The sequence below is a fragment of the Canis lupus genome, chromosome 11 (genome assembly GCF_011100685.1).
Source record: "Canis lupus familiaris isolate Mischka breed German Shepherd chromosome 11, alternate assembly UU_Cfam_GSD_1.0, whole genome shotgun sequence".
NCBI classification, from domain to species: Eukaryota; Metazoa; Chordata; class Mammalia; order Carnivora; family Canidae; genus Canis; species Canis lupus.
The window spans coordinates 66646718-66790896 of NC_049232.1; the positions used below are offsets into that span (position 1 = coordinate 66646718).

At 36.2% G+C, this 144179-nt stretch overlaps 1 protein-coding gene and 1 long non-coding RNA gene across 5 annotated transcripts; one reads left to right on the forward strand and one right to left on the reverse strand.

Annotated features, from left to right (window-relative positions):
• Nucleotides 1-270: 270 nt before the first annotated feature.
• On the reverse strand, nucleotides 271-88814 carry SHOC1 (shortage in chiasmata 1). 4 transcript variants are annotated; one of them, XM_038553106.1, is made up of 29 exons: nucleotides 88465-88814; nucleotides 80784-81417; nucleotides 77088-77168; nucleotides 74455-74578; nucleotides 69063-69150; nucleotides 61002-61186; nucleotides 53979-54141; nucleotides 53645-53741; nucleotides 52131-52278; nucleotides 51027-51128; nucleotides 49021-49129; nucleotides 45005-45099; nucleotides 43853-44095; nucleotides 39543-39959; nucleotides 37381-37509; nucleotides 36246-36422; nucleotides 33077-33181; nucleotides 30016-30194; nucleotides 28898-28970; nucleotides 24037-24106; nucleotides 22212-22390; nucleotides 20612-20729; nucleotides 19685-19796; nucleotides 18009-18130; nucleotides 13560-13653; nucleotides 8317-8448; nucleotides 6522-6671; nucleotides 4860-5823; nucleotides 271-473 (listed from the first exon to the last, which is right to left on the reverse strand). In XM_038553106.1, exons 3-29 carry the CDS (start codon nucleotides 77130-77132, stop codon nucleotides 373-375), a joined length of 4521 nt encoding a protein of 1506 aa, XP_038409034.1. In that variant the 5' UTR covers nucleotides 77133-77168; nucleotides 80784-81417; nucleotides 88465-88814; the 3' UTR covers nucleotides 271-372. The 4 variants fall into 4 exon arrangements, with proteins under 4 accessions (XP_038409034.1, XP_038409036.1, XP_038409035.1 ...); XM_038553108.1 differs by lacking the exon at nucleotides 43853-44095; XM_038553107.1 differs by lacking the exon at nucleotides 80784-81417 and having other exon boundaries at nucleotides 88755-88811.
• On the forward strand, nucleotides 13991-22600 carry LOC111097882. The gene is made up of 3 exons (XR_005367159.1): nucleotides 13991-15052; nucleotides 20623-20722; nucleotides 22143-22600. It is a non-coding gene; the product is annotated as an uncharacterized LOC111097882 (long non-coding RNA).
• Nucleotides 88815-144179: the final 55365 nt, after the last annotated feature.

Below are 144179 nucleotides of genomic sequence, written 5' to 3' on the forward strand. Positions count from 1 at the left end.
ATGGAGGCTCATTTCTAAAAAGGCTTGCTGGAGGGAAGGTGGGAAGCAGTGAGCTCTTCAGAAGACAACTAGACAATATATATTGCTATTGCTCTAAATGTATATATCATATCAACTGCTCTAAAAAAAGGTTTACAATGTTCAGGTGAATCTGGAAGATATTTGGATCTTATGACATTTATGCCAATTTGAATATTTTACTTACAAAGATGCAACCTATAGGACAGAATGTAGATTCTGAAAATTTAATATAAAAACACTGAGAACATCTAACAACTGCATTTTCTTTAATGAATGAGCAAATCTAAATCATTTTGTTACTAGATTTTCATCAAAAACAAAGAAATGTGGCACAGGACACTATCCTTTCTTTCAAAAAAACCTCAGACGAGTTTGTCCATCAGCTCTACCAGGGACTTTTTCATACACTAGCCGCCGTTTTTTGAATTGTGGTAGTTGTGAGCACATGAAATCTGTCAAAAGGAGAAAAAGGAAAACCATTTTATTCCTGATGATAAAAAAGTGTAGCTATTTTTTCCAGCTATTCTGGTGCATCCTATTTCTTCATCTATCTACAAAGCGTTAAAATTTCCAAACTGAGATGACTATAATAATTACATTTTTAGCATAAATGCACCTGTACCTAATGGCCCAATACTAATTAATGTCATCTACACATATTTGCATGCTCATGCTTTGCACAAATAATTAAATCTCCCTGAATTTAAGACTCTTTAAGTTTTCCCTCATTAAACCTGTTCCTTATCTCCTATCTGTAAAGTTGTGGAATTTATCCTGAGCTCTGATATTTGATAGGTGGTAATGGATGGACTCACTTTCTATGACTGTATTATCTATGACACATTAGCCTGAAATGTCCTAGATTTGAATTCTTTTAGAGGTTGGTTAATTAAATCAGTAAAAAAGGAGGATAAAATATTTTAAATTGTTTTAGTAATTATTCCTGGGAATATAATCTCATAATTATAAAAGCTGGATGCCATTATAAACAAATTTAAAAATCAGTGCAGTAGGTAATTTCATCATAGAGATCACAAATACACATCTATAAGACAAATGGAAAATTATTTTGAGATTATGCCAATAATCTTTGGAATAAACTGTCTAGGGCTGCATTAATATGAATTTTAAAATTCTTGTATCTTAAGCAATGTATTTGAAGGTAATAAAGTGCTACAGGGAAACCACAGTAAAAAAGTAGAAAATTTCCATAGTGATAATGAATCTAGTATCAAAGATTCAAGTGAACTATTTGAATAAAATTTATTTATTTATTTATTTATAAATATTTATTACTGAGAGGCACAGACTGAGACAGAGACACAGAGACAGGTTTGGCACCTGCCTTTGCCCCAGGGCGTGATCCTGGAGTCCTGGGATTGAGTCCCACATTGAGCTCTCTGCATGGAGCTTCCTTCTCCCTCTGCCTGTGTCTCTGCTCTGTCTCTCTTTCTCTGTGTCTCTCATAAATAAATACATTAATTAAATATTTAAAAAAATATTTATAACTAAGTTAATGATTAAATGTAAGTAGACATTTGAGTAATCCATCTATATCCCCAAAAGCTTAAATATTAAAATTTATTAGAAATAATTTCTGAGAACTTCTCATTGAGAAAATGGGAGGATTATCTTATATATTGGGATGTTCTGCTCAAGAACATATAGCAATTCATATGCTTGATTTGGTTCATGCTGGAGAAAAAAATGGAATTTTCATTCAGTTCATTTATGAAGCTGTGATAAACTTCATGACAAAATGTGACAAAGCACAAATAAAGGATACAATAGATTAATTGCATTATGAAAATAGATATCAAAATCATAAATAAATATTAGTTACCATATTCAACAGCATACTAAAAGAATCACTCTTCAAAAGCCAATTATTACAGAATGATAAGGATGATTTAAATATTAGTAAACCTGTTAATATAACCTTGACATTAATGAGTCAATGGAGAAAACATGTTTAATTTTCCCAACAGGTTGCAAAAAAAGTTTGGGTAAAATTCAGCATCTATTTTTTTTTAAAGATCTTATTTATTTATTCATGAGAGACACACAGAGAGAGGCAGAGACACAGGCAGAGGGAGAAGGAGGCTTCATTCAGGAAGCCCGATGTGGGACTCAATCCCAGAAGCCTGAGATCACACCCTGAACCAAAGGCAGATGCTCAGCTGAGCCACCCAGGCATCCCTTCAGTGTTTATTCCTCACAAAAGTTCCTACAAAACTAGGGATAGAATACTTCCCATTAAAATTATGAACAAAACAAATTGTGACTATTAAATTAAACAGGACAAATACAAGTTTTGTGAGTTCTGGGGGGTTTATACAGTTGATCCTTGAATAATGTGGGTGTTAGGAATGCTGACTCTCTATTCAAACATCTATGTATAACATACATACATATATATATATATATATGTATGTATGTGTGTGTGTATATATATATATATATATCTTTTTAAAAAATAATCTCTGTGCCCAACATGGGGCTTAAACTCCTGACCCTGAGATTAAGAGTCACATGCTCAGGCAGCCCCGGTGGCTCAGTGGTTTAGCACCACCTTTGGCCTAGGGCGGGATCCTGGAGTCTCAGAATCAAGTCCCATGTAGGGCTCCCTGCATGGAGCCTGCTTCTCCTTCTGCCTGTGTCTCTGCCTCTCTCTCTATGTCTTTTGTGAATAAATAAATAAAATCTTAAAAAAAAAAGTCACATGCTCTACTGACTGAGCTAGCCAGGCACCCCAAAAATCTATATATAACTTTTGATTTCTCCAAAACTTAACAACTAAGAGCTTACTATTGACTGGAAGCCTTACTGATAACGTAAATAGTCAGCTAACACGTATTTTGTATGTTGTATGTGCTATATACTGTATTCTTACAAGGAAGTAAGCTAGAGGAAAGAAATGCTATTAAGAAATCATAAGGAAGAGAAAATAAATTTATAGTACAATATTGTATTTAGCAAAAAAAAAAATCCATGTATAAGTGGACCCATGCAGTTCAAACCTCTGTTGTTCAAGGGTCAATTGTACAGGTTGGAGGCCGTATTTTATTATTTATTTTTATTATTATTTTTTAATCCCAGTATAGTTTACAGTGTTATATTAGTTTCAGGTGTACGATATAGTGATTCAACAAATCTATATATTACTTAGTGCTCATCACTACCAGTGAATTCTCTAATCCTTTTCCCTATTTAATCCATTCCTTGACCCATCATCCTTCTGTGATCATCAATTTGTTCTCTATAGTTGAGTCTGTTTTTTGGTTTGTCTCTTTTTTTCTTTGTTCATTTGTTTTGTTTCTTAAATTCCACTTATGGGTGAGATCATATGGTATTAGGGGAAGTCTTCTTTTAACAAAACAAAGAACACGAGATTTTCTGGGCCTCTCTCAATCCTCACAAAAGGGCCTATGCATAAAAGAAGCTTTGAAGCTTAAGCTTCTCTCTTTTTTATTTATTATTATTATTATTATTTTTTCCCTATCATGGTAAGGCCACATCTGTAGGGCCATTAGAACTTAATATTTTATTCTAGATGTTTAGGCCAATGTAATAAGAAATGATACAGAAAATAAAGGTTTAAGAGGTATATCATTACAAGAAAGGAGAAAATAAAATTGTCCTTTTAAAAATTAGTATGATTAAATGTTCAGAAACATCAATTGTAAAGAAGAGCTAACTAATAGTGATATCTACTTAGTAGGATTGTCAGAATTCAATAATCCACATAAAAGGGCTGGAAGGGCACCTGGCCCATCATAAGCTCTCAATAAATGTTAGCCTATTAAATATTCCTGCCTGATAAAGAAGCTAATTTTCTAATTCACTGACTTCTCTGTTTAGCCTTTGTTAATTTTAGTCTTCGGCTTTAGACTTGTTCTGATTTTTTTTTTAAAGATTTTATTTATTTATTCATGACAGAGAGAGAGAGAGGCAGAGACACAGGCAGAGGGAGAGGGAGAGAAGCAGGCTCCATGCAGGGTGCCCGATGTGGGACACGATCCCCGGTCTCCAGGATCACACCCCGGGGCTGAAGGCGGTGCCAAACCGCTGGGTCATCGGGCTGCCCTGTTCTGAGTTATATTTAACTTAAGTTGAACACTTAGTTCATCTAAAGCTACAAGAATTTTTTTTAAAGATTTTATTTATTTATTCATGAGAGACACACAGAGAGAGGCAGAGACCTAGGCAGAGTGAGAAGCAGGCTTCCTGCAGGGAGCCCGATGTGGGACTTGATCCCAGAACCTTGGGATGACAACCTGATCTGAAGGCAGACGCTCAACCACTGAGCCACCCAGGTGCCCCCAAAGCTACAAGAATTTGACATATTTTGTTTGCATTTATTTTCTTAGATGTCTATAATTAGAATTTTGATTTTTTGACCCCACAGCTATTGAAAATTCTTTAAGTATAGTAATGAATGCAAACAATTTTTTAAAATTTAGAAATGGTTCTTTTAAAATTACATATCTGCAAGAGGTGGCTGGCTCATGTTGGAAGGGCATGTGACTTGATCTTGGGGTCGTGAGTCTGAGCCCCACACAAGATGTAGAGACTACTAAAATAATAAAAAAAATTACATCTGTGGGATCCCTGGGTGGCGCAGCGGTTTGGCGCCTGCCTTTGGCCCAGGGCGTGATCCTGGAGATCCGGGATCGAATCCCACATCAGGTTCCCGGTGCATGGAGCCTGCTTCTCCCTCTGCCTATGTCTCTGCCTCTCTCTCTCTCTGTGACTATCATAAATAAATTTAAAAAAAAAAATTTAAAAAAATTAAAAAAAAATTACATCTGTGAGTAGTTTTAATAAGATAGTGTTACCTGGTAATGATTTCTTGTCTCCTGAGTTAGATGAGGATTCAGAGTGCCTTTTCTGTCCTAAACATTTTCCAGCTCCTTGGTGGAAATAAAGACTGCTGAATTCTTTTTGATTTACATTAGGATCAGCAGCACAAAAGAAATCCAAACTAGGGACAGATGGTAATTCTTTCCAGAAAGTCTTTTTAGTCTCATCATTTGAACTTTCATATATGAGGCCTTCTAACTCATCCGATGGATATTTTTGCTGATTAGTGAATAAATTATCTTTCTGAGAGAACCATTTGTCACATGTAGTCTGATCTGCACCATACTCTAAGTTGAATGAGTGATTCTGTTGTTTCCATACATTTTTCTTAAAGTTCCAGGGAAGAGGAGATTGAGCACCTTCTAGAGAAAAGTTAGAGGCATATGCTCCTTTTTTTATAGGCCCTTTTGCATCATGTGTTCCCTTTTCCTGATAACTTATAAAATTAGGGGCAACTCTCTTCTGAGTGTCAATTGGTGATGTTATGTTTTCACAGCTCATTTGTGTTAGATCCAAATAAAAGACATCTGACTCTGAATCATTCTGGTTTTGAAAAGAGTTACCAGTCACAGTTCTTGATTCTGTATTAATCAGGAAAGGATTATGTACTATGTTAGCATTACAACTGGAATCTTTCCAGTAACTGGCTTGACTGTAAGAAGTCATAGGTGGTAAAACGCATGGCATTTCTCTTAGTTCCATAAGTGAAGACTTAGAGTTTGAAGTACTGTTTGTATCTTCGTACACTGTCTCTCCTATGTCTGAATAGTGGTAAAATTCATTATGTTCTTGAAAGACAGAGTTTGAAGAGCCAGAAGCTGAACTCTGGGAGGTAAAGGTATTAGTCTGATTCCCATTTTCCTGAGGTGATGGACTTTGAGGTGAGTTTGTTATGGATGAAGAACTAATCTTGAATAAGGAAGTGATGCTGCAAAAATGCTAAAAATTTTTAAAAGTTAATTAATATAATACACATATAATATAAACATCAGTCAAGTAATATAAACAGATACAATATAAACATCACTCAAGTAAATATAAATAACAATGCTTATCTATATGTAAAGAAAGCAAAATATAAATAAGTAGGGTATTATAGAGCTCCATGTCATAGGAACATAACATAATTGGCTCCATTACAAAAAAAAACTTATTATAATTAGAAAATACATTTTCTAATCACTTGTAATAGAATTTTTAGTTGCAGGTTATACATGATTACCATCTGCTTGATAAAAATTTAAAATTTTAACAGTAAGGCTAAAGTTCTCTTTACTACTATAATGAAGGGCTCCAGGATTGTAAGCACATGTATAGTGTGTGTGATCACATACTTGTAGGTGTAATAACATTTCAAAATAATCTAAAGTGATAAACTGGCTGTACTGAATTATTTATATAAGATAGCTTTAAAATGTATAATGAGAATTCAATATGAATTTAATTGAATTCAATATGAAATTGAGCCAATGAGAATTCAATATGAAATTTAGTTCAAGTAAATTATTTCTTTGTTACGTGAAGTCCAAAACAATTAAACTTGGATACCTTCATTTTGAAAACTGTTATGGTAAAAATCAGTACCCAAATGGAAAGGAAACAAACTCATATAAGGCTATGGAATTCAAGTAACTAACCTTTAACACTTTTTCTGGAACTTCAGGTAAAAGCTCCTGAAGTTGACCCAGAGTTGCTAATAATATCCAGTGCAGTGAAGGTCCTTTATTTAACATGAGCTGAGCCACCAGTGGGTTAATAGATGGAAAATCAAGTAAATACATTTCCTCCTAGAAAAGAGTTTAAAGGAATAATCAGCCAATACTCGCTCAACCTAGCAGATTAAAATTGTTGTCATTGCACTTATTGCTCAATTTGAGATGCCTGGAAAAAAGTATGGCTAGTAGGGAAAGAAACTTTGGCAGTTAAGATTCATATGCTCTCAGAATTGAGAAAAATCTTAAAGTTCATTCATTTTAATCACTTATCCAAAAAAATTTGTTACAGTTCATCTCCTTCAAACAACAATTGTTTTACCTAATGGTAGATTCTCTAATGAGAAAATCTAGGGGACTTTTATACCTCAAGATTTCTTTAGCTCTCCCTTTGTAGGCCATGTACTACTATCATTGTTTAACATGAACCATGTTTATGATACTTTCAGGAAAGCCTTGCTGTGAAGAGGAGAGGAAGAACTTCTATCAACCAGAACTGACCTTGATGGTCTAAAATGTGTGTTTTCAGAGATATCTCATAACAGTCTAGAAATACAGCAACCATGTTTTACTATTACCATATTCCCTTTTCTTTCTGGATTGTGCTGGTTTTTTGCACCCTCTTTGATTTATTAAATGACAGACATGTGAGTAGATTAGACATGCCTTGGTAAGAGGGAAACTACACAGACATACATACATCCCATAATTAATTATCCCCATACTTGCCAATAGTACTATGTTCTGTTTAGGCACATATAAAATCTGTGATTAAATATATACAAATATATGAATGTTTGATCAATGTATATGAATACATTAATATTTTATTTATTTGTTGTATAATTTTATTTTTTGAATAGGTAAAATAGTCACATGGTTCAAAATTCAAAAAGGTACTAAAAGGTGTGCAGTAAAAACTCTTATCCTTACCCCATTATCCCAGTTCTCCCCTCTGCAGATAACTAATGTTATTATTTCTTGGTATCCTTCCAGAGATATTTTCTTCATTTACAAACACATATAAACATTAATTTCCCCTTGTTTTACACAAGTGGTAGTATACAATCTCTATACTGCAACTTCATTTTTCATGTAATATATCTTAAGTATCATTCCATGTTAGTATATAAAAAGCTTCATTATTCTTTTTTTATGGTTTCATGATTTGAATATATTAAAAAAATAAAGGTAACAGATACTAGGTTGGTATGAGAACTTGAAAATATGCTTAAACAAAAGAAATTTCTAAAATTTAACTACTCAAACTTATATTTTACAACTCTAACTCTATTTCAGTCTTAATTATGTAACCGAATTACTGACAAATGGAATGCTAGAATTTTGCTATTCCTATACTTACTACTCTTAAATATTTAAATTTAGGAATTAGAAAAAGTTACATTTTATTTTATTTTATTTTATTTTATTTTATTTTTTTTTACATTTTAAAAATATTAGGCATTGAAGTCATTAGATCACCCTATAATATGCTTGTTTTGGAAGTTTATTATAAAAGATCACATTAAAATACTTCTGTGAAGTTGAAAAATACCCATGATTCTGGAAAATTATCTAAGTAAATGCTGTATATTATGGTTACTGCTAAATATGCTCATGCAAACATTATAGGACAAAAATATGCTACCAAAAAGAGAATTCAAATACATGTATTTATATTTACTTTGCAAATATCTAATTTACATATTGGGAGATGAACCTTTGATGGTGAGACTTCAACCCAGGATTTATCCAACCATTCTTGAGGATCTCTCTTCGAGGTCATTAAATTGTGATCAGCAATTTGTCGAATTATCAGTGCAGCCTCTTCCACTCCTGGGGCAATTATAAGCTAAAATATATTTTTTATATATTAGGTTATGGGAAACATTAAGGAAGCAAAATATATCATTCAAAAATTGTTTGTAATTAGAAGAAAAAAAGATATGATTATTTAGGGCAGTGTTCCCTAACCATATTAACCTGCTAACCCATGGACTGGGTTACCTGGGTGGCACAGTTGGTTGAGCCACTGATTCTTGGTTTTGGCTCAGTCCTGATCTCAGGGAATTGAGACTGAGCCCCCTGTCGGGATCCTCACTTAGCACAGAGTCTGCTTAGGACTCTCTCTCCATCTCCCCTTTTCCTACCCCTTTCTCTCTCTAAAATAAATAAATAAATAAATAAATAAATAAATAAATAAATAAATAAATCTTTAAAAAAACCACAACTCTGCTAACCCATGGACCATATTTCCTTCAAATGAATCTAAAAGATGAAGAAGATAAAAACAGAACTGAAAGCAGAAGAAAAAGCCTGGCATTTCAAAAGAGCCAGAAGAGCATGGAGGAAAACACAAGTGACAGGAAGTAAGAGATATTAAGAAACATTTTTTTTAAGAAACATTTTTTGGAGTTAAGTTTAATACATACACATACAGAACTTAGCATCAAATAAGCCAGTATTGGATTAACAATTCCCAAAATACTCTAAATCAAAACTTTTCTTCTGGGCAGCCCGGGTGGCTCAGCCGTTCAGCGCCGCCTTCAGCCCAGGGTGTGATCCTGGAGACCCGGGATCAAGTACCACGTTGGGCTCCCTGCAGGGAGCCTGCCTCTCCCTCTGCCTATGTCTCTGCCTCTCTCTTTCTCTCTCTCTCTCTCTGTGTATCTCATGAATAAATAAAATCTTAAAACAAAACAAAACAAAAAACAAAACTTTTCTTCTTTTTGAATATAGCATCAAATTCATCTGTAAAAATTCTTTATCTTTTAATGTCATTTTGAAAAATCTTGCACTATATTTTTAAAATTCTTATTTTTGAAAATTATTAGATTTAACTTGAAAAAGCAAAATATTAAATATTATTGACATCTAAATTGCAAATAAATTTATTAATAAATGCAGAATGGAAGTGAAGAAATTTAGTTCTAAAAATTGGAAAACTATAAGGATATCATATTATTTTTTTTAAAGATTTTATTTACTTATTCATGAGAGACATTGAGAGAGAGAGAGAGAGGCAGAGACACAGGCAGAGGGAGAAGCAGGCTCCATGCAGGGAGCCCGATGCGGGACTTGATCCCAGGACTCTAGGATCATGCCCTGAGCCGAAGGCAGGTGCTAAACCGCTAAGCTACCCAGGTATAAGGATATCTTATTAAAAGAAGGAAAGAAAATTGCTTATCCTTATAAAATAGCTAGATTTCACATAGACATTTTAATAAATTATATCTAAAATATATTTTATTTAATATTTACTTAATATTTTATTTAATATTAATATTAAGTTTAAAATATTTTAATATTTTATAAATATTAACAATTCAATATAAATATTAAATATAAAATATTATATTTTATTTAAATTTAATAAAATTAAATTTGATTTTAATACAAATCAAATATTATACTCAAATATTAAAATCTGCCGCCCCAAGATCATGACTGGAGCCAAAACCAAGAGTCAGTGGTTCAACCCAGCTGTACACTCAGGCACCCCAGTCCATGGGTTAGCAGTTTAATATGTATAGGGAACACTGCCCGAAATAATCATATCTTAGAAATATAAATGTCCTGTCCTGTAGTGAAAATTCAGGAAACAAAGATTGTACAAACCTCATAAAATAAATATGGCAATTTTTTTCTTTCATAAGATAACAAATACAAAACTGTTAGCACATATCTGGGGAGTACATGTATCCTAAAGAAGGACTTTCTTTAAATTATATTAAATATGTATAGATATTTTTTTGAGAGAACAAGCATGTGAGCAGTGTGGGGAGCGGCAAAGTGAGAGGGAGAGAGAGAAAGAATCTTAAGCAGACTCCACCCCCAGTGGAGTGGAAAGCCTGGCTGGGGCTCAACTCAGGCTCAATCTCATGACCCTGAGATCATGATCTGAGACAAAATCAAGAGTCGGTCACGTAACTGGCTGAGTCACCCAAGCACCCCAAATATGTATGGAGAGCACAGAAGTAACACTGATTCCTAATTAATTTTATTGCAGTTTTGGATGTTTTGAGAAGATTTGACACTTTTATTTAAATATAAAAAGGCACAATTTTATGGTGATGGTAATGAATATTACCTTAATTTATTAGGGCAAGGATTCTGGAGCTCATGGCTAGACTTTGGGAGATTCAGGACCCCCCTAACATTGTTTTCAAAATTTTGCATATATGTTTATCTGAATTCTGCAAAAAGAGTTCATAACAATTTATAGAACTTTTTTTGACATTAGAATAAAATATAGCATAACACTACAAGCAGTATTTTCTTTTAGTTTAAGAAAATGTACTTAAGCTTCCTAATGCTTCCTTGATGACTAGACACTTCAGATGCCTGAAAAAAATTTTTTTACATCCATACTGATGTGCTCTAAAAGGCCAAAAGCCATATTACTAAATACAGTAAAGTAAAGCAACAATATACGCTAAAATAATGAGGGGCAGCCCCGGTGGCTCGGCAGTTTAGTGCCACCATCAGTCTAGGGCGTGATCCTGGAGACCCAGGATCGAGTCCCACGTCAGGCTCCCTGCATGGAGCCTGCTTCTCCCTCTGCCTCTGTCTCTGCCTCTCTCTCTCTCTCTCTCTCTCTGTGTCTCTCATGAATAATTAACTAAAATCTTTAAAAATAAAATAAAATAATGAGTCTAGGGAACTCCCTTTAATGTGGTAGTGTCATCAAGTCAGAAGAATAGGAGGCTTGAGTATTGGTATATTGATAATAGAGAAAGTTGATAGTTGTTTCTCAAATTCAATGAAAAACTGACCTCCTTTAAGATTATTATGTAAAACTTGAAAAGCTTTTGGAATAGTTTGATCGAGGTGGGAAGCCGACTTTTGTTTGGAATGAATTGTGCCTCGGCAGTACTTCCTGTTCCATCCCAGAATGCCTTCCTTGGAACATGTCCTCTATGGGCCATGTCACTGTACCTGAATATAGTATCACTCACTGTATCATATAAGCCAGGGATAGAGGAGTAAAATGATTCTCTGAAGTATATTTTGCATCAAACAGCTTACCATTAGCTGAAAAGAAGCTGTTTAAGAGGTGAAACCACACTTGAATGGATAAATGAGACAAACTTACATTTGTCATTCAGTGATAACTTTTCTTTTTTTTTCTTTTTTTTTCTTTTTTTTCTTTTTTATTTTTTTTACAGTGATAACTTTTCTAAGAATTTTCTTTCAATATTTAATATGCATCATATGATCAAAATGATTGGGATTCTATTTCAAATAAATCATTTGTTAATTTTCCTAACAGATTGTGCTCTGATTTAATTCTATTCAGTAGATATTTGTTGAACATTTTCATTGTGTACAAAGCACCATGTTGGATGCTATACATTTTACAAAAAAGGGTCTGGTTCTTACCCTCCGGGGTGGATGGTATAAGAGTGAATATCTCATGCTATAATAAAGGTATAAAGTGCTTTTGGGAGACTGGGAGGAGAGATTTATCCTGAGAGGATATACCTGGGGAACATTTCTTAGAGATAGTATTTGAGCTGGGCAACAAAAGACAACTCTGAAGGCTGGCAGTAAGGGGAAGTGGGAGACAGGCTGGGATGACATGTTTGTCCATTAGCTGTTTGGTGATAGTGTGGACATATTCAGGAAATGGTGAGTAGAATTATGCTAAAGGAAGGATAACTAGGGGCCAAATCATGAAGTGTGAATCCAGCTGAGTTTGATCTCTATTTTGAATGAAGTAGGAAGCTATGGAAGATCTTTTGAGCAAGAAAATTCAGTTTAACAACATATTTATGAAGAGTCTACTACATATTAGACACTGTGCTGGGTGCGAGGGACCGGGAAAACAAATACACATTTTCCTTTCCTTTAGGAGCTTACAGTTGAGGAAGTGAAATGTTCGCAGCTGTATTTCAGAAATGTAATTGGTGTCAATCTATATGATGTACCAGAGGAGAATAACTAGAAATAAAGAGATTAGTCAGGAAGTTGCTTTGAAACTCCAAGTGAGAGGTGAAGGTCTGAACTTGAGAAAAAGCAGGGAGAGTAGGATGAAGAGACATACTCTAGACACACTGCAGCTACTGATTAGATTACAGTAGTAATGTCATAATTAAGTTTGAGGAGGATGAGAAGTTGTGTTTTGCACAAGTAGGGTTTGCGGCACCTGTGGGATAATCATGTGGAGACTTCCAGTAGAATGCTAGAATATAGGTGTAGATCTTAAGAAAAGTCAAGAAAATTTTAAGGATTATACTCAGAAATGAAAGCTAAGTTTGTGGGAATGTCTGAATTTATTAAGGAAAGGGTATAAGGTGATAACAGAAGAGGACTGAGCCTTGCATTTGGGGGAGTGTCTAAATTTCAGTGGGACATTGAAAAAAGAACCAAGAAAGGATACTGGTTAGAGATCACTACAGCAGATACAAAGAGTATGTTTCACAAGTCAACATTTTTAATCAATGCATATTTATTTATTCATATCCTGCCAAGTAATAATTAAGAGATAAAATATGACTTTAAATTCATTAAAGGCTTTTAATTTTTCTTAAATTTTATTTATTTTTGAAAGAGCACAAGCAGGGGGAGCAGCAAAGGGAGAGTGAGAAGCAGTCTCCCTACTGAGCAGCAAGCCCGACATGGGGCTCAGTCCCAGGACTCTGGGATTTTTTTTTTTTTGAAAATGCATAATCTTTTAATTTTTTTGAAGGTTCTGCTCTGGAAAAAATGACTCTGGGATCTTAACCTGAACCAAAGGCAGATGCTTAACTGACTGAGCCACCCAACCCCCTCATTAAAAGCTTTTAGACCAGAAGTTTAAGTGGAAAGAATATTTATTAACTTGAAAACTATTCTTTAAAGAGCTTTAAGGCATTTTTTGTAGTTTACTAATTTAATGTTTCTTTGCACTGGGCACTTGAGTTTGAGTATAGTTTTGGTTTATGAAAAATACTTATAAACAAACATTTAAGAAAAGAATACCTTTACATCCAGTTCTTCTGATTTTAGCCCATATGATACCAAAGCTGCATAAATCAGTGCTAGATGATGAAGTGTTTTTTCTGTTAGATGGTACCTAAAAAAAAATTTAATACTACACTTATACTCATTCGATGTGTGATTGTACCTATTCATTTCATTTCCACATTTCAGGTTATGAGAATAATCTGGCTAAGATAATGCTGTGTGGCAGATTCAGCACTCTGTTGAGAAGATGGTTGCACCTCCATTCTTTAAGAATCCAGTTAAGGGGATCCCTGGGTGGCGCAGCGGTTTGGCGCCTGCCTTTGGCCCAGGGCGCGATCCTGGAGACCCGGGATCGAATCCCACATCAGGCTCCCGGTGCATGGAGCCTGCTTCTCCCTCTGCCTGTGTCTCTGCCTCTCTCTCTCTCTCTCTGTGACTATCATAAATAAATAAAAAAAAAATTAAAAAAAAAAGAATCCAGTTAAATCTAGGGGATACTGAGAATATATATTTGAGGGGAGAAGTTTAACTCATACCTTTAGAGGCTCCAGGGATGGCTATCTGACTGGTGCCAACTAAAATACTCTATCCCCCTGGCCAAAGTAACAGGTTCAGATATGAACAAACACATGACCAAAGTCAGGATAACTAGAATCCTCCCTGGGTCTTTTTCTTGAGCTGTTAGAAAAAACACTTTTAAAAATAATCGTTATGTAATGTGATGGAGGTGTTAGCTAACCCTACAGTGGTAATCATATTGCGATATACAAACAATCAGCATGTTGTAGACCTTAAACATACACTATCTGGTATGCCAATTATATTTCAATTAAAAGAACATTCTTTTTTCTTCTATGGTTATTAAGCAGTTCAGATGTGAGTCTTGAGCTATCACCAGATATTTCTATTATCTTTATCCACTTTAAGCACCAAAAAGGAAATTTATTGCTTTATATTACTAAGAAGTCCAGGATAAGGCATCATTGGGTTCAGGTACTGAAGCCATTTCATTGAGACAAGGGCTCTCTCAATTTCTTGGTTTTTCTTTCTTGGCCTTGCTAGTTTTTTTCTCAGGCAAACTCTTTCCATAAAAGTGGCTGAAAAGAGTGGCTTGCTGTGCCTAAATTGTACAAACAAGGTGGTTTCTGCTGAACCCTGCTTTTCTTCTTGAGAGTGTAGAATTTTGATATGTGCTAGGTAGAGGGGCCTACACGACCAATCTTTAGTGAGAGCCTTGGGCACTGAGTCTCTAGTGAGTTTTCCTGGTACACAACATTTTACAAGTGTTGTCACAACTCTTTCCTGTGGAAATTAAACACATTCTGTGTGATTCTATTAGGAGAAGACTCCTGCCATCGAAAGATGAATGGATAAAGCCATCGAAAGAAGAATGGATAAAGAAGATGTGGTTTATGTATACAATGGAATATTATTCAGCCATTAGAAACGACAAATACCCACCATTTGCTACAACGTGGATGGAACTGGAAGGTATTATGCTGAGTGAAGTAAGTCAATCGGAGAAGGACAGTGTATGTTCTCATTCATTTGGGGAATATAAATAATAGTGAAAGGGAATAAAGGGGAAAGGGAGAGACAATGAGTGGGAAATATCAGAGAGGGAGACAGAACATGAGAGACTCTTAACTCTGGGAAATGAACAAGGGGTGGTGGAAAGGGAGGTAGGCGGGGGGATAGTTTTTCTTTTCATGAAAATCTGGGTGATAAATGTGAGTCTCCTCTTTTCTTTTGCTGTACATCGATTACACCTCTGAAACATAGGCGAATAGCAATCTAAAAAACAACTTAAATTTTTTTCCAAAACAGTTTTATCTATAGGATACTTCCAAGATCTTAAAGCTTAAATGCTTTACAAGCAAGTTCCAAGCTTAAAATGCTGTACAGCCTTTACTAATACTCAAAATGAAGATTTTAGACCTAAATTATGATTTTTATTTCTCAATTTTGGAAGAAAGGAAAAACAAGGTTAAATGACTTGCTGGAGTTTAATGGAAAAAGAAACAAGAGCCAAGGTGTTTGGACTCTTACATTTTAACTTATACTTATCCTCACATAATAACAATTGTATACAAAGAACTTAGTATAGTACATAAACAAAAATGGAATCAAACAGGGAAGTCAGTAAAGAAAAAAAATCACATATGCAATGTCAAGTATGGAAAGACCTCTATACCTTCTCTAATAACTAACTAAATAATATATTTCTAAGGTTTTTATTTGTTTATTTGAGAGAGAGAGACAGCCCATGAGTGGGAGGAGGGGCAGAGGGAGAGGGACAAGGAGACTCCGAGCTGAGCAGGGAGCCTGACACAGTTCAAAGGATGGAGAGGTCACAATTAACTATATGTGTGCATGAGTTAAAGGATATTAAGGAAAGATTGAAAAGAAAAAGTGATATTTGGGGATAGGATTTGAAAAATGGGCACAATTTCACCAGATCAAATAGTTGGAGGAAGTAGGGAATATTGTAGGAAGAGAGAAATGTATCAGCAAAAGTAGTAGTGGGAAAGTAAGGACCATGTTTGCCAACCAATAAGCAATCCTTCTGGCTAAAATGGAAGGCAGTGAAAATTAAGCCTGAAAATATAGGTTGGGATTATATCCTGAAGACTTTAAGTATTAGGGTGAATAGTATGAATGTATTCAGTAGATAATAGGGAAGTCAGTGAAGGCTTTTTATCAGAGAGAAACAGTAAGAGACTGGTTTTTGGTTTATTAATTGAATGTATGACAGATGATAGAAAGTACCATGGAGACCATCTGGAGGTGGGAAAACAGTTGGTAGTCTATTTTAGCAGTCCACATAAAATAGTAAGATCTGAACTAAAATGCTGGTAATATAAATGGAGACAGGCGATAGATAAAAAAGAGACTAGTGGTTAAATCCATAAGATTTGTTTTCTAATTTCAGTGACTAAAAGAAAGGCAGTGGTCATAAATAGCTAAATGGCAGAAGAGAGGAGATACTTTTGGAGGGGATAGAGAATATAGTGAATTCACCCTGGAACATGTTAAATTTGAGACACTATAAAATATCAGGGTGGAAAAATTTAACACAACATTAGAGATGCATGTCAGGAATTTCAAAGTGACTGCACCTGTGGATATAAATAAAATAATTATATACCAGAAAGATGATGATTGATGCTATGGCAGGGGGTAAGGTTTCTAATGGATCCAACAGAAGAAAGTAGAGAATTCAGATGTATCTGGAGACTGGGACAAGACAGAAGAAGAGGTAAAGACAGAGAAAGAGCAGTTAGAGAGACAGAAGATCAGAACTATGAAGTGTCACGGGACTGAAGAGCTTCCAGTAAGGAAGCACTGGCAACGGTTTCAAAACTTTAGAGCAATCGGAGAAGGACAAACATTATATGTTCTCATTCATTTGGGGAATATAAATAATAGTGAAAGGGAATAGAAGGGAAGGGAGAAGAAATGGGTAGGAAATATCAGAAAGGGAGACAGAACATAAAGACTCCTAACTCTGGGAAATGAACTAGGGGTGGTGGAAGGGGAGGGGGGGGTGGGGGGGACTGGGTGGGGGGCACTTGACGGGATAAGCACTGGGTGTTATTCTGTATGTTGGCAAACTGAACACCAGTAAAAAATAAATTTATTATTAAAAAAAAAACTTTAGAGCAGTGGGGATCCTTGGGTGGCTCAGCGGTTTAGCGCCTGCCTTTGGCCCAGGGCGCGATCCTGGAGTCCTGGGATCGAGTCCCGCGTCAGGCTACCGGCATGGAGCCTGCTTCTCTCTCCTCCTGTGTCTCTGCCTCTCTCTCTCTCTATGTCTATCATAAATAAATAAATCTTTAAAAATAAATAAATTAATTAAAAAAAAAACTTTAGAGCAGTGAAAGATAAAAATACTTTTGGAGGTTGGAAGTGATTCTGAGAGACAGGGATCAGTACAGATGTAGGAAGAGAAGCCAGACTGCAGAGAATAAAAAAAGGAAGTGGCAGCTTCCTTTTATGTGGGTTCATAAAATTTTGAGATGAAGGAAAGGAAGGACATATAATGATACCTTGAGCCGTAGCATGGATTTTTTATAATTTTTAAGTTAACCATATCAGTGGAACAAAGTAGAACAAGATGCTATTTAGTTGGTAAATTTAATAAGCTTTTAGAGAGAAGTGATTGAAAGATGGCATCTTTTAACAGACAAGTCCAGAAACTAAAAAGTAGTAAAAGTGAAGCATTTGAAGCAGCATTTCTTAGTGAAGTAGAGGATGATTTGCATAGAATATCCAGTGGAAATATAGCATCTCCCAAATTCAGACTTGTTTTCTTATGGGCATGCCTCCCCCTTGAGGATCCGTGGGCTCAAAGCAAACTAGATGAGCAAATGGAAAATTTGCATAGCTACTTTTACTCAAAGAAGAGGACCAAATAACTTAATAAATATAAACGTGACTTTGGATGAAGAAATGCTTACTTACTCTGAGTTTAATGTTTTTTTGGTATATAAGATTATCCAACAATAGCTGTACTGGAATGATAATGCCAACAGTCTCATAATGATATTGTCTGATGCCTTCTCACAATTCAATTCTTCTAGGTCCTACCAGAAAATAGATAAAATAAAATAAAAAGATTTACTAGGTTGAACAGTTGTTATGAAATTATTGTTATCATATGTCAAGAATCTATGACATATATAAATTATAATGTGAGAAGAGGCATAGGTATGGGCTTCCATTTTGTGGAAAATTTAAAATCTCACTGGAAGTAGTTGGGGAAAAACTATAGATGTCAACCAGCGAATGATAGCTTCAGCAAGGAGGGCTCATGAATCTCTTCAACTGTAGATATAAAGAAAGCAGCCTACAGAGTGCCCCTATTTGGGCAAAATCCTTTATCGATAGGGATCTGGCTCTCCTAAGGGCAATACAAAATATGTTCAAAAACCTATGGGATAATCTGCACTGAATGCTGATTTAAGGAAGATGACATAGAAGCCATCAATGGATTTCCAGGAATCGCTCTCAAATGGTCTAGAATTATATTTTTCCTCTAATGCAATTAATTTCTGATAGAGTGAATGATTCAGGAAGTGTTTCACTCTAAGTTATATAACTATGAATTAAGATTAAAACAGTTCCCTAAATGGTATTTCCCCCTAAAAAATGTTTTTAAACTTTAAATATGTAAGACATAGTAGCTCTTAAGAACCCCTCTAACAGAGCTTTGTGTTTTCATCACATAATTCTTACACTGCTAATATTTGCTCATCAGATTAGATTTCTACTTTACCATAATATCTGCCATTAATTTATACTACATATCATCAAACCTGGTTTCCCCTTCTTATTTCCACTCTCCCGAATTATTTTCTTTGTAATTTGTACTTCAACCAAGCAAACATATCAGGGAAATTCAGTCAAGAATTTGTACATCTTAAATTCCAAACTATAGGGATTTTTTTTAAGAGAAATTTTCTTTTTTTTAATATCGGCTTACTTACAGGCAGTCCCCACTTACCTTAGAGGAAATCCATGTTACTAACCATGGATGAATATACTACCCCCTCTTTTTTTTTTTTTTTTTAAGATTTTACCTATTTACCAGAGAGAGAGAGAGAGAGAGAGAGAGAGAGAGAGAGAGAGAGAGAAAGCACAAACAGCGGGGAGGAGGCAGAAAGAAAGGCAGACTCCCCCTGAGCAGGGAGCCCCATGCAGGGCTTGATTCCAGGACCCCAAAATCACAACCTGAGCAGAAGGCAGATGCTTAAGCAACTGAGCCACCCATGCACCCCTAATATACTACCACCTTTCGAGAAACATGGTGGCTACTATTTTATTTTTAAGGTTTTCAACAAAGTAATTATTCTGTAAATATATTTTGAAATAGGTCAATATATAACATTAGAGATTCCATATATGCTTTGTCTTCTTAAAGTATGTTAAAAGTTAGAAGGCATTGAAGAAGCTTGGTAATAGTCATTTTCCATAGTGGTAATTTTGATACTTATTGTCCATTTGCAAAGTTTCGGAAGATATCACTAACGGATTATAGTTAAGCTCTCTGAGGTAAAGCTAATAATAAATTACATGGTTATACATATATTTTAATATATTTGATTTATATGATTTATATTTTTACTATACAGTTTTACCTGCAACATTACGGCAGTGTGTTCATCAATTGTCACCACCACATAACACTCTGTACCTCCAAAGAGTTTCAATGACTCACTGCAGCATCTTTCCACTAGTGTGATATTATATCTGTAAAATATCATATTTTGGGGTGATGAAATGGCCAAGAAAAAAATTTTAAGAAAAGCTGTATTGTTCTCCTGCATATGAAATTATTTGAACTACCATGCTTTTTCTTTCATACATCAATTTATTTTACTTTATAAATTTGAGGAATGAAATTATGATTTATTCAGTATATATGACTAATTAGTTGAGATGTGCATTGCCTTAGGTATTTCTTTTTTTAAAAAAGATTTATTTATTTATTCACGAGAGACCCAGAGAGTCAGAGACATAAGCAGAGGGAGAAGCAGGCTCCCTGCAGAAATCCTGATGGCAGGACTTGATCTGGGAATCCCTGAGCTGAAGGCAGAGGCTCAACCACTGAGCCACCCAGATGTCTCATTTAGAACTTAGGTATTTCATTTAGAACTTCACAGTCCTGTTTTCCATGCTGTATTTAAAGCCCTCTAAGAACACTCATTCTCAATATTATCAATGACCCAAAGATATGACCATAAAATTCACAGTAAAAAAGATACATAAAGTGCTCATATTTCCAGATAACAAAAGAAATGAAAGTAAAATATAAATATAAACAATAATAAAATATGTTTTCTCCATAAGACTGATATGTCTTACCAAAAAAGATAGTATTCAGTAATTATTATGGTGTACTACAGGGAGAGACATGTAACTTGACATAAACTCTCTGGAAAACTATTCCTATGTGATATAATTGCATGCTTGAATCAGAGAGAAATAGTGCCACATATATAGCATAATGTTTAGCCATTTAGGATATACATACCTCTGCTAAAGTTATGAAATCAATAACTTACTTGGATTCTAGCAACTGAAGTATTTCTGGAGTATTAAGAAGTCCTTCAGATGCAAAAAACACATATGGAACCTGAATTTCCAGAAGAAAACCACCAAAACTATCCAGCAAGGTACTTCCTAAATAAGAGAAAGTTTATAAATATTTCTCTTTTTTCTCATCCTTCAGTTCTTTCTCTTTTTTTTTTTTTACTAACTATGAGAATAGCAATTGTATGTTCAAAGAGTAGTATAAAAATAAAACATATCCATTATAAAAAATCAGAAGTCAGAAAAAGAAAGGTCTGAAGAATAAAATAAAAACTATGTTATCCTACTACCTAAAAATAAAACAGCATTAACAGAATTTACTAAAAGTACTATATGATACATTATTAGGAAAATAGTAAATACCTCAATAGATAAATGGACAAAGAACATTAATAGGCAATTTACGAAAGAATGGCTATACAAGATCAATTCATATCTGAAAAGATACATATAATCAAATATATTATCTGTAATTAATTAACTATAACTATAAAATATTTTCTGCCTGTAATTCTGCCAAATATTTAAGGGAATAATAACACCTACTACAGTAAAGATATTGGGGAAGGGATTCTCATACTTTCTGCACAAATATTGAGATAGCATTTCTGGAAGGATATTGGCAATATATAAATGTGTGTATACCTTTGACCCAGGAATTCACTTTAATTCTTAGAACAAGTATATAAAAATAAAAAAGATACATAAGGTACTAGAAATCTTATAGTACGATAGTGTAAAATTGAAGCATTGTAAATGCTCCAAATAAGGAATTGGCTCAGTCAATTAAGTTCATCTTCAAAAGAATGGAAGAAGACTCTACATATCAACTAGGATGCTTATCTTTTATGTTTTTTTTTTGGGGGGGGGGCCCATGTTTCAATTATTTAATCAATTTAACATTTAATTCTCTATATTAAAGATTCCAAAGTAATAGTTATGGTGACTGTATTTTTTAGAATTGAATTGGAATGTCTCAGAATTCAAACTTCCCACTCAGATTAGAGGTGGACAGAAAGTAACTTATAGCAAGTATTGAAAGGGATGCACTGGGACTAGAAATGTATGGGCTTTTTAATTTAATGGATGTGAGAATTCACAACTTGAGTCACATACAGTGTTGCTGAGAAATACAAAGAAACCAAAATGATATACAAAGTGGTTTTATTAGACTCTTTCGGAAGGATTTGTGTGTATTTTTTTGTTGCACATTAAGTTTTCTGAATCAGTTAATATACTACAATAGAATTTTCCCCTAAAATTCAATAAAAAATACTATTGCTGAAGTATCCGGTGAAGATTAGATATAATTATAATAAATTGTCCTATTATAAGTAAAAATTAGAAGGTAAAGGGATAAAGACAAATATAGCCAGTAAAGCTTACTTTACAAATGAGGAATATGAGATAAGGGATAAAGAATCTGCCCAAGGTCACCCAGAGCACTGAGGTTCAAGCTTGAATGCAAGTCCTCTAATGCCATTGCTCATTCTCTTTCCACAGATCAGATGCAGAAAACAGACAATTTCCATTCTACCACAACCACAGAAGGATTTTAGTTTATATTCTTACTCTTTAAAACTGTGTCTGGAAGAATCACTTTGAAGGCCCTGTGAGGAATATTCAATTTCTTGCAGTGTTCGGTCCAACAGGAGTTCTCTACAAAATTGTATTCCACCACAAATGAGAAGTTAGTCCATGGGAAATCTGCTCCAATATGTTGATTATGTACAATTATGCAGGAACTTGTACTGAAGACAAAAGAAAACCAAGAAAATGGAATTATATTTGTGTCATTATTTACTTGGAAGGCCAAAGTAAATCATGACTGTTTTTGGCTATTTTATTCTTCTCTAGTTTGTGCCTGCTTATCTTGGAAACGCACTGTTGTATTTTCTGTTGACTTATTCTCCAATTGTGCTAATTCCTTTTTATCTTTCTTTTTGATGGTCATACATTTTTAAAAAATGTTTAAGTTTTTTTTTTTTTTAAAGATTTTTTTAATTTTTATTTATTTATGATAGTCACAGAGAGAGAGAGAGAGAGAGGCAGAGACACAGGCAGAGGGAGAAGCAGGCTCCATGCACCGGGAGCCCGACGTGGGATTCGATCCCGGGTCTCCAGGATCGCGCCCTGGGCCAAAGGCAGGCGCCAAACCACTGCGCCACCCAGGGATCCCAATGTTTAAGATTTTTAAAAAAGATTTTATTTATTTGAGAGAGAGCGAGCCAGCACAAGTGAGGGGAGGGGCAGAGGGAGAAGCAGGCTCCCCAGTGAGCATGGAGCCCAGTGAACACTTGGGGCTGGATCCCAGGATCATGACCTGAGCCAAAGGCAGACATTTAACCTACTGAGCCACCCAAGTGCCCCTTAAATTTTTAAGTAATCTCTACACTCAATGTGGGGTTCAAACTCACGACCCTGAGAAGAGTACTGTGTTCTTTTGACTGAGCCAGCCAGGTGAGCTGATGGTCATACATTTTTCTAAAAAACAAAATCTAAAAAACTGGACTACTTCACATCCTCAAATGCAAGGGATCCTAATTTTATTAACTGAGTCCTCTCAATAACAGACAAGTCACCATGAGAATTCAATCTCATTTTCTTACACATGTGAGGTTTTCATCTTTGAGGATCTACACAACAGATTATCTGACAACTTTGAAATGATTTTTCTTTTTCTCAATGAACTTCATAGATGATTTAGCAACAATAAAAATCAGGGATACTTAAATATCATAAATTTATCATTTCCATCTTCAAATTCCATATAATAGCACTTATTATACTGAAAATTCTCTACTGCTTTCTCTCTAGAGCAATCTAGATAGATAATAGACATAAGTTAAATGCTTTGTGGGATTCTATTTGATTTACAACTTTTTATTATTTGGATCTCAATATTAGAAATAAAAATTTCTACATAAAATAAGGCAAAATAAAAACATTTTTAGACAAGTCAACACCAATTTTATTATTAGCATGCTCTCATCAAAAGAATTTCTAAGGGATACTTCAGAAAGAATGAGAACTCAAAAGAAAGAAGATACAAGAAACAATAAAACCCCCAAAACTGGTATAAACAAGGATAAGTCTAAATGGGCACTTCCTCTGCTACAATAACAATGATCATGATAATTTGGGAATATTAAAAAGCAATATTGAATGAAAATTTTGGACAACAATTATATAGAATATATGACCTGAGTTAAGTATTCTTTTTTTTTTTTTGAGTTAAGTATTCTAATGTAAAACACTTTTCAGAAAGAGGAGAGTGACATTGATTCATCTCAGTATTTACTAAACCTTTTTTAAAAATCAAATTCCAGGAGAAATTATGCTTTTCCTGTGAAACTAGTAGCTTATTCCTCCCAGGTGAAGAAATACATATTTTTACCCATTTAAAACACCTTCAGATTCCAGAACATCTTTCCTTTTGTTTGAATGTATGACAGTCAATGTTAAACCTGTTGGGAAAAAAAGAATAATACAAAAAAATGTTTTCCAGTGTTTTCCTCATATATAATTTTTAGGTGTTCATATATTTCACTACCATAAAAATGAATTAAAGATCTGTGAACAAGGTAACTGTTTAAAATACAGTTTGCTGGATTATTTTTCTGTCTGTGGGTATCAGAAAGTTTGAAGCATGGGTAATATTTCTGGTGTGTGAGTATATATGTTTTGTATGTATAAGCATGGAAATTCTGAATTTATCTAAAATAATAAAATGGATCAAAATCTTATTTTTAAAAAAAGATTTTATTTATTTATTCATGAGGGATAGAGAGAGAGAGAGAGAGAAAGAGAGGCAGAGACACAGGCAGAGGGAGGGAGAAGCAGGCTCCATGCAGGGAGCCTGATGTGGGACTTGATCCCGGGACTCCAGGATCACGACCTGAGCCAAAGGCAGGCGCTAAACCGCTGAGCCACCCAGGGATCCCAAAATCTTAATTTGGAAGTAACTAAATTAAACGCTCATCAATTCTGTGCATTTAGTTTTTTAAAAAAATATTTTTATTTATTTATTCATGAGAGACACAGAGAGAGAGGCAGAGACATAGGCAGAGGGAGAAGCAGGCTCCCTACGGGGAGCCCGATGTGGGACTCGATCCCAGGACCCCAGGATCATGACCTGAGCCAAAGGCAGACGCTCAACCACTGAGCCACTCAGGTGCCCCTGTGCATTTAATTTTGCTTTGCTAAAAATCATGGCTGATTTTACCTTTTTTCTTTAGTCAAAAACGTAAGTACATAACTAAATAACTAGAGACTACATTTTGATGTCGTTTTTTCCTTTCTATTGACTGTATACGAAGTGGACCTATTGGGTGCCATCTACTTCTTAATTCACTTCTGCTTCCTAATCATAATTTAAGTTTCTTATGTTACTGATATTTTAACAAAATAAAATAAATTTCAAAAATTCTGTAGCCACACATAGTTTATTTTTGGTAGGCACTATTGGTTTAAGAATAGCTATCTAGTCAAAATAAATTTTACACTTTATTAGTGTACTTTTGTCAGTTGTTAAGTTCACAAAGGCATGATGTGATAATGAGTAATGCTTAATAATTCAATGTTTACTTGGCTTGATATGACAATAGTTTGGGTACCAATAAGAAGAGAATAAGCAGTATTTCTCTTCTTATATAAATTTATAAGGTCATATTATTAGTTTAAAAAGTTTTATTTTGGGCACCTGGGTGGCTCAGTGGTTGAGCCTTTGGCTCAGGTTGTGATCTCAGGGTCCTGGGATTTAGTCCCGCATCAGGTTCCTGCAGGGAGCCTGCTTCTCCCTCTGCCTGTGTCTCTTCCTCTCTGTGTGTCTCACATGAATAAATAAATAAAATATTTTTTAAAAAGGTTTTATTTTGAAGTAATCTCTATACCAAAAGTGGGACTCAACTCACAATGCTGAGATCAAGAGTCACATGATCTCCTGACTGAGCCCACCAGGCACCCCAGAGTCATACTATTTAAAACCTAATCTCTTTAGCTGTTCTGCCTTAACTGTGGTTTCAAAGCAGATTACTTGCTAAGTGCATTACGAGGATCTTGCAAGCCCAGAGATGATGAAATCACAATTCCTACTTTCTAATACTAGACAGGAAAAAAAAAAAAAAGAGACTTCACTCCTAGACACAGAGGAGAGCTGCTAGTTAGAGAGGAAAAACATTTTCTCAACTTAGAGAGTCAAATATTTTGTGTCAGTAGATCTTATTGAAATGAAATAGAGTAATGATGATATAATCCCCAAAACTAAAAGAAACAGAATGTTCAGCATGAAGCCTAGAAAACAAGTGATATATACAATAATAATTTGCCTGTGTATCTTAAGTACATCAAAGGAAAAGTTGCCCCATTAAGTGGGTTTAAGTATTCTTCTCTGTGGCGCAGAAATATTTCCTAAACCTCTTCATAAAAGTATTACACCAGATACCCAAATCCTTTTGTTTCATAATATTACATTGCTCAGCACTTTCCTAATTTAAAAAAATGTTTTCAGTTACCCTAAATCCAGACAGATGTGGCAGTGGTTCAGGCTCACAATTGTTAACTACTGCTTTTACATTTTGGTACTAGTAATAGCTTGTGAATTTGGTGGATAAGACCTCATCTTCCCAAGACTGGAAAACTGGATGAAATAATAAGATCCAAGCTTGCAAATTTGGATTCTAAATACATGATAATGTCTAGAAATAGCACCTTATAAAGTTCTGCTTGAAAGAGTCTTCCATTCTCATATTACTATAATTTAACAGTTAATTTTGCTAACTGCACTGATACGCAGACATTTCCAATATTTGTACATAGTTCAATTTAATCTTTTTCACTAGTCTCAGTCCACTAGGTAAGTAGAGAGGCATCCACTAGTTCAGTTATTCAGTTCGTTTTTATTAAGTCCCTTCTATATTCCAGGCATTTTAGGGGGTGCTGGGAATACAAATTACGGCATGGTCCTTACCCTCCAGAAGGTGATATGCTAGTGACGAAAACAAACGAGAATCAGTTGTTACAGCCTAAGATGGTAAGTACTGCCTTAGAAGTATGCGCATAATACACTGAGAGTACAAGCGAAAGCCTTTAAATCAAAGCTTCCTGAATAAACGTTTTAACTGATTTTTAAAGGATGTATAGAAGTTAGCTGCTAAAGAAGGGGAGAAGAGTACCATGATAGCAGGAACAGGAGGTGTAAGGGCATGGAGATAGGACACAGCATGATAAATAACTGGGTAGGGTTACAGCAAAGAAATATATTTGGAGGTGGGCAAAGATGCAATTTATGGAAGGAAGAGAAATAGTAAACAAAGGGTAACATAGGTTGAGGGTGGTATTTTATTTTTTAAGACTGAAAGACTTAAAGATTAAGGGAGAGTCATTAGAGAGGAAGGTTGGGTGAGGAGATAACTGATGGGAACACACTGATGTAGGAAGAGATGGGATCCAAAGCAGAAGTGAAAAGTTGGTTTTTGAAGGGAAGAGGTTCACCTCCTTTATAAAGAAAGGATGAAAAGATAAAAGAATAGAAAAGTGAAGGTAAGTCTGCAGATGATAAGGTTGTAAGATGAAAGGTTGTGAAGAGGTATTAAGAGCCCATATAAGGTCAGAGAAGGTAAGTTTGTAGTGGTACCAAACTATCTGATTTTCTTTAATAATGCTCAGGAGCTCAGGTAGAGGAACAGAGGGATTAAATGTCTTGATGGATTTAGAGCTGGGGTTTAAATGTAAGGTACAGCAGAAGGACAAGACTGATTTTTTTATATCTTTTTTTAAAGATTTTATTCATTTATGCACGAGAGAGAGAGAGAGAGAGAGAGAGAGAGAGAGAGAGAGGCAGAGAGACACAGGCAGAGGGAGAAGCAGGCTCCATGCAGGGGGTCTCCAGGATCATGCCCTGGGCTGAAGGCGACGCTAAACCGCTGAGCCACCGGGGCTGCCTGACAAGACTGTTTAAAGTCATGGGCACATCACCAACTCTGGAAAGAGAAAAATGTGAAACAAATAAGGAGTTGACTGATTACAGACCTCTAAGATGCTGAACATCATGGAGGAGGTCAGATGGCTGTGGACAGAGAACAATGTAATAGAATTTAAAGTTCATAAGGAGCACAGTTCTGCATTATTACAAGGTCAATGGCATATCCAAGAAGTGAATATCATTTCTGCTGTGGAAGCTAATGAGACTGTAGGATCCGGGTGTTGAATGAGTTGTTCACATTAATGACACCTAGGATAATTGCAGGACTAGGAGTGAAAAGAATACCATGAAGCAGGTGCACAAATATCCATGGATGATGGGGAATGCTTGGGGGGTTACTAAATGATGGCAATACAGAGTGGTAGAGAAGGGTGTGGCAATATGGCAAAGCCTCAGAGGATAGAGGAATAATGTTTTAGTAAGGATAATGGAAAGCAAGAAATGGCCCTTTCAACCCTATGAAATAAATATATCACATATATAATGAGAGAGAATTATCAGCTTCCCTATGAAAGGGATACAGGGGAGCTGTATCATCAGGGGAAAGCTGGGTTCACTTAACACCAGAAGATAAAAAAGGAGAAGAGTTTCCATATAAGAACAGGTTCCATGGCACAAGGTGGAAAGGGTTGGCAGAGGGGGCAACAGTAGGTAGAAGAATTGAAGAATGACACTAGAACAAGACAGACCTTGGTTCAAATCCTGATTTCCTCATTTACTACCTGTGAGATGTGGCATGTTATACCCTTATGAACCCTAGTTTACTTATTTGTAAAACTGATTTATAGAGTTATTGTAAGTATACAGAATCATTTAGCAACTAGTAGACAATAAAAGGTGTCAACTTAATACACACAAAGGTACATATAATGTACACATAAGTACCTTATAATATTTATATTGCAGACTTAGTCAAGATTTATTTAAAAACTGGCTAGATCCCACTGAGTTATGTACTTTTATTTATTTATTTTTTTAAAGATTTTATTTATTTATTCATGAGAGACACAGAGAGAGAGGCAGAGACACAGGCAGAGAAAGAAGCAGGCTCTATGCAGGGAGCCCGATGTAGGACTCGATCCCCAGACTCCAGGACCACGCCCTGGGCTGAAGGCAGGCACTAAACCGCTGAGCCACCTGGGATCCCCAGTTATGTACTTTTAAAGAATGAATTTTATAGTATGTTATTATATCTTAATTTAAAAACTTAGATCGCTACATTTTTATATGTTCCAAATATTTGCTACCAAAAGAAGTGTAATTTAAAACTCCCTACCTTCCATTTTGTTAAGAATTTTGATGAGTAAATGCTTTTCACCATCTGAGTCCATTCTTATTATAATCAGCACCTGATCAAAAATAAGAATTTCATAGATCTCTGAATAATTATTTTTTCATAGTTTTGCTACTGTGACAAAATAACAAGCTTAATTGGTTACATGAAACTATTGACAAATAAGATTACCAACTAGATATTTGTGCTGTAAAAGATGTCAGTGCTTAAACACAAAGGAATAAATTCTGGTAAGATCAAACATCAATGAGGAAAATATTTTGGAGTAGAGCATTTTTAGCATCCATGTACTCTCATATAGGTAAGTGTATACATAAATTGCCTCTATCTGCACTGTTAGTGCTAAATTCAACCCAGATAAGTTTGAATTGGTTGGAGAAAACCAATATTTGTTGCTATATTTTCCTAGTTATTATTACAGCTTTTTCTTGTGATGGTGGGGGACAACAAATGAATTTCAATTTCTTACTGATTATTTTACTTTAATGACAAGTAAGTTATCTAAGTAACCAGAGTTGGAGATAGAGACAGGAGGGGCAAAGAAAAAAGAAGAAGAAAAAGGCCACATTTGTATCCAGATTTAGCATAAAGCATTTGAAATGTTTTTCAGCTTGAAAACATTTAAGAAAGTATTTCCTCTTAAGTCTTTATCAATGCAACCTTCATATGCTTGAGGCAGGGGTGGGCAAAAATTTCCAATGTAATCCAATGTTAAATGCTTTTTTTTTTTTTTTTTATGGAATCATGTAAGATGAGATTCTGGCTCAAAATCTAAAAATAAATTATTCTGGTTCTGTTATTTGGTATATGTTCATGAACATAAAGTGCCAGACAATAATTCTGAGCTTTGGAAAGCCAATCCATAGAAAACTGTATATAATAAAAATTAAAGTTTTAAAAAATTCAATATATATGAACAATGGCGCAACTCACCCTTTCTCTCAGTCTGATTCTTTTTGTTAACTTACTCAAGAAGAAAACTATCAAGGAACCAAATAGTCTAGCCTATTTCAAAATTTCAGTGTTAAATGCAAAAATTGATCTTACATCCAATTCTTATTTAAGCTGATTACCGTTATCTGCTTTATTCCAGCACTTACCTTAATCTGTTGTTCACTTTGCATCCAATTTAGTATCTGACATTGTAGTTCTTGTATCTTGTAGTTGGTTTCAGGATTTTTTTCCCTAATAAACTGTATGATCTCCAATTGTCTCCAAATGTCATCCAAATAGGAGCCTAAAATGTTTCTGTAGATATCTTTTGCAGTTGACAAATATCCTGTTAAAAACAAAAGTGGAGGGGTGGGGGAGGCATGCCTTTTTGTTCTTTGAGAAATTCCATGGTAAAAACTTGAAAGAAAACAAGAGTCATAAATTTCCTTTAATCCTTTTCTGATTTTGATCAAAGATATTGACTAATGAAAACCTCAAAACTGAATGAAGCTGAAAAATATGTATCAAATATCTCCTTTTTCGGGAACGCCTGGCTCAGTGGTTGAGCATCTGCCTTCCCCTCAGGTTGTGATCCCAGGGTCCTGGGATCGAGTCCCGCATTGGACTCCCCACAGGGAGCCGGCTTCTGCTTCTGCCTGTGTCTCTGCCTCTCTCTGTGTGTGTCTCTCATGAATAAATAAATAAATAAAAATCTTTTAAAAAAAAGTCTCCTTTTAAGTTACATAACAACATAGTCTATATATCCTCTGAATATATCCCATCGTTTCCTGCCTCCTGCCTTGGTCTACACTTATATGCAAGTCCTATGGAAATACTACTTCATTGGAATTTTCTTGGCTTTTATACTTGATTTCTTATTCATGTATATAACAATCTCATTAGTCTATAAGCTCTTGGTAAATAATCCATGATATTTATGCATAATTTATTTGTATAGCTGCTAAAACAGCGGAGCCTAAATTCAGACTCACTAAAGCAGTTTCTAAACACAGAATCCTGAGACCCATCTTTGAAAGTTCATAGTAAATCCAGACTCTCCCAGGAATTTCTCTTAAAAGCTCTTCCTGATTCTCTAACCTTCTGAAAGAGAAGCCTAATCCAGTAGCATCCCTGTTTCAATGGGCTCCCTATCATCTACAGAAAAAGATCTGAACTCTTTTGTGCAGCTTAAAAGGCTATTCATGATTTGGTTGTTATGTCTTCAGGCTTAGTTCCTACTCCTTTCTACCTTATACTTCTTCAGTTTAGCTACATAGAACCATATGCAGCATACCCACTGGGTCATTCTTCTGGGCTCTTAATGCTGCCTATAATACCCTTTCATACTTTACTTACTTGGCAAGCTCCTACTTATTTTTAAACAAATGTTCAGCTTTAAGGGTAACAGTCTCCATCCTTTATGCCATTAATACATATCACTGCCATAATACGCATTACACAATACTGAATTTATTTCTGGGTTAAAGCCCAGAAGTGAAACTCTATACTTTAATCTTGAAACTCATTAGCTTCCTAGCTTGGGAAAGGTAGCAAACTGGAAACTGGTAGAAAAATACAGAATTCTGGAAGGCACCAAAACAGACTGCCAGATCCCCATGGACCAAATTTCTTTCTCAGCCACTATGCAGAGAAAAAGAAAATTGAACAATCTAATTCACTCTTTGATTTTTAGAGGTTTAGAGGAGTGAGAGATCTCTCCACTAAAAATGTTGGTGGTTAAAAGCTTGGTACAGAGCTTAAGTTTGTTTTCCAATAAGTATTTTACTTTCATAGTATGCCTCAAGGTAACCAAATAGCAATGCCCAACTTTGATTTAGTAAAAGTATTTCTTCGAGGAGCAAAAATAATTCAGCCCAAGTATACAGTATATAGTTCTTCATGGTCACACTTAATCCTAGTGTAGATTTTAAGAGTACTTAAAGGTGAACATACCTCAAGCAATCCTCCATAAATATTTCTCTAAAACTATTAAGCATCGAGCAGCAGAGTCACAAGACTCTACAGCACTGGGGGCTCAGATATTCTAGATTCTGACATTCTGCCTTACGTTATGCTTTTGGTAGAACTGATGATCTTTTATGGAAAAAGCAAAGTATAATGAAGACAGATGACTAAATAGAAGAACATGTGATACTATATCCTTATACCAGTTTCAGGTACTGTAAACTAGGGCGAGAGCCCCCAGTCCATATTTGTTTGGGGATGGAAGGAAAACAACCCAATCCAGCATCAATACCCAAGTGGTTTAATTGGAGAGGAAAGGAAAAGGACCATGTTGGGCTTTCTAAATGTAGCTGTAACTTAGTTATAATACTTTGCCAGATAATACTAATATAGTACTTGGCAAATATTAACTCCCAGTGCTGTAGAGGGAGTATAGTTGTAATTCAATGCTGCTCAGTACTTATCAAACCTTGGATTAGAGAAATACTTGTCTGGGTCAGATAAAACAAAACCTTTGGGTCATAGAGCAGAGAAAAATTATTTTCATTTTGTATTTTAAATGGGTTTCAGACATTCTAAATTATAAAACAATTCTATAAGCATACCATTACTAAACAAGTCTACATAACCTTGCAATAAGGAGCCTAGAACAGTAATGTATTGAGACAAATATTTTAATGAATTTGATAGTTTAGAAAAAATTTCTAAAATCTTTAAAATTTTCCAATGTATTCAAAATATCTGGATTTTTTTTTAATATCTTGATTTTTATTCCTCTAGTAATTCATACCCTAATTCACAGGCAAAACTAAAAAAGAAATTGTACAATATCCTACTACTATTAATTTGGTTATATTAATTATATATATTCAGCTAGCAAAGATTCAAAGCCACATTCAATGAAGACCTATAATGTACATGGCAAAATATCATCTTACATTAAAAAGTAGTGCATGACAATGATTATACAATCAAATCTGCCTAAGTCCATTATGACTCTGTAATTCAGGCCTAGATTAAAGAATCTTAAACCTAGTTTTCTAAGTGATGATATTTGTTACAAATGATTTCTTTTAAAGGATACAGGCAGAATAAAAATATATATTCTATTATAATTATGCCAAAATGTATATATCATTTAATGTGGAAGTAAAAGAGGTTACATAATTTCTCATAAGGTGCCTCTTTTTCAAAAAAGTAAGTTATTTCAGATAAAATATTTTAATAGGAACAAAAGGAGAAGTAAAAATTTCTCTCACTAACCCAATGCTGTGTCCAAGCCGCACGTTAAAAGGACATCTCTAATTGTTACCAGAAGATGTAAGAGAGCAGCATGTTTAAATGTCATTTCTTTTTCATGGTTTGTACCTAAGCAAGAAGAAACATATTTAAAAACATAAGATACACATAAGAATTTTGGAATATGTATCAGAATGCTTAACAACACTAGGTAACATTCATTATCAGGTGCTTACTATGTGCCAGGCTGTTTACTATGTGCCAGGCTGTTTATAAGTTGGTTATTTCACTGAATCTATAATGATAACCCTGTCAGACAAGTTTATTATGATCCTCATTTTTTGGATGAGGAAACAGTCTGAATAAGGTTAAGTAACTGTCCAAGGTCAATTTGTGAATAAATGGTGGACCTGGCATTCAAACCCAGACAGCTATCCTTAGTGTTCCTACTCTTGAGTGATTCTCAGTTATAAAACAAGAAGAAAATTAAACTTATAGCTTGCCACCTGGTGAAGACAAAGATGAGTGATTATAAAATAAAGCAATACCTTGAAATGGAGGTAGAGACACCTGGGAATATTTGTCCAAAGATATGACTCAAACCAGAGATATATTTACAAGGACAGACCAACTGTCTACTTAATGTTTTCCATGTAGTTCCAGAGCTTTTTGAAGATGATAGATTGGATTTTTGCACTGTGTGCAAAAATGATATCAAGAAGATAGGAATCTAGGGCTGCTGCCCCAATTCAACCAGAAAAGCTCTAATTTTCTCCATTTTATATAATGGGAGCCCATGAAATATTTATTTGTACCAAAAGTTCTGCTAAAAACTTTGAAAACTGCTCATCAAATCAATCAATAAAGATCAAGGCAAATATGAAGTCGTCACTGGAAAACAAGAAGCAACAGGAGAATCATTTATGGGTAGTATATCCAGCCCCTGTAAGGACTTGTGGAAACAAGTCAGTCATGGCCTGGAAGGGATGAGAACAGGGCAGAGAAACTAGATTTGGTACCATTTTTCTTCTTTCTTTAGAGGAACATCTCTTAAAGTGCAGGTCTGCAGCTGACAAATTCTTTCAGCTTTTGTATGTATGAAAATATCTTTATTTCACCTTTGCTCTCATAGTATACTTTTGCCTAGTATAGAAAACTAGGATTTTTTTCAGTATTTCATTTTATTTTTTAAATATTTATTTGGGAGAGAGGGAGAGGAAGGGGGTTAAAGGGAGGGGAGTTTATTCTCAAGTAGACTCCCAGCTCAATCCCAGGACCCTGAGATTATGACCTGAGCCCAAATCAAGAGTCAGTTGCTCAACCTACTGAGCCACCCAGGCACCCCTTCTTTCAGTATTTTATTTATTTTATTATTTTTTAAAGATTTTATTTATTCATAGACACAGAGAGAGAGAGAGAGAGAGAGAGAGAGAGAGGCAGAGACACAGGCAGAGGGAGAAGCAGGCTCCATGCAGGGAGCCCGATGTGGGACTTGATCCAGGGTCTCCAGGATCACACCCTGGGCTGCAGGCAGGGCCAAACCGCTGCGCCACCGGGGCTGCCCTTCTTTCAGTATTTTAAAGATTTTACTCCACTGTCTTTTTACTTGTACTACTTCTGATAAGAAATTATGTCATCTTTATCTTTGCTTTCCTTATGCAACTTTTTTTTTTTTAATTCTCTGGCTGCTCCTACAATTTTCTGTACTACTAGTTTTGAGCAATTTGATAATGATATGCCTTGATGTAGCTTCATTATGCTTCTTGTGCTTGGGGTTCACTGAGTTTCTTGGACCTCTGGGTTTGTAGTTCTTAACTAAGTTTGGAAAGCTTCCAGTCATTATCTCTTCAAATACTTTTTCTATTTACCCCCTTTGCCTCTCCTTTGAGGACTTCAGTTACTATTATGTCAGGCTATTTGAAATTATTTCACAGCACACTGATGCTCTTTTTTTTCTTTTTAAAGATTCTTTTATCTACCTGTGTTTTATTTTGTTAATAGTTTCCATTGCTATGTCTTCAAATTTACTAATCTTTTCTTCTGCAATATTTACCCTGCCATTAATCCAGTACATTTTTTCATTTCATACATTGTATTTTCATTTCTAGAAGCCTGATTTGTGTCCTTTTTACATCTCCAACTTATTAAACATATGGAACACAGTTATAAGAAGTTTCAGTGTCCTTCCCTAATAATGCTAACATCTTTGTCAGTTTTGAGCTTGCTTTGATGGATTATTCTCATTATGGATTGTGGTTTCCTATCTCTTGTTATGCCTGGTAATCTTTGATAGGATGCCAGACGTGAATTTTACCATGTTGGGTGCCCAACAAATTATGAGTTTTTCTCACCTAGCTGATGGGAGCAGGCATTACTCCCTGCCCTGCGTGAGTGCAGAGTACTACTTACTCTAATCCTTTCAGATGGTTTGTTTCCCCAAACTCAGGTGGTTTCCTCACATATACTCTTTGATCAGTATTCTGTTCAATCCTCTGTATGAAGCTCTCCACTCTCTCATATCCTATCTTCTGAACTCTAGCTGCCTTGGTCTCCCTGGACTCTCAGTTCTGTTTCCTCAACACGGATTCTCCACTGGGCTCTGCCTAGTATCTCTCCCTGTGGTGTGGCCTGGTGACTCTTTCAATGCAGTAAGCTAGGGCAATGATAGGGCTCACCTTACTTGTTTCTCATCTCTCAGGTATCACTGTGCTTCACTGCCTCATGTCTAGGGTCTTAAAAACTGGTTTCGTGTATTTTGTCTTTGTCTTTTCTTTTTCTTTTTTTCCTGAATGGAGGGTAAACTCATCCCTGTTACTCCATCTTGACCAGAAGAAAAGTCCCAGGATTGACTTTAATTAATCTATTTTTCAACCTCCCCCCATCTTGGGAGGCAATTAGGTGGTTCAGATGTTAACAATAATAGGGTTAACTTGATTTTTGCAATAGGAATCTGTCAAGTAATATATGTCAATTAGGAGCATCACTGAGAAGCAATGCCAGATGATATTTGTTACCTTTTTCTCCTTACTTAGCTCACCCTCCAGTATTAGCTTATGGGTGTCATATTCTGAATTAAAGTTATGCCTTCATTCATGACTCATTTCTATACCTTCTATATTCAATTTTTACTCATTTGATACCATAATACATAAATTGTTATCCTTTTAAATAATTGACTTTTATTTGTCTTCACCTTGCTGAATAGCATCACTTATTACTTTTTCTTGCTCCTTTAAGAAGAACCTTGTTTGGTCAAAAATGACAGTGGCAAATGTCCAATCAGCAGCAGGGAGAGTACAGAGGCATTCAAGCTTTTTAAAGATAGGAGTAGCTGCTGCTTCTAGGAGACAGAATGCTTGGCACTGGCTATCTGTGAAAATAAAAGCATTAAAGATAGTGTTTTATAAGGATGGTATGCTCTTTTTGACAAACCAATTAAATATGTCACTTCACGGAAAACTGAACTACATCCAAATTCTTTCCTGAGTTAAAAATCATGAGTTAATGTAGAGGTTCATTTTAGGATATTTGTTCTAAGTAAACTAATTAACAATGAAACAAACAAACAAAGACCCCTCTATGGAATTAGTATAATTTTATGGTATTTATTCAGTAACTAATTTGGCATGACAAGTGTGAAGAGCCATATAAAGAGAATCACATAATTTTTTTCTTTTCCCTCCGGAATCAGCTTACAACCTTAAGCTGAACGAATTTACAACAATGACAAATTGTTTCTAGTTTTCACTTAGAGTATCAATACTTTAAGATGAGCGTTATCACCTTAAGGTCATAAATAAAACTGAACCAAAACAATGAAAAGATATTAAAAGCTAGTGTCATACTTCCTTATTGATTCTAATAATGAGCATGATGTTCTTAAGCAGGCTATTCTTTAGGAGTCAAACAGTATTCTTCATAGCAGAAGCAAAAATTTTAGTCAGTATTGGAAACAATAATAGCTTTTTAAAATATCACCCTGACAGTGGGTAAGAGAACACAGGGAATAAGCTTCAGATTTTTCATTTTTCCTGATTGGGCAGAAGAGCCTGAGCAGCTGCAGTGTGCTGTTGTCTAATGAATGTAGGGAAGCAGCTGTTTAAATGAAGGAAGACATAATACTGAGTGCCCTGGAGTAGAGCAATGGAACAGGGCAGAGGCAGTGAATAGGGTGTTCCAGGTGTGGGAATATCTTGAAAGTAGGAATGGGATGAAGAAACATCTGAAACAAGTGAAGAAAATTGCATGGAAAATCAGGTATGTCTTACTCAGGAAAGTACATTCAAATTTACTTAATTTGAATGTATTTTAAAAAGCATACATCATACCTGATGCTTGAATTTCAATGACATTATCTGCTCTCCTTTCCTGATTCATTTTCTCTAGAGCTTTATGAGTACAAACAATAGGACTTGCTTCCTGAAGAGTCAAAGAAGGTTCTTCTTTATCTTGAAATTCTAATAAAAAAATATTATTTTGCATTACTCAGGAAAACTTAATGCTGCTTTACTTAAAATGCTTTCATGTAATATGATCACAGTTGTTAAAGTTCTTCCTTGAAACATGTCAGTATTAAATTGAACAACTATTCAGGTTAATGGATGTGTCACAGTGCTGAATTGCAGTAGCATAAAGAATCTTGGCATCAACAGATCACTGTTTTGATCTCAGTTCTGATCTAGGTTCAGTATCCTCATATATAAAATATAGATAAATATACCTATTTTGAATATTGTTATAAAGATTAAACATCAAATACAGTTCCTGACACCTAAAAGGCACATATAGCTCAACTGCATTTCTCTGTGGCTTTTCATATACTCTTCCTTCTGCTACTAATTCTCTCCTATGCCCCAAGTCCTCCCCGTCTCCATCCTTTATGTCTTTATTTAAGATTTTATTTACTTATTCATGAGAGACACAGAGAGAGAGGCAGAGACATAGGCAGAGGGAGAAGCAGGCTCCTCACAGGGAGCTCAATGTGGGACTCGATCCCAGGACCCTGAAGGCAGACACTCAACTACTGAGCCACCCAGGCATCCCTCCATCCTTTCTTAATTAGGACAATTCTTACCATCACCCCCCTTCAGCTCTCAGGCATTTTCTTTTTCTTCTTCTTCTTTTTTTTTTAATTTTCATGAGTTTTTTTTTATATTTATTTATTTATTCATAGAGATGCAGAGGGAGAGAGAGAGAGGCAGAGACACAGGCAGAGGAAGAAGCAGGCTCCATGCAGAGAGCCCGACGTGGGACTCGATCCCGGGACTCCAGGATCACGTCTCAGGCATTTTCTATAAGCCTTACTCTACTATGTGGTTAGCTTCTCAGGGTGAGCAATAATATCGTATTTATCTCCAACATGTAATTTAGTGCTGGCATTCAATGTTCAAAAATGTCAGTTTCCTTTCTTCTTTCCCAAGCATTGTAGAGGATTACAAATATACATATAACTAATTAACTTATTTATAGTTACTTATGTTAATTAGATAGCAATGTTATCTATTAATAATATGATTACAAGATAATTTTGGAAATGTAATACCATTTTAACAAATTAGCTTTAAATGCATGTGAAAAATCATGGAGTAAAATATCCTAAAATAGATTGTAAGTACACTTTTAATTAACTATAAATAATTGGAATAACTAGGATTAAATAATACCAATTACTAGACTTTTTGAGGGGGCCTAATAAGTTGTACCATTCTTTCTTGCTCTTGAATTAACTATAAAATAAGGCAAGAAGTAAAATATACACCAAAATATTACCTCTGTTACTAATCAAGTCTAACTTGGAGAAAGGAGCTTTTAGTTTGAGAGTCAAATGGGCTTACTAACTAAACAGTGGAATTGTATGTTAATACGAGACTATAATACCTAAGTATACTGTAATTCTCACACAAAAATATTTTTGTACTTAATTCTTCTGGGTAATTTATGTCAAACATATTCTAGAATACCTATTGTTTCTTTACCAGAAGTGAAATGACAGGACACACACTCCCTTTGATATAGTTATAAGCAGTGAATGTAAAACAGTTACAACTAACACAGAAACTCTTTAGCAAAGTTAAAAAGAGTAGAACAACCAAATGGGCAAAGTATTCTTAAGTATACATTAAAATATAAGTCATAATACTGAGGACTGTCAGCTAAAGGAGAAAAAAGAATGGTAGAATGATCAATACAAGTTAGAAATACTATGACCCTGTATAGCCAAGTTGCAGAAAGAAAGTTTTACAAATAGTGGCTTTTTACAAGTTGAAATGCACTTTTAAATTTTTTGGAAAATATGTATCTATATCTATATTTTAAATAGCCACATCTATCTCCATAGTCAGTATCATCATGAATGAATGCCATTTCCTTTGACTTTGAAAAAGAATATATTCTATTTGAAAGAGCTATATTTCCTTACTTTCTGTAATGAATTATACATTTAGCCCTTAAAGCTATCATATCTGTGCCAAAATATTACTAAATTACCCACCATCGTTTTCTTTATTGCCTGTGACTTCAGTCTTGGAGGTACAAGTCTTATATTTATTTCTCAGCATAATAAAGTCACTCAAAAGATCCAAATCATTCTCCCATTTTTTACCATGTTTAAAAGATGCTTTTTCAATTTTTGGAGAGGAAGATAATTCATCAGATGGTACTGCACAGTCAAGTTCCAAGTAATCTTCATTTTCTTTATTTTCGCTTATTCTGTAAACTGATTCTAGATCATTCTTTGGGTTTTCTTCTTTTGTTGGTTGCTTAACAGATAAATTATCATCAGAAAAACACAAGTCTGATACTTCTTTTGCTGGAGATGAAATATTTTGTGAAAGTAATAAATGATCATTTGTAGATTTCTCATCAATAAGTTCAATAGGTGAGGAACAACTTTTATGTTCTAGCGATGCTGAAAACAGAAAATAAAAATATCCAAATGACTTCCAAGCATAAATGAGTGTACTACTTGGGTATTAGGATAATTTTTGTAAGTTCTTATTACTATAATTTGATCCTAAGAAGTACTTTATTTACTACTTTGAAAATCAATTTTGGGGGCACCTGGGTGGCTCAGTGGTTGAGCGTTTGCCTTTGGCTCAGGTCGTGATCGTGGGGTCCTGGGATCAAGTTCCACATGAAACTCCCTGCAGGGAGCCTGATTCTCCCTCTGCCTATGTCTCTGCCTCTTTCTGTGTCTCTCATGATTAAATAAATAAATAAGTAAAATCAATTTTGGCCTGAATAAAATAAATTTCTAAAAAGGGCAATAATTCAGCACCTCTTTTTCTTATTTCTGGAGCTAGGTTACCAGGCAAAGAATTTCAGAAAAGTCCTATTGCCAATAGGCTTGCAATTAAGTCTGAAGGTCAAAACCTTAGGTATCAAGCAATCCACGGACCAGAAGAATATATCTGCAATACATATACTTGAAAAAGGATAATATCCAAAATATACAAAGAACTCTTATAGCTTAATATTTAAAAAGAAAGCCAATTTATATTGGACAGGGTATTTGAACAATACTTCATATATGTATGCTACAGCAAGGATTAATTGTGAAAATACGCTAAATGAAAGAAGCCAATCACAAAAAAACACATATTGTATAATTCCATTTATATGAAACAACCAGGGTCAACAAATCTATACAGAGAATAAATTAGTAGTTCCACAGCTGGGAAAATGGGAAGTGACTGCTAAGGGGTATGAGATTTCTTTTAGGTGATGAGAAAAATGTTCTAGAATTACTGGCGATTACAACTCCATGGATATAGTAAAAACCACTGAATGGTTTTTATACTTTAAATGGATGAGTTGCATGGTATGTGAATTATATTTCTTTTTTTAAAAGATTTTATTTATTTATTCATAAATGTGAGCCCAATGTGGGACTTGATGCGGGGACTCCAGGATCACACCCTGGGCCAAAGGTGCTTAACCGCTGAGCCACCCATGCATACCAATGAATTATATTTCAATAAATCCATTATATATATTTTTTTAAGGTTTATTTATTTATTTGAGAGAATACAAGTAGAGGGAGGGGGAGAGGGAGAGAATCTTCAGGCAGACTCCCCACTGAGCACGGAGCCTGCCCCAGGGCTCCATCTCATTACCAATGAGATCTTGACCTGAGCTAAACCAAGAGTCAGACACTTAAACAACTGAGCCACCCAGGCTCCCTTCTAATATATTTTTAAAGGAAGGTATACAAATGGCCAGTGACCATGTAAAGTGATGTTCATCATCATTAGTCATCAGGAAATACAAATTAAAACCACAGTGAGATACCACAACACACCCATAAGAATGGCTAAAATCAAAGACTGTCAATACTAATTGTTGACAAAGATATAGAGTAACTGGAACTCTCACACGTTGCTAGTATGAATACATAATGATACAATGACTTTGGTAAACAATTTAGTAGTTTCTTATGAAGTTAAATATATACCTACTGTAAGACTGAGTAATTATAGATATTCACTTAAATGATAACATATATTCACTTAAAAGAAATGATAACATATGTCCACAAAAAGATTTCTTTAATAACACTATAGAAGTTTTTTCCTAATAGTAAAAATCTGGCAATAAATCCAGGAGAGTTTCATATATCCATATGAAAAATTCCTCAGTAATAAGAAATGAACTAGTCATACACATAACATCATAAATAATCTCAAAAATGTTATGCTGAGTGGAAGAAGCCAGACACAAAAGAATTACTATATAATTCCATAAATGAAATTCTAGAAAAAGGGAAACTACTACCTAGTGGCAGAAAGTAGATCAGAGGTTACCTGGGGTCAGTAGTGAAGTTTGTAAGAAGAGAGGGATGGGAATGACTACAGAATGCAAAGGGGCTCAGGGAACTTTTCTAGTGATAGAAATATTCTATATCTTAGTTATGATGAGTAGTTTCATTGGTATGCACATTTGTCAAAATACATAAAACTGTACAGTTAGAATGGGTACATTTTATTATTATAATTTGTACCTTACAAAGTTTATTTGAGAAAAACTTAAATGTCTATAGGGCCAGATAAATAAGCTATGTAAATGAATGAAGTATATGGCCCGTACTTAAATCATAATCTTTAGGAAGATAAATTTTGAGTTTTTTTCTTCCAAAAGTAGTCTATATTTTTTTGTTTTTGCTTTTATGAGAGATAATGGTATAAGAAACATTTTATTTTCCTCTTAACTATATTAAATGTAAGACAAAAGTGCAAGAGTAATGCTAAATGCCAACTAACACCTGGTCTCATTTATGAGTGCTGGGAACTGTGGGGAATTGGAGGTGGGTGAGCTATTACTGGCGTGTCTAAAGTGATGAGGGGCTAGTGGCTCCAACCAATTGTTGCTATATAAGAATATAGGTCTGGTATTTGGAATTTTTAAGGACAAAATACAGATCATTTATCTGTAACTCTTGAAACTGTACATACTGGTAGTTAATTAAAACATTAATATGGGTCAATAATATGTGGGCTAAGACCAGAGTGTCACCAATTTGCAACTTCTGAGATATTTTCTAGAGATATCCTGGTATGTTTAGCAGGCAAATATGACCTGTCATTACTTCCTTCTCTGATTATTTTCTTCTACTTCTCTCTGTTTGATCACCGCTATCTTGACAACTTGACAACGCGCCAGCACTAATACAGTTATTGCTATTTATTTATTTTTATTACTTTTTCGGTTGTAGTTTTTTAAACTTTAGAATTAAACTATCATAATTCTGTTGATGTAAAGGTGAATTACATGTTTTATTTTAACCTCAAAATAGTTTCATATACTAGTAAAGATTTTACATAGTCTTATAGATTTAATACTTTATTTTGGATATTTGAAGACCCCATAAAATCTTCCTCTCTCTTTTTGTTGTCTGTCAATCGACTTAATCTCTTTTAAAATTCTTTTTCCACCCTGAGTAACCATCTAGGCCTTAGGATAGGTGTACATTTCCTTGACATAGTCTATTTTCCTTTTTACCAAAGCCCTCTGTCTTCTGTCTTTGAAACATCTCTTGCTGATACCCATTCTTGCCCTAGTTTCTATCTCCTTGAGCAGTCTCCAACATACACATAAAATTGTATTAAAAATATATAAATATTTATATAAATATAATAAACTAAAAGTGAACTTTCCCAATTTCTTAAGATTTGAATTTACTATTGCACAAACTAATTTAAAAACAATCCATATACTTCAAAAAGGTATAATTCAGGCAAAGCATGTTATATTTATAATAGTGGCATATATAACAAAATAACTCGAAAGATAGATACTCAAAAGACATTTTTGCTGCCTTAAATTGTATAAGTAAAGAATGTTAGTTAAGTGAGTAAATACTCTAGATACAAAGATAGATTATCTATTGTTAAAGAGAAGTTACTAGATATTATTATTGAACACCCAGAGTTCACCTGTCAGATTTAAAAATAACAGTGCTGGTTTGAGTCTAGTCTGATGTAAAATAAACACTAGACTAGCAATTAATCATTTATAAAAAGAAACAAAGTCACTTTAATTGAAAATGGCTAGAAATTTAAAAACAGACTATAGAATTGTAGGACAACAAAGGATTTTAGGAGGAGCTAGCCAAACTTCCTCATTTTTTTAAGGAAGAAAATGGGGCTTAATGGAACTCAAAGTTATAAATTCTGGCAGAGCCAGAGGTAATACTGAATGCTGGAATTTAGTTTTATTTTCCCAATCACCTAGTGGAAAGCCAACATCTAACATTTTCTCATTCTGAAAAATTCACACAAGTAATATTTACTATTATGTACTCACATTCTAATTGAAGTAGTTTTGTTGGCAAAAATATCTCCATTGTAGTATCACTAGAAGATAAATCATTACCAGACAAATACGTATTCAGAAGTTCCAAAGTTTCTGTTTCTATCAGATTTAGTCCTCCTTCTTTCCACCACTCTGTGCTTATAGGATTAACTACAAGGCTTTCTTCTTCAATAGAAAATATCTTTTTCAAATCTGTAACTGAACATTGGCTGCGGGACTCTTCAGTTCTTGGCACTTAAAAAACAATAACAAACCAAAAACAAATAGAAACAGTTCACAGGGCAAAAGAGATGAAAAATACAATAAATAAAATTATACTGAACATTCCTTATGAAATAGCTTTTCACACATTGGGAAAAAAGTGAAATGTGAAGTTATATAACTAGCATCTTCAAGATGCTAATACTTATAAAAGTCCAGAGTATTATAGCAATAGAAGTCATTTAGGGATTTATTTCAATCTGTGGAAGTATCATGAAGTTAAAATTATTCTAGTATTTACTAGGAGATAGACCCATTATTTTGTTTGACCATTTTAGCAATTACTAAATTAATACATTTGATAGCATTTTGAAGAATTAAAGTAAGATTTCCTAAATTTGAAATTCTATTTTATTGTAATGAACCTAAACTAGAAGATATATTTGATCAGATTTTATGATGACTATCATCTTACATATTGTGGCATAGTTTTCTACCTTATTACTTCTAACCTAAATAATGACAAATCACAATATAAGGAGGAACTGAAGCAGCACAACTACTTAAATCATTATCTACATTATAAGCATCAACACAAAATTATGATGAAAAAATTTGAAATCCTAATTTTGGAACTGTGGTGTTTTTTTTTTTAAGATTTTATTTATTTATTCATGAGAGACACACACAGACACACACACAGAGGCAGAGACACAGGCTGAGGGAGAAGCAGGCTCCCAATGAGGGACTCGATCCCAGAACCCCAGGATCATGTCTTGAGCCAAAGGCTCAACCGCTGACCCACCCAGGTGTCCTTGGAACTGTGTTTTTTATAACGACAGTAACAGTAATAAAAAATAAGAATACTGACAATACATTTCTACTAATTATACCTTTCACATTTACTTTTTGTTTAGCATTCAAAAATCAATTAATCTTTACCTGTAAACAAAAATGGGTTCAAAGAGCTTCTGCAGCTTTCTAACTGCCACATCATCCAGTACTTGTGAGCTGATTCTTCAGCAGAAAGCAAATTACTGAGAATGAAGAGTTAAAGCTTAATGTATTAATAATATTGAGCCTTTTTACATACTAAAATTTTAAGAAAATTATTGTTCTAAGTATTTTTTTTTTTACATTCAAAAGCAAGTAAAAAATTTACTCTATAAATGTGTGGACTGAAGTAGCGTGTTCTATAGACCAAATTTCAAATACTTACTTTTCCTCCCCTTGGAAGGTTTGGGAATTTGTTAGCCTCTGAATTGCTCCTGTTTTGCCTATATCTCAACTCCTACCTCTACCTCCCTCAAGGGAACCTGGAGCCAGAGGAGGCTGACTTAGGAGGGTTTTAGCACTTCCTTCCATGAAGTGTGCCGGCACCAACCCTACAAGCCACGCAAAATAAAAATATAATTTATGTAAAATTACTGTGCTTTCTATATAAGACAATAGCTTTAATACAAATTTTTATGAAATTGCTGTCCCCAAGTCCGTTCTAAACAAATTCTGGAGCCACTCCTGGTTGAGGGTCATTGTGAAAAAGTTGTCCCCTCTAACTTCTTAGGAAGGTAAAAGTTTAGTTCTAAAGTTTATTTCAGGTTCTTCAATCTCAGTGGGTGTGTGAGTGATGTATGTCTGTTTGCATGTCTTGGGGTGCCAGGAAGAGAAAGGAAGAAAGACGCATGACAATTAGTGTAAATCACAGTTTATCAGTAGCTATGAAGTTATGGCGTTGGTAGGGAAAATAACACTAATCCATAAACCCTTTGATCTATGCCCCCAAACCTCTCACTCCAAGGCAAGAATTTTTTAAAAAGATTTTATTTATTTATTTGACAGAGAGAGAGAGTGAGCACAAGCAGGGGAAGCAGCAGAGGGAGAGGAAGAAGCAGGCTCCCCATGGGGCAGGGAGCACAATGCAGAGCTCAATGTGGGGCTTGATCCCAGGACCCTGGGATCATGACCTGAGCCAAAGGTGGACACTTAACCCACTGAACCACCCAGGTGTCCCAACCCCCTGCAAAGAAAGAATTGATTGTATTCTGTTTCTTTGTTCATATGGGACATATATGGGCACGCTAATTATAAGTACTGCTAGTTAAGTTGACAGTCTCAGGTAGTAGAAAGCTAGCTAGGTTTTATGTCTAAGCTATCCAGTTTACCAACATAAACCAAAATCTATCATGAGGTGGCAACATGTGAGATTCTAGATAATTCTTGAACCTTACACCAAGATCTCTTTGACAAGCAGACTCCTCAGATTATAGGTAATTACTTTAAAGCAAAAGGAAGGCAAGCCAAGGCCAACAGGAGATCATAAAATAAACAAATATTCTTACTTTTAATATAACTTTCTGAAGACATGTCTGAATTTGATATATTGTTTAGTCATACATAAAAATAAGTTCATAATTCAGTAATCAGCATGGAAATAAAGTCTGATGCTACACAGACTTTTCAGCTTCAGAAAGTCTAGCATAGAGTTTGACATGTGGTAAGCACTCAAAATATTTGTTAATTGGTTATATTTCCAGCAAAAATCTTGTGTATTGAAATAGAAGTAACTGGGGACATAAAATCAAGTTAAAGGTATAGTAACACTACATTTTATATTTCCTTTTTTTAAAAATTTTAACACTTTTTTCTTTGTTTTTAGGTACACAGTTGAGGTGAAAATCCATTTTTTAAACAGGAATTTTAAGGTTTTTATATTCATTAACCAAATTGAAGTGATTTACCTTTTGCTAATGAATGTAGCATGATGAGATGACCTCTTTAAGTTGTTTCCAATGGCCCTAGAACCTATGGCTAATTTTAAAAAGCCTTTTTTGTTCTAACTTATGCAAATAATAATACATAGAAAAGACTTAAGTTTTGTAAGTTCTAATTAGTTGAGTTATAACAGTAAGTAGATATATAGCTTGTGTGATTAAAAGTTTATGATAATTAAGTAAATACTTTTAATATCCGATTGAAATTCAAGATTGTACTAATCTCTGCTAGTTTCTGTTTTTGATTATCAATCTGCCCTAATAGATGGATTAGGGTATGTGAAGTAAAAGAGCACTAAAAAAGATAGTACATGCCCTGCAAATAAACATCTGCACCTTAGCCAAGGAACTAAAAGTATTTAAACAAATTATAAGTAGTTTCTGTACTTGTTCTGTGAGATTATTTTTAGAGTTAGAATCTGATAGGGGCAGTTCTGATTCATGGTAGATTCTATATATCATAGGTTTATTCCCCAAATGACACAATCCTTTGCCAGATGAAGGTAGTTGGGGCCCTCAATACCAGACTCCTTCATTGTGTGCTGTGACACCTTCCTGAGACCATTAAATAGAAACCTGAGCAGCTAGTGATAAGTTGCTCCAGTTGCTCCCAAAAATCCAACAGAATTCTCCTCTGACAGATTAGCCAATCAGAGCTAAGAACTCAAAACTCAATACTCAGCTCCCACAGCATCCATTCTGGGAATAATTCGTCAGACACTTGTAGACTTTCCTGTAATTTTCCAGAAAATGTATTATTTTAGGACTCATTAAGTTTCAAGGTTACAGTGGGGATAAAAGGGGATGGACTGGTTATGCTCCTAGTTTTGTAACGGGCATAAGAGAAAGGAAATGCAGAGACAATTCCGGATAGCAGACTGATCTAATTTAGAAAACATTAAGATACACGATGCCACATGGTAGAAGATAGCAACAAAAGCTATCTCAGACTCCACTGGAGGGCAAATTCATATATTGAAGCTCTAATTCTCAGTACCTCAGAATGTGACTGTATTTGGAGACAAGGCCTTTAAAGAGATAATTAAGTTAAAATGGGGTGGTTAAGATAGAAGCTAATCCAATATGAATAGGAATTTAGGACATAGACATGCATGGAGGAAAGATTGTAAGAAGAGAAAGCTAGACAGGGCACCTGGGTGGTTGAGTTGGTTAAGTGGCTGATTCAGCTCAGGATATGATCTTGGGATTCAGGGGCCCAGTGTCAGCCCTCACATGGTGCTCCATGCTCAGCGGGGAGTCTGCTTCTCTCTCTCCCTGTGCCCCTTCCCCTGCTCATGCTTTCTCTCTCTCAAATAAATATATAAATAAAATCTTTTTTTAAAAAAAAGAAGATAGAAGACAGTTACCTAAGATGAAGCCAAGGAAAGACATCTCATAATGAATCCACTCCTGCTTAATCTTAGACTTCTAGCCTCCAAACTAAATAAATTTAAATTAATTTAACATAGTCTGGGTGTTTAAGCCATTCATCTATTGTATTTGTTAAGGCAGCCTGAGCAAATAAATATACAACTACACTGTCTTTCATAGCAGTGAGTGCCAATAGTGGGAGCTCCATTGGCAGGTATCCAGTGGCAATATCCTAAGCAAATTGTTCTAGTGCCAGAATCTTTAAAATTTTTCAAGTTATTTATTTTAAATGGTAATATGTTCACATTCAAAATACTAAAAATATGAAAGAACCTGGCTCTATCACTTACTAGCTCCCATATTGCCAGGCTACCCAGTTCCCTCCCAGACATAACCAAAGTTACTTGATTCTTGCATCTTTTTAAAGATATTCTATACATATAAAAATAAGTATATACATATATATTCGTATATTCTATTTGCTTACTATAAACACTGTTTTTGTTTACATTCTTTCACAGAGGTATCTTGGAAATTGCTTTTATATGGAGGGATTTAATTAAAGACTGGTTATTTTTTTTTAAAGATTTTATTTTATTTATCCATGACAGACACAGAGAGATGCAGAGAGAGAGGCAGAGACACGAGCAGAGGGAGAAGCAGGTTCCATGCAGGGAGCCTAACGTGGGACCTGATCCTGGGTCTCCAGGATCACGCCCTGGGCTGAAGGCAGCACTAAACCGCTGAACCACCCAGGCTGCCTAAGACTGGTTATTTTGAATTGTAATTTGAGTTCTAGTTATAATCTTTACTTACATTTTACAAACAGGAGAAAATGGAAATGTCTGAAGTCTTGTACATAATGAAGTCACGGAAGAAGGTTGGTTTGTTAGATGTAGATGAGTTAATGGCATTTCTAACTCCACTAGAATACAAAAAGTTTAAAAAATAATTAATTACATAAACATTGAATAAAATTTAGTTTAGAACTCTTTGTAAGTGACTATTATATTGATCATTCTGCTACAACACAAAGTTTTATTTTACTTATTTTTTTAAAGATTTTTATTTATTTATTCATGAGAGACACAGAGAGAGAGGCAGAGACACAGGCACAGGGAGAAACAGGCCCCCTGCAGGGAGCCTGACGTGGGACTCGATCCCTGGACTCCAGGAACACACCCTGGACCAAACGCAGGTGCTTAACCGCTGAGCCACCCAGGCATCCCCAACACAAAGTTTTAATAAAAAGACATTTGGGCTACTTGAAATACAAAATAATAGTTTTAAATTTCCATCTATAAGAAATTACACATATATCACATGCTGTCTCAACAGTGATAGTAGTGATTTAAAAAATACACTGACAACTAAACTTTATTGAGTTTACTGTATGAGAGAAATTCTAAGAGTCTTATGTATAATTATGCTTTCAATTCTGACAACTTAAGTTGTCAGTACTTAGCAGACAGTACTATTTTTGTCTTCATACTAAATATTGGTGATGTTAAGTAAATAGTATTAATGGAGACTAATTCTTTGCCTTAATAAGTCTGGAGTCTGGGTGGCCCAGCACAGAATTACATATTTATGGGGTGGGCTTCAGAAACTGAAACTCATTTTTTCATAAGCAGTCAGTGTGTTTCTAACACTTTCATAAATAAAGCAGTAAACTTCCAAATAGATGATTAATATGATTTAATTATAAATGTAACTACAGGAGCACCTGGGTGGCTCAGTCAGTTAAGTATCTGACTTGATTTTGGCTCACATCATGATCTCAGGGTTGTAATATTAGGCTCCACACTGGGCATAGAGCCTGTGTAAGATTCTCTCTCTTCCCCTACCTCTGCCTACCTCCCTCCACCCCCCGCTAAAATAAATAAATAAATAAATAAATAAATAAATAAATAAATAAAATAAATGTAACTAAATAATAGTATCATCAAAATAGCTACTCAATTTTTAAAATATTTTATTTATTTATGAGAGAGAGAGAGAAAGAGAGTACATGAGCAGAGGGAAGGGCAGAGGGAGAGGGAGAAGCAGACCAGGGAGCCCGATGCAGGGCTTGAGCCCAGGCCCCTGGGATCATGACCTAAGCCAAAGGCAGATGCTTAATCAACTGAACCACCCAGGTGCCCCTCATCAACATAGTTAAGAAGCAACACAACTTGATATTACAGTGGAACAAAAGAAGATTCAGAGTCCAAATCTGGTATGATAATAATAGTAACAATAATGATAGGATTGTTTTAAATTTTTTAAAGATTTTATTTATTCATAAGACACACACACAGAGAGAGAGGCAGAGACACAGGCAGAGGGAGAAGCAGGCTCCATGCAGGGAGCCTGATGTGGGACTCAATCCTGGGTGCCCAGGATCAGGCCCTGGGCTGAAGGTGGTGCTAAACCACTGAGCCACCCGGGCTGCCCAGGATTGTTTTAATTGATTAAAAAGTTAAATTTACAAAAGCACAAAGGTCAGCAAGATTACTAATAATGAGGTAAAATATAAAATTTTATTTAATGAACTATAATAAGATTTCAGATTTAAATATTAATGCTATTTCCTCTGTTCTTCTTCCTCAGTCTTTGTAACTCTGTATCTTATGCAGTTTTGATGTTAGAAGGATAATCGGTTAATGATAGTAACAAATGCAAATGGACAGATAAGAGAAAAAATGACAACTTGGATTGCAATAATAAAATTTTAAACATGAAAACTGTCTCATAGTAGACCTTACATGTGAGTGTATTATACTTTTATATCACATATAGCTAACCGCTGATAAACTCAATGATTCATCCAAAATTTCTACCTGGTTCACTATTCTCTGGTTCACAATGGCTTTGAATGGCCAAAATTTCTGTGGAGCTGCATTTTATATCCTCAATGTCACTTCCATGCTTGGCAGTAAGATCTGAAAAGAAAAGTAAGAAAGACTACTATCAGCATAAGTACTACCACATCAGGTTTTTTTGTAATGTTGTTTGTTCCTCTGTGGCAATGACACCGTTTTACTTAGTATACTATCAGAACCAACTGAAGGCTGGGAGTGGAACACAACAGTCAGTCAGTAAAGTCACTTGTCCTTTACGTTAGCACTCATGGATTTGTGTCCTGCTAATAAGCCAATGGGCCACCCTGCAGTTTTAAGCCCTGCTAAATTTTCAAGTTCTGGTATGAATTTGATTAACTTACTCAGGTTGATTTTTCATTCCCTTGCTTTGATTTGTAGGCTGATACTTGATCTAGTCTTATCTGTAAGAATTCCTTCAAGTCTGTGGTCTAGTAATGGGAAGCATCCTTGTTCTCAATGGATATCATAAATCTCCCTTCACTCCTCCCTAATATTATATATCTTTAATGATTTCAATTGGAATTTATAAAAGAGTAGTTAAATATCTGGGCTTAAATTGTCATCAGAAAAATTCAACAATATTGACTAAGTCTAACTGGGATAAAAAAAATCTACATTTTAGGTTATGATTCTCCCAGTTACCTGATTCCATGAATCACGACCTTACTCTGAGCTTCTCCATATCTAACTAAAGTCAGCATAGAAGTTGTTAGTACTTTGTCATTGTTTATTAGAAAACAACTTTAAAAAATTAGTATAGTCATAGGTGATTTAGATTTACTTGTATAATTATATTGAAATGGTTAATTTGAGAGATGTTTTAAGTTTGCAAGTGTATAAAGAGAAAGACAATGAGAAAAGAGTCTCACCAACAATAATTCTAAGATTTACCTGCAGAACACTTTTTAAAAATCTGGGAGTTCAAAATAAATAAATAAAAATCTGGAGGTTTTTTAAACAGAAAACAGTTTAGTCAAGTACTTTTTTTTTTTTTCAAGTACTTTTATAACAAACACTATTAAATAGTTTTTACAAGTAATGGATTTTTAAATTTATTCTCACCTCTTTTGAAAAGTTCATTTTCATCTGCATAATTTATTATTTCTGGAACTAAGTTTAATGATTCCTTCAGTTCGGAGAGTGATGGAATATCAGCTTCTTGTTTGGAGCTTGTAGATATTAAGAATTCACACTCAGACAAAATTGATGGCTGAAATAGTATAAGTAAAACAAGCTTTTAGGGAGCTTTTCCAGGTAAGTATTTCTGGACTCACAGATATAATTTGTTTAATTGGTGTATCAAATTTTAGACTAAATATTCAAAAATTTTAATGTTATTAAAACATTTTTTAAAAAATAGAGGTATAGTAGCCAAAAATATACTACAAGCAATGTTCTGAGTAATGTCTTTTATGGCCACTGATTATACTAGTGATGTACAGTATTCTAGATGCAGAAATATCTTCTTTTGGCCTAATAACAAATTTCTAAACTTCTGAATTAAAAATAATCACTGTAGTAGATAAGAAATAGTGAATGGAGAGAAGTTAAAAGGGTAGATGAAATGGAATGGATCTTTGCTACATGTCATTAAATACACTTCTTTTTCATTCCTACAGAACGGGATTCTATGTGCACAATTCTCAGAGCTAATAGGTGAGGGATGGGGGGACTAGAAAAGAAGCTAATAGGTAAATTAATATTTTCACCATGTATATTAACATTTTTAATTGTAAGGAAACCCTTTAAATGCCTTATGATATCTGTATCTGTATCTATATTTACATTTCTATCTATATTCTTTGAATGTCTTAAGAAAAGCCCCAAATATGAAACATTTTCAGTTGTTTCAAAAAAATGTTTAAAGTAATTTATAAATGCATTGAATCTATATGGGCCTAGTTTTCCGAGTTTGTTAAATTGTAAAAAATTCTTTGCACTCTCAACTGCTAAAATTCTTTACATAATAATATCATAGTAACAATTTTGTGTCTATCGGAACTGTATGCTAAAAAAGAAGGGATGCCTTTGAGGAATTTGATCTTTAATATGTAATGATGCTATCTTCCTTATTAACCACAGGCAGCACCTAAAATGAAGTCTCAGACCATCTTTATTCTTACTACTTCAATGAGAAACTTCTCTGACATAGTGCTGTTTTGTGTGTAACTCACAAATCAAAATCAACATTTCTAGCTCTGCTTTCCATTTTTTTAATTAGAATATGACCACTTAATGTTCTATACCAGGTAGATTTATTAAAATCACTAAGAAATATTTTTAAATTCACTATACCTCGGCTGCACAATATCAACCAAAATACATCTGAGTAGGACCCAGGCTCCAGGATTTTATTAAAACTCTCCAAGTAATTCCAATGTGCAACCACAGTTTAGAACCACTATCTTAAAGTAAATTTGACTCCGTTACTGGTATATTTAACCTATTACCAAGTCTTTTTTAACTTGACAATAGTAGATAGTTAATGCATATTACTGAAATTTATAAAAGTGTGCTTTACCAACTTTTATAAAAACATTACTGAAAGCAAGTATTACAGTTTCATTTAAACCTACTGTATCTTCTAGCTTTTCCTGACAAAAGTTCTCTTTATGCATGTAAAAATCTTCTTTCACAAGACTTTTCAAATCTCCTTGAAATGAGAAATGTTCCCTTAACAAAAAATAAAACATTAAATTAGTGTCTACTAAAAAAAAGCAAGGTACATACTAAATGTAGCCAACCAAATTAAATAATAATTTAACACAATGATTAAAACTGGAATTGAAAAAAAAGAGAAAAACCTGGAATTGAGATAAATGATAAATATTATTATTGATAACATCTAGACTTGTGAGCATACAAAGATATTTTCTCCCTTAAAAATATTTGCATCAGACAATTAAGTACCTGAAGAAATTAGCTTCTGTGAAGATCTGTTCTTTGAAATCTAAAATGGGGTCCTTTATCAAAAATGGTTTTAGCCTACTCAACAGAGTATGCACAGTTGGTAGCTGACTTTTATATGTCATCAAGTTATTTACAAAAAGGATTTCTTCATCAATATATAAATCTGAAAAAAAAGAAATGTAAAGGAATAAGAAAAAATCTAAAAGTTACACAAAGGGATTTAGTTAGTTACTGCAATTAGCCATTTAAACATCCTTTAAATTCTTTAATTCTTTATTGTATTGTGCATATAAAGCATGCAGCATAGGATTGGCATATAGGCAAAAGCTCAGTAAATTTTAGCATTACTTAGTACACTGACTAGTAACCAAACATCCTGAAAGAGTTGTAATGGCTTTTCTTTTCAACAAAGATTAATAATTGGTGGAAAATATCTTGCAGCCATATCCTCCAAAATAACCAGGGGTAGCCTAATCAGAGTTGTAAAGAAATAAAAGCATTTGACTTTTGTGGAACCTAGTCTTTTCTCTGCATCATTTTACCTCTTAAAGTCTTGAATTCATCCCTAGAGGTTCAGAGATGTAGGGAAAGGAGATGGTCTACAAAACCTACAAATGAGATCAATTCAGATTCTATCACTGTAATGATTTAAAAAATTGTTTCTGGTATAATATAGAAATAAAATTTTCATTGGCAAGTTGATTATAATGAAAGTAATATGGCAAAGTACTTGACAAGTGTGATACATCATATATTAGGAAACACTAATGCTAACAGTTAATTACTGGAATAAATTTCTCCCGTCGATCTCCACCCTATAATGTTCAGGTTACTTTAGAATCTTAGCCAACTACGTCAGTGCTTTAACACTTTCTGAGCCAAAGGAAGGAATGTAAAACCTGTTCCCATTCTACTATAAGCTCCTGAGTGGAAGGAAGAAAGGGAAAATATAAGTTTAGATGAAGAGCTATTCAGAAAGCCAAACTCCCCAAAGCCAAAGCTACAAGGAAGCACGAGCAACAATCTCTTGTTCTGGGTAGTAACCTTTCAGTTAAGTAAATTTAAAATGTCATGAGCGAGGAATAGCATGGAGTGATGACTCCCAGGACCAACTACATCATTGGCATGCATGTGTCTAATAAATATGTGGTGTTAAGCAGGCAGCCAGGAAACATCCCTTTGCCTGGTGTTACCTTGAAGTGCCAAAAGAGAATTTGTTCCATAAACTAGCCTCTTAAGAGATTACTTATCTGAACCTGCCAAGTTTCTGATAATTTCATGGCCAAGAGCTTCCCATAACAAATTTGGCATAGTTCTTTTATATACCAAAGAGAGCTAGCCAATCAATTCCGTATCTAAACAGGGCTTATGTTTGACAATTAAACATAGTTCATTTGTATATCCATTCTGATTACTGAAGTCGTATTAGTAGTAAAAATCCAAACAGCATTTGTTTATATCTCCAACAGGTCCTCTAGCCATTTTCTCTTTCTAGATGAGTAGGCTCATCCTACTATTTCTGCAAGTCTATGGAAAGAAACATCTACCAGTTATGAGGTCTTATTTTCCAACCATCCATTTTTGATAGAGCCACTTGAGGGCAGCAACACACTACAACCAATGTTCTTTGTAACCACACAAAAGTTGTTTTACGAAGGGTGCTACTTCCGTATATTCTTAAGGTTATACAACACTTCCTGGAGTCCTTACTTTATTATAGCTCTTCTATACAGATATGAGGATACTGTTTTCCTCTATTGTAAAGAAGTGTTGAATTGTTACAAAGAAGCAAATATTTTGCTAGTTAACTATGAAAAGAAACAGTAGAGATCTACTTGACAGGACAGACAAGTTTATTCTTGCAGAAGATTCCTTTATCTACCTAGAAAACCCAAGATTACTAAATGAAAACAAATAAAGGAGTTCACTAGGTGCCTGATTAAAAATAAATTAGAAAATCTCCGGTTTTCAAACGTATATAACCCTCCCCCCAATTAATGGAAAATTCATTCATAATGATGACAAGTATACAAACATCAAGAAATCAACATAACAAACATGTGCAGAAAGTATATGAAAGAAAATATAAAAGTTTAATGAGGACCATTTAAAAAATTGAATAAAAGGCAAGATAAATCATTTTTCTGGTTAGTAAGACTAATGGTAAAAAAAAAAAGTAAAAAATTTCAATGACATTACAATTTCTCAAGAGATCTCTTTTGGAAATTAAAAAACTGATTTACTGAAAGTAAATCTAGAAGAATACATGAGAGTAGGAAAAAAATTTAATAACAAAAAATAAGATATTAATACATGTTATTATTATATATTAAATAGTTAAAACTGTATGGTACAATAATAGACAAATTAATAGAACATAATATCCAGAAACACTCTAATGTGGCAAGGATTTAGCATATTTTGTAAGTGGCATATCTAATCAGTAAAGAAAGGAAAGACTATGCCATAAATGATACCAAAATCTTAAGGAAAATCTTAAAGAAAACATGAATACATATTTTTCTAATTTTAGGAAGAATTTTCTAAGTAAAAAAGCAATGAAAGAAACCTTAAAGGAAAACATTGATAGCCTGGTTAGTTTTAAATTAAATATACATTAAATATATCTTTGACATATACAGATAAAATGTAAGAAGAGAAAAATAGATAAGCAAATCATTTCACAAAATAAAAATATGCAAATGTCCAGTAAAATGAAAAATTTTTGTAGATTTTATTTATTTATTATTTAGAGAGAGAATGAGACAGTGAGTGTGTGGGTGCATATGAGCTCAAGTAGGGGGAGCGGCAGAGGGAGAGGAGTGGGAGAGAATCTTGCAGACTCCCTGTCCAGCATGGAGCCCCATGCGGGGCTTGGTCTCAGGACTCTGAGATCATGACCCTAGCGAAAATCAAGAATTGCGCTCTCAACCTACTGAGCCACCTAGGTACCCCAAACAAATAATTTTTTAAATCCAAGTAAAATATAATTCTGCCCATCACATTGATTAAAATGTATTAACACAATATCAGTAGTAAATATACCCAATGATGATAAGGCTAGTATGAATAGGATATTCTCATATCATGCTAGTGAATGTATAGTTTAAAAAATACTTATATTAAATAATTCCATTTCCATGAATTTACTCTACAGAAAGAATTGGAAATGGAAGCATACATTTATGTACATATTTGAAATTAAAAACAACATTAGTCTTCTCAAATTGGGGAATGTATGATACATAAGATTTAGAACTGCAGTCATTAAAAGAACAAAGAATGCTTTTGAAGACAAGTGCATTGTGAAATGTTCTCAAGATAATGTTAACAATTAAAAATAATATAATGCAGATACAATATGATCCCAATAGAAAAACGATTTATGTTTAGATTAAAGGTTTGGAAGTTTTTAATAAGGGACATTCTTCATATTTAGGATGTAGCTATCTTAACAGATGTAGGAAACATTAATAAAATTCAGTCCTCTTTCATGATCAAAAACTCTTAGCAAACTCAATAGAGAAAGAGCTTCTTCAACCCAATAAAGTAAATTCTTCCAACATTTAACCATTGAAACTGACATAGGCATTGTAAATGATTCACCACTGAAATGATATTTACATCATTTTTAATGATGAAACTTTAAAGTATTTCCTTTACTGTCAAGAACGAGATGAGGATGGTAACATCACTGTTTCTATTAAACAATGTCCTGGAGGTCCTAGTCAGCACAATAAGACAAAAAAAAAAAAAAAAAAAGATAAATGTTGTAAAGGAAGACACAGATGGGCAACAAAATCACTGTCTTAGAGGTATCTGTACTCCCACTGCAGCATTATTCCACAGCCAAGGTGTGGAAACCATATGAGTGTCTGTCCACAGATAAGTGGATAAAGAAAATGTGTTTTAAAGAAAACAATTGATAAAGAAAATATTGTTTTCTTTAAAATGTGTTTTATACACACAGATTTAAGAAAATACTGTTCAATCTTAAAAAAGAAGGAAATCCTGAAATTTTCATTATGGATGAACATGGAGGATATTTTGCTAAGTGGAATAAGCCAGGCAGAGAATAGCAAATACTGCATGATATCACTTGTATGTGGAATAAAAAAGAAAAGTAGAATTCATGAAAACAGAGTAGAATTGTGGTTGCCAAGGCCTGGGACTCGGCTGTGGGGAAATAGGAAAGGTTAGTAAAACAGTACAAACTTCTAGTTGTAAGATGAATAAAGTGTGAGGATCTGATGTATAAAACAGTAACTATAGTTGATACTATGCAGTGTATAACTGAAATTTGCTAAGAAAATAGAACTTAAAAAAAAATTAAAAAACAAAACAAAACAAAAATAAATAAATAAAAAAAAAGAAAATAGAACTTAAGTGTTCTTACCAAAAAAAAAAAAAAAAAAGAAAGTAAATATGTGAAGTGATGGATGTGTTAATTCAATGATGGGAATCTTTTATGATGTATATATATATATGTATTAAATTATCACATTCTACACTTTAAATACATTAAAAAAAAAGGAAAAAAACATGTGGGTAGTTGATGAAGTCAGAGGACTGCTGCTTTTTATTACAAATTTTGAGTAACTATTTGATTCTCTAAACTGTCTGCATGTACAATTTTTTTTTAATCAAAAATAGAGATGCCTGGGTGGTGCAGTCAGTTAAGGATCTGATTCTTGGTTTCAGCTTAAGTTATGATCTCAGGGTGGTGGGATTGAGCCTTGCAACAGGCTCCACGCTAAGCCCAGAATCTGCCTGATTCTCTCTGCCCCTCTCCTCTTTCTCTCTCAATCTCTCTGTTAAATAAATAAGGAAATCTTTAAAAAAATAATAAAAATAAAATTAAATTTAAAATAAAGCTACATTTGCATTTGCTTATATATTGCTAGGACATCTGAAATGATATTCATAAAATAATTACATTTATTAACAAATAATATGTGAGTGTTGTAGGAATATTAGTATATATCAACAAACCAATAAAAGAAAATTACCCACTGTTTTTGTCTTAAAGAAACGTTTTGACATTAACGTATAATTTGGTAATTAACTACATTTAAGACAAAATTTACAGTATCAGTTGAATTTCAAAACATAATGCATTCCTTTTGATTTAAACATTGAGACCAAAATATCTATAAATCTGGCAGCAATCAATAGAGCTGCAAAGATAATAAACGAAATTGGCAAATCTAAATTTATAAAATGATGTCTAATGACACAGGACCCCTAAGGCAATATAGGATATGGATAATTTATATGTATTTGGAAACCCAAGCATATTTTCATTCACTGAATAGTAGTTTAGGAAGTTTCTGACTCTGGTTCATGACAGATATCATGAAGTTTACTAATAATGGTTTCTAGTTTTCCACATTAATAATAATAGCTATGTTTGATATCTGTCATGTTTTTTACAAACTATCTCATTACGTGTACAAATATACTAGTTGATCCCCACAAACATTTTTATAAGAAATTAGAATAAGTTAAAAGATATTATAGAAGAAATTTGAAAACCATAAAATTTTTTTAAAGATTTTATTTATTTATTCATGCGAGACACTGAGAGAGAGGTAGAGACACAGACAGAAGGAGAAGGAGGCTCACTGCAGGGAGCCCAACGTGGGACTCCATCCCACAATTCTGGGATCATGCCCTGAGCCGAAGGCAGACACTCAACTGCTGAGCCACCCAGGCGTCCCCAAAACCATAAAATTTTTAATAGCTGTCTTCAAATTACACCACTTTTATTTTATTTTATTTTTTTTTAAATTTTTATTTATTTATGATAGTCACAGAGAGAGAAAGAGAGAGAGGCAGAGACATAGGCAGAGGGAGAAGCAGGCTCCATGCACCGGGAGCCTGATGTGGGATTCGATCCCGGGTCTCCAGGATCGCGCCCTGGGCCAAAGGCAAATTACACCACTTTTAAAGTGGAGATTTAGACTATGATAAAATCTTTTGACTCCAAATTCAGATTATTCCTAAAATATCATGTTCTAAAGTTTAGTCTTTATTCTTTTTGAAAGATTTTGTTAATTTGGAGAGAGAGAGAGAGACTGTGTGCATGAATGAGTGGGAGGGAGCTGGGGGAGGAGGGGAGCAAGGGAAGAGGAAGAGGAAGAGGGAGAGAAGCAAACTCCCTGTTGAGCACAGAGCCAGACCTAGGGCTCCATCCCACAACCTCAAGATCAAGAGTTGGATGCTCAACCAACTGAGCTACCTGGGTGCCCCTCAAGTTTAGTCTTGAATGCAAATCTCTCACACTCTTTCATCTTTAACTAACAGGGATCTAACTAAATCATCACATACCTATTTGCCAACAGTAAAAATTTTATACACAACTTATGTATTTACAAAAAACAGCAGTAAAAGAACCGTTATTATATATATCATCTATTAATTTATTGTAGCTCACGCTATAGCATATCTTAAACTTTAAGTCTTAAAGGTAGTTCTCGCAAGTTTTACACTAGTGGAAGAATTTAGCACCCTCAAGGAAGATGAAAATTTGGAATATAGTTTGGATAAAATGTACTTTAATTATTAATTATGGTAAACTTGTGAAAACGAAGTAAATTTCCTGATCTAATACTGCAACTAATGCATCTCTACTTTGAATTATGGTTTCATATTAGATGAGACTGAAAATCTTGAGCATATTTTAGAAAATAAAATACAGCCATCATTTAATAATCTACTATTTTAATGTTATAACAGATTGCTGTCATCAGATCTGGTTATAATAATATGGTGTGAGCACAATATGATCAAATATCTGAGGCTATTTTGATGTCCAGGACACAGAAACTCCAAAAACAATCAAATTCACACACACAAAAATATTTTCCTAATGTGGCAAAGCTTAGAATTATAATTTTGCAGGTGGATACCCTTAAAAAATAGAAAAATTAAAAATCCAATAAAACAAAAACACTCAACAAAATGAAAATCTGTATGTTAGTAAGAAATGTTTTATAACAATAGAAATAACAAATGTCTCACCTTTGTTCTGTGTTTGAAGTGTTGAACATTTTTCTAAACCGCCAATAGGTGTAAAGACTTCATTATAGTCTGTATCAGTATATAAACTGGCTTCCTCTATTTCGATTGGAGAGTTTGGGTTTGAACTTGGAACAATTTCCTCAAACCCATAGTCAATCTCGGTCATCATTCCTGTAACTGTTTTTCTATGACATTATAAAATTACTGATTATATGATGTCCCATTTTAAAATATCTTTATTAACAAATAGTATATGTTCATTGTAGAAAAATTACAATATTCCAACAGATACAGAGAAAAGTTAGCCCCAACACTTGAGACAAATTTAAAAAATATGCACTTTCTCAATTAGTTTTGGATATTTTAAAACAAAAATGGATTCATGTACATAGTATTATAAAACCTGCCATTTCTGGTAAACAATAAAACATGAGTACATTTATATGTTAATCAATGTACATTCACTTCATTTTTGATGGATGAACAAGATCCCACTGTATCGCTAAGCCATAATTCACTCAAACAGTTCCCTATTGTTGGCAATTTAAATTTGTTGTAATTGCTTGCCATTATACTGCAAGGGATATCTTTGTGCCTTTGCCTGTTTTCTCAAAATATGTTTCCTAAAAACAGAAATGAAGAGGTTAAAGGTATACAGATTTTTAGACTTTGCCATGCATTGTCAAGTTTTCCTTATGTTGGATTTTCAATGTTTGCTTTTCCACATCATTATCCAACCTTTTATATTCTGTTCTTCAACCTGGGAACGTCATCTTCATGCCTGAACTAAGCTCCCTTGCTCTCTGCTTCTGGTTGGGTTCAGCTGATAGGAAGCATTGGCAGGAGATCAAAGGTGGGAAGAGAGACAAGTTGGGATATTATTGTTCCCAAATCCTTTTCTCCTGGGCCACAATTTGGAAGTGGCTGCATTCTTGTACCAACAATTACATCTCATGTCAGATAGCCCCTCTCCTACAGCTAGCCATAGTTCTTACTGAGTTGATTACTGCTCAGTCCCCTTGCTCCTTCAAGCTTAGTGTTAACAACATCCTGGTGTTGCTGATCATGGGCAATTTTTTGGCTCCCTTGACCTTGCCCATTCCTTGCCTGTTTCCTGATTCATCCAGGTATATCTGCACTTTTAAATGAATTTTCTAACAAATAAATATATTACTTGCAATTTAACTACACATTCTAGTATGCCTTTTTCCTCCTGATATCCTAGAATATTTTAGCCTCAATAATTCCCTACACAGACTGAAAGAACCAAAATCAATGCAATTCCCCAATGTAACTGGAGAAAAGTATGTTGTATCTTCAAATTACTGATAGAAAAAATCTCTAAATTTCTCCTTTACTCTTTAACACAATATAAGGAACAAGCTCACCCAGGTCCATATTATTCATAAGACCATTGATTCCTGTGTGAATATTTATAGACTTTTAAATTGTAGCATTTAGATTGCAATTATCTTTTTTTTGTTTTAAATGCTACTAATAGGATCAGTAATTTGTAATAATCATTGATACTATATTTTTAAGAAAATCCAGTCAGTTCTCTCCTCTTAGATATAAATGTTCTATAAAGAAAAGTTATTTCCTGGATTTCCTCCTACCTCCATGTCCAATATCATCTGTTCTTTGTTCACTGACATCTCCTCCTCTGCCTACACTGTAGATACTGATATTTCACCAGCTTCTAATCTAAATGATGTTTGCTTTCTTTCCATATCATTCTATTTGGGTAAATTCATCCACTCCAATTCACTAATTCCTTAACTTAAAAGAAATATTAACTGAGTATCCACAGTGTGCTAATACCATTTTAGGCACTGAGAATGGAGTAGTAGAACTCCAAATAAAATTCTTACCCTCATGAAGCTAACCTGTTAATGGGATGAGAGACAAACAAACAAATAACATAATGTCAGGTGGTAAACACTGTTATGAATAAAATAAAATATTATGGCATCAAGTAAGAACCAGATTGTTGGTAAGAGGTCTATTAGAGGGTAGTTAGTGAATGGGCAGCTGAGGAGCTGATAATTCCATAGCTACCTGAATAATGGCAGGGAATGAGCTATACAAAGGCCTAAAGTGGAGTAATAAGGTTGGCATAGTCTAAGAAAAGCAGAAAGGTCAGGGTGACTGAAACAGAGTAAATTTAGATAGGTAGGCAGGGACTACATCATGTTGGGCATTATAATACTGGTAAGAACTTTAGATTTTATTCAATGTGCAATGGGATACTTTCAGTAGGTTATAACAGAGACAGTTCATGATCTGTGTCTAAAAAAAAAAATTCCAGGTAAACTCTTAAAAGAAAATAGAGGAATAAATCCTCGTGACTTAGGCAAAGCCTCTTAGATATGATGCTAAAAGCTGAAGTGACAAAAGAAAAAACAGATAAATTGGAATTCATCAAAATTTTTTAAAAATTGTGCTTCAAAAAAAATTGTGCTTCAAAGGATACTAAGTGAAAAGACAATCCACAGAAGAAAATATTTGTAAATCATGTATCTAATAAGGGACTTGTATCTAGACTATATAATAAACTCTTAAAATTCAATTATAAAAAGACACATAAGCCAATTGGAAAATGGGCAAAGGATTTGAATAAACATTTTCTTGAAGAAGATAAACTAAAAGTCAATAATTACATAAAAAGATGCTAAACATCATTAGCCAGGAGGGAAATGCAAATCAAAACTATAATGACATATAATGAGCCACCCATTAGGATGGCTATAATAAAAAAGACAGAAAATAACAAGTGTTGGCAAGGATGTAAATAAATTATAACCTTCATACACTGCCTGTGGAAATGCAAGATGGTACAGCTTCTTAGAAAATAATTTGGCAATTCCTCAAACAGTTAAATACTGAGTTACCAATATGATCTAGTAATTCTACTACTAGAGAAATGAAATCATATGTATGCACAAAAACTTACCCACAAATATTTATAGCAGCATTACTCGTACTACCCAAAAACTGAAAACAACCTAAATGTCCATCAACTAATGAATGGATAAATAAAATATGCTATGTCCACACAATGGAATATTATTTGGCCATTAAAAAAACCCAAAGTGGGGATCCCTGGGTGGCACAGCGGTTTAGTGCCTGCCTTTGGCCCAGGGCGCGATCCTGGAGACCCAGGATCGAATCCCACGTCGGGCTCCCAGTGCATGGAGCCTGCTTCTCCCTCTGCCTGTGTCTCTGCCTCTCTCTCTCTCTCTGTGTGTGACTATCATAAATAAATAAAAATAAAAAAAAAAAACCAAAGTGTTGATACATGCTATAACACAGATGAACCTTGAAAACATTATGCTAAGTGAAAGAAACCAGTCAAAAGAGATCTCACATTGTAAGCGTCATGTTGTGTTTTATAATAAGAAATATATATATGGTCTTCATCCCAATTTCTGGCAAGGAACTCCTAAAGCCCTTGGAATTTCCTAAAGGTGTATTTGGTTATGTTAATGAGGTGACTTTTGGAAAACCTCTCTGTTGCCAGAGAACCAACCATGTGATCAGAGGGCTGGAATTTCAGCCCCATTCCTCTGACTTCCAGAGAGGAGAGAAAGGCTGGAGCCTGAATCAACTGTCAATGGCCTATGACTGAATCAATCATGTGCATGTAATGAAGCCTTCATTAGAACCCAAAGGGATGGGGTTCAGAGAGCTTCTGGGTTGGTGAACATAGGGAAATGCTGAGAGAGTGGTGTGAAGACAAAGGGTATAGAAACTCCATGCCTCTTTCCCATACCTTGCCCTATGTATCTCTTCCATCTGGTTGTTCCTGAGTTATATACTTTTAAAATCATCTGGCAATTCAGTAAATAAAATATTTCTGTGAATTCTATGAGTCTGTCTAGCAAATTGATCAAATCTAAGGAGTTATTACTGGAACCTCCAATCTATAGCAGGTGGGTCATAACCTGCTTGCAAGTGGATTCTAAAGTAGGGTGAAAGGGGAGGCAGTCTTGTAGGACTGAGACCTTAACAGATGGTATCTGATGGTATCTCTGGGTAGATAGTGTCAGAATTGGGTTAACTGTAGGATACCCAGTCGACGTCAGAGCATTGCTTGTTGTTTGGGGAAACTACACTCCCTCCCTATGCTAGAACTGGTGTATGATTTTAATTCAATTCCATTTATATGAAATGTCCAGAATAGGCAAATCTAGAGAAGCAGAAAGTAGACTGGTAGTTGCCTGTCTGGAGGAGGAGAAAAAAATGGTGAGTGGATGTTAATAAGTATAAGATTTCTTTTTGTGTTGATGAAAATGCACTAAAATTGATTGTGGTGATAATTGCACAACTCTGTCAATAAACTAAAAACCACTGAATTGGACATTTTAAATGGGTGAATTATATGGTTATGAATCATATTTCAATAAATCTGAAACATAAACCAAACATAGAGTAAGTATAGGGTTTGAAGCCAGACAAACTAGGATTCGAGTATTTTTTTGGGGGGGGTTTGAGTTTTTAAAGAGCTCCAACTATTGATTGTGGGCAAGTTATTTAATGAGTCTCAGTTTCTCATATTTCTCATATTACTATTGGGATAGTAATATCCACCTCACATAATAGTTACAAGGTGTACAGAAAATAAATATATGTACAATTTTCTGCATTCAGTTGCATTCATCTGAATACAACAAGACAAGGAATAGGGAATATTGTTACACAGTTTTCCTCTTACTCTACTTGGCTATGTGCTCTCTCCTGGAAGCTAGGAAGTTTATTGCATGGTTCTCCCTGATGTTTTTGCATTTTGCCCTTGTCTCCATAGTTTGATAGCCTCAACCCCTTCTTTATCCTGTCCATCAAGCTAAAAAGAGTACTATATTTATTCTAATATGTATTTATTAGGAATTTAACATGTCTTTAAACTATGCTGGTGAAGGTTTTTTTTGTTTATTTTTCCTTTGCTGGTGCCTTTTAAAAAATTAGAATAGTTATTTTCATTGGTGCTCTGTTGCAAGTTTTGCAACTTTGACTACAGCAGCTAATTTTCTTGTATGTCCTGTTATTTTTAGTGTGTAATTTTGCAGAACATAAGCTTTCTTAGGAAGAAATGGCAGTAAATGCCCATATATGTTAAAACATAGTACACCAACAAATTAATAAAAGAATTGAGGCCTTCTAATCAATATTAAGTAACAAAAATAGAAACAAGGAACGAAGAGAGGTGAGAATGAGAGGAAAAGCAAGATTTAGGAACTCTAGTTAGTGTTAATAATCAGAATGTTTATTCTTAAAATCCATTAGGTAACAAAACTGCAGTAGCAAAATTATTTCAAATTAAATTTTAACATGAGGAATCTCTGTATTTTCTGCTCAATTTTGCTGTGAACCAAAACTTCTTTAAAAATAAAGTCTATTAAAAATTAAATCTTACTGTATGAGACAAAATTTAAATTAATAATAGCTTAAACATACAGACAAAGTGGAGTTGAGAAGTCCATGGCTAGTAAGGCAGTTTTCAGTGTGTTAGAGACTAAAACTCCTTTGTCCCATTCTTTGACTCCTACATTTAGTTCTTGTTAGTATAGTCCAAGCTGATTGCTGGAGTCAGTCATCTCTAGTCCAGCGTTGGGAAGGAGAAAAGTGAAGGAGAAAAACATGCTGTTTCCTTTAAGGACGTTCCCCAGAAATTGCATAAGCCTCTTTTGCTTAATATCCCGTTGGGAAGAATTTAGTTGCATGGCTATGCTGAGTTATAGGGAAGCTGAGAAATGTAAATGTGATCTAGGTGGTGCCACAGGTCCACCTTCTTTGCCAGGGGCTCTATCTTGGTACTGCAAAATGAAGGGAAGGTCAGATAAGATCAGGTGTCCATTCTTTCAAGACCTCCCATTTCTCCTATACATGAATCTTGTATCATGTATACAAGATACTCTACTTGGCTATGTGCTCTCTCCTGGAAGCTAGGAAGTTTATTGCATGGTTCTCCCTGATGTTTTTGCATTTTGCCCTTGTCTCCATAGTTTGATAGACTCAACCCCTTCTTTATCCTGTCCATCAAGCTAAAAAGAGTACTATATTTATTCTAATATGTATTTATTAGGAATTTAACATGTCTTTAAACTATGCTGGTGAAGGTTTTTTTTTGTTTATTTTTCCTTTGCTGGTGCCTTTTAAAAAATTAGAATATTTTTATTGCCTTCTTGAGGACTTACTGCGTATTCTTGCTCTATGCCTTCAGACATGCTGTTTCCTATGCCTAAAATATTTTCTTTCAAGCTAGTTTCTCCTTCAATGTCCAATTTGATTGAAAAGTTCAATTTCTACCTTTTTAAAAAATATTTTATTTATTTTTTTTGAGAGAAAGAGAGGGAGAGAGAGATACAACACAACACAAATGCATAGAGAGAGAAACCAGAGGGAGGGGTAGAGGGAGAAGCAGACTCCTCACTGGGCAAGAAGCCCAGGCTCGGGGCTCAATCCCAGGACCCTGGAATCATGACCTGAGCCAAAGGCAGATGCTTAACCTTTTACTGAGCCACCCAGGGGCCCCTCAATTCCTACTTCTTGATAAAGCTGATCTTTCCTGCTTATAAATGCACAGTCCTACCAATCTAATTCATGGGGTAAAGAGATCTTAGAAATCATCTTTTTTCTTGTTTATTTAGGTAGGTTCCTGGGCCAGCAGTATCAGCACATCTAGGAGCACACAGCAAGAGCAGATTCTGGGGTGCCTGGTTGGCTTAGCCAGTTAAGCATCTAACTCTTGATCTCAGCTCAGGTTATGATCTCAAGCCCTGTGTTGGGTTCCATGCTGGTCATGAAGACTACTTAATTAAAAAAAAAAAAAAGTACACAATCTCAGGCCCCAACACAGGCCAACTGAATCAGGATCTCCATTTTTAATATCATCAGGTGAGTCATATGCCCATTAAAGTTTGAGGAACACTGATCCAGTATCATTATACTGATAGAGTGAAGTTAGAGAAAATTACTTGTCAAGTAGATACTACTTGATATTTCAAATCAAGACCTGAAATCCACATTTTTTAATTAATGGAGCAGAACTCTTTTCAGTATGCCTTCCTGCTTCCTCATCGCTCAGTTTAGTTACGCAATAAATACTTTGTGTTGGCCTGATGCCTTGTGATTAGACTTTATGATAGTAATCTTATCATTTAATTCTTAAATGGTTAATTTTTTATGTCTATATATTATCTTCCTAACCTGACCTTTAAATTCCTAGGTGTTGGAAATGGTATATTAGGCTTCTTTGTATTTTGAATTGGGACACATTTAAATTGGTTATTTGTTTCTTTCCAGTACAACTAAGGACAGCTTAAATTACTAAAACCTGGAAACGTGAATAATACCTAAATCCTTCTTGGGTCTCATCGACACTCTTTATACAAAGTGAAGCAACAGAGTAAATTACCTTTGCACTGAAATCTCTAATTTATATCTATATTAACAATGTAGACTGGGTTAGATATTCTTCCTTATATTATGCTGTGTTCCTATCTCTGTCATTGTATTTTCTTGTAATTATTTATTTATAAATCTCTACTCCCTATTTTCTTCTGTTCTTTGAGAGTAGAGACTGTGTCTTATTTATTTGTGTATCCTGTATCCAGCATACAGGATTGTATATAATAAATATTTGGTGAATGACTGAACTAATAATAATCTTCTGACAAAGTATGTTAGCAAATAGCCTTGAAATTGCACTTATACTCAGGAAAAAAGACTGATTTTAGTATGAAGTATCCTATAGACACGTTCTACAAGAAGTATAATAACATATTTGCTTTGTTTCTGTGTGTGTTTTATAACACAAATGCATAGAGAACAGTTAATATGTGATAAATGAGGGAAAAATAAAAAGGGTATAAATCACTTATATTAACCTGTTTTTTGTATTCAGATTAGGGCTTTTTCTTCAGCTGAAAGAATAAAATAAAAAAAATTAAAGAATAAAATCTGTGAGGATACAAAGGAAAGGATCTTCTCTCTTTAGATGTCTGGAGAACTTACTGTTTCCCTCCTAAATGTAAAGAGGAAATTGAGGTTAAGGACACATACTTCTCTAGAAACTCCTCCACAAAGAGACTTGCTTTCCATTGATCCAAGACTGAGGTATCTGTCATTCCCCACACTGAAACAGCTGAAACTAGAAAGAAGAATGGTAAACATTAGCTTCTAGAATTTTCTTTTGCACTTAATACCAGGAAGCCAAACATGAACCTTTTACATTATCTTTATTTGCTCACAAATGTAACTTTTCCCAAAATTATACCAGATTCCAAATATTTAAATAATCTCTCTCATTATCACAATTCACCCTTGTCAAAACTCCTTAACTATAGTCAGAACAATATTACCTGAACATATCATCCTCATTTTTATAGCCTCTCTTTTGCTTATACAGCACTACCATCTAGATAGTCCTGTTCAACAGCTCATATTATTCCTGATAAAGCTTTTATTATTAACCATTTCATCTTGTTCTGATATATTTTCCTTTAAGGGCCATAATTATCAGGAGCACTCACTCTGGTGCATAATCATACAAAGCACATTTTTAAATTTATCTATAGTTTCTCTCTCAAGTTAGACCTTTGGTTCCTTAAGAGAGAGAGATCATGTCATATATTAACATCAGAAGAAGCAACTGAGTGAAGCTAAGAGTCAAAGGATATGTATTCAACCACCGATGTTACTTCTTACTAGTTTTGTAATCTTGAACAAATCACTTAACATCTGAGTCTGTGTGTCATTGAAAAAAAAATACATTAGTTTAATGGTTATTAGTACAGGTTCTGGAGTCACCCTGACTACATTTTAATACTTGTATTGCTACTTATTAAGTGTTTGATCTTGAGTAAACCTCTTAACCCCTTTGTACCTCAGTTTCCTTATCTACAAATTAGGAATAATACTAATGGCCTTTTTGTAGTATTGCAAAGATTAAATGTGATGAGACATATAAATTGCTTAGAACAGGGCCTTGTATATTAAAAATAAATTTTGGCTCTTAATACTATTATTGTTTTTAAAAAGAGAAAAAGAAATAGGACAAAATGATAAACTCATTTTTCTTTCTGTTTATTTATTTTTCCTTCTGTAGTTTTAGCTAAGAGTTTGATGAAAGCTATTCTTTATCTTTTTTCCAATCTAATTAAGATTCATTCCATTTTTACAATATTCATTGTAAAATGAAGATATTCGTCCCTCATGTCTGTCCTTCCTTCCTTCCTCTCTCTCTCTTACAGTTTAGTTTCCATAGCCAGTCCCATAATCATGCCCTTACAAAGATACTTGATTCCCTTGCCTCTCTTTCCCTTGCACTAACTTAGGAAAACTCCGACTCTCTACTTGTGTACATACACTAGAACAGCTGAAAATTATGGGGAGAAAGATCATCCAGTCATGCTGAATGAACCAATTTCATATTATGACCATAAATTTCAAATGGGCACCAAACATTGATAGATGATAATAGTACACCTTCCCAACCAAACTGGCTTTCTCCTTTTTTTTCCCCCAAAGATTTTATTTACTTACGTTGAGGAAGAGAGAAAGAGTACACAGGCAGGGGAAGGTGCAGAGGGAGAAGCAGACTCTGTGCTGAGTGTAGGGCTCCATCCCAGTACCCTGAAATCATGACCTGAGCTGAAATCAAGAGTCTGATGTTTGACTGAGCCACCCAGGTGCCCCCTGGCTTTCTCATTCTTTAAGACAATGATATAACACTTTCACCTCTCAAATTTTCAATACTCCTCCCCCTACCCATTCTCAGTCCAGGGCCTTGACTTCACATAGAAAATTGATACAGAGAGTTACCTCATCTTCTACCATCAATTTTACCATTTCACTGGCCTAATTACCTACAAACCCTGCCTTCCTATCTATTGTAATGGAAAAAATATTCTGGCTTTTATTTATACCAAGGCCTCCAGTTGTGCTCTTGATACTATCTCCTTTTACTGTTATCCTTTTTCTTTCCTACATCATCGTTTTCTCTCTTTATATCAAGATGATTTCCACTGGCAAACATTTTATACTCTCTTTCCTTATCACACATTTTTTTAAATCACACATCTGAAAAAAGAAAACTTTTATTGCATTTCTCTCTTCAGCTAGTACCTCATTTTCTATTTTCATAGCAAAATTTCTCAAAAGAGTTGTCTATATTCACCATCTCACACCTGACATCTCATTTTTTTTAGCTCAACAGATTCCAATTAGGCCTCCATACCAAATATTCCAGTGAAACGTCTCCTACCAAGGTCATTAATGACCTATATTTAGTCAAGCTAATTAATGGTCAACTCACTATTCTCATCTTACTTGATATTTTAACAGGGACTAATGCTTTTGACCATTTTTTCTTTGCAACACTTTTTTCTTTAGAATTCTACAATACTACACTCATCTGTTTTTTCTGTCTCACTTGTCTTCTTATCTGGAGTGTTCTAGGGCTCTGTCCTAGGCTCTCTGCCCTATACATACTCATGCTCTTAGTGACTTCATCCACTTCCATAAGTTTATGTGCAATCTATATATGATTACTCCAATTTGAAACTCCAGTTGTGCTCAAGATTTATATAGTAAATTGCCTCCTTGATGTCTTCATTCAGATGCCTAAATAAGCATTTTGACTTGGCCAAAGCAGAGCTATTGACTCTAGCCACAAATTGGCTTTCCATGAGTCTTTCCTTATCTTAGAAAATAGGACTGAGGGCAGCCCGGGTGGCTCAGTGGTTTAGCGCCGCCTTGGGCCCAGGGTGTGATCCTGGAGACCTGGGATCAAGTCCCACGTGGGGCTCCCTGCATGGAGCCTGCTTCTCCCTCTGCCTGTGTCTCTGCCCCTCTCTCTCTCCCTCTGTCTCTCATGAATAAATAAATAAAATCTTTAAAAAAAAATAAAGAAAGAAAATAGCACTGCCATCCACCCAGTTGCTCAGGTCCAAAACCTAGAAGAAATTCTTTATTGTTCTATTTTTTAACTCTCTCACTGTTGGCTGGACCTCTAAAATAATAGCAATTCAACCACTCCTTACGCCTCCATTAATATAAACCTAATTCAAGCTACTATCATCTTTTATGTAAAGTGTAGATTCACTTAGCAATCTAGATTCTGAATCAATACATAGCTTTCTGATTGATTTTACCATCTCTACTCTTGTCTCCCAATCCCACCCCTTCTATACTCCCAGACAACCGGAATGATTTTTCCAAAGCATATATCAGGTTATGTCACTCCCCCTCTAAAAACTGTCCAATGATTTGTCACATTAGCTATAATATAGACAAACAAACTCCATATTATGGCATTCAGTACCTCATATCTTTCAGAAGCTGCCTACCTCTTAGATATCCTGTTTTCATTAATCTGTCTGATGGCCTAATTTTCTGGTCTTTACACTCATCAAGTTTATTCCTGAGTCAGAAACTTTGCATTTGCTTAAAAGGCTTTACCCCCATATTGTTTTATGGTTGTTGCCTTCTCCTCATTCAGATCTTAACTTAAATGTCCACCTCCTTCCCTAAGCATCTTAGGAATCAGTGCTCCTTACTAAATTTCGTATCACAACCCTACTGTCTTTTCTACACATTTATTAATACCAGACATTAGCTTCTGTATTTAATGGTTTTATTGCTATATCCTTCTTTCAGTCTGAAAACCCACTGAGGGAAGGAACTACTTCTGTCTTTTTAGTAACTGTCCTTAGCACCTATAACATGCCTGGTACATAATACGTGCTAAATAAATGTTGCTAACTAACTTGACTCCTCTACGGAAGCTACTTCTTTCTTAAATCCAGCATGATAAGAGCAAAACATATATTTTGTACATACGCATTTAAAAATAGTTTTATGTGCACTGTATCATAACATTTTAAAGTAGCTCTCCTACAGTTGAGTAAGATCCTATAATACCATAAATGTTTACAATGCTAGAATATTTTAAGACATCATCTACATATATTTTATTTGTTCTATTCATATCTAGTATAAAAGCTTCCCAATTCCCTACTTTGTCACCTACATTCTGTCATAAAAATATTAATTTGTAACCTTCTTAGAGTTCTGATATGAATAAACACAACACAATTTATTAAGAAAAAAATCACACTTTCTTAATAATTTACTGTGCTAAACTCTGACATCACTTTAAAAAAATTTTTTTAACTTATTCATAGAGACACAGAGAGAGAGAGAGAGAGAGAGAGAGAGAGAGGCAGGCAGAGACACAGGCAGAGGGAGAAGCAGGCTCCACACAGGAAGCCTGACATGGGACTCGATCCCGGGTCTCCAGGATCACGCCCTGGACCAAAGGCAGCACTAAACCGCTGAGCCACCCAGGCTACTCTGACATCACTTTTAAAAAGCTTCTGCACAGCAAAAGAAACAGTCAACAAAACTAAAAGACAACCTACAGAATGGGAGAAGATATTTGCAAATGACATATCAGATAAAGGGCTAGTATCCAAGATCTATAAAGAACTTATTAAACTCAACAGCAAAGAAACAAACAATCCAATCATGAAATGGGCAAAAGACATGAACAGAAATTTCACCAAAGAAGACATAGACATGGCCAACAAGCACATGAGAAAATGCTCTGCGTCACTGGCCATCAGGGAAATACAAATCAAAACCACAATGAGAAGCCACCTCGCACCAGTGAGAATGGTGAAAATTAACAAGACAGGAAACAACAAATGTTGGAGAGGATGTGGAGAAAGGGGAACCCTCTTGCACTGTTGGTGGGAATGTAAACTGGTGCAGCCACTCTGGAAAACTGTGTGGAGGTTCCTCAAAGAGTTAAAAATAGAGCTACCCTATGACCCAGCAATTGCACTGCTGGGGATTTACCCCAAAGATACACATGCAGTGAAATGCCGGGATACCTGTACCCCAATGTTTATAGCAGCAATGTCCACAATAGCCAAACTGTGGAAGGAGCCTCGGTGTCCATCGAAACATGGATGGATAAAGAAGATGTGGTCTATGTATACAATGGAGTATCACTCAGCCATTAGAGACGACAAATACCCACCATTTGCTTCAACGTGGATGGAACTGGAGGGTATTTTGCTGAGTGAAGTAAGTCAATCGGAGAAGGACAAACATTATATGGTCTCTCTCATATGGGGAATATAAAAAATAGTAAAAGAGATTAAAGGGGAAAGGAGAGAAAATGAGTGGGAAATATCAGAGAGGGGACAGAATATGAGAGACACCTAACTCTGGGAAACGAACAAGTGGTGGTGGAAGGGGTGATGGGTGGGGAGACAGGGTGACTGGGTGATGGGCACGGAGGGGGACGCTTGATGGGATGGGCACTGGGTGTTGTACTATATGTTGGCAAACTGAACTCCAATAAAAAAGTATACAAAAAAATAAAAATAAATATTTGAAAAATAAAATTAAATACATTTTTTGAGAAATAAAAAATAAAACTTACCTCTCATCCATGGCCTCCTAAACTTGTCATCAATAACTTCTCCATAATAATTTCCGTCTTGATATAAACATGAAGGGATTCGAAGCAGTAAGGCATCTCTGTGAAACTTCTTTCTAACTACAGTCTGTGTAAGAAAGTAAGATTATAAAGTCTTTTAATATATTCATCAGCTTTAACTATCAATATTCAGAATATTAAAATTCTGTTCTTTTAAATTTATATTATTTGTATCTGAAGGTAATACCTGCTTATTGCAAAATATAAAATAACACAGAATATGTAACTGAGAAAGTCAAGGTCCCTAGTAATATCGGTAATAGTTTGGCATATTTTCCACCGGCTTTTTTTCTAGGCTAGGCTAAAGTGTGTGTGTGTGTGTGTGTGTGTGTGCGTTTGACGAAAGTGAGATCACACCATTTATATAGTATGCCATTTAGCAATATGCTTTTTTTCACTTAACAGTATAATACAGCTGTCTTAATTTTGTTTTCTATGTCTTTGCATTATTAAACTTGTGACAACCAGCAAATAATTTTCTAACTTAAAAAATATCAACAAATAGAACTATTTCTTCAAGCTCATCATCTATGGTGTGCCTCTGAAAAATGCCCTGCTATTCTTCTCAGATTATCAAAACCTTATTTATCAAGAAAAAAAATCCTATTTAATCTTTCAAGGTCCATCTTAAGCAATATCTCCTCTATGAAGCTTTTCCTCAGTGACTCTCAACTTCCCATAAAATTCGTTATTCTATATATTTTGACAAATGATAGTTTCTTGGGAAGCTAGTTTATGTTTGCTGAAGGTGATATACATATTAAATAAGAGGTCTTAACTATCCAAGAATAAATTGTACAAAGAAAGAAAAGTTAAAGTAATTTATATAAAATGAGGACCAAAGATTCATAGCAAAAAGAGAAAAAAAGTTTGATTAATACTTTATCTAGGGCAGCCCTGGTGGCGCAGCGGTTTGGCGCCTCCTGCAGTCCAGGGCGTGATCCTGGAGACCAGGGATCGAGTCCTGCATCGGGCTCCCTGCGTGGTGCCTGCTTCTCCCTCTACCTGTGTCTCTGCCTCTCTCTCTCTAGCTGTGTCTCTATGAATAAATAAATAAAATCTTTTTTAAGAAAATACTTTATCTAAAAAAATGAAGTAGTTATAAGAATTAAGTTTTATATCTAACAAAATGTTGTTTATAATTGGCTTGTAACCATACTGTTTTTTTTCATACTGTTTTTTAATCAAAATTTTCCTACAAACTGTATTATATAATGATATGCATGATAAGAGTTATTACTTCACCTTTGATTATAAAGAAGATATTTTATTTATTTAATTTAATATTTTATTTATTTATTCATGAGAGACACAGAGAGAGAGGCAGAGACACAGGCAGAGGGAGAAGCAGGCTCCATGCAGGAAGCCCGACGTGGGACTTGATCCCGGGTTTCCAGGATCACGCCCTGAGCCAAAGGCAGATGCTCAACCACTGAGCCACCCAGGGAAGATATTTTAAAAATCTATTTAACCGAAATATTCCCAAGGCATTTATAACTCCTTTAATATTCAAACCATTCTCTTCCTCTTACCTGTAATTAATCTAATATTGCAAGGTCTTCATTTGACAATAGCTTTACCTGTTATTTGAGTGGTTCCTCAACATTGTTTTCATGAACCTTACAAAATTCTACAACTTTTACAAGATTTGCCATCAACTAGTATCACATTTGTACTATATCATGGGGTGTGATCTATGAACAAGAAACTAAGATACCATGGACAAGGATAAAAGTTTAAGGATGTTTGAATTTTGAAGTGGCCAATATATTCATAAGTATATTTGTTTAACAATGACATCTGATTCCCTACCATGTATATGTTATAATAACACATTTACCTCCCACAGTTGGGAAGAAATAATAAAACCTGAAGATATATAAATGTCTTTCTTATTTTCTATAAAATGTAACAGAGTTTTAGTTACATTGGAGAAACTTTTCTTCCCAGTAATGAGGTCAAGATTATAAAGAAAATCAAAATTTAACCTGTCAATTAAGATCATAAGAACAATGAATTGTTGTATGACGATTACCCCAATTAGTTTCGTAACAATGTACTGGAGTCTCAGCTTTGTATAAGCTGTTTAAGTTCTCTAGACAGGAGTTTCCTAACCTGTAAAACTGTAAGACTTGTGTAACAACGGCATCTTACTCTTGCAGTAGTTATGATGATCAAGTGACACAATCCATCAAAAGAGTAATCAATGTATCTCACTCATAGTAAGTGGTCAATATATGCTGTTACTGTTATTTCCTCATGAAGATCCCTCCCTCCCCACACTTTTCAAGGAAGATCACTCAAGAATGTTCATAAAAGCAGCCCAAATATGCCAAGAATTTCCTTTTTTTCTGCTGACAACTTCAAATGCATGTTGCATTATCAATAATTTCCTTCTAAAAATGGCATTTTTAAGGTATAGTAGAAGTGGGAAGAAAGTTTAAATAAATGTCAAAGTAATTAGTTAAACTAAGGATTAATCTAAGAACTACTGCAATTATCATAATCTTATAGTGAATGCAGATAATATTTTCATATCATAATTCTTAGTAGTTAGCGATCCAGTAACACTCTACCTCATATAAATAGTCTATTGCACAATATTTGAATGCTGAAAACATGTCTTCTTTCTTTGAAAGCGGTACAAATTTCAGTATCTGGAAATATAAAAAATAAAATTAAATGTTGGCAAAATAGCAAAGCAAGGAGTAGAAAACCATTCTTAATCACAAAACTTTGGTTCATTTATTTTTAAAAAGGCACTAAATGATAAAAAAGTTAACTTTAAAAAATAACATTAGTTACTATGATTTAAATCTAATATGAAAATAATGTATGTTGATATAAAATTGTTAATCTATTTTTGATATATGTTCATATATTGTTTAATCCATTTAACTTCTGGTTGGTGGATTGAAATATATACATACTGTGATCATTTTGTTGCAAAAGAGGCAGGAATTTGCAAGACTGATACAGTGGTTTTCTCAGGACAACCATATTTCTTAAGGGGTCTTTAAATAGCATGACCATAGATAAAACTGTGCTGAAGCAGGAGAGAAGAATTTGGGAAATTCTAGTCTTTTACTTAAAAAATAAAAAGCCCAGGGGATCCCTGGGTGGCGCAGCGGTTTGGCGCCTGCCTTTGGCCGAGGGCGCGATCCTGGAGACCCGGGATCGAGTCCCACGTTGGGCTCCCGGTGCATGGAGCCTGCTTCTCCCTCTGCCTGTCTCTCTGCCTCTCTCTCTCTCTCTCTCTGTGTGACTATCATAAATTAAAAAAAAAAAAAAAAAGCCCAGGAGTGGCTAAGTAGGAAGAACATATGATTCTTGATTTTGGGGTCATGAGTTCAAATGCCATGTTGGGAGTAGAGATTACTAAAAAATAAAATAATAAAAACTTTTAAAAAGTAATATTAAAAATAATTCAGTAATATTAAAAAAAGAAAAAAGGCTGAAGTTAGAATTCCCTAATACTTAGCTCAGAAAGCCATGACATATTATTCTTAGATAAATGGGTAACTATTGTAAATAAACAATTTTTTTAATTTAGCAATAAGTAAAATTTAAAATGCTGAAAGAGTCCAAGATGGTTCTCATTTATGTGAGAACTGGAGCAATTACAGCTTATAAGAGTCACTGTAGGACAGAGTCCAGTGTATCAGATAGTTCTTAGTATTCTGATCAGTTATTTAAAATGTTTTGGGGGATTCAGAAGTAAACCAGAAGTCTTCACATAGTAGTTTGTCAGTAAGTTCTTAGCGAGTGAAACAAACATTTTAATCCAAATGTTTTGCCTTAGTTCCATTATTATTTTATTATTTAAAAAAATTTTTTTAAAGATTTTATTTATTTATTCATGAGAGACACAGAGAGAGGCAGAGACACATGCAGAGGGAGAAGCAGGCTTTTTGGAAGGAGCCTGATGTGGGACTCGATCCCAGGACCCGGGATCATGCCCTGAGCCAAAGGCAGATGCTCAATCGCTGAGCCACCCAGGGGTCCCTCTTGATTTTAAATTTGTTTGAAGTTTACTTGTTCCCTTGCCTATGGTGAAGGTACTGCACCAGAAGACCTTAAGAGCTCATCTACATTAATTAGCTATGAATCTATTCCTATTTTCAGTCATCATCGACTGAACATTCTTAACTACTCAACTACTGTCTTAAAATACTAAGAGCAAAATGGTTATGGAATACGATTACTTTATTTGATTAATGAATCAGAAGACATTTTGGATATTACATAAGCTTTCCAATGAAAAACCCAATAAGCTATCTGAATTATTTTTAATATTACTAGGTTCTGTGGTATCAACAGATGTGGGGAATACACCAACATAGTGTTGGTGACCTCGTTCAATCTTAATTAAAGATTAACATAGCATTTTCTTACTGGTGATTACTTCTCTGGAAATATTTTATTTTTTTACATCTTTTTTTTAAGATTGCATTTATTTATCCATGAGAGACACACAGATAGAGAGGCAGAGACAGAGGCAGAGGGAGAAGCAGGCTCCAGGCAGGGAGCCCAACGTGGGACTTGATCCCAAGACCCCGGGATCACGCCTTGGGCTGAAGGCAGATGTCCAACCGCTGAGCCACCCAGGGATCCCACTGGAAATATTTCCTAATCACTGTACCTCCATACCTTCTCCATACGGTGTATCAATAATCTTTGAGGAAAAAAAAATAATCTTTGAGGTAAATATTAATGTAGAATTTCCATTTTTTGATACTGTGCTTTCCTAAAACATCATCTGATTGTGCCTCATTCTAAAAGTCATTTCAAAAAGTTTAAAACAACTCTACTTAATCCATTCGGTTATTGTCAGCAGTGTTTATCTTAAATTTTCCTTTCTTGGGAAGCCTAATATTTCCATTCACTTCAGATTTGTCACTCTCATCAACTACTTTGAACAATAATTACTGTTGTGTTGAAGTTAATCATTTAAATTCATGCTGAACCTATAATAGTAAAATAAGATATTATACATCATATATATTCATAGAATTCCTTTCACCTATCAGGTTTACTTCATTGATTACAGGTATTTGAACCATCTTATAATAGTGGATGGACAGGAAGAGAGATAAGTCAGCCTTATTTCTAAAATCAAAGGGAGTGGACAAGCAAAATCATGGCTAAAGAGAAAAGTCTTTTAAAAATAATCAACTTTTCAATTGCAGCAATTCCTGAAATATTTTTCCTTATCTGTTTCTAGAGATTTTGTTTCTCCTGTGCTACCTCCTGATCAGGGTCAAAATGGAAATGCATATAAATAATTAGGTTAGAGGGCAGCCCGGGTGGCTCAGTGGTTGAGCGTCTGCCTTTGGCCCAGGGTGTGACCCCGGGGTCCCGGGATCGAGTCCCACGTCGGGCTCCCCTCAGGGAGCCTGCTTCTGCCTGTGTCTCTGTCCCTCTCTGTGTGTCTCTCATGAATGAATAAATAAAATCTTAACAAGAAAGAAAGAAAGAAAGAAAGAAAGAAAGAAAGAAAGAAAGAAAGAAAGAAAGAAAGAGAAAGAAAGAAACAAACTTGGGAGGTAACTTCTAGAAGAAACCACTAAAATAATTCAAAGTAGTTGCCCCTTGGGAGTAGCCCTTTTGAGTGAAGTAGGGGACTGCCTCTCTCTCTGTGTGTCTCTCATGAATAAATAAATAAAGTCTTTTAAAAATAAAATTTTTTTAAAAAAATAATTAGGTTAGGCCCTTATGCAGAAGGCCAGAGAAGTTAAGGTACAGATTTTTTTTCCACCCAGTTTTACTGACACATAATTGAGATAAAAACTTTTACATATTTAAAGCGTACGTATCTATAATGGAACATTATTTCCAAGATTATTTAAGACACATAGGAGTGAATGAATTTTGGGGGCTGGCTTCCCTAAGGAGATTTCTCCCCTTCCTTACTCCTTTGCCTAAAAACCACACTTGAGCCATGTAAACACCGCAGAGGAGGCAAGGCTCACACATTTCCTCACATCGTTTGGTCCATACAACTCGGTGTTAGTGGGTTGAGACCCCCGGGCCATTCTGCGCCCCGCACTCTCCCTATTCCCGCCTCATCAGGTTACGGGGACCCGGGCGCTGGGGTCTCAGCCCCACAGAGCCACATAAGCCGCCCTCACAAATCTGTTTTCCAGAAATTCTGGAGCCGCCATCCTCTACCCCAGCCTGAGCTCTTCTTCGCGTCTGCTCATAGAACACCCCCCTCCCCTCATCCCCTCAGCCCCTCAGGGCGGCTCCCCGGGGATCAAATCACCACCTACCCTTCGGCACCTGAGAAAATTCCCGCCTACTGCTCACGTGATCTCCGGCGCAGGGGGGGCGGGCTCAGCGCTCCCATTGGCCACGCAGGCCAGGCCCCGCCCCTCGAGCTCCCGGCATTCCCGCCTGCGGTGGCTCAGCGCCGGGGGTGTTCGGCGTCCTCGTGTGGCCGACGCACGAAGCCTCGGTGGCCCCGAGGGGACAGTGACAGTGGGGACGGTGGCGGGAAGCCAGAAGGAACCGGTATGAAAGGCTGGGCCGGCGGGGCAAGGGGGCCTGGGCTTCTAATGTTGGTTATTAGCTTAATCCTGGCCGAACCGGACGGGGCCAGCGGGGAAGCAGGGGCGGAAGCGTTCCGGGAGGCAAACGGGGGAACCCGCCCCCAGGTGCAGGGACTCGGAGAAGCGAGAGGGAGGGGGAGGCCGGATTCAGGTGTTGGTCTTGCCGCCGGAAGGGCGTTAGAGGAGGGCGGCAAGATAGCTGGAGTTGGGACATGCGTACTGTACACTTTGACCGATGGCCGCCCCTTCGCAAACACGCTCGTGTGAGAATCCGGAAGAAGGGTTGTCTCTTGTGTTTCTTCACTGCCGCCTTCCTTTCCGTGACGTAACTCGGCATCGAATTTCTTCCCACGATCTTGCAAGAAGTAACATGCATTTATTTATTTTACCAGCATATGGGTGTCTTTCCAGTTAATTATTAACAAAATACTAATTATGAAACATCAGCGGAGGCTCAGCGGTTTAGCGCCTGCCTGTGGCCCAGGGTGTGATCCTGGAGACCTAGGATCGAGTCCCGTGTCAGGCTCCCTGCATGGAGCCTGCTTCTCCCTCTGCATCTGTGTATGTGTGTGTCTCTCTCTCTGTGTCTCAAATAAATAAATAAATAAATAAATAAATAAATAAATTCTTTAAAAAAAAGAAGATAGAAAGAAACATCAGTGGATGAGCCATAGTATTCTCCCAAGTTACTGACTTCATTCTATTTTGTACAGGTTTGTGCAGTTGGCTGCATTTAATGTTTGGTAGTAATCAATAGGATGATGTTCGTCTGGCCTTGAGGTACCTGACTGCGTGTTCTTGGATTAAAACTAATTCGAAATTAAATGATTTTGTAAAAATTAACAGAAGTTAACACATTTAGACTCCCTGTAACCAGTAAAACCATTCCTAAAATGAACGCAGGAAACGTAATCTCTATTACTAAGCTTATTCCCAGATAACCAGTGTTAACAATCTGGGGTGTGTCTTTGTAAAATTTAATTTAATTTTTAAAATTTAGGATCAATTAATTAACATATTGTGGTGTTAGTTTCAGAGGTAGAGCTTAGTGATTCTTCAGTTGCATGTAATACCCGGTGTTCATTACATTAAGTGCCCTCCTTGATGCCCATCATCCAGTTACCCCGTCCCCCACCCAAGGGTATTGTCTTTTCATACCTCCTTATATGTTCATACAAATTTATATGGACATGCACATACAAAAGGGTTTGGCCAGTTACATAAAAATGAGTGATTTATTTTCTACAGTAAACAATACATCATGAACAACCTTCCAGATAAACATATATAGATTTAACTCATTTTTAACAGCCGCATAATATTTCATAGTAAAGATACGCCTTAACTTACTCAAAAAATTCTGCTACTGATAGATTTAATAGATTGTTTTCAGGTTTTTTTTTTTTTTTTACTTTGACAAATAATATGGCAACAAGAATTCTCATAGAGTTTTGAATATTATTGCTGTTATTCCTATGGTATAAATGTGTTGCTTTGCTGCCTTAAATAGTAAGAGCTTTTCAAATTTAATAGCGCCAATTTACCTTCCAAAAATTTATAGCAAGTTATGTTAAAAATGCCTGAGAGATCATTTTCCAGAATACTCGACAGAAATGAATGTTTTGCTCTTTAAAAATGTTTGCTAGTCTGACAAGAAAAATGCTCTCATTATTGTTTTCAATTGCATTTTTCTGATTACTGCTGAGATTAAACACTTTTTAGTTGTTCATAAGCCCTTTGGATTTCTTCTTCTGTGAATCCTATTAATTGCCTAATTTGTGTGTGTGTGTGTGTACAAGATCAGGGGATTTTTCCATTCATTAGGTTGTCTTGTGGAGATCTTGTGTATAGGTACGTTAGTTAATATCAGATTTGACTATTTAAATAACAGAAAATTTCCAAGCATATAAAGTTTATTTCTCTGTCACACAAATGAGGTACAGAACCAACAGGCTCAGGTCTGATATGGCAGCTGTGCCCAACAAAATCCTCAGGGACTTAACTATCCAGTTCATTGCTCTCATATTCGTGTATTGTGGCCCTCTGTCTCATGGTCCTCCGTCTCATGGTCTCAGTATTTATGTTTCAGGCAGTAAGATAGAGCAAGGAATGAAAAAGAGGAGAGGTCAAGGGCACAATGCTTCTTTATATATCTGAAATTAAAATTATGAAATATAATGTTCATATAGAAAAATGCGTAAGACAATTTATAGCTTAAAAAATGACTTTAAAGTAACATCCAGGCAACCTCCACTCAAGTAAAGAAAGCAGCATTGCAAGAATTTCAGAAGCTGTGTTCCCTTTTCTAATCACAACTCTCCCTTGAGGAATTCTCCCCCTAGACCTAGAGATTACTATAATCCTGACTTTATGGTAATCACTGCTTTACTTTTCTTTAGTTTCACCCAAGTATGCATTTCTAAATGACACAGTTTTGCTTATTTTTAAATGTTGCTGTTTGTGTTAGTTTGGTTTTTGTTTCTATTCAGTGGATGCCAGTTGTATGTATGTTAATTTCATTGCTGAATATACCATCATATAAATATATCTCAATTGATTTATCCATTTTATTGTTGATGGACCTTTGGATTATTCCAAATGATAAATAATGCTGCTTTCAATATCCTTGTACATATGTCCTACTTATTCATATACACTTTTCTGCAATATAATTTTAGGAATGAATTTCTAGATTATTGAGTATGCATATCATCACACTTATTCAATAATAGCAAACTGTTTTCCAAAGTGATTATACCAATTTACACTCCTACCAGCAGTTTGAGAGTTCCTGTTGCTTTGTGTCCTTACCAACCATTAGCAGCTTCATTATTAATTAATTTTGAATATCTGGTAAGTATCTAGTTGACTCTCAAGGAAGATTCCCTTAAACTGCCACATGACACTTCTGCTTGCTTATATCTTGTTGGTTATGCCGTTATAACCTGGTCACTCTTAGCTGTAGTAAAGGCTAGAAGATTCATTGTTTATTCAGAATAGTCATGTGCATAGTTACAACTTGGATATTCTGTTATTAAAATAAGAAGGAAAGAACAGATTTTGAGACATATATAATAGTTTCTTCCATGTAAGAATAATAATTTAAAAATAGCTAACTTTTATTCAGCACTTACTATGTGCCAAGCACTATTCTAAACACTTTACAACTACTTATAAACTGGATACTATATTACAGGTAAGAAAACTGGAACATTGAGAACTTAAGTGTCTTGCCCAAGATTAAACAACTAGAAAGTATGGGACAGAATTGTAGACCCAGGTAGTCTGGCTCAGAGTCCATGCTTTTAGGGTGGCCATAGATTCTTTAAAAGGAACATTTACTCTTAGCCATATATTTAACAAAGATTTTCCTCCTGCTTGTCTTTGGAAATTTCTAAAAGTAGCTTTCTTTATACGTCTATAAATTTTAATTCACCATTACTTCCATTATTATTATTTTGTATCTAGGTGGAAGTCAGTTTAAACACACTTGAATATAAAGATTTTATTTATTTATTTTAGAGAATGAGAGAGAGAGGGAAAGAGAGCACACACGGGGAGCAGCAGAGGGAGAAAGACAATCCCACGCAGACTCCACACTGAGTGTAGAGCCTGGTGTGAGCCTCCATCTTACAACACAGATCATGAGCAAGCCGAAATCAAGAATCAGACACTTAACTGCCTGAGCTGAGCCACCCAGGTCCCCTTAACACACTTGAATATAAACAAAGCTGAAGAGCCATAAAGGAAACTGGAAAAACCCTCTGCTATCCAGATCAATTCCATACATTTATGGAAATCTCTTCTAATAATAAGCTTCATTATTGTATTTACATGCTGTGCTGTAGAGGACAGAGTAATAATGCTTAATATTTACTGAGAACATACTTTGTGCCAAACACAATATAAGGCATTGAAAATGCAAAAATAATGAAAACAGATCTTAACCTTTGAGAAGCTCATGAATTCTTGTCTGATGTTGTTCTGATTTTTTTTTTCTTTTCTTCAAACAATTCTGTATACTGATGCCAGGATGATATTTCCAAAACAACTAATTGAGAATATCACTCCCCTGCTCAAACTTTGTAATTTATCACATACAGGATAAAATCTGAAATTCTTAGCATGTAGCAATTATTCCACCCCATTTACTTTGGAACCCTGCACCATTAGCCATTCTTTGAACATCTCCCAGATTCTTCGACTTGCAAGTCTTTGTTCCTGCTGTTTTATGTATATCCTGATCACATGTTCAGAACCTGTTTATGCTACAGAGTTCAGTTCAAATGTTTACTCCTCCCACTGATAATCTTAGAATTAGTTGTTACCTGTTTGGCACTCTTACAGCTTTTCTCAGTGTCCCACTTTGGACAGTTTTCATGCTTTATAATTGTTTTATTCATGCCTGCTTCTACCAGATTGCTGTCTTATTAAGAAGGTGGGCTATGCACCATGTCTTAATTATCTTTATATGCTTTGTATACACTAGCACAATGTTTTATCTCTAAACATTTAGAGTAATCTCTCAAATAGATATTTAATTCACTACTTGAAATTTGGCACTAGGTCATTCTGAAATAATCAAATATTTTTTTGCATTTTCTATTAAATGTAGATGTTCAGTGTTTTTGCAGGATCATTAATGCGTATAAAACATTACACACACCAACACACATCAGCCAAAGTGAACATGGCATAAATACGGCTTATAGTCAATTCTAGATGGAGTTGCAGATTAGTCTGAACCAGATTATGCAGAAAATCTGGATATATGGAATGAAATAATATTGCAAAAATGTGTTGCATAAGTAACTTGTGTTGTGGTTGTTAATTTACGGGTGTAGTCACATACTATCTTTTGATCAGTAAGGAATGATTTTACATCAGTAGATTGAGAGCAAACATTTTGGCACAACATAATTAATCTAATTAAACTAGGTAATAACACTAGAAACAAGCTGTGGTAGCATCAGCATGTAAAGAAATTTTCACCAGGATACAAGGAAAACCTAATATTTCATATTCATGTAATTTACCTTTTCTTCAAATACAGAAGCCAAATGTTTCGTAGCCTATTTTTGCAACATTTGTCCCTAAAAACACTATCAGTTTTCTCTTTTCCACATGTTGAACCCCTAAACATTTTTCTGATTATGAGTCATCTCATACCTTAAATGTTTATTGTATCTTATACACACGTTAAAAAAATGTACCTAAGCTAAGCTTCTAGCTAGGATAAAAACATTATCCGTGTTTGGACTTGACTCTGTTCCCCTAAAGAAGCCTTAGGCTGGAACGAACAGCTGTACTTGAGTGTCCATTTCCTTCTGAAAAATGGAAGGGCTAATTACACTTTAATAAAAAATTTCTCTGAGTAACATTCACTCTAAAGCTTCTCATATTTTATGGTCCAGTGAAATTAAGGCATTTCCCAAAAATTACATAGGTGAGATAGGAATATAGGTCTTTCGACTTCCACCTAGTGAGGTGTAATTGTTCACTCATTGGTTTAATCTATCAGTTTTTTAGCAAGGAAGGAGCAGAGGGAGAGAGAATTTTAAGCAGGCTCCACACTCAGCGCAAAGCGCAGCACCCAGGGCTCGATCTCATGACTCAGATCATGACCTAGGCTGAAATCAAGAGTTGGATGCTTAATCAGCTAATCCTGCAGTTGCCCCTATCTATCAATTATTTTTAGCACATATTATGTGCAAGGAACTACACTAGTTGGGGAGAGCATATGATTCTGTCAATGTGGCAGGAGAAATAAGACATTTATATAAAAAACTAGTTGTTCCCTGAGGAAATTGATGTCATAAGAGTTACAGGAGCTTAAAAAGGAAATAATTCTTTATTGTTTTAACAAATAAATTGTAGAGATACAGAATAATTGAATAGATATCTCATTTAGTTATTTCACCAGTTAACCACACCTATGGGAAATCTAGCTGTTTGAATCACAAAAGCATAACAGAACCACTGTGTACCTAATGGAAAATGAACCAACATATAAAATAAATAACTTCCTAAGGTCTAAACTGCAAATTGAAGCTATAGTAAGTTATAACAAATCACAAATATCCATGGTAGCCAATATCATCCTTATACAAGACGGGAAAACAATTTCTTTTTCTCTCCAAAAGAAGTCTTAATGTTGCTTTATAAACAGCAATTCTCACAACTTCATATTTTGAATTTGGACCCAATCTTGTACCTCACAATGTAAACTAATTTAACAAATAACTTTTGAACACCTACTACGTGTTTGGTATGTACAAACATAGTAGGTTAGCAACTTGTATTGTTTCTTACAGGAAAAAAAAAAAAAAAGAAAGTAGCCAGAAGCAATAATATCTAACACTATTGAACACCTTCCTTCTCTTTTATGTTTTTTTTTTAAATTTATTTATGATAGTCACAGAGAGAGAGAGAGAGAGGCAGAGACACAGGCAGAGGGAGAAGCAGGCTCCATGCACTGGAAGCCCGATGTGGGATTCGATCCCGGGTCTCCAGGATCGCGCCCTGGGCCAAAGGCAGGCGCCAAACCGCTGCGCCACCCAGGGATCCCTCCTTCTCTTTTAAATATCTTTTTCTTTAGCTTCTAGCTTCCTGATCTCTCCCACCTGTTCTACACCTAGATTCTCTGTAATTTGGGGGGAAAATAATAAAACCATAAAATCAGGTTTTTTGGTTCTACTACAAATATATGCTCTGCAGCTTCAGCTGGTCCTTCAATGCTAATTATCTCTATATATTTCATATGTATATGAATATACATACGTATATACATATGAAATATATATATATGAATGAGAGAGTCTGTATGTGCCAGCAATGTTCTGAATGTTAGAAATAAGAGTCTCGGGAAGCCCGGGTGGCTCAGCGGTTTAGCACCACCTTCACCACAGGGTGTGATCCTGGAGACCTGGGATCGAGTCCCATGTCTGGCTCCCTGCATGGAGCCTGCTTCTCCCTCTGCCTCTTTCTGCCTCTCTCTCTCTCTCTCCCCCCCTGTGTCTCTCATGAATAAATAAGTAAAATCTTTAAAAAAAAAAAGAAATAAGAGTCTCAAGACAATGTCCATATCTTTAGGCCCTTTGTCATATTCCAACATCTTGACTAGTGGTTCTCATTTGAAGTGTTTTGCCTCCCAGAGGGCATTTGGGATATCTGGAGACATTTTTGGTTGTCATAATTAGGGGAAGGGTTGCTACTGGCATCTAATTAGCAGAAGCTAGGATCCTGGTATGAACATCCTAAAATTAAGAGGAAAGTCTACCACCACCCTTAAATAAGAATTATCAGCCCAAAATATCAATAGTACCAAGGTTGAGAAATCTTGATCTTAAGGTTAAAGACTAAACTATATCCACACTCTGCTAGTCATACATATATAACTTACCCCATTCCCTGGAGATAACTTCACTTTCTTGAGTGAGAAGTTGTGTTCCCTCACTTTTCTCTTTTTATATCAAAATGTCCATATAGTCTTATTTGGCATTTTTTTCTTCTTTTTGTGGAAAAATCTTCTTTCTTTCCAAGACTGACCTCTTCCAATATTTATGCCCTACCCTATTTTCCAAACTATTTAAGATGCTGACAATAATGCATTCTGTATCACAGAATAACACAGATAAGAAATTAAGCAAAGGGTACTGTTCTCTCTGGATTTTTTATCTCATCCCCACTTACCACCTCCAGAATTTAGTTCACAGGTTATTTCCTCCCATGGATCTTCATTCTATCCCCTACAACAGGTTCTCTCTATGTCTAAAAGGCACTTAATTATATTGTCTTAAAATATTCTTTAAAAGGATGCCTGGGTGGCTCAGCAGTTGAGCATTTGCCTTTGGCTCAGGGTGTGATCCAGCAGTCCCAGGATGGAGTCTTACATCATACTCCCTGCAAGGAGCCTGCTTCTCCCTCTGCCTATGTCTCTACCTCTCTCTGTCACTCGTGAATAAATAAAATATTTTAAAAATAAATAAATAAAATATTCTTTAAAACTCTTATTATTTTGATCCTTCTGTTTTTTTAACTTATCTGTATCCCCTAGGACTCCTATAATTTTCTCCTAACTAATCTCCCAGCCTCTAATCTAGCCTGCATTGTGCTGTAGAATTTAGGTTATGTCAACTACTCTCATCAAAGTTCTTTAGTAATCAACCATTGCCTATACATAATAACTATGCCACATCAAGCATCTTTTGTTTACAAGATACTATGCTTGGAACTTGACTTAGGTTAGTATTAGTATCTCCATCATATAGATGAGAAACTCAGGCTTACAGAGGTTAAGTGTGTTGCTCAAAACTATAGCTAGGATGTGAGGAGCAGATTCAAATCCAGGTCAGTCTTATGCCAAAGTTTTGGCATACATTTTGCACAACTCTTCATTCCTTAAGGTGTCAAGTCCAGACAGACGAGTTTGGCCTTTAGGTCTCTTTGTGATCTGGCTCCAGACTTTTTCCAGCTCCTGCCGACCTTCATCTACTCTATACTCCTGTTAAAGTACTACTGTTCTTTGCATACTCTCTTTTCTTCTCTTTGCTCCCATTCATATCATACCCACTGTCTATGTACCCTTCTCATACATTTCTAGAGGTCCAAATACCCACCCACTTTCAAGCCCAACTCAAGCTTCCCAGCCAAGTTCCTTAATCTCTGATCTTTTCCTTTTTTTTTATGATGAAATTTTTCTCACAAATTTTAATATTATAAACTATGTATATGCTTTTTTGCCCTTTCTCTATCTTTACCTCCTTTATTTTTAAAAAAGATTTTATTAAAAAAAATAAATAAAATAAAAAAAATAAATAAAAAAGATTTTATTAATTCATGAGAGACACACACACAGAGGCAGAGATATAGGGAGAAGGAGAAGCAGGCTCCCTGAGAGGAGCCTGATGCAGGACTCGATCCCAGGACCTCAGGATCACGACCTGAGCCAAAGGCAGCTGCTCAAACACTGAGCCACCCAGGTGCCCCATATTTTTACCTCCTTTAGAACAGGGAACTCATTATGTGATAGTAACATATTTTTGTGTAGAATTTTATAAACTCCTTAAAATATGTTAAGAACTTGGCAAAGAGCAAGAGCTCAATAAATGTTTCTTTGCTTGTTTGGTTCTAATCTTCATCATAACAATTCTCTGAGGTATTATTATACTTTAATAACAGATAGGAAAACTCAGGCTCAGAGAGATCAAGTGACCTGCCACAGGGCAGAAATATTCCACTATGACCCAAGCTCTAACTCAGATCTCTCTCTAATTGAGAGTTCTTTCTACTATATTACGTAGGGCTTCAGAATTTTGGTCCCCAGTATATCCTAGCCCTATACCTTGGTCACAGTAGTTATCAAATATGACCTGAATGAGTGAGTAAATGTCTGTTAAGAACATTCTTTGAGGTCGAAAGTCATGAGAGGTTTATTGGCCACCAAGAATAACAACACTTTAGGATGTGACTCATCCTCACACATAGCATTTAGGCAGAAGGAAAACAAACCCTCCCATTCTGATAAAATATCTTAGGCAACATTAGGCTCGAGTCTGTATTATTATCCACCTAAGAACACCCATGCCACACACCTTTAACAAACAAGTTTTTGTGTTATTTAAAATCAGTGGGTAGGAAGAAAATTGAGAGTAATTTTTCAATTTTTGTTTTTCATTTTTCTGCAGCCAAATTTGTCATTCTGTCTCCTTATTGTCTGCTTTTTGGGGCATGTTTAGAAAGGTCACCTCTATTGCAAAAATTATACAGATATTCAAATATATTTTCTTTACTGTTTTTATCATGCTATCCTTTACATTTAGAAACTCTGGGATTGTGTGTCCATGCATGTGTGTTTCTGTGCATGTATGTAAGGCATTAAATAGGTTTATAATTTAATATTTCTATCTCAAATAAATAAAATATTTTTTAAAACTAAAAAAGGGGGAAGGGGGGGGCACTTGGGTTGCTCATTCAGTTAAGTGTCTGCCTTCAGCTCAGGTCATTATCCCAGGGTCCTGCTCATTCAGTTAAGTGTCTGCCTTCAGCTCAGGTCATTATCCCAGGGTCCTGGGATTGAGTCCCGGGCTCCCTGCTGAGCAGGGAGCCTGCTCCTCCCTCTTCCTTTGCCTGCCACTCCCCTGCTTGGTCTCTCTCTCTCTCTCTTTCTCTGTCTCAAATAAATATATATTTTTTAAATTTTAAAATAATATTCTTATATAGTTTAATGAATTATTTATTGATTTCCCTTCTAATTTAAATTACATCTGTATCATATATTTCCATATACAAATTATTATACATGTAAACTAAACTTTCCAGATTTTAAATTTATTTCTATTGATGATTTACTGCTGAGCTCTTTTTATTTATGTATTTACACTGTTTTAACTATTAAAGTTTTAATTTCTGGGCAGCAATCTCATATGCTATTTTTTTTTTTAAGATTTACTTATGTATTTATTTATTTATTTATTTGAGAGAGAGAAGAAGTAGGAGGAGGGGCAGAGAGAAACAAGCAGACTCCACACTGAGCATGGAGCCTGTCCTGGAGCTTGATCTCATGCCCCTGAGATCATGACCTAAGCCAAAATCAAGAGTTGGATGCTTAACCAACTGAGCCACCCAGTAGTGCTCCCACTACTGTTCTTAAAAAAAAAAAAATTTCTGGCTACCATTTAAGGCTTATTTTTTTAAGTTTTATTTATTTATATATTTATTTAATTTCTACACCCAATAATGGGCTTGAACTCATGACTTAAGGACCAAGAGCTGCATGCTCCTCTGACTGAGCCAGCCAGGCACCCTTCTAAGGTTTATTCTTTTAAAAAAATATATTTTATTTATTTACTTGAGAGACAGAGACAGAGAAAGCATGAGCAGGGGAATGGGGTAGAGGAAGAAGCAGACTCCATACCAAGCAGGGAGCCCAATGGAGGGCTCCATCCCAGGACCCTGAGATCTTGACCTGAGCTGAAGGCTGACACTTAACTGACTGAGCCATCCAGGCATCCTTTAAGGGTTTATTCTTAAAAAAATAAAAAGCATAAGAAATATTTTGTCAAGATCCTATATTTTCTTTTGCTGAGATTCTGATTAAGATGAAATAAAAGTGATAGATTAATTTGGAGAATTGAATCATTTTAGTATACAGTCTTCAGAATCAGAGAATCTAATATGGTTTTCTACTTACTCAAGTCTTCTGTCATTTTTCCCAATGATTTTATAATTTTACAATTTCTATGTATTTGTGTATGCGTGTGTGTGCGCGCGCCACTTTAATAAAGCATAGTGCTTTATGTCATATATTCAAGAATCAACTACTTGGTTTCCAAACTCAGCTATGCCATTTACTAGCCATGTAACCTATTCTTTCACCTTTGTGTACTTGTTCCTTATTTCTTCCTCCTGTAATATGGGCGATAATAATAATAGTGCATCCTAGATTTATCATGAATATTAAATGGGTTAATATATCTAAAGTGCTTAAAACAATACCTAGCACACAGTAAGTACCCTATAAATACTATGATTACATGATTATGTAGTATATATTCACATTTCATGTTTCTTGTTAAATGTATTTGTTTTATGTACTATTGTTAAAAATGAAATTTTTTTCTCTTCTCTTATGGATGGCCATTTTATTAATTTCGATTATGGAGTGCAATCTCAATAAACACTAAGCTTTGAAATTTCAGCCTCCAGAGGGCTCCCCTTTCCTGTGAATTGCTATCATTTCCCATAACTTTTTTTTAATAATAAATTTATTTTTTATTGGTGTTCAATTTGCCAACATACAGAATAACACCCAGTGCTCATCCCGCCAAGTGCCCCCCTCAGTGCCCGCCACCCAGTCACCCCCCACCCCCCCTGCCCTCCTCCCCTTCCACCACCCCTAGTTCGTTTCCCAGAGTTAGGAGTCTTCCATGTTCTCCAAGACAATTACTCTTAAACAAGTTCCTTGCTTAGTGCCTTGCACACAGTAGGTAATCAGTAAATACTTGTTAAGTGAATCATCTTAGAAATCACTGCCTCACAGAAATGTTAGAAATAATAGTTGATTTTCTAGGCACCCACCCCATAAAAGCTTACTTATTTCAAGGATGTAATAATTTATCCATGATTCGCGGATTAGCAGCTTGAGTTATGGGTTCTATGGGTTCATAGAAGGGGCTATGAAGTGGGATTCAGGAAAAGAAGGAATAATTTGCTCTTATTTCTTACAGATCTAGCTGTAGGCAAAGTATGAAACTGAGATGTTTGTTTTCAGCATTTCCCATAACTTTTTAAAGATTTTTAGGTCACTTAGAGCCAAGTGATGAAAAGGAAAATGTGTCTGATCCATTTGAAAAGTCAAGTAAGATAAATAAGATCAACAGCTAGCCCATTGAAAGTATTAACAGGACAAGCAATCCTCTTGTAAAACTGAAAAAAGAGAAAACAACTGAAAATGAAAAAAAAAATAGAATTAACAACCACATATAAATATCCAAGAAATTTTTAAAAAATTACAAGAATACTCAAGGTTTAACTATCAATAAAGTGAAATTTTTGACAACATAGGATATTATGTATGAAATATAAATTATGAAAATTGATACAAGGAGAGGCAGAAAACTTGAATTGATCAACAACAGAAGAAAAAATGGAAAATATTACCAATCTTCTACCTCTGAAAAAGGAACTAGGTCAAGATTTTTTATTTTATTTTTATTTTTAAAGATTTATTTGTTCATTTATGATAGACAGAGGGTGGGGGCAGAGACACAGGAGGAGGGAGAAGCAGGCTCCATGCAGGAAGCCCAACACGGGACTCGATCCTGGGACTCCAGGATCACGCCCTGGGCCAAAGGCAGGCACTAAACTGCTGAGCCACCCAGGGATCCCCAAGATTTTTTAAAAATATTTTATTTATTTGTTTGAAAGAGAGTGAGTGAACAGCAGGAGGGGCAGAGGGAAAGGGAAAGAGAAGATCTTGAGCAGACTCTACACTGAACGTGGAACCCAGTGCAGGGCTCAATCTCATGACCTTGAGCATGACCTAAGTGGAAATCCAGAGACTGACGCTTAACCTACTGAGCTCCCCAGGCACCCCCAAAATTTTAGGAACAGTGTTATTTACAGAACATTGAAAAAGATGGAAAACTTTATAAACAAATTAAGAAGGCAAAAAGTTTATAAAACAAATTAAGAAGCCAAATTAGTGAGGAATAGCAGATGAAAAGAAAAAGCAATAGGCCAATTAATAATGAAATAAATGCAGAAATTCTAAATAAAACATTAACAAATTGAATACAACAACATATTAAAAGTTGAACATACCATGATCCAAATAGATTTTATTTCAGGAATGTAAAGTTAGTTCAACATATTAAGACATGAACTTTTGATTTATAGTTAAATAATAAGTAAATCTAAATATTTGGCATTTTTCTCCTAATATCCTACTTTGCTACTTTGTTTGGTCATCCCTTCCTAGAACATTTTCTTCTCCATCCCGGAAACTCTTAACTTCTCTTTAGACTCAGCTCGGGTCACCTCTGGTTTTTCTTCTCTCACTCCTCCCTATCTGAGCTAAGAAACTGCTGCTCTTGTATACTTCCACAATATCTTGTATTTACCGCTGTTACAGACTTATCAAACAGCTTTGTAAATGCTAGTTAACTTATTTGTCTCCCCCACCAAACTGTGAACTCTTGAGAGTCAATTTATTTCTAAATAAATTTATATATATATACAAATATGTATATTATAGATTATATATTTATATATTATATATATGTGTATCAGGAAGGCTGATATATAAAAATTTGGCAGACTCCACTGAGAAATATATACAGATCAAAACTGGAAATCAAAAGTGTTCACTAGTTACTGTAAAAACTATATTGGAGGACAAGATTTTAATGTCTAGACTGGACTTCTTGATACTTCACCTTAAAATCAAACTTCCTTATCCTGTTATAGGCAAAGTTTGGCAACCTCAGGCCTATCTGGAAGGCACTAGTTATTTACTACATGGCAAGAACTGACTAGTGTTAACCTTCTCTGTATGGAGCCTTGTAGATGCTAATATGTTTATTAATGTCAGTTGTTCTTTCTATGGTTAAGTGAGAGGTGAAGAGAAAGGCCAGAAGTATTATTCTAGCTGAAATACTGCATGGGGACATGAAGCCAGAGAAATAGAGGATACCTCCCTGTAATGGCTACCTAACTTAGAATATTTTCCTTTAGGATTTAGCTGCCTACAATTTCAGAGAAAAAATGTCAATTGCAGTAACTATATTTAGCCTGAGTGCTCTCATTTAACTTAACAGGACTTTTTTTCTTTAATTTATAATTTGATTTGTATGCTTCCTCAAATTTCCATCAGAATAGGTGGGTAAAAAAAGTAACCAAGACATGTAAAATTTCCTCATAAATCTATGCATTCTCTTACGTTCTCTGTACTTTTTTTCTGGTATCCTGGATCTATTCAACCTCATAAATAGCATGCTCTGCTAACACTGTCAGATGAGGAGAGGGCCAGCAAAAGTCAGAGAGTGAGGACAATCTTAGAATAGGAGTCCAGGGCAGCCCTGGTGGCTCAGTGGTTTAGCACCACCTTCAGCCCAGGTTGTGATCCTGGAGACCCAGGATCGAGTCCCACGTTGGGCTTCTTGCATGGAGCCTGCTTCTCCCTCTGCCTGTGTCTCTGCCTCTCATTCTCTCTCTCTGTCTCTCATGAATAAATAAATAAAATCTTTAAAAAAAAATCTTAGAAGAATATGAGTCCATTCACTTAGCATTTATTTCACTAGCTTTTTTCCTCTGCTACCAATATAACTAGTAGATAAATTCTGGAGATCTAATGCACAGCATAGTGATTATAGTCAACAATACTGTATTATATACTTTAGAATTGCTAACAGACTAGATCTTAAATGTTCTCACCACAAAAAAGAAATGGTAATTATGTGATGTGATGGAGGTATTAGCTAAAGCTATGGTGGTAATCATGTTGCAATTTAGACATATCAAATCAACACATTGTACAGCTTAAACTTACACAATATTACATGTCAATTATATCAATAAGAAATAAAAGATATATCATAATTTGTTCTTACCTGTTGATGGACACTTAGGTCATTTAGCAACTATCCCAAGTAAAGCTTCTGTGAATGTTTGTGTACAAGTCTTGGTGTGGATGTGTTTTCATTTCTCTTGGATAAACATCTAGGAGTGAATGGCTGGGTATTATGGTTTGTGTATGTATAATTTTTTATTGTGCTATAAATGACATGTAACAAATTAGTTTCAGGTATATAGCATAATGATTCAATATTTGTATTTATTATGAAATAATCACCTCAATAAGTCTAGTTAGCATCGGACACAACACAAATTTTTTTGTGTGTGGTGAAAACTTTTTTTTAAAAGATTTTATTTACTTTTTTGAATGAGAGAGTGAGCGAGCATGCATGGGGGGAGGGGCAGAGGGAGAAGCAGGCTCCCTGCTGAGCAGAGAGCCTGACTTGGGGCTTGATCCCAGGACCCTGGAGCATGACCTAAGTAGAAGGCAGGCACCAGGCACTTAACTGACTGAGCCACCCAGGTGCCCCATTGTGATGAGAACTTTTAAAATTTATTCTCTTAACTTTCAAATACACAGTACAGTATTATTAACTGTGGTCAACATGCTATATATTATATCTCTTAAGACTTCTATAACTGGAAGTTTGTTCCTTTTGACTACCTTTACCCATTTCACTCACCCCACAATCCCTGCTCTGTCAACAGTCTATTCTTTGTATCTGGGAGTTTGTTTTTGTTTGTTTTGTTTTTTAGATTCCACATATAAGTGAGTCATACATTCATACCTACATATATATGATTTTGTATTTGTCTTTCTCTGTCAAACCTATTTCATTTAGCATAATGCCCTCAAAGTCCATTCATGTTATTGTAAATGGCAAGATTTCCTTCTTTTTTTTTAATTTCCTTCTTTTTAATGGCTGAATAATATTCCTGTGTGTATATGTGTATATGTGTGTGTGTGTGTATGAGAGAGAGAGAGAGAGAGAGAAATCACATTTTCTTAGACACTTAGGTAGTTTCTATGTCTTGGCTATTATAAATAATGCTGAAATGAACATGGAGGTGTAGATATCTTTGTGATTTAGTGTTTTTGTTTCCTTCAGATAAATACCCAGAAGTGGAATTGCTGGATCATATGGTAATTCTATTTTTTTTTCATCTTTTGAGGAACCTCCACACTGTTTCCCATAGTGGCTGCACCAATTTCCATTCTCACCAACAGAGCACAAGGGTTTACTTTTTCCCACATCAACACTTGCTATTTCCTATGTTTTTGACAGTCACCATTCTAACAGGTATGAGGTGATATCTCATTGTGGATTTTGATGTGCATTTCCCTGATGATGATTGATGTTGAGCACTTTTTCATGTACCTGTTGACCGTCTATGTTTTTTTGGAAAAATGTCTATTCAGATGCTCTGCCCATTTTTTAATTGGATTGTTTCTTTTTTTGGTATTGAGTTGTATGAGTTCTTTATTTATTGGATATTAACCTGTTATCAGATAGATGATTTACAAATATTTTCTATTTGGCAAGGTTATCTCTTCATTTGTTATGCAGGAGCTTTTTGGTTTGATGTAGTCCCACTTGTTGATTTTTGATTTTGTTGTTTGTTTTTGTTTTAAATCCAAAAAAATAACTGCTAATACTAATGTCAAGGAATCTACCCCCTGTGTTTTTTTCTTCTAGGAGTTTATGGTTTCAGGTATTATGCTCAGGTCTTTAATCCATTTTGAGTTTATTTTTGTGTGTAGTGTAAGAAAGTGATCAGTTTCATTCTTCTGTATATGGCCGTCCAGTTTTCCCAGCATCATTTATTGAAGAAACTATTTTTTCACATTGTATATTCTTGGCTCCTTTGTCATAAATTATTTAACCATATATGTGTGAGTTTATTTCTAGGCTCTTTATTCTGTTCTATTGATCTATGTGTCTGTTTTTTTTAATTTTATTTTTTATGTGTCTGTTTTTATGCCAATATCATACTGTTTTGATTCGTATAGCTTTGTAATATAGTTTGAAATCAGGAAGTGTGATGCTTCAGCTTTGTTCTTCCTTCTTAAGATTGCTCTGATTATTTGAGAGCAACTTTCTTAATCCCTCATATCATATTGAGGACAGGCTCTTATTTCCCATCTTTCTTCTTGCATCTTTCTTCCCCGTTTTCTTTTCTTATTCCTCTTCTGAAAAAAAACTTTTTCTTTTTTTAATTGAAATTCAACTTGCCAACACATAGTATAACACCCAGTGCTCATCCCATCAAGTGCCTTCCTTAGTGCCTGTCATCCAGTCACTCCATCCCCCCATTCCCCCCGCCCCGCAACCCTTTATTTCACAGAGTTAGGAGTGTCTCATGGTTTGTCTTCCTCTCTAATTTTTCCCCACTCAGTTTCCCTCCTTTCCCAAATAGTCCCTTTCACTATTTCTTATATTCTGCATATGAGTGAAACTATATGATGATTGTCCTTCTCCGTAAAAACTTTTTTTTCTACTTCTGTTCCTTATCTTCCTTCTTTTGACTTTCCCTTTCATATTCATTTCTTTTTTACATTTATTTAATACAAATTATGGGTTGCTTCTAATTTAAGTGGCAAAGAGAGAGTATTGCCCCTGAGGGAAATTATCAATGGTACCAGGGTACAGAGTGTAGGGAGAGTATTGAAAAATGCAACAGAAAAATCAATTGGATTGTCAGCACATATAATGGTGCCTGAGGTAAGAGGAAGTTGGGAAAAGTCTAGCTCTCCTCAAAGGTAATATATATTAAATATATGTGCAAAATATCACAGAAAGAATGAAGCTGTGATATTATGATTTATAATAAGAAATAAATATTTGGTCTTCATTCTGGTTCTACGCATAGGGCTCCTTTTTTTGTTTTTGTTTTCTAAAGATTTTACTTACTTATTTTAGAGAGAGAGCACAAGCAGGGAGGAGTGGCAGAGGGAGAGAGAGAAGCAGACGATTCATTGAGCAGGGAGCCTGAGGGTAGGACTCAATCCCAGGACCCCGAGATCATGACCTGAGTTGAAAGCAGACACTTAACCTACTGAGCCACCCAGGTGCCCATGGCATAGGGCTCCATAAACCGTTGGAATTAACTGTAGAGAAAGAGATCTTTTATTATGTTAATGATGCAACTTTTGGAAAGCACCTAAGGCTAAGGCTGGTTGCCTGTGCTGGTTGCCAACCTGATTTGAGGGTTGGAGCTTTTAGACTAGTCCTTCCCCACCTATGCGGAAGGGAGAGGAGCTGGCAGTGAAGTTCAGTCACTAGCAGCTGGTGATTTAATCAATCATGGCTATGTAATGAAGCCTCCAAGGACAGGGTTCAGATAGCTTCCAAGTGGGTGAACACATGGAGATTGTGGGAGAGTGGTGTGTTTGGAGAGAGGATGGAAACTTAGCATCCTTTTCCCCGTACCTTGCCCTATGCATCTCTTCAGTTTGGCTGTTGCGGGCTTATATATATTTATAACACACTGGTAATGTAGGAAGTAAAATGTTTCCCTGACTTCTGTGAGCCACTCTAGTAAATTAATGGAAACTAAGGACAGGTCTTTGGAATCTCCAATCTATACCCTGTTGGTCAGAAACATAGATGACTACCTGTACTTGAGATTGGTATCTGAAATGTGTATGTGGTGGGGGATGAGGGCAAGGTGGGGTATAGTCTTGTAGGACTGAGCCCTTAACTTGTGGAATCTGATGCTATCTTTGGGTAGATAGAGTCAGATTTGGGTTAGAATTGAGTTAAGTTGTAGGACACCCAGCTAGTGTCAGAAAATTTGCTAGGTGTGGGGGAAAAACCCACACATTAGAATTCAGTGTAGAATCTTAGCAGCATACTCACCCTTTGAGTATTCTGAGAAAATAATCCAAAACCCTGGTTAGAAAGAGAACAATGCTTCTATAGATGTAGGTGGCCTGTTACTGGTTTACTATAATTATGGAGACTTCCACTAAATCCAGAATTGAGGGAATTTAAAGGACATTGTAATATAATCACCCCCTGATTTTTGATATGTGCTGAGATTCCTATTAGCCAACAGTAATTTGATCTGGCTATTTTTTTTTTTAAGATTTTATTATTTTTTCATGAGAGACACAGAGAGAGAAAGAGAGACAAAGACACACACAGGCAGAGGGAGAAGCAGACCTCCTGCAAGGAGCCCGATGTGGGACTTGATCCCAGATCCCAGGATCACACCCTGAGCTGAAAGCAGATGCTCAACCGATGAGCCACCCAGGCATCGGTAAGAATCTGATCTGGCTATTTGGTAAGAATACCTTGGATTAAAGTATGAATGCTGAAAGATTTAGCTAATTGCTTTGTGAGGACCACCTAACAGTAAGAGGGTGATACCAGGCCAGGCAGATGGGCTTTGTCCAATAAGGATTGCCAAACCAGTCTGTCTACTACTACTCAGGCTTTTTTGTTGCTGAGCTATCGTGTGGTTGAGCTCTGACCCAGTACGACTTTATTCTAAAAAAATACATCTATTTTTACAGAATAGGACTACTTATTCTCAACTCTTACACCATCCTATCTCAACCAGTCAGATGTGACACTTTAGAGAATGATAGAAGGAAATTAATACCATGGCAAAAGGAACAAACTGAGGCTATCTCAGGCAAACCAGGGAATATAGTTACCCTAATTATAAATGACATTTTGTGTAAACATATTCAGGATTTTGCAAGTAAAGGATGGAGTTCTGGAGAATTTCTCTCTCTGAATCTACTTTCTCACTTTCCTTCCTCAACCCACTTTCTCTAAGGTTTTCTAGTGTTTCCTTCAATATCCCAGCCACTTTTTCTCATTCTTATATACAAGAATCTGAAGTGAATAAAACATTAAAACTAGTATCATACATACTTGAACTTCAGCTGCTCTCTATACTTAGCAAAACAGATGTAGTTTTGTGGGAACTTCAGAATCGCTACCAGTATGGCTGCTGCAGGTACAGCATTTATGTCAAAGGTTAGTCCGTATTTCCTATTTTCCTTTAGAGAAGGAACTTTATGCCCCTTGTCTGATGTGTAAAAAATAAACAGTATTAGAATGTTAATCTGAAATCGCATGAAGTTTTATGTGGAATAGCTTGTGGATTAATAAAGTATTCTTGTTTCTTTTTTATTGAGATATAGTTGACATAGTATGTTTAAGGTGAACAACATGCTGATTTGATATATTTCTGTACTGCAGTATGATTAACAATGAAGCATTAGCTAATACCTCCCTCACGTCACATAATTACCATTACTTTTTTGTGGTGAAAGTACTCTTGATTCTGTCCTATGTGGCACTCACATGGCTTTTCATATCTCCCCCAAGCAAAGCGAGAACAATTCTGCCTTATTCATAAATTTGTGTATCCATGCTGAATGCTTTATTTTTTTTTTTCCATGCTGAATGCTTTAGATGTATGCACCGTGCATGTCACAAGACATAATCATGTCTTCATAAGGTTGAAGAAAGAGGTAAACCTATGACAGCCAGCCTAACTCTGGGACTTCAAAAAATGTCATTGACATCACAACTGACAGAAAGGTCAGAGGGAGGGCAAATGATGGGAGGCAGATGTACTTCCAAACAACTTTTGAAAACTGGCTTTTTAAGTGGTAAACAGGGTGTCCTCACCTACAAATTGGACAAATACTTGCTCTTAAGTTCCTGGCATGAATGGAATCTGGGAATTCAAGGGAGGCAGAATGTGCCACAAAATAATCAAAACATGGATTATTTTGAGCTGAAGTCAATTATGACCCAGAAGACTCAAGAAAAACTTTTACCTCTCTCCTTACATACCTAAAAGAATTTAGTTAAGGGACCTGGCCCAGAAAAAGAACTATTATCAGAGATAACTTTTTCCCCCTTTTTTAAATTGAAGTATATTTGATATGATATGTTACATTAGTTTTAAGTGTACATGGTGATTCAACAACTATATACATTATGCTTGCAAGTATAGCTACTCTCTGTCCCCACACAACACTATTACAATACCATCAACCATATTCCCTATTGCTGTACCTTCCATATCTGTGACTTACTCATTCTGAAACTGGAAGCTTGTATCTCTCACTTCCCTTTAACGCATTTTGCCCATCCCCCCACCCCTCTGGCAAACACGAGTTTGTTTTTTGTATTTATGGGCTGCCTTTTTGTTTGTTTATTAATTTGTTGGTTTTTTAGATTCCACCTATAACTGAAAAGCGGTATTTGTCTTTCTTTGTCTGACTTATTTCACTTAACATAATACCCTCTTTGTCCATCCATGTTGTTGCAAATAGTAAGATCTCATTCTCCCCCACATCTTCTTTATCCATTCATCTGTCCATAGACCCTTAGGTTACTCTCATATCTTGGCTATTGTAAATAATGCTTCAATAAACATAGGGTACATATATTTTTTGAATTAGTATTTTCATTTTCTTTGAGTAAATAGTGGAATTATTGGGTTATATGGTATTTCTATTTTTAATTTTTCAAAAATCTTGTATAGGGTCCATGCCCAAAATGAGGCTTGAACCCATGAACCTGAAATTGAGAGTTGCATAATCTACTGACTGAGCCAGTCAGGCATGAAGATCTTATTTTTAAGTAATGTCTACACCCAACATGGGGCTCAAACCCACAACCCTAAGAACAAGAGTTGCAGCCACTGACTTAGCCAGGTACCCCTATTCTTTTAATTTAAATTTATTTAAATTCCATTAGTCAACATATAATGTATTATTGGTTTCAGAGATAGAGGTCAGGAGTCTTATATAAAACCAGTGCTCATTACATCACATGCCCTCCTTGCTGTCCATCATCCAGTTACCCTATCCCTTACCCTCTCCTCTCTGGCAACCCTCTGTTATCTGTGATTAAAGGTCTTTTATGGTTTGTCTCCCTCTTTGATTTCATCCTGTTTTATTTTTTTCCCCTTCTATAAGTCTCTGTTTTGTTTCTTAAATTCCACATATGAGTGAGATCATATGATAATTGTCTTTCTCTAATTGACTTATTTCACTTAGTGTAATAAGTCATTGCAAATGGCAAGATTTCGTTTTTTTGATGGCTGAGTAGTATTCCATGGTATATATACCACATCTTTATCCATTCATCCACCGATATACATCTGGGCTCTTTCCATAGTTTGGCTATAGTGACATTGCTGCTATAAACATTGGGGTGCAGGTGCCCCTTTGAATCATTCCATTTGTATCTTTGGGGTAAATACGTAGTAGTGCAATTGCTGGGTTATAGGTAGCTCTATGTTCAACTTTTTGAGGAACCTCCAAACTGTTTTCCAGAGTAGCTGCACTGGCTTGCATTCTCACTAACAGTATTCGAGGGTTCCCCTCTCTCCACATCCTCATCAACATCTGTCATTTCCTGACTTAATTTCAGCCATTCTGACCGGGGTGAGGTGGCATCTCATTGTGGTTTTGATTTGTATTTCCCTAATGATGAGTGATGTTGAGCATTTGTTTTATGTGTCTCTTGGCCATGTGTATGTCTTCTTTGGAGGAATGTCTGTTCATATCTTCTGCCCATTTCTTGATTGGATTATTTTTCTTTTAGGATTATTTGTTCCAACTCTGTAAAAAACATTGATGGTATTTTGATAGGGATTGTGTTGAATGTATAGATTGCTCCAGGTAGCATCGACATTTTAACGATATTCTTCCAATTCATGAGCATGGAACATTTTTCCATTTCTTTTATTTTTTAAAGATTTTATTTATTTATTCATGAGAGACACAGAGAGAAGGCAGAGACATGGGCAGAAGGAGAAGTAGGCTCCATACAGAGAGTCTGATATGGGACTCGATCCCGAAACTCCAGGATCATGCCCTGAGCCAAAGGCAGATGCTCAACCACTGAGCCACCCAGGCATCCCCATTTTTCCATTTCTTTGTGTCTTCCTCAGTTTCTTTCATGAGTACAGATTCCTTGCCTCTCTGGTTAGGTTTATCCTAGGTATCTTATGGTTTGGGGTGCAACTGTAAATGATACTCCTTAATTTCTTTCTTCTGTCTCATTGTTAGTGTATAGAAATGCAACCGATTTCTGTGCATTGATTTTATATCCTGCCACTTTGGTGAATTCCCGTATGAGTTCTAGCAATTTTGGGGTAGAGTCTTTTGGGTTTTCTATATAGAATCATGTCATCTGCAAAGAGTGACAGTGTGACTTTTTCTTTGCTGATTCAGATGCCTTTTATTTCTTTTTGTTGTCTGATTACTGAGGCTAGAACTTCTAGTACTATGTTGAACATCAGTGATAATAGTGGACATCCCTGCTATGTTCCTGACCTTAGGGGAAAAGCTCTCAGTTTTTCCCCATTGAGAATGATATTCACTGTGGGCTTTTCATACATGGCTTTTTTGATTTAAGGTATCTCTCTTTTCCTACACTGTGAAGAGTTTTAACCAAGAAAGAATGGTATGCTTTGTCAGATGCCTTTTCTGCATCTATTAAAAGAATCATAGGGTACTTGTCCTTTTATTAATGGAGTATATCACATTGATTTGTGGATGTTGAACCACCCTTGCAGCCCAAGAATAAATCCCACTTGGTTGTGGTGAATAATCCATCCTTCCTTCCTTCCTTCCTTCCTTCCTTCCTTCCTTCCTTCCTTCCTTCCTTCCTTCTTTCTTTCTTTCTTTCTTTCTTTCTTTCTTTCTTTCTTTCTTTCTTTCTTTCTTTTTTTTTTTTTGTAAATAATCTTTTTAATGTACTTTTGGATCCCATTGGCTAGTGTTTGGGTCATTATTTCCACATCCATGTTCATCAGAGATATGGTCTGTAATTCTTTTTGGTGGGAACTTTGGTTTTGGAATCAAGGTAATGTTGGCCTCACAGAAAGAGTTTGGAAGTTTTCCTTCTATTTATATATTTTAAAATAGCTTCAGAAGAATAGGTATTAATTCTTCTTTAAATGTTTGATAGAATCCCCTGGGAAGCCATTGGGCCCTGAACCTTGTTTGTTGGGAGATTTTTGGCTACTGCTTCAATTTCCTTGCTGATTATGGTTTGTTCAGGCTTTCTATTTCTTCCTGTTTCAGTTTTGGTAGTTTATACATCTCTAGGAATGCATCCATTTCTTCCAGATTGCCTCATTTATTGGCATATGGTTGCTCATAATATGTTCTTGTAATTGTTTATATTTCTCCAATGTTGGTTGTGATCTCTCCTTTTTCATTCATGATTTTATTTATTTGGGTCCTTTCTCTTTTATTTTTGATAAATCTGGTCAGGGGTTTTATCAATCTTATTAATTCTTTCAACAATCCAGTTAGCTATTAGTTTCATTGATATGTTGCACTGTTCTTTTGTTTTCTATTTCATTGATTTCTGCTCTCATCTTTATTATTTCTCTTCTCCTGCTGGGTTTAGGTTTATTTGCTGTTCTTTCTCTAGCCCCTTTAGGTGTAAGGTTAGATTTGTATTTGAGACCTTTCTTGTTTCTTGAGAAAGGCTTGTATTGCTATATACTTCCCTCTTAAGACTGCCTTTGCTGCATACCAAAGGTTTTGTACAGTTGTGTTTTCATTTTCATTTGTTTCCATGAATTAAAAAAATTTTTTCTTTACTTTTCTGCTTGACCCATTCATTTTTTAGTAAGATGCTCTTTAGCCTCTATGTATTTGATTGAGTTCTTTCCAAATTTTCTCTTGTGATTGAATTACAGTTTCAAAACATTGTGATCCAAAAATATGCAGGGAATGATCCCAGTCTTTGGTACCAGTTGAGACCTGATTTGTGACCTATTATATGATCTATTCTGGAGAATATTCCATGTGCACTCGAGAAGAATGATGGAAGGATGGAAAATCCTGAATATATCTGTGATGAAAAAAAAAAAATATATATATATATCTGTGATGTCCATCTAGTCCAATGTGTCATTTAACACCCCTGTTTCCTTGTTGATCTGCTTAGATGATTTGTCCATTGCAGTGATTGGGGTAGTAAAGTCCCCTACTATTGTTATGTTATTATCGATGTGTTTCTTTGTTATTAATTGGCTTATATAATTGCCATATTAGTGGCATAAATATTTATAATTGTTAGATCTTCTTGTTGGATACCCTTTGATTATGATATAGTATCGTTCCTCGTTTTTTTATTGTAGTCTTTGTTTTAAAATCTAATTTGCCTGATATAAGGATTGCCATCCCAGCTTTCTTTTGATGTCCATTAGTATAGTTTTCCACTCCCTCGCTTTAAATTTGAAGGTGTCTTTGGTCTAAAAAGTCTCTTGCAGATAGCATATTGATAGATCTTGCTTTTTTATTCAATCTGATACCCTGTATCTTTTGATTGGGGCACTTAGCCCATTTACATTCAGAGTAACTATTGAAAGGTATTAATTTAGTGTCATTGTATTACCTGTAAAGTCACTGTTTCTGTATATTGTTTCTATTTCTTTCTGATCTATATTACTTTTGGGCTCTCTCTTTTCTTAAAGGATCCCTTTTAATATTTCTTTTGGGGCTGGTTTGGTGATCACAAATTCTTTTAGTTTCTGTTTGTCCTGGAAGTTTTTTTATCTCTCCTTCTATTTTGAATGACATTCTAACTGGATAAAGTATTGTTGGCTGCATATTTTTCTCATTTAGTACCTCAAATATATTATGCCTGTCCTTTCTGGCCTGCCAGGTCTCTGTGGGTAGAACTGCTGCCAGTCTAATGTTTCTACTCTTGTAGGCTACAGACCTCTTGTCCTGAGCTACTTTCAGGATTTTCTATTTGTCTTTGAGATTTGCAAGTTTCACTGATATATGCTGGGATGTTGACCTATTTTTATTGATTTTGAGAGGGGTTCTATGGTTCTCGTGGACTTGGATGCCTGTTTCCTTCCCCAGATTAGGAAAGTTCTCTGCTCTAATTTGCTCCAGTATACCTTTTGCCCCACTCTCTTTTCTCTTCTTCTGGGATCCCAGTTATTCTAATATTTGTTTCACTTTATATTATCACTTACCTCTCAAATTCTCCCCTCGTGATCTAGTAGTTTATCTCTCCTTTTCTCAGCTTTATTCTCCATCATTTTGTCTTTTAGATCACTAATTTTCTCTTTTGCTTCATTTATCCTAGTGGTTAGAGCCTGCATTTTTTTATTGTATCTTATTAATACCCTTTTTTATTTTGACTTGATTAGATTTTCATTCTCTTATTTCTCTAGTAGATTCTCTAGTGACTTCTGTGCTTTTTTTCAAGCCCAGCTAGTATCGTTATTATGAACTCTAGTTCTGACATCTTCCTTAGGTCTATACTGAGTAGATACCTGGCAGATAGTACTGCCTCTTGTTCTCTTTTTTTGAGGTGAGTTTTTTCATCTTGTCATTCTGTCAAGAGAGGGATAGATGAATGAGAGAACAGAATACTAAAATGGCAACAATGACCCCAGATAAATATATGTTAAATCAGAAGAGACTCAGAACTGAATCTTTTTTTAAAAGAGAATATAATCAGACAGGTGAACAAATAGAGCAGTACACTGGATCCTGTGTATATTTTGGTCTGCTTGTTAGAAAACTATATCCCAAAATTGTAATGAAAGAAAAACTTATATATGTGCAAAAATAAATTAAATACAATGAAAAGATAGATATAACTGTAACAATGAAAATTAAAAGACAAAAAAAAAAAAAGAATACAGACAGACAGATGAACAGAACAGAGAAATATACCATATCCTGAATGCATTTTGGTCAGTTTGTTAGAAGAAACTACATCTCAAAATTGTAAAGAAAGAAAAACATGTATATACAAAAATAAAATTAAATACATTGAAAGGATAGAATATAACATAAAGATGAAAACTTAAAAAGACTTTAACAAAGCAGAAAAAAACCCCAAAAGACCAGAAGAAGAGAAAAAGGGGCAAGAGGAGTGAATATAGTCAGACAGATGAAGAGAACAGAGCTGTACACTAGATTCTGGGTGTATTTTGGTCTGTTTGTGATTTTTTTTCTTTTTTTTTTAAGATTTTATTTATTCATGAAAGAGAGAGAGAGAGGGAGGCAGAGACACAGGCAGAGGGAGAAGCAGGCTCCATGCCGGGAGCCCAACACGGGACTCGATCCTGGACTCCAGGATCACACCCTGGGCCAAAGGCAGGTGCCGAACCGCTGAGCCATCCAGGGATCCCCGGTCTGTTTTTAATTTTTTGAAGAACCTCCATACCGTCTTCCATAGTGGCTATACCAATTTACATTCCCACTGACAGTGTATGAGGGTTCCTTTTTATCATATGTAACTTTTTATCTAAAAGACCTCTCTGTAGGGTAGGGCAAACATCTAATTACCAAACATCTCTTCTTATAGTCCTGTGAATTACCCACATTCCCTTTGTAGCCCCGGGCCCGTATCCCATTCCTTAGCTCAGGACAGCAAATAAGCCTTAACTTCTCTACTATATCTTTGGGGCTTCTGTATATACAAAATTATATTTTTCTCCTATTAATCTGTATTATATCAGTTTAATTATTAGACCATCCAAAGAACCTAGAAAGGAAGAAGGAAAAATCTTTCTTCTCCTACAGAATGAAGTCATCTTCAAATAGTGTCTCCACATTTGTCCCAGGCCATGGGAATCATTGTCAGAAGAAAGAGGGTGCACTCTTGAGAAACACTGTAATGTATAATAATGATTTAAAGAATATCAAACATTTATATGGGACTTTCTATATAAATTAGAGACTGTTATGAATACTTTTCACTTGTTACCTTGGGAAAAACCTAGACTTGGAGTCATACAGGTTCTAAATGTTGGTTTTGTCGTTTTATAGTTGTGTGGTCATAGGAAGAAAGTTCTTAAACTCTAGTATTAAATTTCTTCAAGTGCAAAATATTCCTAGAGTTGTGGAAATAAATGAGATCAGGCATGTACAAGCTCTAGTAGCATGCTGGCACATAATCATCCTTTCCCTCTGTGTTCGTTACCCTGCGAGCCTTCAGATGACCAAAAATTGATGCAAAGTGAACACTGTCTGAAGGCCAGGGAGTAGTTAACCATTCTGATATCACATGATATGGAGCATTCACATGAGTGCCCATTAACTTTTAAAAGGTTATGTGTTTCCATCTGCTTGGGAAAAATCCTGTTTCTATGACATATTTTCACAAACATGGAGAAGTTTGGAAACAAAGAGCCTGGTAGGATTCCCCCAAACCATAGGAGACATCACAAGAATGGCAAAGACTAAAATTATGAAGGTGATGAACTTAATTTGCATTTCCTTTTAGGGTCCTGAGAGTTAAGATTTTTATTTTTCCAAAAGGGCATTCATGGAGAGATATCTAAGTGTCTGCAATATACCAACAGAAACATATTATTTCTTGTGAACTGGCACTTGTTGAAGGAGGGTGACCCTCACATGGTTTCTTTCTGTCAAAATCTTCAGCTTTGTGCTATTTGCATCCCCACCCATACAATTACTAGTAAAGAATATAGATGATTCATATTGATAATTCTTAGTACCAAAAGACTTGCTAATTAAAATAGTCAACAACCACAAACCACTTTGGTAGTGAGGCTGGTCTAAATAATTAACCTCATTTTGCAAGCAAAGGAACATAAGCACTGAAACAATGTAACCAAGCCAAAGCCACAACAAGTGAACAGCAAGGATAAAGACTAGAATTCAATAAACCCCGAAAATCAAATCACAATTGCCTTGTACAATCAACCTTTGTTAACCTTCAGCAATTTGATGGTTTTTTTCTGTGGTTGTGCTTGTGGGATTCAAAATTGGGCTTAATTGGACTGTATTGTTCCTTGGTATGTATCATAGATAAGCAAAGCAAATTGTGCCTAGAATCAATCTCTCTCTCTCTCTCACACACACACACACACACACAAATATATACACAATCTATTGAGAAAATTCCTTCCTAAATAGTGATCTCCTAATTAATAAATACTTTTAAATAATCAGAGAATAAATGCTGAGTCCCTTTAGGGGGACTTTCAGGCTAAAATGTTATAGACAGAGGTACCAGGGACACTTTAGGATATAAGGTAGTTCACTTCCATGCTGTGTGTTACCCTATTTCTGGCTCTTGTGATTTAGCCAGCCTATAGAGAGAGTATGTCAAAGTCAGTCGCCAGTACCAGCTCTCAATGCCCAGGGTATTTGCCTAGGATCCTGGAATTTACCTAGCTAAGATTACCATCCCAGGATGCATGAATATCCTATTATTCTGAGTTTTCAGGTTTCAGAGCTCTCTGATGTTCTGTTGTATGCTGGTTTTGAGAAACTGTCTCAGGCTCTTCTCTGGCTAACTGGTTTCATACTCCTAGTAACTATGTAAGACACTTTGTATCCATGATCTGTGGTGCAGCCAAGGGAACAGCTGGAAAATATTTTGAGATATTGAAGATTGTTTTCTTTTTGACCCTTGTGCTTTCTTGAACAAGCTATCCTCTTCCTAGCTTTCTTAAACAAGCTATTGGGTGGAAGCAATAGCTTCTAAAGATACTGATCTGGAGGGGTGGGCCTATACAGTCAAGAACAAAAAGTCAAATTCTTGGCTTTGAATTCTAAAGTAGGCTGTTGAAATTGATAGCAGAGAAAACAGGCTTACAAGCACAGACTTTTAAATTGCAATAGTTGGGCTGTTTGAGAGTGAAAGTATTTTTTAAGTTCAGAAGCTTGTCTTTAAACCAAGAGCCCAAATCCAAATATAAAGTTTATACCATAATTATCAGATTTTGGAACAATATAGGATGCTGGAAGAGCAGTTTTCCTAGCCAAAAGAAAGTAAGATTTCTAGGAGTTGGCAGGAGAAACAGAATTGGAGAGGACATGAAAGGAACTTGTCTTTATGGGTGAAGTTTCTATCCTTAACAGTTTTTAGGCTGAGTCCCAAGAGGAATATTGAAGAAACTCATCAGCTAGCTATTCCGTTGAGGTTTAGGGGGCTGTCAGAGCAGAACCATCATCAAACTCCCCAGAATATTGCCTGACCAGATAGCACACCTTACAATGAAGGCTTACTTTCTAGGAGAGAATCTGAACTGAGGAGGGGCAGTTGCTAAATGAGGTCACCGGATAGCTGGGCCTAAGGCAGCTTCTTGGTGTTCTGCACACCTTGCATGGTGTGAGAGAACCTTCAAAAGTTCCTATGCCACAGTATGATAGTTCCCCAAAAAATCAAACACAGGGGATCCCTGGGTGGCACAGCAGTTTAGCGCCTGCCTTTGGCCCAGGGTGCGATCCTGGAGACCTGGGATCAAATCCCACGTCGGGCTCCCGGTGCATGGAGCCTGATTCTCCCTCTGCCTGTGTCTCTGCCTCTCTCTCTCTCTCTCTCTGTGTGTGACTATCATAAATAAATAAAAATTTAAAAAAAACCAAACACAATTATCATATGATCCAGCAATTTCATTTGTAGCTATATACTGAAAACAGTTAAAAGCAGAAACTCAAACGTACATTTTTGTAATTATGTTCACAGCAGCATTATTCACAGCAGCCAGAAGATAGAAACAACTCAAATATCCATTGCCAAGTGACCAGATAAGTGAAATGTGTTATATATATACACACACAATAAAAAGGAATGAAATTCTGGTGGACGCTATAATAGGATTGAACCTATAAAACATTATGCTAAGTGAAATAAGACAGATGCAAAAGGACAAATACTGTATGATTCCATTTATATGCCATATATTTAGAATAGGCAAATTCAGAGACAGTGGAATAATGGTGACTAGGGACTTGAGGGAGAGAGAATGGAAAGTTGTATAGGTATTGGGTTTTAGTTGAGATGATGAAAAAGTTGTCAAAATGAGTAGTGGTGATAGTTGCACAAAATGAGAATATGAGGGGCATCTGGGTGGCTCAGTTGGTTAAGCATCCAACCTTGATTTCAGCTCAGGTCATGATCTCAGGGTCCTGAGATTGCGCCCCATGTCAGGCTCTGCACTCAGTGTAGAATCTGCTTGAGATTCTCTGTCTCCCTCTCCCTCTGCCCCTCCTCCCCCTCACACACACGCTAAACAAACAAACAAATAAATAAATAAATAAATACATTCTCTTAAAAAATAAGAATATGAACAATAATGCCAATGAACTGTACACTTAAAATGGAAAAAAATGGTTAAAATAGAAGTATTTATGTGATGTATATTTTACCACAATTTTTAAAAATTGGGGAAAAAGTTCCCATGCCCCCAGTAGGAAGATAGAAATGACTAGAATGTAAAGACAGGGGGTGTGGAGTGACTTGTGAAGCCCTGATGACTGATATGCTAAGAGGACACACAATTTGTCATGGTTAGAGTGGCAATTGACAGCCATTACACAGGAAATTAATTTTTCCTTTCAGCAGAAGCCACGGGGTGATTTGCTAATGACCGCAAAACATATTTCTCTCCCCTAAAGTCAAGGTGATAGACTACCCAGGACACGGATCATCCAGATCTTAGGTGACTACTAAAAAGTGACAGAAAAAGGTGAAGGGAAAAAAATTTCAATTTGACCATTTCTCCAAAAAGGATTGAATTTAAAATAGAAGTTACCAAGATTACTTTGGATTACAGGGTTAGGTTTTCCATTATCAATGAAATAAGGACTCCAGAGGTAAAAGTTAAATTATAGGTAACTCATTTCCATTTTGCATGTATGAATGTGTATGACAGTGAAACGTATTCCCGTGACATGGCTGTATACCTTTTCCAAACTTAAAACTAAGGAGCTTCTCAAATCTATGGCAATTTTGGAGCTTTTCTGTGAGGAACAGGGAATTCCTTCTGGTGCAAGATGAGTTCAGCTTATCATTGGAGATGGCTATGCAGTGTCACTGATGGCCAACCTTGAGACCAACCCCAGAACATGGGTGTTCACGAAGCTGGATCATTGGAGATGGCTATGCAGTGTCACTGATGGCCAACCTTGAGACCAACCCCAGAACATGGGTGTTCACGAAGCTGGATCTTTGCGGTACTTAAAGTTAAAGCAGTGAACAGACCTGGCTCTTCAGGTCCTGTGATACGCGTTGGCCTTTGAGAACACTCTTATTATTATTGAGATTATTGGATAACCTTCCTGCCATCACCTTCCAGTGGTTAGTGATGAGAATACAGAAGGGCCTCCTAAAGCAATAGCTATTGATAACTGCTAATCTGTGTTATATACGTATTCTGTGCTGGCATTATGCAGGGTACTTTATGGTTATCCCATTTAGGCCTAACCATACATCTGTAGGATTAAGTACTAGTTTTGATCACATTTTGCAGAAAAGGAAACTGAAGTTTAATAATGGCCCATCACTTGTTCTAGGTCACCTAGGTTACTTACTACCTAGGTGAGAGGAAGGAAGAGAGAGGAAGGAAGGACCCAGAAACCTAACTTGATAGCCCAAGTGCTAACCGTGACAGTACACTGCTTATTGTTTGGGGACATCCTCCTACTCTGAAAAATCTAGCTTGACATGGATATTCCTGGCTATGGTATAGTAAACAATGGCTTAAGTTAGATTTGTGTTTAAGGACTCACAGGTTGATTACTGGTCCACATAAACAAAGGCTTCCATGTGATACCTAATAATTTAACAATGGCTTTGAAATAGGACTTTTTCAAAAGTATTTAGCATATCTTGGGGTTTACTAGTTTTATGAGGAATTCATCACCCCAATTTTATCCAAACCACCTCAGAAAAAAGAACATGCTGTATCGTTAAGTGGTGGAAAACTCCATTGTCCCAAGCCTACCCTGCCTCCATACTGTTGGAAGCTTTACTTTTATCGTGGTACAGGGTTATCATATTCATAGAGGCACAGATAACTGACTGCCACAACTACTTCCTGTGGGAGTGAGAACAAATGGTTTTAAATGATCACAAATCAGGTCTTAACCAATACCAAAAGATTGAGATTGTCCCCGCATATTGTCAGACCATAATGCTTTAAAACTAGAACTAAATCACATGAAGAAATTTGGAAGGAATTCAAACACGTGGAAGTTAAAGACCATTCTGCTAAAAGATGAAAGGGTCAAGTGGGAAATTAGAGAAGAATTTTAAAAATTAATGGAAACTAATGAGAATGAAGATACAACCGTTCAAAATCTTTGGGATACAGCAAAAGCAGTCCTGAGGGGTAAATACATCACAATACAAGCATCCATCAAAAAACTGGAAAGAACCCAAATACAAAAGCTAACCTTGCACCTACAGGAGCTGGAGAAAGAACAGCTAATAAAACCTACACCCAGCAGAAGAAGAGAGTTAATAAAGATTCAAGCAGAACTCAATGAAATAGAGACCAGAAGAACTGTGGAACAGATAAACAAAACCAGGAGTTGGTTCTTTGAAAGAATTAATAAGATAAACCTTTAGCCAGCTTTATTAAAAAGAAGAGAGAAAAGACTCAAATTAATAAAATCAAGAATGAAAAAGGAGAGATCACCACCAATACCAAGGAGATACAAACGATTTTAAAAACTTATTATGAGGGTAGCCCCGGTGGCGCAGTGGTTTAACGCTGCCTGCAGCCCAGGGTGTGAACCTGGAGACCCTGGATCGAGCCCCACGTTGGCTCTCTGCATGGAGCCTGCTTTTCCCTCTGCCTGTGTCTCTGCCTCTTTCTCTCTCTGTGTGTCTCTATGAATAAATAAATAAAATCTTTAAAACAATAAAATAAAAACTTATGAGCAGCTATATGCCAATAAATTAGGCAATCCAGAAGAAATGGACGCATTTCTTGAAAACCACAAACTACCAAAACTGGAACAGGAAGAAATAGAAAACCTGAACAGGCCAATAATCAGGGAGGAAATTGAAGCAGTCATCAGAAACCTCCCAAGACACAAAAGTCCAGGGCCAGATGGCTTCCCAGGGGAATTCTATCAACCGTCTAAAGAAGAAACAATACCTATTCTATTAAAGCTGTTCGGAAAGATAGATGGAATACTTCCAAACTCATTCTGTGAGGCCAGCATCACCCTAACTCCAGAACCAGACAAAGACCCCACCAAAAAGGAGAATTGTAGACCAATATCCCTGATGAACCCAGATACAAAAATTCTCAACAAGATACTAGCCAATAGGATCCAACAGCACATTAAGAAGATTATTCACCATGACCAAGTGGGATTTATCCCCAGGATGCAAGGCTGGTTCAACACTCCTAAAGCAATCAGTGTGATTGATCATATCAGCAAGAGAAAAAACAAGAACCATATGATCCTCTCAATAGATGCAGAGAAAGCATTTGACAAAATACAGCATCCATTCCTGATCAAAACTCTTCAGAGTGTAGGGATAGAGGGAACATTCCTCAGCATCTTAAAAGCCATCTACCAAAAGCCCACAGCAAATATCATTCTCAATGGGGAAACACTGGGAGCCTTTCCCCTAAGATCAGGAACACAACAAGGATGTTCACTTTCACCACTGCTATTCAACATAGTACTAGAAGTCCTTGCCTCAGCAATCAGGCAACAAAAAGGCATTCAAATTGGCAAAGAAGAAGTCAAACTCTCCCTCTTTGCAGATGACATGATACTGTACATAGAAAACCCAAAAGACTCCACCCCAAGATTGCTAGAACTCATACAGCAATTCGGCAGTGCAGCAGGATACAAAATCAATGCCCCGAAATCAGTGGCATTTCTATACACTAACAATGAGACTGAAGAAAGAGAAATAAAGGAGTCAATCCCATTTACAATTGCACCCAAAAGCATAAGATACCTAGGAATAAACCTAACCAAAGAGGTAAAGGATCTATACCCTAAAAACTACAGACCACTTCTGAAAGAAACTGAGGAAGACACAAAGAGATGGAAAAATATTCCATGCTCCTGGATTAGAAGAATTAATATTGTGAAAATGTCAATGTTACCCAGGGCAATTTACACATTTAATGCAATCCCTATCAAAATACCATGGACTTTCTTCAGAGAGTTAGAACAAATCATTTTAAGATTTGTGTGGAATCAGGAAAGACCCCGAATAGGGAAATATTAAAAAAGAAAACCATAGCTGGGGGCATCACAATGCCAGATTTCAGGTTGTACTACAAAGCTATGGTTATCAAGACAATGTGGTACTGGTACAAAAACAGACACATAGATCAATGGAACAGAATAGAGAATCCAGAAGCGGACCCTCAACTCTATGGTCAACTAATATTCGACAAAGCAGGAAAGACTATCCACTGGAAAAAAGACAGTCTCTTCAATAAATGGTGCTGGGAAAATTGGACAGCTACATGCAGAAGAATGAAACTAGACCATTCTCTTACACCATACACACACAAAGATAAACTCAAAATGGGTGAAAGATCTAAATGTGAGACAAGAATCCATCAGAATCCTAGAGGAGCACACAGGCAACACCCTTTTTGAACTTGGCCACAGCAACTTTTTGCAAGATACATCCATAAAGGCAAGGGAAACAAAAGCAAAAATGAATTATTCGGACTTCATCAAGATAAGAAGCTTCTGCACAGCAAAAGAAACAGTCAACAAAACTAAAAGACAACCTAAAGAATGGGAGAAGATATTTGCAAATGACGTATCAGATAAAGGGCTAGTATCCAAGATCTGTAAAGAGCTTATTAAACTCAGTAGCAAAGAAACAAACAATCCAATTATGAAATGGGAAAAAGACATGAACAGAAATTTCACAGAGGAAGACATAGACATAGCCAACAAGCAGATGAGAAAATGCCCCGCATCACTGGCCATCAGGGAAATACAAATCAAAACCACAATGAGATGCCACCTCACACCAGTGAAAATGGTGAAAATTAACAAGACAGGAAACAACAAATGTTGGAGAGGATGTGGAGAAGGGGGAACCCTCTTGCACTGTTGGTGGGAATATGAACTGGTGCAGCCACTCTGGAAAACTGTGTGGAGGTTCCTCAAAGAGTTAAAAATAGAACTGTCCTATGACCCAGCAATTGCACTGCTGGGGATTTACCCCAAAGATACAGATGCAGTGAAATGCCGGGACACCTGCACCCCGATGTTTATAGCAGCAATGTCCACAATAGCCAAACTGTGGAAGGAGCCTCGGTGTCCATCGAAAGATGGATGGATAAAGATGTGGTCTATGTATACAGTGGGATATTACTCAGCCATTAGAGACGACAAATACCCACCATTTGCTTCAACGTAGATGGAACTGGAGGGTATTATGCTGAGTGAGGTAAGTCAATTGGAGAAGGACAAACATTATATGGTCTCATTCATTTGGGGAATATAAAAATTAGTGAAAGGGAATAAAGGGGGAAGGAGAGAAAATGAGTGAAAATATCAGTGAGGAAGACAAAACATGAGAGACACCTAACTCTGGGAAACGAACAAGGGGTAGTGGAAAGGGAGGTGGGCCGGGGGTTGGGGTGACTGGGTGATGGGCACTGAGGGGGGCACTTGGCGAGATGAGCACTGGGTGTTATGCTATATGTTGGCAAATTGAACTCCAATTAAAAAATAAATAAATAAATAAATAAATAAATAAATAAATAAATAAATAAAGTCTGCCTTAGAAGCATGAGGGGTAATCTCAGGGAGTAGGCTTGAAGCAACTGAGATAGACCTAGAGGCTTACCTCATGCCCTACAGGATGGTCTTGTATGCACTGGGCAGGCAGGTAGATAATGCCTTATCTTACAAACCAGGGAAATAATAGTATAAACATTTCTCCACTTCTCATTCCTTCTGTCCTGTGATATCTCAGCAATCCAGCCCCAGTGATGACTGGGCACTGTTTGGTACAGGAAGCATGCAGATGCTCTGTACCTGAGCTTGATTATGACCACCCAACCATCCAGAGCTTGCCTGTGGAAATGAAGAATTCAGGGGGGGGAGCTGCTCTGACCAGGAACAGTTAAGAATGAAATAAAATTCAGACCAGAGAAGCCCATTTCTCGGTGTTTTATCTTTGTCCTAAAAAGAATTTAGCTAACCTCCAGATTATCCAAAGTCCTTAATATGCCCTACAGAGACATCTGATAGCTTGATATATACCCATTTCTAATGTCCTCACACTTAAAGCACCTTAACCAGTTGTAAAGACAGACTTCCAGAGGCTGAAGGGATTGCTTACCTATTTCTGATTATTAATGTCCCTGAGACAACTTCCATAATGTGTCCCTCCATATACAGTCCTTCCAGAATTTTACAGTTCTAAGGAAAGATTATTTTCAAAATATAATCCAACACTAAAACTATTAATCAGAAAACATATCTTTTCATCTCTTTTTGTGTGAAAAGAGCTAAAGCTAAAATTTTACCTTCCAAGTAACCCCAGCAAATTTAGAGAACAGACCAAGAAAGATGAGATATGAAATCCAGAAAACAGTGCACAAATCTAACTCAAGCACAGAGAAAGGAAATTCCTGGACAAAGCTAATCAGTAGGTCTATAGAGCAGATATTCCAGATTGAAACTGGAAGGTTAAGGGCTCTCGGACAAAATTTACATAAATAAAGGGAACTCAGTATTTAAAAAAATATTTTTGACAACTTGGAAACGTTAGGAAACCATAAATACAAATAAATCAAGAAGAAAGAAAAGCCATTAGAAATACAGAGGAAAAGTAATCTAGAAAAAAGTCATGACTCAAATGTGAAGCAAAAGACTTTCAGATCAAGATAATATAGTGGATTTATATCATGAGATCCCATTTTGCTCCATAGACATAGCAAAAATAAAAATATAAAGAAAAAAACCCAAAAGGTATAAGTAGGTTCAAATATCAGATAAATGCAAAAATCCAAAATGGAACAGAAACTCAAACCAGTAAAAAGAACTAAAGCTGGGGCAGCTCAAAGTTTGCCTTTTATAAAGTGAAAGGGATTAAAAATGTGCCTGTGAGACAGGAGACTGGAGCCAGAAACATAGCTCAGAACCTTGAACAGTAGTGGGCATTCTCAACACTGTGAAAATGGAGTGAAAATTAGCTACTGCTAACTGCTGCCTGGGACCATAACTTCTGATGAACTGCAGACCAAAGAAGGCCAAGGCCAAGATCATAGCCTTGCAACCAGGATATAAGCCAAGACACCCAATGGTACATGACTAGATCTGTCTTATCCTTAATATCGCCTCTGATCCACGATTATGAAATCTCTGAATTAGGGACCAAGAGGGCCGAGTGGAGATAAAAAACTGATAGGCAAGGAAGAGTAAGGAGAGAGGTTGAGAGAGAGAGCGCGCCATAAAATAAACGACAAATTCTCACTAAGACAAAACAAAATTTCAAGACACAAATTTATTGCTGATAAAGATGGCTACTAAGCAGAGGGTGGATTGGAGGATGTGGAGTGTTGGTGGGGTGCAAAAAAATGGTGGCTCCTAAAATACAAGGGAGACTTACTTTTCTTAGTCTACACTTTGGTACCTTTCAAATTTGGGGAATGAATTTTCTTTTTTATCTAGCGTCTATGGAAACCTACCTGCTTCAGTTTATAAATCTTAAATTGATAATATTACCTATTTTTAAGGGTCTCTGGAAGGTTTTTTTTTTTTTTTTTAAGAGAAGTTCTCTTAGAACCTTTGCCCAAAGATCCTATTGACAGTTGTACAGAAAAAGCACCCAATAAATATTTGTTGATGTTGGTATTGTTGACAATGATTATGATAGTGCCAGTGATGAGATGAACAAGAGCTCATTTCATCACTACCCAAACCAGAGCACCAGAGCTTTGTGAAGAGTCAACATCGTGATGTCCCCAGAAGGGCATGTCAACAATGTCATTGACCATTTTCTTCAGGGCTGGGTACTGCCCTTAACACGATTTCTACTCGCTATAAGGAGTCTCTCCTCTGTACTCTCTTAGCATATCATTCTGCCCCCAAAATAGGTTTTTGGATATCTTATCATAAGATCTGGTAGCCCTGACTCTCATAATTCCCTCCATTCAGTGGATGATGCTGTGGTTGAGAGTGACCTGTCCATTGGGGAGGAACCCACATTTCAGGAAGCTGAGCATGCTCACTAGCCAAGTGAAGAATCTCAGAAAGCATATTATTAAGGGATGGGTTCTTATCTCTCAAGAGCCAAACACACCCACTTCAGCATTGTCTAGCAATTACAGACAAACAGACGAGGGGTAGGGGGAAAGACATGGAGTCATTACCACATAGCAGACCATTTAGCCCAATTAATTCTGCATCAGCTCTGAATAGAGCGTGGCCCAAGGCATCTCCTGGAATTTTATATTCTTCATCACAGAGACATGATCTTTGTCATGGAGGATTCTCCATCCTTGCTCCTCCCCTCACACCTTCCTCTTTACTTTTTTCCTTCCTTTACTCACTAGGCATGCTTTCAGCTTTGTGTGTCAGACACTACAATAAGAAGGTGGTAAGAATCACATGGCAACTTTTTTTTTTTTAAGATTTTATTTACTATTTTCTTAGAGTGAGGGAGAGAGTACAGAGGGAGAGGGAGAAGCAGACTCCCCGCTGAGCAGTGACACCCCCCCCCCCCCCCCCCCGCTCGCCTGCTCGCCTGTCCTGTCCACACAGGGCTCTATCCCAGGAGCCTGAGATCACAACCTGAGCCATAGCTAACAGGCACCCCACATGCCAACTTTAAATTAGGAGAGTCTTTTAGAGCCCAGCATCAGGAGCTGAAGTGGGTTTTATCAGACTCTAAAGAATAAGTGGAGCAAAGTCCAATTAAAACTGAGCAGTTCCCATCAAAGTTGTGTATGCATGAGTAACGCCCTTTCCTATACCCACACCTGATTTGGTTAATCAGATTCTGTGGGCAGTTGTAGGTAGGATGGTTAGAAAGATTCCTGAGTTATCTGGGCTCTTTGAAGGAGGAACAGAAAGAGCCACTGCCCAGTATTGTTGTGTAAATTGCTATGCAAAGGAGTGCCTAAAGGGGGAGAGTTGGGGCAGAAATCAGGCCTGTGCTCTGCGCCCTAACCTGTGAGGTGAGGGGTGCAGAGCATGGGCACATTTTTCTCATTCCCACAAAAGTAGTGTATATTGTAGGAAGCAGATCTATGTATGTTCTCTGATTGTAATTCTCTGATGGGACGGTCAAGGAGTTGTAAATCAGAGCAGGAATACTGGCTGTGTGGAGAGGCACAGGCTTTACAAGGCAAGGTGCAGCATGGATATCCCTATCCACATCAGGTCTGCTTTGAAACAGCTTAGAGCCAGGGTTTTTCTGAAGATCCACTTCTGACTTAGAATTCAGACTAATGGATCTTCTGGTTTCTAGCCAGTCATTCCTCACATTAGCCTATTGTTATTTATCTTCCTGGAATGTGAATGTGTGCACTTTATCCTCACTGGCATCCTTGTATAGGGAATTTCTAGAGAATCCCCAAGAAGATGCATCTGAACTTGAACACTAAGCTTTTGAGGAGCTATGTCATAGAACTGCTGGTTTCCCAGGGCTAGCCTTGTTGTCACCTAAAAAACCTGCCTGGAAAACACTAGATTACAGTTGTGGTTTTGATCCTGAATTCTGTGCCTGCTCTTAAATAAGACCTTTCCTCTCTTGGGCTTCAGTTTCTTGGTCTATACAGTAAGAGGATTTGGTCTTTATTGTTCTGTCAGGCTGTGGTCATACCCTGCCTGGCTTTCAGAGGTTGGAAGCGTAAAAGTGACTTGGCTGCAAGGGCTGGTTTGTAGTCCCGCGGAGCCCACATCTAGGACAAAAGGAATGATATGGTTGGAAAGCACAGAGCCCTGTGCTTCTCTCCCTATTCAGTTCATGCCAAGTGAATCAAGGATATAATTGCCCTCAGCATACCAAACATTACTATACTTCAGTTCAGCTTCTCCTTTCATTCGTTAAGCCCTTGTGGAAGTTGCCATCGCTCCCACCTGTACATGAGTATGCAAGTTGCTACAGTAAAAACCCAGGAGCTTTGAAGTCCTGGTTTCACTCCTTAATAATTAGGTGACTGATTCCCAGTTTCCTAATCTGTAAAGTGGAGATAATAATGTTTATGTCATGGAGTTGCTGTGAGGATTAAATGAGATTCTGTCTAAAAAGCATATGGCAAAAAAAAAAAAAAAAAAAAGCATATGGCACAGGGCCTGGCTGATACATGATAATTTCCTTTCCTCTCTCACCTATGCACTCCCCTCCCCCTGCCCCACCGCCAGTGTGCACATGTCAGTAAGGACTTAAAATTTTGTACCCTGGAGCGGTGAATTGACTGTCTAATGACACAAGTTCAGGCGTGAAACAAGTATGCACTTGGCTATTTGCAGCTTGAAATCTCACTCCTGCCATTTTTTCACTACAGTTTCATCTGAAGAGACATCTCAAAAAAAAAAAAAAAAAAAAAAGAGACATCTCATTAGAATGATTTTTTTTTAATGTATGTTTTTCCCTCTGAAGTGATAGTTTCCTCCAGTTGTGCTGGACTGATAATTTTGTGTATGTATGGAAGAGGTTAGCATCCAATAGGTCCACTTAAATGGCATTGGGAAGTCCCCTTAAATTTCATCCTCAACGCTCCCTGGTAAGTTGACTGTCTCCCAACATCTATCTTTGATTTTAACCCCCATTGTGTTGTTACTGATACCCAGAATTGAAGAATTCTTCAGGAATTTCACTCCCTCCATTAGTCAGCCCATTCCAATCTATGAAGTACTATTTGCAGCAATCACACACTGTTCCTATCTGTGTAAAACAAGCAAGTTAGTATAATGTACTAGTGAAGAGCAAGGTCTCCATATCCAGACTGTTTGATTTTTTTTAAGATTTTATTTATTTATTAGAGAGAGAGAGCACAAATCAGAGGGAGATGTAGAGGGACAAGCCAACTCTCCACCAAGCAGGGAGCCTGACATGAAACTCAATCCCAGGACCCTGGGACCATGACCTGAGCCGCTGAAGGCAGATGCCCAAGCGACTGAGCCACCCAGGTGCCCCCCAGACTATTTGATTTCGAAGACTAACTTTGCTACTTTCTAGCTTTGTGACTTCGGGTATAGTTAATTTCTTAATTTCCTTATCTAAAAAAAAAAAAAAGCCAACCTGATAAGATTGTTGGGAAGATTAAAAGAGGGTACGTGGGTGGTCAGTCAGGTAAGCAGCTGCCTTTGAGGATGGAGCCCCAAGTCAGCCTCTTGCTCAGCAAGGAATTTGCTTCTCCCTCTCCCTCCGTGTTCTCTCTCTCACTCTCTCTCAAGTAAATAAAATCTTTAAAAAAGAACAAAATATGAAATGAGTCAATATATATAAAGTGTCTGATACATAAAACGTTTTCGTAAATGTCTGTTGTTGATAATAATAGCAAAGATCTCTTCTCCACATCAAAAGTTGTCATATCCTAGAATGCAGCTGAGAATGGCCCAGTTAACTGCACTAGAACTGGGTGAGAGGAGCTGGTACCTAGAACCTGAACCATCTGTTTCAGAGATACGCCCAGCTGCAGGTCTTAGAAACCTTGAGACAGACCATTGTAACTGGAAGGAAAGACAATAGATAGCAGATGGTCGATTGCAATGTTTAGAGCAGTTTTCTGCTTGATCTCCTGCCTGATCATAAAAGAGAGCTCAAGTCCCTCTCTCTACCAGGTGGGACATCTGAGCACAGTATCAGAAAGGCTGTGAATTCCTGATCATCAGCCATCTTTGCATTGTTGGTTTGATGGCCATGAACTTCGAGGCCATGTCCTTGACCTCAGTCTGCTCCTAGGAACAGTATATGCAATTTGTGTGAGTTACCAAATGGCTGCACCAGGACTTGGCATATCTGATTAAGAGAATTTCTTGGGAGAAAAGGAAAAGGAGGTGCCCCTGGCTCTGACTTCATGCCTAAATCCTAAGCGCATGCTTGCTTTGGGTGCTGAAGGCCTGAGTTTTTATTAGAAAGAACACAAAGCATCTCTTGGTAAAGGTTTATATGCCTTTTGGTTTACCCTGCAATGTAAAAAAAGGGAGGCGGGCAGGAATCAGGATATGCTAGGATTACTAAGGCTTCTTGGTAGTCAGAGCATGCAATAACCACCCACACCTGATCATTCTCAACTTGCTGGACCAGTTGAGGAAAGCTGCAATAGTCACAAAGTCTTAACTCAGGTGTGTAACATCAGAATCTAGGAGGATGCCTGGAAGGCAGCATTCTACAATGACTCAGGCAGTCTGAATACTGGGGATGCCCTTCAGTTTCTGCACTTGAAGACATTAATTTTTAGAAGTGCAGAGAATAAAGGATAAATAACTGGATTGGTGGGGGAAAGCTCCCTATGGGAAGTGATCCACCTTCTTCAATTCACTTCCAAAATCAGCTTCCCCACTTACCCCTCACTTCCATCCCAGATCATGGTCCTCTACCCTTCCTCTTGACCTAACAGACACAGGTTCTCCCCACAGGAGACCACTTCCCCTACTGCCCTTTCCATACTGTGTCTACCAGAAGGACCAAAAGAAGGAGCATCATTCTTACATCCCAGTGTCATTTGTAGGCTATTACTCCTGTACCCTCAAGTAGAACATTTTCCTATGTTGAATTTCAGGCCACTAGGTTATTCCACAGTTCCCTTCCTTGACTCAAACTACCATCTTTCTAGTCCTTCCCCCACTTTTACTTCTGGCCCCTGATCATGTCCAGTACCTTAATAACCATGGGTGACCACAATGTCTGTGGGGATGATCTATCCAATAACTTTTTGACCTTCTCAATGTCATGATCTCCATGTAATTTTAGTCACACACACCCCCCGCAACCCCCCCCCCCCCCCCCCCCCCCCCCCCCCCCCGCCCAGTCACAGACAAATCTTGGATCTTATCAGTTGCCCCAAACTACACCTAACTCTAGTACCCTCTGGCTTCAGTATTCCACTTCTCTTACTCCTTGCTCTTTCTAAACCTACTCTTTGATCTTAACAAGACCTCCAGTATTTGATTCTTCTATTTTCTTCCAGTCTATTTGTCTTCCCCTATCTAACCTAAATTCTTAACTCCTCAGATTATTACTGATTAGCAAAAACTTTCTGTTCTTTTGTCTCCTTAAAATTTTATCTAACCCACCTGGAAAAACAGCTGGACCTTCCACGATGCATCGCTGATAAACTGTTCTATTCCTCATCAAAGTGTGAATTATTTTTAATTATTCTCTGCAAACTCTGCCCCTTACGTGTCCCACCCTACCTCATCACTCTTACAAGATGTCCACAGAAAATAAAAAGTGTTAAAAAGCAATTACCTTAAGTCTCTGTCCCTCATCTCCAGTATGCTGAATTACCTTCATCTCCCTCCTCTGGTCTAAAGCTAATCCTCTAACATAAAGCTAATTTAAAGACAAAGCTACCTGTGGTCTGAATTTTATCCCTCTCTACTTCATGGACCTTACTGCATCAGTTAACTCTCTGGTATCATTAGTGTCTCCCTTTTGACTTGCATCTCAGAAGCTTCTATAACAGGTAGGTCTCTATTCCCTAGGCTTTTGACTCATCTGGGAAATATCCACTCAGAGCCTCACTTAAGGGCTGCCATTAACAGAAATAAGAAAGTCAGAAAGGGGGAAATATTTTTAGGAGCAGGAATTAGGAATTGGGACTTTAGGGTTTTTTGTTTTGTTTTGTTTAAGACTTTATTTATGTGAGAGAGAGAGAGAGAGCAGGAGCCAGGGGGAGGAGCAGAGGAGGAGGGAGAAGGACAAGCAGACTCCCTGTTGAACATGGAGCCCAATACAGAGCTCGATCCCAGGACCCCAAGATCATGACCTGAGCTGAAGTCAGACGCTTAACAGACTGAGTGACCCAGGTGCCCCTGGGACTTTAGTTTTTTAAGTACAGAGTTTGATGGGCTATTCCAGTAGAAATGTAAAGTAGGAGGTTTGCAGATGCACACAGGTATCTTTAGGAGACAGAGCAATCCTAGATGTTCAACTTTCTTCCTTGCTCTGACACATCAAGGGCATATATAACACTATCCATTAACTTGGATAGGACAGGGTTGGAGCTTATCCCTAAGTATTTTTTTCCCTAGATAGGTCCTTGGTGTTGAAAACCCAGATATTACAGCTTTGAATTTCATCTCAATCTCTAGATGTGGAATCCAGAAAAATTTCTCTAGTCTTAAAGCAGAAAGTGACAGTATAATTCTGGATCCTTATTAGGAATTCTTTTATTTTTGTATAATTGAGGAAACAGTCAATGTGTAGCCATATTTATTAAAAGAAGGGCTCCTCCAACTCTTGTTAGAGAATGACTTTACTAGGGCACCTACCTAGCTCAGTCTATAGAACATGCAACTCTTGATCTCAGGGTTGTGAATTTAAGCCGCACATTGAGTGTGGAGTATACTTAAAGAATAATAATAAAGCAGGGTTTCTTTTATTTATTTAGGGCTTGCATTATTTTTTTAAGATTTAAGCGTTTTTTATAGTTTTTTAAAATTAAATTCAATTAACATGTAATGTATTATTGGTTTCAGAGGTAGAGAAGAGTGACTCATCTGTCTTATATAATACCCAGTGCTCATTATATCACGTGTAGTAGGGCTTGCTTTAACAAAAAGAAAGAAAAAGAAAATGACTTACTGTTTCTCTGAGAGTCAAGGTGCATTATTCTCCAGATGCTTCAGCTCTCTGCCCCTGCAGGGTACCACCTCCTAACAGAATTTCTACTACATTTAGATTAGAAACAGGCGGAAGCTGAGAAATGCTGATGAACTTTTGGGTAGCGTGTCTTTAGCCTTTGGTGGAACTACTCCTCAGAAGTTTACCATAGTCCAAATTCCCTTTGATAAAGTTGAGCTTTATTTCTCTGATGGATAATTAATTGCTGGTTGTCTTAATTACCTCATTACATATTTCAAAATTATCCTATGTTGCTTTGAACTGCTATAATCAACAGACTTTTTTGATAATAACTAGTTATAAATATCACAAAGTGTACTTGAACATTCATCAGAAACAAGGATTTCTGTGCACTAACAGGATGACATTTATCAGTGTGCTTGAATATCTGCAGTGAAGCTCTGCTAAATGGTCATTTGTCTTCTTTTTGAATCATAGGTCATTATACAGGATTTGGATAGATGAAAACTTAGAAACAAAAAAGATTGGAATTATAAGACTAGAATTATAAGACTATAAGAGTCTTTTAAAGGTCACCTACTGTTTGCAGCTACTGGACCGGACTGTAAGATTTTATATATATTCTTTTTTAAATTAAAAGTAAATAAATAAAATTCTTAAATCCCAGTATAATTAACATACAGTGTTATCTTAGTCTCAGGTATACAATATAGGTGATTCAGCAATTCCCTACATTACTCAGTGCTCATCGCGATAAGTGTACTCTTTAATCGCCATCACTTATTTCACCCATTCTCCCCACCCACCTCGCCTAAGTGTATGTTTCTTGGTTTGTCTCTCCTTATTTTTCCCCTTTGTTCATATGTTTTGTTTCTTAAATTCCACATATGAGTGAAATCATATGGAATTTGTCTTTCTCTGACTTATTTCACTTAGCATACTCTCAAGTTCCATCCATGTTATTACAGATGGCAAGATTTCATTTTTTATGGCCAAAAAATGTTTGGCCAAATTTTTATGGCCAAATATTCCTTATACATTTCAGGGGAATATTGCACACACACACACATACACACACACACGCCACATCTTTATCTTTCATCAGTCGATGAACACTTGGGCTCCTTCCATAACTTAGCTATTGTAAAAATGCTGCTATAAACATAGAGATACATATATCCCTTTGAATTACTATTCTTGTATTCTTTGGGTAAATACCCAGGAGCACGATTGCTGGATCTGAGGGTAGTTCTATTTTTAACTTTTTGAAGAACCTCCATACTGTTTTGCCAGTTTGCACTTCTACCAACGGTGCACAAGTGTTTTTCTCCATATCCTCTCCAACACTTGTTGTCCCTTGTGTTTTGGTCTTAACCATTCTAACACGTATAAGGTGATATCTCATTGTAGTTTTGATTTGTATTTCCCTGATGTTGAGTGATACTGAGTATCTTTTCATAGGTCTGTTGGCCATCTGTAAATATTCTAACCTCCTTCCCTTTCTTCCTTTCTTTCCTGTCTTCTTCCTTATCCTCCTCTTTACACAAACATTTACTGAGCACTTACAACATGCCAGGTCCTATGTTAAGTATGATTAGTATTTAATATTGATTTAGTGATGAACAATAATCAGTTCCTATCTTTAATACTACCTAGTAGGAAAAAGAGAGAATATGTTACTACATCCAGGAGACTAGGCAGGACTTCTATAATTCCGTAACTCAAATAAGTAAAGGAAATATTTCTAGGGAGGTTATACTTGATACTCACCCAAGGGTGAGTATCAAGTAGCCAAACAGGTAAAGGGGAACAGGGATTCCCAACAGAAGAGAGATGATGAGCAACATCATGGAAGAGTGAGAGCACATGGTGAAATGTAAATGAGCATATTGTGCGAATGTGGATAAAGGAGAATCTGGTCACCTATTCTGATGATATTTCATTAAAAATAAAAAATAGGCCTTAATTTTAACTCTTTTCTTTAGCAGAATTCTTTAAAAATTGACAAGAATAAAACCTGATTCTATATTATTTAATTAGAAGTGCCTTAGTATCAAATATAGGAGGAAGAAACTCAAAGGACATTTTTCATCTCTTCAACTTTTAAGAGTTACTATTTGCTGAGGGCATGATTATTAATAGGAATAGTTAAGGGAATAATTTCTCAGTTATTCTCAGCCAGTCTTCCTAGCAGTATTTTATTCAAATCAGAAGGATGTTAATTCTATTTTTCATTAGATAGAGGGGTACATCCAGTTGTAGCAAATAGACTCCTAACCTCAAAGAGTTAGTTGGATTAGCCTCAGGAAATCCTGGTTTTTATTCCAGTGTGGCCCATATACTCAATTATTATATTCATGAGAGAAGTTCTTTAAGGACTGGCTATTAGCTTCGTTTTGCATGCAAAGGCAGGAAGTGATAAACCCTAAAACAGGGTCACATGGCTTTTAGAGTTGATGTCACTGAGGTCTCTTCTCTTCTTTCTCTCTTGAGCTCTGTCCTTTTATCCTCATCCTTCCTCTTCGCCTATTCTCTTTTTCTTTTGTCTAAATTTTTTTTTAAGATTTTATTTATTTATTCATGAGAGACACACAGAGAGAGAGAGGCAGAGACACAGGCAGAGGGAGAAGCAGGCTCCATTCAGGGAGCCCAACGTGGGACTCAGTCCCGGGTCTCCAGGATCACGACCTAGGCCAAACGTGGCGCTAAGCCGTTGAGCCACCCGGGCTGCCCTCTTTTGTCTAAATTTCTTATTAATTTATGTCTAATACCTACCAGTATCTCTTTGGGCATTTACATTTTTCTGCTAGTGATTTGGGCTTCTAACACTGTACCTGAAAAAAGATTTCAAGCTACCCTTCAGACTGCTCACTTCTCAAGGAATGTCCAAGTTCCTCCTACGATCCCTCACATATTCCCACACTTGACAGAACCACCCTAGAAGAGTGGGATCATTATTGTCTCTGTGTCACTCAGGAGCAAGTCTCTTGTGGAGGATCCTATCTGTCCTTGGCCCTGCCCTGTTAGGCACTTTTAACAGGGATGTGTACAAAGGCATAGATGACAGATTCAGTTTCCAAAATGATCTCAATTGGCTGGAATGCTGGCGTGAAATCAGCAAGCTGAAATTTAAATCAGATGTAAAGTCCAATGTGTTAAATGTAAAGAGAAACGGCAAAAACTCAAGTCCTGACTAGGATTAGTTAATGTGGACTAGATTGAAGGTTTTAATTGAAAATTAGTTTAATATAAGCCCAAAGCATGAAGCAGCTGTTGAAAAGGTTAACATATTATTAGACTGTGAATTAAAAGTAGGGTCCAGATCAAAGGAATGAATTATCATACCATACTGTGTGTTATCATATCTGAAACATGAGTTTCTATGGGGAGGCAAACAGGTAAGGTGGATGGAGGGAGAAGGACATTGAGAGGTCAGCAAACTAGAAGAGGGTCTAGACACCATGTCAGATGAAAGTGGTGAAAAAAACTTGGAAAATAACAACTAGGAAGAGTCTTGCTATCCCAAGGTCAGTATGAGCCAGACAAGAACTCAAGAGGAATGTAGCAATAGCTAGTCAATCCCCATCTCTGTCCTCCCTATGCTCCCTATCTCTGCACAGTTTATTTTTATCCCTGTGAGTTCTTCTTTTTTTTTTTTTTAAGCTTTCTTTTTTTTTTTTTTTTAAGATTTTATTTCTTTATTCATGAGAGACACAGAGAGGCAGAGACACAGGTAGAGGGAGAAGCAGGCTCCATGCAGGGAGCCCAACATGGGACTTGATCCCAGGTCTCCAGGATCACACCCCGGGCCAAAGGTGGTGCTAAACCACTGGGCCACTGGGGCTGCCCTATCCCTGTGAATTCTAAAATGAGTTCAGATTTCTTACATCCCAGACCTTTGCTCCACTACACAGATTTTATCTTTCTATTGTAACTAAGGTATGGAAGGGGTTGACTTCATGGGTATATATAGGGCCCTGCCCTTAGGTGGACCTATACTTGGTTTAATGTTTCCTTGAAATTCATAACAAGTTTTCTTTTTTTTTCCTTTTTTTTTTCATAAGTTTTAAATAAGGGGCCTGGCATTTCCATTTTCTACTGAGACCCACAAATTATGTAGCTCATCCTGGGTATAGAAAACATCCTTTTCTTCTTAGACCAGTTGGAGTTTTCTAAAAGGAAGATTTGCTGTGAAAATGAGCTAGCAAACAATGTCACTATATTGATAGCTAGAAAAAAAGAATAAAATTTCAGATTACAGGTTAATCCCAAAGTGAACTAGAACTCAGCCCAAAAATGTGATAGGACAATTAAGGGGGTCTATAGCTTCTGGTTCCCTTCCACCTCATTTTTAGCTGCCCCAAATGTTAAGATATGTACATGATCTGAAATGGATTTTGGTTTGACAATAAAACAAGTTGTGTGATCTATAATATGGGCTCCATGCCAGGAATGGGCCTTAGGGTCACTGGCTTTAGCTTCATTGCCACTTGTCACTCCCCTGTGTCTTACCTCCTCCTGTTTCTTTCTATTCAATGGAGATTGAGGCTCTGGGTTCTTCAGTTTGACTCCATTTACTTCCTGTTTACTAGTGAATCGAAAAGACAAGTTGCACAAATTGGAGAACCTTGTCTTCCTCACCTCTTATTGGCATCATGTAAAGTTGCCAGATTTAGAAATAAAAGATGCCCAGTTAAATTAGAATTTTATTTTATTTTATTTTTTAATTTAATTTAATTTAATTTAATTTTATTTTATTTTATTTTATTTTATTTTATTTTATTTTATTATTTTTAAGATTTATTTATTTATGATAGACAGAGAGAGAGAGAGAGAGAGAGGCAGAGACACAAGAGGAGGGAGAAGCAGGCTCCATGACGGGAGCCTGACATGGGACTCCATCCCGGGACTCCAGGATGGCGCCCTGAGCCAAAGGCAGGCGCTAAACCGCTGAGCCACCCAGGGATCCCCTAAATTAGAATTTTAGATAAACAATGGGTAGTATTTTAGTGTGTGTTCCAATATTGCATGACATACACTAAAAAATTATTTGTTGTCTAGCTGAAATTAAAAGTTATTTGAATATCCTGTATTTTATCTTGGAACCCCACCATCATTGATTGACACCTGTGGACCTTGGGCTGCCCCAGACATTTATGATATGCCTACCATCAATTTCCTTGGAATCCATTGGCGTGTCTTAAGGGTTTTTTTGTCTTCTGGTCTTGCCTAATTTCAAATCCTGGCTCCTGCAGTTTCTGTCTCTGCTCTAATTCCCATGTCAACAAGAGAGCAGAAATGACTAACAGATGTATCCTGAGTTTATTAAGCAATCACTTATCTTTCCCAATTCATGTTAGCAATTCTTCCCATTTATTCAAGTTCTCCTTCATTTCCATCTCCAAGTACCCTAGAGAAGTCACAGTTACTAAATTTTGCAATAGAGATTGTGATTGGTTTTCTCACCATTATTTCCCCAGTAGCTACTGGATTGTATGACACCCAGTGGAGTTTACTAGGTATTTGTTGAATCAGTTAAATAAAGAATAAATTTCCTATAGACTGTTAGAATAAAGTGTCCTATTTTATTCTGGGAGAAGGAGTAGGGCCAATAGTATTAATGCTTAGGAAAATAATTTTGGCTTCAACAACTCATCAAATTTTCTACCATCAGAATTGGAGTGGTAGTATGAGAAGTCAAGAGCTGCCCAGCCCTGGCAGTGTTCAGGAGGAGGCTGATTCCCACTTAGTAAGAAGCTGTTGCCACAGACAAAATTCCTGGACTGCAGTGAGAATTGTTAGATTGCTTCTAGCCCTAAGATTTAAGGATGCTAATGACTCTCTCCACACACCTTTTTTTTCTTTTGCAGCTTGAAATTTGCCTATGCTATTGAATGCTGCCCTGCTGAGACCTAGGATGTATAATGGTTGCATGCACATATTAATGATGTGACAACTACTTTTGATTTCAGATCTTGTAGGATATAAAGACAAAGTGATTCCTGTTCATAGAACGTAAAAAGGTCTTAAGTTTTCAGTTTATCTTTGATTTATATGTTTCTGTGTCTGTATGGCTAGACTCTCCTTGGCCTTTTGAAAAAGGAACACGGTGTAACAGTTGAAAATAAGTGACTACATGTCCATGGGGGGAAATGTTCTGAGTGTCACCCAAAAGTACAGTTATTCATGGAAACCCAAACTAGTCCTTCAACATGAAAGAGAATGTTTGTGGGTGTGGTAAACATAACCGTTCCCTGCCAACAACCCTGGAATCCTTATATGTCCCTCCACTCTTTTATGTTGTAGTGTGAGGGAAAGAATGAGATAGGTGGTGGGGAGTAGCAGAATGATAAAGAGGTATAGGAGAGTGGAGGCAAGATGAGTGATGGGGCATCTGGGTAGGGCAGTCAGTTAAACATCAGACTCTTGGTTTTGGCTCAGGTCATGATCTCAGGGTCGTGAGATCAAGGCCCCTACCTCCCCTACAAAGACCTGCATCAGGCTCCACACTGAGCATGAAGTCTGCTTGAGATTCTCTCTCCCTCTCCCTCTGCCCCTGCTCAACACACAGGCCTGTCTCTCTCTCACTCTCTCTCTTTCTCGCAAATAAATAAATAAGTAAATTCTTAAAAAAAAAAAAAAAAAGGATGAGTGATATCCCTGGGGCCAGGATGGGAAGTATGTGATGGCTCCAGATATGTGTGTCAGATGTGAAAGCTGAGTAGAGGCAGTGGGTATATAATTATACACTCAGTAATATTTAATATAATTTATTTCTTTAAATAAAAATTAATGTTTTGGGTGATGAACATGTTTTAAAGTCAGATAATGATGGGGCACCTGAATGGCTCAGTAGGTTGAGCGACTGCCTCTTGGTTTTCACTTGTGTCATGATCTCAGCCTCTTGGGATCATCCCAAGTTGGGCTCTGTGCTTAGCACAGAGTCGGCTGGAGATTATCTCCCTCTCCCTCTGGTCCTCCGCTGCTCATGCTCTCTTACTCTCTCTCTAAAATAGAAGTAAATAAAATCTTTAAGAAAATAAAATAAAATTAGATACTGATGGTAGCACAGCTCTATGAATATAATGAAAACCACTGAATTGTACACTTTAAAAGGATGAATGTTATGCTATGTGAATTATATCTCAATAAGGCTTTTATAAAAATTAATACAAAAAAACCCCACCCAACTTCATGATGAACAAAATACCAAAATATTAATGAAAGTCAGGATCAGGCTGGAACACCCAAACCTAAGGACTACCAGTACTGCCTGAGAGAGATGGGAGAAGGAAAGAAAGGGGCCCACATACAGCAAAGAGGAACAAATACTTTCGGTCTCCCTTTTGTGTTCCAATTTTTCTTTCCTAAGCTACAGACACTAACTTCCCCCCAAATTCCTCTTTGAAAAGTCCTGTCTCCACTTGTTCCTTCCCTTTCCTCTCTCTGCTCCACAGTTCATAGTAGAGTGCAGGGGAGGTCGAGAGAGAAGCAAGCCAGGAGCTAAGTTTATTTTATTTTTTAAAAGATGTTATTGATTTATTCACCAGAGACAGAGAGAGGCAGAGGGAGAAGCAGGCTCCCTGCAAGGAGACCGATGTGGGACTCGATCCCAGGACCCTGGGATCACAACCTGAGCCAAAGGCAGATGCTCAACTGAGCCATCCAGGTGCTCCAGGAGCTAAGTTTAGAAGTAGTAAGGAAAGTAGGTCAGGGCCACCTCTAATTCTGGCAAATGTTTGTAATAAAGTGAGGAAAATACTCATTTAACAACTGGCACACAAATTTCTAAAGGAGGAAGTTTAAGGAGGGAAAAATGCCTTGAAATTTTTTGGGGTAGAAGTTGGGATCATAAGAACATGTGTGTCAGCCTGATGACCAAGCTAATGAGGCCAGCCTTGCTACCTAAATCAAAAAGAGGAATTTGTTTATCAGGAGTTGTGGGCTCAATGGAGGAGTGGGGAGACTCTTGCCAGTACATTCTACTTATATCTAAAAGGGCCTTTAGAAGAAAGAAGAATTGACACCAATATTTTCTCAATAGACTCAGTTTAAATATTTGGGGCCCAATTCTCCACGGCTCATACTTTATTACTTGACACATTTCACAGGGTTATTCACACTCAAAATATTAGAATCTGTATTAAACTCAAGATACCAGCCAGATAGCCACATTTCTTATTTTCTTAACAGATGTTCCAATTTAAGAGCAGTTGTTTACAATATCACAGAAGATTCTCCTTTCCACATTACAGGAGGTTTCCCATTGAAAATGATAGTTTAATGTGAAACATGACAGACCCTATAGTTTCACAGCTCTTAAGAAGCATAAAGATAACTGTCTACTGGCTTTTCTATACTCATTTCTTGTCAATTATCACTTTTCCCAGAACTTTCTGACTGTAGCCCTATTTTGTTTTACCTTGGGCAAGCCTCAAAAAGACTTACTTTGGCCCAAATCAGAAACTCCAGAGTTGGGTCTCCAGGCATCAGTATTTTTTGGAAGCTTTCCAGATTTTTTCCAATATTTTGCCTTGGTTGAGAATTGCAAGAACTGAATCTTTGGAGGCATGTGTATTTTTTTTTTTTTTTGAGGCATGTGTATTTTGAAAAATTTTTATCCCCTCCTGTCAGTTGAGATTGATTTAATTTGATGGATTAAATAATGAATTAATTAAGACTTACTATGTTTTTTCCCTCACTATCACTTGTCAAAAGTGCAACCTAAAGAATTAGAATTTAGAAACCTATATATATATATTTAAAATTTATTTAGAACTTATTAGTGATTTTTTAAAAATTTTTATTTATTTATGATAGCACGCACAGAGAGAGAGAGAGGCAGAGACACAGGCAGAGGGAGAAGCAGGCTCCATGCACCGGGAGCCCGATGTGGGACTCGATCCCGGGTCTCCAGGATCGCGCCCCGGGCCAAAAGCAGGCACCAAACCGCTGCGCCACCCAGGGATCCCTTAGTGATTTTTTTTAAAAGATTTTATTTATTTATTCATGAGAGATGCAGAGAGAGAGAGGCAGAAATACAGGCAGAGGAGAAGCATACTCCATGCAGGGTGCCTGATGTGGGACTCGATCCCAGTACTCTGGGGCCACACCCTAAGCCAAAGGCAGATGTTCAACCACTGAGCCACCCAGGTGTCCCAGAAACCAATATATTAATCCCAAAGTAGCCTCATAATTTAGTTCCTAATAATAATATTTTGAATAACTCCATTGATACTCAGTTGATTAATTCACTAATTTGTTCATTAACTCACGTATTGTTCAGTACCTATTGTGTGCCCATATTCTTCTAAGCACTGCAATATAAAAGTAAACAAGATACAGTCCCTCCCCTTAGGAAAAATTGACAAGTTGACAGGCAATTACAATGTAGTGTGATGCATATTAATAAAAGAGTAAATAAAAAAAAAAAGAGTAAATATGTGGAACCCTGGGCATGCTTTAAAGGGCATTTTAGTGAATCTTGAAGGTTGTAAAGTTTAGAACATATTGACTAAGCTGAGACTCAGTGGATGAAAAGGACTCAATCTGAATGTAAAGACACAAGAGATGAATAGTGTGGAGGCCAGGAGAAAAATAGAATGAACTCAACCAAAGAACTCTCAAAGATCCACAAGTAGTTGAGCTTAAAATTCAGGGAGGATAGTGATTAGACATAAGGCTGGACAGATAAGCAAAAGTTAGATTATGAAGACTCCATCTGTCACATTATGGAGTTTAGATTTTATCTAGGTGGGGTGTCATAGAAAGATTTTTTGGAAAGTCAGAATGAGTAAAATTGAAAATTTGACAATACCAAGAGTTGATAAGGATATGGAGTGACTACAGTTCTCATATACAATCTCTACTAATGTTCTGTGACCCAGCAGTTCCACCCTAGGTTATGTAACAACAGAAGTGAGGCATGAGGCATGTGTCAAACAACTTATATACACAAAAATGTTGAAACAGTTTTATTCATAATATCTAAAACCTAAAGATGATCCAGGGCAATTGGTTGGCCCAGTAGTTGAGCATCTGCCTTTGGTTAAGGTCATGATCCTGGGGTCCTGGGATCGAGTCCCACTTTGGGCTCCCGGCATGGAGCCTGCTTCTCCCTATGCCAGTGTCTCTGCCTCTCTCTCTCTTTCTCTCTGTGTGTGTCTCTCATGAATAAATAAATAAAATCTTTAAAAAAAGTCTTAAAAAACAAAAACAAAAACCTACAGATGATCCAAATACCTATCAACAGTAAAGAGGAGTAAACAAATTGAGGTGTATTCATAGGGTGAAATACTACATAGCAATAAAGAAGAATGAATTACTTATATATGCTACATACTGGGTGAATATCACAGACATTGAGTAAAAGGGTCATTCATACACAATAAAGAACCTTTATTGTATGATTCCATTTATATGAATTTTTAAAGTGGGCAAAACTAATCTGTGGTGACAGCAGTCAGAATAGTAGTTACCTTGGAGGTGGAGTATGACCCAGGTGGGGACATGAGTGAGCCTTCTAGCATGCCAGAGTGTTTTACATCTTGATCTGGTATACATGATTGAAAATATATTAAGTCATATATTTAAGATTTGGGCACTTTACTAAGTTACACCTCCGTTTGGGTACTTTTTAACATCTTTTTAAGTAACATCTTTTTAAGTTATATCTCAATAAAAATTAAAAAGGGGAGTGATATAACATGATTTGCATTTTGGAGTGACTACTCTAAGTCATGGAATGGACTGGAAGCAAGAAGAAAAATTAGCAATAATACCAGTGAGAGACTGGTGGCCTGAAATAGGAGATGGATTAATTTTACACCTAAAAGGTAAGGAAGAAGGAGCTTGGTATTTCTTGTATGTGGTGGATGAGAGAGAAAGAAGTGTTAAGAATGGTTCAGAAGGTTCTGGCTTAGGCAACAGGATGGATGGTGATGACATTCACTGAGTGAGAGCAGAGAGGTGGAGCAAACTTGAGGTCATATTTAGTAAATGAGAAAAGGTCTGGGAAGGAAAACTGGGTGTGGCTAAGGCAGGCCATCCACTCTCTTGGGCTGGTTTGATGAGAGGGTCATAATCTCAGTTTGAGTCACCTGCATTTGGTTAGCACTGGAAGGACAGGCTCCAGCCAGTCAGAGTGGTTGGGGGAGATAGTAGGAACCTCTGTCACCTTGTGAATAGGAAACTGTGGTTTGAAAACAAGACCTGTAAAAAATAAAGATGGATTTAGAGCAATGGGCCTCAAGTTTCCAAAATATCAGAAAATTTAAAAAGTAAAGGCAGTATGCCAAAGGAAATAAATATGTAGACCATCTTCAGACATGTGATGAGGAACACAGATCTTGGGCCTTTGAGAATGCATTTCTGTGGTTGGTTGTGTGGAATGAGGAGTCGGGAGGCACAAGGGCTCTGGGGCCCAAAAGACACAGGTTCAAACCCCAACTCCATTATTTATACACACTATGACTGAGGGCAAGCCAAGTAAACATCTATAAGCCTTGATTTCTTTATTTGAAAATGTAGCAAATAATACCCTCTATCCCAGGTGTGAGGTTTAATTAAATTCATGTATGTGGAAGAAGTTAACTCATTATAGGTATTAAATATATATAGATTTCCCTTTCTTCTTATTATGGACAAAGTGTCTCCTGTTAAATATATATAAAAAGTCCAAAGGGTAAAATGGTCCACTCAGACCACTTTATCAGATATTACTGTGCCTTTTGTTAATTGGTTTTCAAAATCCTATTCTGCAACCATTTCTAACTCTGTGAAGTAATCATCTTCTCCCTGTAATGCATGGTATAAAAAAGTAACCCTTAAGCACTACAAGAGGTGTCTTTATTCTTGGCCATTCCTTCTCTGATCTCCCATCTTTCTCCTACTATAATGCTGTTGAAGATTCTTGTACATGACTCAGAGATTGAATAATTGGCCTTATTACTGTAGTTTAAAATATAAATTTAACAAGTGTATTTAATTAGGATTAGTTGGGCAGCATGTAACTAAATGCCCTAAAACAATGATGGCTCAAAAACACACAAATGTATTTCTCCTGCAGAAGAGATCTGGAGGTAAACATTCGTGGGGTTGGCGCAGCGGCAATCTGATAACATATGGGCTTCAAGCTACTGTATTTCTTCTGTCTGCCACATTAGCACATGGCTGCCATCCTTAAGGTATCTCATGATTCAAGATGGCAACTGTAGGCATCTTGTCTTAGCTGCCGGCCTAAGAGGGAGGAGAAAAGGCATAAGGACAATAAAGAGCCACTTGCAGATGGGGCAGTTTTCTTATGTGGGCTTCTTTTTTTAAAGAAAGCTGTGACTAGTTGGCATTGAACACTAGTTGTTCAATCCAGAAACCTGGACATCATTTCTGACTCCACTATTTCACGTCCATATATAATAGTCCTTTTCTTTGAGCCTTCTAAATATTCCTAGAATTTGTCAGCTTATTTCCATGTCCATCGTCACATTTCCAAATTCATGGCATTATCATGTTTCTGTGTAATTCAGTGTCTGTATCAAGCCCTTTTGGGTCCATTCTCCACACTGTAGCCTGGGGATTTAATAACCACAGCTGATCACATTACCCCTTGTTAAAATCCTTCAGTGATTCCACTTTATCCTCAGAATAATGTCCAGACTTCTAACCTGACTTATACAGTCTTTAAATTTCAAAGCAGGCTGAAAGACTGTTGTAGGTTGAGTTCCCCCAGGAAGCTGACTCAGAGATTAGCATGCAGGAGTTTTATTAGGGAGTCCTCTTGCATGTCGTGCCACATCTATGAAGGAGAAGGAGAGAATTAAGATTGGACAGAGGAGGAAGTTAGCCTGTGATGTGGTCACATTAGAGACCTCAGTTACCAGTATGTCTCCATCTAAAGCTGGGATGACCCATCAGAATTGTCCCAAGTTGAAATGAGAGGGGTAGGTCTTTACATCCACATATTGATCATCCATTTGGCTATGGGTTGCCCTGGGAAAGGGGCATGACCTTAGATGAGGCCATCCACACATTCTACATCCTCTTATGCTAACACCAAGCCCTTTTTAGAACGTGGACTCAAACTCAGGACTTCCATGTGCCACACCCTGAAGTATTCAGGACCTCTCACCTAATTTCCTCAGCTTATTAATTAATCATGTTCTCCCTTTCATCCCTTTTACATTTGGCTCCTATGACACTGAAATCTTCTAATTTTCCTCCACTTCATGATTATTCTGTCTCACCTTTCTGTGTTGGATAATTCAGTTTGCAAACTTCTAAACATCTGAGCCTGAGTGTCTTGGAGTTCAGTTCTTAGACCTCTTCTTTATCAGTGCTGATGACTTTGTCAATCTATTTCAGGATAATTGGCTTCTTTGTAATACTATAGATTTTATATTTTACATCTTAAAAAATTATTTTTGTGGAAGGATCCATAGAAATCTCTAGATTACCAAAGTGTTCTATGGCATACAAAAGGCTAAGAATACCTACATAATAATTGCACTCATGCCCTTAAAGTTTATTTGCATGTAGATAACCCTCATACTTATATTTTTAATCCTTTATCCCAGTTACTTACTGCTGTGTAACAAATTGCCAAAAATCGTAGTGGCATAAAACAACAACTGCTCTATTATATTTCAGTATTTTATAGGTGAGGAATTTGGCATTGACTGGGATGACTCATTAGCATTCAACTGGCAGATGGCCAGGTCTGGAGAGTCAAAACTGCTTCACTTTGGTAGTGAGGGCTAGAAAGCTGAACCTATGTGGGATCATTGACTGAAATACTACTGTGTCTTCTCCAGCATGGTGGTCTAAGTGGTAAGATTTTTTTTTACGTGGAGGATCAGGGCACCCTAGAGTACATTCCAACAGTCCTCACTAGAAATTGCAAGACTTCTTCTCATGGCCTAACCCTGGGTGTTCCAAAATGTCACTTTCACCACTGTTTGTGGGTCAACCAAGTCTCTATTGCAGCCTGGATTCAATAGGAGGGGAATTAGACTGCACTCAAAGGGAAGGGAAGCAGAGAATCCATGGCCATCTTTAATTTACCACAGATGCCTAATAGGTATCTCATTTGTAATACATTCAAACAAGACTCTTAATTTCCTCTCCAAATCTATTCCTTTAGATGATCACTGTCCCAGTAAATTGGACCAGTGTTCACCTACTCAGGCTCCATCTCTTAAAGCTATCTATGACTGCCCTCTTTCTTTCATATTCTGTATCCTATTTATTAACAAATCCTGCTGACACTACCTTCAAAGTTTATTAGTCTCTTCACTTCCATTGTTTCTGTTCTCATGGAATCTATATTTTAATGGAGCAGGCAATAAAATATATACATATTTATATGTACAATCCACATCATCCTTTTCCTACTTTAATAGTCTCCTAACTGGATTATTAGCTTCCACTCTTGTTCTCATGGACTCTTCACTATGCAACAGTCAGAGAGATCCTATTAAAGTCCTATCAAAATCATGCCATCCATGTGCTTGCTCATAATATTCCAGTGGCTTTAAATCTCAAAGTAAAATCCAAAATCTTTACTATGACCATCAGAGCTTTACATTTTCTAGACCCTGGCCCTTACTCTGACCAATTTCCCACTTTTCTTCCTTTTCCTCGCTATACTCCACCCCCTGGCTTATGTGCTCTCCCTCCAAGAAGCCAAATGTGCTCCTCTGGGGGCCTTTGCACTTAAACTTTGCACTAAATAGAACTCTCCCTTCCTACATATTTACATGGCTTCCTCCCCCTCTTTGTTCAACTCTTTACTCAAATGTCATCAGAGAAGACTTTCTACTACTGCAGAGATATTTACTCTGTTCCCTCTATACGATGCATATATTTGTATTGCCTGCATGCTCTATTAGGATTCAGACTCCATGAGAACAGGAACTTAGTTTTGTTCATTGCTATTTCCTCATCACTCAGGACAGTGTCTATTATATAATAGGTGCTCAATAAATATTTGTTAAATGAGTAAATAGATTTGCATAGTCTGCTTGTTGAGTGATCCAACACTTGGAGGCAGAAAAGGATGTTCAGTAAAATCTTGGGAGTAATTTGGCTCAGTGTGGAGCAGCACTTCTAAACTTAATAATGAGGAGATTTCATTTCAAATCTAAGAAAGGTATAAAATTTGTGAATCTGCTTCTCTTCATTCTCTTTAGAGATCTAACAATAGTCCCCATTAGAAGAATTATGAATTGCCGACATTGACACAGTACTTTCCTTTTATTCTTTCTTTAGAATATTAGATTATATCCTGTCTCTTTCCAGCCTATACATTTTATAGTCCTCTGACAAGATTCCTCTTCTACTGATAAATATATGTACCCTAGCTGAGGGTAGTTGCTAATATACACCATGGAACAAATCATCAAGGTCCTGTACAAGATGAGCTGGTCAAGGTGATAGGAAGACATAAACATAAGAAGAGATTGGGAGAGTTATTATAATATAGGAGATTATAAATGCTAGTAAAAATTTCCCTTAAGAGATAATCTAACTTCTATTTTACCATATATGCTAAGTGGTGAAATATCCCAATTAACATAAAAATATTAAATTATATCTTTTTGAAACACTAAAAGCAATGTAAATACTAGCAGAAAGTGTCAAAATTTTTTCAGAACTCCCTAAATTAACCAAAAACCTACAATCATCTGAGGAGACTTTATTTAAGAAAAATGGCTGAATCTGAGTAAGAACAGTTGGTTTTTTGACATTTTCATGTGCCCTATTTGCATACTTTGAAGTGAATGGAAACAAAACTACAGTATCCCAAAACTTATGGGATACAGCTAAGCCACTGCAGAGAGCAATTTATAGCAATAAACACCTATATTAAAAAAGAAAGATTGCAAATCAAAAATCTAAACTTCCACCTTAAGAAACTGGAAAAAAAAAAAACAACTCAATGTAAACAGAAGTAGGAAAATAATAAACATGAAAGTGGAAATAAATGAAATAGAGAAAAAGAAAACAATAGAGAAAACCCATGGAATGAGAAGTTAGTACTTGGAAAAGATGAATAAAATAGACAACATTTAGCTAGACTGACCGAGAGAAAAGGAAGAGGAGTCAATTACTAAAGTCAGCTGTGAAAGAGGGGATTTTACTACTGAGTTTACAGAAAAAAATAAGGATTACAGGGGAATAACATGAACAACTGTCGACAAAGCAGATAACCTAGATAAAATAGAAAAATTCCTAGAAAGACACAAACTATTGAAACTGATTCAAGAAGAAATAGAATATCTGAATAGACCTATAACAAGTAAAGACGTCAAAATTATAATAATTGAAAAACAAGAACAAAAGAAAAACCCAAGCCCAGATGACTTCACTAGTGATTCTACCAAACATTTAAGGAAGAATTAACACAAATCCCTCAAAAACTTTCCAAAACTTAGAAGGGAATACTTCCCAGCTATTCCATGAGGGCAGTATTATCAACGAAAGGCATTGTAAGAAAATACAGACCAATATCCCTTATGAATATAGGCATAAAAATCTTCAACAGAATACTAGCAAACTGAATCCAGCAATATACAGAAAGGATTATACAACGTGACCAAGTGGGATTTGTACCACGAATACAAGGTTGGTTTAACATCTGAAAATCAGGGAGTGGCTCAGTGGTTGGATGTTCAGTTCAGCCCCTTATCGTGAGCTCCCTGTGGGGAGCCTACTTCTCCCTCTGCCTATGTCTCTGCCTCTCTCTGTGTGTCTCTCATGAATAAATAAAACAAAATCTTAAAAAAACAAAAATATCTGAAAATCAGTGTAGATGCAAACAATATATGTGACAAAATTCAGCACCCTTTTATGATAAAATTATTCAACAATCTGGGAATATAAAGGAGCTTCCTCATTATGATAAAACCCACAGCCAACATCATAATTAGCGGTGAAGTACTGAAAGCTCCCTCCCCCCCATAATCAGGAACAAATAAAGATTTCTGATTTTGCCGTTTCTATTCATATTATACTAGAGGTTCTAACTGGGGCACTTAGGCAAGGAGAAGAAATAAAAGGCACTCAGACTGAAAAGAATTAAGTAAAAATATTTTTCTTTTGAAGTAAAGGTATTTCTATTAGAAGAACATGATCTATCATAAGATAGAAAATCTTATGAACCCATAAAGAAGCCATTAAAACTAATAAGTTCAGTAAGGCTTCAAGATACAAGATCAATATATAAAAATCAACTCTATTTCTGTACACTGGTGATGAGCAATCCACAAATGAAAACAATTCCATCTACAATAGCATCAAAGAGAATAAAATACTTGGGAAATAAATTTCAGAAAGGAAATGTAAGATCTGTGCACTAAAAAGTAGAAAACTAAAAAAAATTAAAAAATAAAATTAAAAGTAGAAAACACTGTTGAATGAAATTAAAGAAGACCTAAGTAAATAGAAAGTCATCCCATATTCATGGATCAGAATACTTACTATTATCAAGATGGCAGTACTACCCAAATTGCTCTATAGAGCCAGTGCAACCCCTATCAATATTTCAGCT

What these genes read in the sequence shown, in the direction of transcription:
- SHOC1 (XM_038553106.1), bottom strand. Translation starts at nt 77,132, where the DNA reads ATGTTTTCAGCATTCAAATATTGTGCAATAGACTATTTATATGAG. An exon ending in AATTCTTAACAAAATGGAAG is followed by an intron (nt 24,107 to 28,897) that starts GTAGGGAGTTTT and finishes TTTTCCCAACAG; the next exon opens with GTTTAACATTGACTGTCATA. An exon ending in CAGAAGAACTGGATGTAAAG is followed by an intron (nt 8,449 to 13,559) that starts GTATTCTTTTCT and finishes AATATATTTTAG; the next exon opens with CTTATAATTGCCCCAGGAGT.